We start from the raw sequence: 144,179 nt of genomic DNA, 5'->3' as shown, positions 1-144,179 counted from the left end.
TGCACATGGCATATCCACTTTACAACTGGGAGAGGCTTTCTTGTCTCCTAAAGCATCCTTCTATATTTTTCCTCCATTTCTCTATTAGTATAAAGCAAAGCAAGAATAACTTGAGACAGTACCGAACTTGGATAAGGGAAGAAAAAAAAAGATGCTTACAGTAAAACTCCAGCGGTCTCTCCCCACTGTCTGCTTTTCATTGACTAAGCTGCTGCATTTCCCTACAGCAATGCCTGTACTGCTCACATGATTAGTTTATGCTGGTGACATCATTCAGCATCCTGTTTAGTGTATGCCAAGCATCAGTTTTGTACAAAGGACCATCATGTCACCCAGCAGGCACTCCTGGAAGTATTTATGGAGGAGAACATTTTTTTTTTTTTAAGTGGGAAACATCTTCATTAAATTATCATTTATGACATAAGCAATCATGCATTTATATAAATGAAAACAAACCATATTGACATAATTTTAGTTGCAAACATTATACACCACTTATGATCTATCCAGCTATTGTCAGTCAAACACTACATAGCTCATTCAAATCCTACCTTCTTTTAAACCTCATTTCTCCTCTGCGTGTATTGTTCTTACAATTCCCATTTTTCTATGTAATTTGCTCCTACCCTTTTCTAAAAATCCCTACCCCAGTTGTTTTATCTCTATTACTGTATTCACTATTTCTAGTACTGGTGGTTTAAACTTTTTATTTACATTTTCTAGTAATTACTTTTTTGGCAGCCAACATTATTAGACTCAACAAGGCCTCACTATGTCTAGGCAATTCCGATTCTGTATCATAGCTCAAAAAATAATTTCCTTAGTTACACCAGTTTGCTCATCCAGTATCTCTGACATAGTAGTCTTCAGGGAATCTTTAAAGTCTGCCAACACATTGCACTCCCAGACAATATGTTCCCAATTGTCTCTTTCTTCCCAATCACACCTGAGGAAGAATTCTTTTGAGTCTACTTGGGGGATACAAATACTTATGTAAACACTTCCAAGCAAAGATACTAAATCTTCAAGATTCTGTTGCATATTTGGGAGAATACACATATCTCTCCATTGTTTCTTTGTGAATTGCTTATCTAGTCTCTCTTCCCAATCATTTCTAATCTCTTCTGATTCATTCTTATAGTTACCATGCAATATTTTGTACGCTCTACTAATTATTCATTTTTTAACAGCAGCTTCCATTCTAGATTATATTAAAACTCTGTCAGTGCTGGTCTTTCACTTAGTAATCCACTATTTCTTTCTCATTGCCTATACTCTGATATTGGTCCTTGATAGGAAAGGCAATCTGTAACCTGTAGTCTAAATAAATTATTGGCCTCTTCTCACCTTCCCACTCTAATTATTTGCTCTCAATACCTTGGCTCTTTTGCCAGTTTTCTCCAGTAAATTCCAGCCCCCTCTTGGCTGTTGTCTATATCCCTAATTGCAGTCATCCCTATGGGAAGACTCTCCTTTCTCCATTCCCTTGTTGGCTTAGTTGTTATAATACTTTCTGCTGCTTATGAATATAATATTCTGTATGGTTATTATTATTCATCTTATAGATCTGCATCCAAAATCCCAGTCTTTCCTTGTTTTGTTCTTCCTCCCATTTCATCATCATCCCTTTCCACTTTGAATTATAAGTTTCTGCATGTGCTATGCATAGGAGTCTTAACTGTGCAGCTCTAAAATACTCTTTTAAATCAGGTAATCCCAAACCGCCTTGTTCTGTTGGAAAAATCATCTTATCGCACTCGACTCTTGCCATTATTCTCTCCCAGATAAAATCATTCAGCTCTTTATTAATGGCTATTCACAACTTCTTCTCTGGTTGATAAAAATATGCCTCACCTGTGTATAAAACTAAACAGACTAAACACATTTTAACTGCTTGTATCTTACTATCCATATACATATAACAGAGCTTCCAATTTATCAGTTTTTGTATGTTCTTTTTAGTCTCTTCCCACATATCCTTAGCTGTCACACAAGAATCCTTTTTAATCCATACTCCTAAGTAATTCATTTTATCATTTCCCCATAAACATGGATATTGCTGAACCAAATTTGTTTTAGCTTCATTAATTTTGTATCACAAAAAAAAAAAAAAAAAAAAAAAAAGATTTGAAACTGCCTCAAAATGTTCCACAGCACTGAAATGTCCTTTTCCGGTTTTATCAGGTATAAAATAATGTTTGTCTTTTTAGCTTTTCCCGGTTAGGGGTTGCCACAATGAAACTCTGGTCTGCTAATGATTGGCAGTCAATTTTTTTATGGTGCCAAGTTGCCAGCCCAATGTCCAACCTTCAGCGAAGGCACACCCATTCATGCATGTCTTTCGCAGGATACTCGACCGCGGGGAGGACATGCAGACTCCACACAGAAAGCACTCCAGCCAAGAATCGAACAGGCGAACCTCTTAGTGTGAGGCAACAATGCTACCGCTCTACCACCGCAGCTCTATCAGGTATAAAATAATGTCATCTGCAAATACAGTCAGCTTTTCTTGACTACCATACCAATTATATCCTTGAACTTCTGAGTCCCTTATTTTCCTTGCTAGTGGTTCTAAATGTAATGCAAATAACAAAGGGAAAAGAGGACACCTCTGCCTGGTTCCTCTGCTCAAACAGAAATTATCAGTGAGGAACATTCCCACTTTAATTTTCACCTCCCATCCCTCATATATCCTCCTAATCAACCTTAAAATTTTGTTAGGGAATGCAAATGCTTCCATTGCCCTGCTCATAAACTCCCAGCTTACTCTGTCAAATGCTTTTTCTACAGCAAGACCCACCAACAACAGTGGTATCTTCTTGCATTCTGTTTCCCTCTGGATATTCTGTTAATGTTCTGTTAATGTTGTCAAATGTTTGCTTCCCCTCGACAAAATTACATTGATCAATATCTATCAATTTTGGTATCACCTTTGCCATTCTTTTAACCATTATAGACATACACACTTTATTTTCATGGTTTAGGAATTAAATGGGCCTGTATGAAGTTGAATCTGATGGATATTTACCCTCTTTAGGTATTACAGCCACCACAGCTTTCTCGCAGGATGTTGGTGCTTCTCCTTCTCTCACAATACTGTTAAACAAAACCTTCCAGATTTTTTATCAGTTTTTTCTCTCCTAGTTTTCAAACTTACACAAGAATACCATCTGTTCCTGGGGACTTCCCTATAGATTGGTTATACATCACAATTTTTATCTCATCTTTTCCTATCCTACTTGTTAGCAATTAAGCCTTATCTCCCTCTAACCTTGGCACATGTAATTCTTCCATAAATATTTCTGTTTGTACCTTTTCTTGATTTCCATATTTCTCTGCTTTATACAGACTTTCATAAAATTTCTGAAATATTTCCAGTACCGCTACAGGATTTCTTGTTAATTTCCTTGTTATAGGCTCCCTAAGCTTGGCAACAACCTTTCTACTTTCTGTTGCTTGAGTCGTTGTGCTAAAGATTTTTGTGCTTTGAAGTTGTTATCAAAAAGCAGTTGCTTAACAGCAGTCTTTCTAAACTCATGCATATTATTGAGGTAATACCTTATTTTCTGTTTAGCATTCTGCAATCGTTCCTCTTCCTGTTCTATTAGAGTCCCCCTATTCTGCAATACTTTAACATTTGTCAGTCTCTCTAAATAATTCTTCTTACATCTTAACCACATCTCTCTTTCTTTTATTTCCTCCCTATTTTTAAACTTTGATTTAAAGAACAAAACAAATCTTGTGCAGGCAGCATACGGTAGGCCTGCCATTCCCAATGCCTGAAGTAACCATAGTCAGTAAGAGAGCTCCACCACTCAAGGTCAAAACAGTTACCCCATACCCATTCTGGCACATCACACATCATCTGATGCACCTCATAGCAAAGCAATAAAAGAAATGAACACAGTAATTAGGACTGTTCATAGAAATGCATGCGATATAACAGAAGTAAATAGGATATATTAATGTGTAGCTAAATTAATAACAGATAAAGTTTTACCACAAAAACACAGGGCAGAAAAGGATAGGAAGGGGAGAAATCAAATGCCACCATGGAAGTATCGAATAGAGAAAACTATATAGCAGTTAGGACAAGTTGTGTCTCTGTTAGAAGAGTACAGAAGAGGGAACAGATCAACAGAAATACTCTGAAAGATCGACATGATGAAAGCAGTGTGCAGTATCAAAACAGATCAGGATCTGTCATGCACTATTGCAAATAATAAACTAAAAATTTCAGCACAGGTGGAAAAACTTAGAAGATATGCAGATAAATATAAAGAAAAAGTACAAAATAAGCAATTTATTGATGACCCAAGAAAGTTTTACAGAGAATTTGGAAACGAGGCAAAGGAATTGAAATACCACCACCAACAAAGAAATAAGATACATTTTGAAGAAATATTTATGAAAATCCTGCAGAATATAATAAAGATGCTGAATGCGTAGAATAAGTAAAAGAAATAATAAGTTCAAATATACAGGATATGAAATGGGGTAATGTAACAGCCAGAGAAATTAAAACAAATTTAAGAACAGCTCCTAAATGGAAAACGCCAGTCCCAGATACAGTAAATAACTTCTGTTCAAAAACTATTAAGATCTTTACACAAAGATTTAGCCATGAATAAGAACTATGTGTATGCGCAGCCCGAACAGACACTGACCTGGATAACAACAGGAAAAACAGTGCTCCTCCTTAAGAGCAAACCTGCAAGCTATCCTAAAAACTATAGACCAATAACTTGCTTTCTATCTATAAACTATCCACTGGAATTGATGCAGGCAGAGTTTATAGTCATTTAGAGGAAAACTCAAACATGGCAATAGAACAAATGGATAACAAAAGAAAGTCATATGGAGCAAATCATCAATTGCTGTTAAATAAAGTCATAATGGAGAACTGTAAAAGGGGAAGAATCTAAGTATGGCATGGCTAGACTACAGAAAAGCATTTGACAGTATCCCACATTCATGGATCAAAGAGTGTTTAAAAATGTATAAGATACACCCTGCACTGATTAATTACATACAGCGTACATGAAACAGTGGCAAACTGCTCTGCATTTAAGCCATGATAAAGGACAAACTATTATTCCAGGGATAAAAATTCAAAGGGAGATATTCTAGGATGACTCTATCACTGTTGTTCTTTTTTCTTGCCCTTAATCCATTAAGCTGTCTACTTAGCAGGTTGGGTCACAGCTACAATCTGGATCCCAGAAAACCACAAAGTATAAAGACTTTTTATGGATGATTTAAAACTGTATAGTTCATCAGATAAGGAAATAAAAGCACAACTGCAAGTGATCAATACCTTTTCAGATGGCATAAGAATGTAATTTGGTCTTGATAAATGTGCAAAAGCAACCTTTAAAGTAGGAAAGCTGCAGCACCAAGAAACATCAGCCTGGGACAGGAATGGGATATAAAAGAACTTGAGCAAGACGGACTGTATAAATATTTGGCAATTGATTAAGGATCAACAATAAAACATGAACAAATGCAAATAAAACTTAGTAAGGAATATTTTAGAAGACTAAAATTAATACTGACAGTAGCTCTGACATCTAGGAATAAAGTCCAAGCTATAACCAATTTGCTCTTCCTGTCCTAACTTACAGCTTTGGAGTGGTTGACTGGACCCAAAAGTTATTGGATCAGTTGGACAGGAAAACAAGAAAAATGCTTCATGGTTATCAAATGACTTATAAAAATAAGTGCATACCAATACTATATATTCTTCATTCTGAAGGCGATATGGGCCTCCTTGAACTGACTGCATGTATAGATCTGCAGTTGTAGGACTGCATATACATCTACTGACTTCAGAAGACTCAAACATAGTGAAAGTTTTAAAACATAAGGAGACTGTCTCAGATGACTTCCCTGCTTAGTTTAACAGAATCATATCAGTGTCAAGTGGGAATGGAAATAAAACCAAAAGTAGGTAAAAATCAGGCAGCAATTGAATGTGCCAAAAACAAAGAAAGAAAGAATATAAGGTGAAGGATCAGATGAGAAGGCAAGAAATGTGAAAAATGCATAAACATAGTTGTAAGTGCAGTAAACTCTTGGAACAACCTTGTGTCGATCATGAGTGGTTAAGGAGGGGTGAATTTAAACCAAAAGATGAAAGGTTAATATTGGTGGCCAAAGGCACTGGACTACATGCACGTTCATTTACAAAGTCCATTGAAAATGTGGGAGAAACAAAAATAAATGTAGGTCGTGTAAAATAGAATTCAGTCACGTCTTGTTGCTAGTTTTGATATACTAATGGCAAAAGGATTGCATACTGAAAGTATAATAAAGTGGCAAGACTGTTGCATTGGGCATTGTGCAAACATTGTAATACTGAAGTAGCTGAAAAACATTGGAAACATGAGCAAAAAATCATTATAGAAAATGAAGAAATTTATATCACGTGGGATCACCCATTACCAACAGTTGAAAAATCAATGCGAGAAAAACTGATATCATAGCCCGTGACAATAAGACAAAAGTTGTATTGATCATTAAAATCGCTACACCCAGTCACTACAGCGCCTTACATACAGAGAGACAGAAAGTCATAAAATACCAGGATATGCAGGCAGAAATGAGGGCAATGTGGAAGGATACGCAGACAGTTCCACTAGTAGTAGGGATGGGTCTTATAAAAAAAAATTATAATCTTACTTACATATGTTACCAATACATGTAACTCTGTATGAACTGCAGAATAAGTCAGTTCTGGGCACATTGTGGATGCTGCAAAGAGCACTTTTGGCTAACATCCAGGATTAAAACTATACTAATTTCACAAACTTTAATCAAACTTTGACTTAGGAATGGGGTCCATTCCTGTCATGGTATTAGAAACCCAAAAGACTTAGAGAAATTAAAAAAAAAAAATAAAACAACAAGATGCTAGAAATACCTTTGTATCAAGACACATCTTGGTAGGAGCTTCATAGATGTCATTCATGAGCATATATTTCACAGTCCATGTAAGGGTGGGGTCAAGCAGGATAGTGCAGACTATCCTCATAAAACAGTGCATTATGGAAGAAAATCTTTGAGTGACAATAAATTTCGCTCTTAATATGATAGCTGTATAATGGGGCACAGATTAGCATGATAAAAAGCAATGTTACAATTTTATGAAATATTGCAATAATATAAGCAACCACTGTATCATGACTTTACTGAAATAGTAAATTCAATTTTGAAATTGTTGAAACAGGCATACCAAAGGAAGTCAAGACAGCTAGTAATGTAACCCTGCACTATATTGAACACCCATGGGTGACGGCAGCAGTGAGGTCATACAGGAGCTGCTCTATGTGGGTGTAGGAGCCTATGAGAATGGTAAGAGACTGTCAAGCCAGGCTGAGGTGGGCACACCAGTTGTAAGGTGCACAAAGGGCATGACATGTTGCAGAAAGGACAATTCCCTTTGTATATTGTCTAAGGTATGGCAATTAACTTTGGAGAGGATCAAGTTGAGCATTGCAGTCCAGAGATCAGAGCCAGATCCAGCACTAGGCAACCTAGGCAGTTGCACAGGGTCCACTGGGGACCGATACAACATTTAATTTTTAATTAAAAACAAAATTTACATTTTTTCTTTGTGTCACACATTGATCAGGCTGCTTGCTTCCTTCCTTAGCACATATAGAACTTTACTTCCTTCGCACATTGGATGGAGAACGTAGAACTACACATGGAGGGCTGCTGCATATATGTGCATGTGTGTGAAATGCCCTAATTAGGGATGGCAGGTTAGTTAATTAGCTTTGGCAAGCTCAGACCTTGTACATTGGTTACAGAACAACAAAGCCTTAAATCTTTACACCAACTACCAGATTGATCAGAGCTGATTCATGTCTTTCATTGGTTCATACATTTTGTTTCACTGTTTAAGGGAAAAAAAATCTTCAAAACTACAGGTGTGAATATGAGTTGTGGTGCATTTTCAAGGAATGTGAGTTTTAAGGGAAGAGAAGTTTACTGTTGTTTATCCTAAATCTGTTTTCAATGTGCAGCTGTTTTATTTAGCAAATGGCTGACAGTTTTTGCTATAGAATTTCAAAGCAGTGCTTGCAGCACAACAGGAAACCTATTTGCCTTTAATACAGAACACTGTGGGTTCTACTCCCACACCATGTAGATGAATTGCTGATACTGCAGTATACTTTAGGGGTGGGGGGCAGTGCTGCACTATTGAATGTGTTGTCCTTTGGATTAGATGTTAAACTGAACCCCCATCGGTCTGTGTTAATGGTAGGTGCTGGGAGATCTTTTACATTTACCTAAGCTATCAAAAAGAGTAGGAGCTAGTTCCCCAGTGCAGTGGCCAAATTTCCTATAGTAGCATAAAGACAACCAAGGCTCTCACCTGAAAAGACATTACTAGTCTAGAGGCACTAACCTGGTTAACAAAGGGTATTTAAATTAAACGTTTTAAATTAAATCCATATCGCTGCTTTCATTTCAAAAGTAAAGAAGAAAATAGTATGTGGGCTGACAGTTTTTATAATACTTGGGGTGGGGTGGGGCAAGTAATGGGACACCAGAATGGCTGAAGTAAGGCCTTGTCTATTCCCCTGCCTAGGGCCCCATTAGAACATGATCCAGCTCTGACAGAGATTAAGCACGCACACACACACACACACACACACACACACACACACACACACACACACACACGCACACGCACACGCACACGCACACACACACACACACACACACACACACACACACACACACACACACTTGCAGTTTGAAAGTGACTGCTCTTCTTGCCTTGTTTTTTAGCCTGCCATCTGCTTCCCATGCAAGATATGATTTATATAAATGGTTGCAGTCTGAAACAGCAAATACGGTTTTTGCCTATTTCTGCTTCTCATGTGACATCACAGTACAACAGGGTTGGGGAATTTACCCTTTTTTCCTGTTGTGCAGTCTCAGAGTTGGTATATATATAACTAGCATGGGTGTGGGGTTGTGCTCTTTTTGTATTTGCTCTTTGGAGAATTCAATATTTGTTGAGAGACTCGTATTAGATAGATAGATAGATAGATAGATAGATAGATAGATAGATAGATAGATAGATAGATAGATAGATAGATAGACAGACAGATAGATAGACAGACAGACAGATAGATTAGATAGATAGATAGATAGATAGATAGATAGATAGATAGATAGATAGATAGATAGATAGATAGATAGATAGATAATGTGATTATATTATAAATCAGCTACACTTTCCAGTGTTGCATGTAACATTGAAAACATACACACACACACACACACACACACACACACACACACACACACACACACACACACACACACACACACACACACACACACACACACACAGACAGACACACACACTGGGAAAGTAATCGATGCCGCCACATACACATGCGACACATACACACACACACACACACACACACACACACACACACACACACACACACACACAAAATGGAAAACTAATTCTGAATTAGGGATTCAATGAAAAAGTAAGATCACAGTGTGTGTGTGTGTGTGTGTGTGTGTGTGTGTGTGTGTGTGTGTGTGTGTGTGTGTGTGTGAGAGAGAGAGAGAGAGAGAGAGAGAGACAAAACACAAACTAACTGGTCTGTCTTTTATGTTGTAAGAAATGCTCTATTTCATTTATTTAACTTAATGTGACTTTGATGTCTTTATTTTTAAACTTCTGTATTTTTTATATTTAAATGTATTTTTGTATTGTCACCTTTATTGCGACTTTTCTATAAGTTTTATGATTGCACTGAAACATGCGTAAAACTATAGATGGAATGTATTGTTTCTAATTTGTTTCTCATTCATTTTAGTAATACATTTAAATGGCATTTATGGGTCTTGTTTCAGTATTAATATTCCTCTCAGGGTGACTTTAATTGAGGAGTATAGTTGTGGTTAATTTTAAATGACTGCATAAAGTACTTTGCTGCTTTATTTATTTATCTTTAGTATGAGACCACAGTAATGAAGAATAGACACCACTTCTGAAATGCCCATTTACAGCATTAAAGCTATATATTTGTCTGTAAATTTTTTTTGTGTCTATTTGTGTCTTTCTGCTTTTCCCGGTTAGGGGTCGCCACAGCAGAACTCCGGTCCGCTAATGATTGGTAGTTGATTTTTACGTGCCAAGTTACCAGCCCTGATGCACAACCTTCAATAAAGGTACGCCCATCCAAGCATGTCTCCACGCAGAAGACGCTCTAGCTGAGAATTGAATCAGACAGCGTCTTACTGTGAAGCGACAATGTTACCGCAGCACCACCACATGTTGTTGAATTTAATGAAGCATGTAAGAGAGAACTAAGAGGATGGCAAGTTGTGAAAAAGGCAATATTGCATGAAAGGCAGTGACTCACAATAATGAAGGTAGTGTCCAGCAGCAGCTCAGAATAATGAATCCTATGGATTTACTTATTATTCATTCAGCCAAGTTGCAAGACCTTCACAGACATGCAATGTTCTTGTAAAATAAACTGGACTAAATGGAGAGCAGAGCAAGGAGCAATCATCTCAGGTTAACTGGCTTTACTGAAAAAGGCAGATGAGGAAACATGATGCGGTGTTTATTATGAGTTGAAGACTTTTATGGAAACTTCAGAAACTTCTGTTATATATTAGGTTTGTAGAATCTCCAGTTAAGACAAGAATAAAAAATCTCCCATGATGCTTCAAGTTTAAATGATTAATTTTTACTGAAAAAAAACATTCCAGGGAGATCCCCAAATTTAGTTCTGCACTAAAGATTTCTGGCTGGCCCATTAGGATGGCTCTGGAGTTTAGCATTGTATTATATAAAAAATGAAGATACTAGCTCCATTTCTTAAGTAGGTTGGAGCGTGGATTTATTTATGTATATATTTATTTACTTACTTGCATAAACTTTTGTTAACTGAATTAGTCCACTAGGCTAATGGCCTCTTTTCAGGGAAGACCTAAAACGATATTCATAGTCATTAGAGCAAACTTGGCCAGGACACCGAGTAGCTTACTCTACTCATTTCAATAATTGCTGAGGGATATTTTACATCCACCTGAACTACCACCAACTCAGGCAGCATGGCCTCAGTTTAACATCTCATATGAAGGATGGCACACCGAAGAGTGTACCCCCCTCCCCTTTCTGCTGCACTATAGTGTAAGTACTTAAGAGGGCAACTCCTTTTTCCAAGAAACTTGCTTGACACTCATGTGCTTAGTGTCTTCAATTTTAATTTTCAAGCAGATGAAGAAAAGTTACCAGAAATCGGAGCAATGACCCCTTTATCTTGTGCTTCAATGACAAATAATGTTTCAAGAGGTCCAAATTCTAATGCAGCAAGTAAGAAAAAACATTAAAAAAAACTTCAGTCATTTACTCCCAACAGCACTTCTTTGATGAAAAAGGAAAAAAATATCTAGAAATAGAAAGATCCTGACTGTAATGTCTACAAAACAGGCTGCTAAATAAATCCTTTTTAGTTTTTCAAATAGGTTTTGTATCCTAAATAAAAATACTCGAAACAAACTAAAACCAAGTAAAAAAAAAACACCAAAAATCCAACTGGGGACAATGAATCCAAACACAGGACTGCAAGTGATAGTTAATTAACCACTTTCACTCACTTATCTGAGACAGAGGATGAACAAGATGGTGAAATGGAATTTTCCACTCCTGAAATTTCAGTGTGGGAGTTTAGGCTTCACATCATGTTGCCTCCATAGACTATGCATGACAGGAGAAGCAAACTGATCCAAGAAGAAAAAATAATTACTGACTTAAAATACATGCTGTGTTGGTTTTGTATTAACCATTTCAACTCATTTTGCATTATATGCAATTCAGTGGTAGGGCTGATGCATGTGTGGTCTTATGGTTTACTCCAGATCAATAAGCACACTACTACAGATGTCATCTTAATCAGATATGTCATGCAGGTAAAAATGTGGCTCCTGAGTGCTTTCTCTGATTGTAATATTAGTTACTCTTTCTCTTTTGGTGATAAACATACTGGTACATTAGCACATGCCTGTTGCATTTATAAATTAAATGGCATGTTTGATAGAGCCAGCATGCTGTTAGCAAGAATTTCAATAGATAGTATGCAACTAACTTGAGGACACACATTATGGCATTCATATGTACTGACTTCTATTCTCTAACACAATTTGCCTTATTCCTGTTAAGTAACTTCTGGCCTGGTATGGAAATATCAAACAGTGATGTTGTGTATATTGCAGCTGGAAAAATGATCTAAGATTCTGGTCTATGTTGCTTAATGTCATTGAAAGATGTACAACTCATTATGTTTTTCTTTTTCTGTTCTGTATAATTTGCAAAAATAGAGAGATTTAATTTTAGCTGTCTTTGCAATGTAACAGTTACGAAAATGTTCTTATTCTTGTAATCACTTATTTGCATAAGCAAGCATATATATAGGCATTTTCAGATACAAAGGTTTTCTAGCATGGAGTTTTTGAACATGCCAGAAATGTTTGAATTTATAAGTGTTAGTCACATATCTTTGAATTTATTACTGCTCAATATCTGAGTTGTTTGGCTTCTGCTACATACCTACAATCAACTGCATTACTAGCTGAGTTAAGTACAAACTTGCAGTATTAAAGATTGTACTACATTTTATTTTTCTGTGTATTTCATTGTTTCATTGGTCTGTGCCTCTCTGTATTTATTTATTTTTCTATTTAATTGTTTCATAGAATACTGTGGTTTCTCTCTGTCTCTGCAGTTAGTTTCCCACCTGTCCTCTCTGTTCTTCTTCTGGTATTAATCTTGGTGGCTTTGGAATTTCCCACCCCTCCCGTAAATTTGTGTTTGAACACTACTCCTGGGTCTATCTCATTTGCTCACTTAACCGAGTACAGTGAGATCATATTTTGACTTCAGACACTCCTACCAGTCCCATCTGTTCAGCTCTGTCCCAGTCTAGTGTCACTAGCTCATTCTACCTAATACAGAGGGAACATTTGTGAAGGGCAAGCCACTTAGGTCCTTAATTTTGAATTATCTTTTGTTCATTCTTTCTCCCTTTCCACTTTCCAAAAAAAAAAAATTCTAAGCTTGTTTCCTGCCTTTCCTGTAACTAGTTTATTCCAGATACAGATTTGCTGTAACCAGGACTATTTGTAAGCTTCTGAGCCCCCAAAGCCTTTCTCTGTTGGAGGGAAGTCTTCTAGCTTATGAGTGGGAGTGGTAAGTACTAGGTATCCTATCTACCACAAGAGTGGTTTTTGGCCCAGAAATTTTAGTTTATTGACTGTTTGGGCAGTTTTTCCATCTCGTTCAACTTTTTGGTTTAAAAGTTTGCGTTTGCACTTGTTTCCCACCTTTCCTGTAACTAGTTTAGTCCAGATACAGATTTGCTGCATCCAGGACTGTTTGTAAGCTTCTGAGCCCCCCAAGCCTTTCTGTGTTGGAGGAAAGCCTTCTAGCTTATCATTGGGAGTGGTAAGCACCAGGTAGCCTATCTACCACAAGAGTGGTTTCTGGCCCAGAAATTGTAGTTTATTGGCCGTTTGGGCAGTTTTTCCATCTTTTTCAACCTTCTGGTTTAAAAGTCTGCATTTGCGCTCATTTCCCACCTTTCCTGTAACTAGTCTAGTCCAGATACAGATTTGCTGTATCCAGGACTGCTTGTAAGCTTCTGAGCCCCCCAAGCCTTTCTGTGTGGGAAGGAAGCCTTCTAGCTTATCAGTGGGAGTGGTAAGGACTAGGTAGCCTATCTACCACAAGATCCAGGTACAGATTCTTAGTTTTAGCACTTGAATTTACTTATTCGTGCTCAGTACATGTTCAGTACTTTTTGTTAGAGATAAATAAGCTACAAATTACTACAGCACTCAACCCTCCTCTTTACTTAGAGGAAAACATTTTTTGTACTTACTTTCCTCACTTGCTTAGAGAAAAACAGCTCTTATACTCACTTTCCTCACTTGTCTAGAGGAAAGTATTTTTTTATTCAGGCATTTCCAAGGGTCAGCTCCAAGTGTTCTCTCCTGTCTATCTGATGAATCCAGGCATCTTTAGGCAATGTAGCAATTGCCTCATGTACACAACCCTCTCCTCCTACCACCCAACACCACAACCTGTAAGAGATGCATTTATCTAGCCAAACTGGAGGTAAAGCTCTCTCTAACCAAGACTGAACTTGACAGTCAAGAGAAGGTAAACACTTGCACCACACCACACTCACCACATAGTTCCACTAAACCTACACGACCAAAATCCACACATAGAAACAATCAAACATTCACAGAGGCTCTCAATAATAATCTGCTCAAGCAACAGAGACCTCCAAAGCAGAAACGTAAGCAACCTCCACAACCCAAATGACACATAGCCCACAGACTCAATGTGCCAATAAACCACAGCCCATAAGGCAAACCAACGTACCCAACACACTAGTCATAGGTGACTCTATAGTCAGGCACACTGATACCCCACTCACCAGGCTAAACAAGAAGAAGGTTACTGTCAGCTGCCTGTTGGGTGCCAGGATCTGCCACATAACCCATGCACTCAGGTCACTCCACAACAAGTACAAATATGACTCTGTCATTGTCCATGTTGGTGTAAACAACCTGAGACGAACCTCCCTGGACTACATGAAAAGAGACATGGAAGAGCTCTCCGATCATGTAGCCCAGGCAGGTATGACCCTAGCCCTGAGTAGCATCCTGCCATCGCCCAGAATAATACCGCAGTACAAGGACAAAATGATTGACTTCAACAATTGGCTAAGCTTTTGGTGTCATTCTAAGGGGATCCAGTATCTGTCTGCCTGGGACGACATGGTCGACAGACCACTATGCTTTGCCAGAGATGGCCTGCACCTGTCACATCTGGGATTCCGGATACTGGCTAAGGTGTTTCCTGCCCTATAGTGCCTTTTTTAGTCAAGGTTCAAATGACAATTCACCACCATAACAGGAACAGGCAAGCAAAAACTGAGGGTAATGCTACTCAATGCTAGAAGTCTAAATCTCAAAATGCACTCATTCAAAGCACTCCTTACAATGGAGAACATCTATATGTGCAGTGATTGAGACCTGGTTCAAGGCTCTAGAGAGCACCCCTATATTACCAGGTTATAACTCATACCACACTTTTTGGCCATCTAACCTGAACCAGAACACCAAAGGTGGAGATGTGTCCATATTCATTAAGGATATCGACACCTCCAGGCTAGTTGCGCAGCATAATGCATCCGAGGTTATCCAAGTGCAACTAACTATGAGAAAAACTGCAATCCAAATTGTAGCTTGCTACAAATCCCCCACCATGCCCCAGGATTCCCACTCCTTTTTTCTTGATATACTGAAAAATATTAGGGTTCAACCAAACACCCTAATAATGGGCGAATTCAACTACCCCACCATTAACTGGGAAAACTACTCATGCACCAACTCCTTCACTCAACACTTTCTGGAATTCATAAATTCCAATGACCTGGATCAACTTATCCACACCCCCACCAGGGGAAAAAATATCCTAGACCTAGTCATTACCAACATGAGTGTTCCACACCTGAAATCAACTCCTTATTGGTCAGATCTGACCATAAGCTAATCACCCTAGATATCTACATCCCACCCCCACCCACCATTAAGGAAACCATGGTAAAAAATGTCTCCAAAGCCAACTTCATGCTTCTTAAGACAGAAGTGGTGAACTTCATGACACCCATGCAGATGGACAATACAGTTTTGACTGCTGAATCCTGCACAAAAGCACTCTATAAGCACTTACACAAGTGCATGGATCATGCTATCTCAAACAGAACCAAGACGCTATCCTCCAAAAAAAGGAACCAATCTGGTGGTCCCCTGCCATAAACAAACTCTACAATGGAAGGAAGAAACTGTTGCAAAAGAGAGTAAAATCCCATGAGTGGAGGAGCTCCATGGTCAGCCTCAGTAAGAAGCTGAGATCCCTTATAAGATCCTCCAAAGATAGCTACGAAAACAAAATTGCCACTGATTCTAAGGACAACCACCAAGCATTCTATAGCTATGTCAAGAATCTCAATGGCAACACTCATATCTGCTCTGTTTACAATGGTACGAAAATTACAGAACCAACTGATATTGCCAACATCCTGGCAGACAGGTTCAATGCTAACTTTACTCCCCTCTCAACCCCTAAAGGGCCTATATCTATACAGGAAGAATACAGAGTCCCTGTAATCACATCTATGCAGGTAAAAGCTGCACTCTCTAAAACCAAAAACACAGCATCCATTTGCCGGAAAACATCCCAAGTTGCATTTTACACAAACTTCAGAACGAACTGGCTCCCCACCTAAGCACCATGTTCAATCATAGTCTCACATGAGGCTTTGTGCCCACTGAATGGCTCACAGCAACAGTTATCTCACTCCACAAAGGGGGTGCCATCACTGATCTTGGGAACTATCACCCTGCCTGGTCTGCAAGGCCATGGAACGTATCATCATGGAACTCATAAACAAAGACATTGGCAAACTCCGAACTCTGGACCCCAGCCAGTTTGGGTTTATGAAAGCCTGATCATGCCTTCTGAACCTGATCGACTTCTTTGGGGCAGTCATCAAAGCCGTAGATGAGGGTAAGGTAGTTTACACAGCCTATCTTGGCCACGCCAAGGCCTTTGACACCATCCCCCACTCTGGAATCATAGACAGACTTGCTAAGCTGGGCATTAATCCCTACTGGCTTACTGACAGAACCCACACTGTAAAAGTAGCCAACTCCAAATCTAGCTCTAGACAAGTGACAAGTGGAGTACCACAGGGTTCAGTCCTGGGACCTCTCCTGTTTGGTATCTACTTCTCTGAAGTACAGGCTAACACAAAAGGCCTCTGGCTAATGAAGTTCACAGATGACTGCAAATTAGGAGCCATAGCTGAGTCTCCAAATGATGTGGGCATTGTACAGAAGGTCCTCACAGAGACAGATGCCTGGTGTCAGAAGCATGACCTCAAGCTCAATGCCAAAAAGTGCATTGTCATCCCCTTTGGTAAAAACTCTGTACCCATGAACTACCACATAAACAGCAGTCTATTTAATGCCAAATGTGTGATGAGAGACCTTGGGACCCAGGTGGACAGTAGTCTATCCTTTGAGAATCACATTGCCACAGTAGTCAGGAAATCCTTTGATGTGGCACACCTCATCACAAAAGGGTTCTCATCCAGGAAAAAAGAGGTCATTGTAACCCTCTACTCGGCACTCATTAGACCCATTATAGAGTACAATGCCCCTTTTGGAATGTACCTCACAAGACATCTGCAGCAGCTGGAAAGGCCACAGAAGTACCTCACAAAGAGGATTACTGGCCTCAAACAGATGCTCTACACTGACTGTCTCAAAAAACTCCAGCTTTACTCTGTAGCATATCGCCTGCTCCAAGGAGATCTCTGCCTAACATATAAAGCTCTGTTAAACCCAGAGCTGTTGGACATGCTACACCTTAAGAAATCCCAATCCCTCCATGCCATATGCTCTAGGGACCTAAACCTTGTCACCACAATAAACAGGACATGCTGAAGGGATAGATTCCTGTCCCAGAGACTTCCTATACACTGGAACAAGCTACCCATCTATGTTAAGCAAAGTTCCTCATTAGCACTCTTCAAGAAAAATCTTGATGAGTGGATGGGAAATAGAAAATACACCCTGTGGATCACTTCTGTGGATCTGCTCGACAAGGGCACAGGAAATTAACTTTCGTGGGTGACGTAAGCCAGGGTACCTTGTTGGCTAGGTTTATTTAGGCCCTTGGGCCGATAGCCTAGTACTTACCTATGAATCTATGAACCTATACTATAACTGACTTTAAGGATCCAGAGTTTAATATACGCATATACTGGTCTAGAGACCTGTTCCAGTAACTTTGAGATGTATTCTAGAACATCTGCATGGGATACATTCTAGAGCATCTGCATAGCAACCATAAACAGCCTCCATTCTTCTGCTCTGACTACACTGAACAGTGAATCCAATCCACCCATTAATTGATGTCAACCTAGGGGGAGGGGTGCACCTGATTCAATACCTGGCAACGCTGAGCTGTCTCACTATGCCTGGAGCAGATAATGAGAATTCATACCATATTATTTTACTAAATTAAGTGGCCACGGTGGTGCAGCAGTTAGCGTTGCCGCCTCACAGCAAGAGGTTCTCCGGTTCAATCCTCGGCTGGGGTGCCTTCTGTGTGGAGTTTGCATGACCTCCCTGTGGTCACGTGGGTTTCCTCCGGGTGCTCTGGTTTCCTCCCACATCCCAAAGACATGCTGTAGGTGGATTGGATACTATAAATTGGCCCTAGGTGTGAGTGTGTGCGTATGTGGGCCTTCTGTGGAAGGTTGGGCGCCGTGCTGGCAACTCGACACTGTAAAACCCCACTGCCAATCATGAGCGGATAGGTGATCCACTGTGGCGACCCCTAACTGGGAAAAGCCGAAAGAAGAAGAAGATTCTGGCCATATCGACAAACCTGCCCAAGACTTTGACAGGGATACCAAGTCTGGCCGAAATCTTTGAGCACAGCACCTCTATCAGTATGTCGAGCTTGGGATTGAGGCAGGGGGCCTGTCTGAGGTACCAGGTCTGACATGCAGGTGGCGCTGCACAAACATGAAACTATTCATTACAAGAGATCCACTTGTAGGGCAGACTGGCGAATGCAAGCATAATAGCTAGCACAGCCATTATACCTACATTCACTTCATCAAGGAAGAGTGATTGCATATGGGACACTATCCACCAGAAAATTTAACAGAGTACTAAAATGAGTTGTCTCAGAGGAGGTTGGTGAATGGTTTGCAGTGCAGATAACATTGCATGAAAATGGCCCTAGGTATGCTCCCCTACCCCAACTCCTGCAACCTTCAGCACACCTCCACCTGTATGTGGAGTTAATTACTGAAGCTGGTCCGGATTCACCTAGGTAATGTCTGTTCTATGTACAGGTTGAGATTCTGCCTCAATGAAAAGCTCATTCATTTCAATTGGTTTCACAAATGCCTCAGCCTCACCTCAACAATGTACAGCATCAATTTATTTCAGTAAAATGAGACTTTATCCCCCTTTGAAATTGAGTGTCCGGCTCTATCAGTCCCCGTTTGTATACTGGGAATGAGGACTGACATAGCCTTATGTGTTGGACTCGAGAATGGAGTGACTGTTATTCCATGCCCAAGTCATTTTGTAATCCACCCTTTTGTTGATATGAATGAAGAGAATGTACTGGGAAATTGTACTTTAGTGCTTTAAGTGCAACTTAAGTTGGTATGTTTATTACATATTATCTGGCACATTAGTTCATAAGTAGCTTTGCCAGGTTAATTGAAAAAAAGGACAGTCTGTGGGAAACCTACAGGTTAATAGACCATTCTGTTTGATGTAAATATTGTTAGAGAGATATAATTTTTAAAAATATTTTTAATAGTGATAGTAGTTAAAGTATGTTTCTCTGCCTTTTCTGTTTTTTCAGGTGTACCTTATAACATTGAATCCCCACAGGGCTGAATCACATTTCATCTAGATGAATGCATCAAAACTGCAGAAGAGTGAAACTCCAAATCATCAAACCACAGTTCCATGAACACACCCCTGGACTAAAACAAAAAACTACAGAAACTCAACATACAACATACCCACCCCCCTAAACACCAGAAACCTACACTATCCCATCCTGCATTTTAGCAGGGGGGCTGTGCCCCCCCACCCCCTGAAAATTAAATACACCAACTCTAAGATCGCAGTATATTGTAGAAAAGGCCACACACCCACGGCACACCCACATCTACCACACAGCCGCCCAGTGAACTGTACATTTAAAGTATCTCCATTCCCTTCACTACTGTTACTATGAAGGAATAGGAAGTCCCTTCAATTTGCGGAACTGTGGTTCAGTGATATGGAATTTCGCTCTTCTGCAGTTTCGATGCATTCAGCTTGATGAAATGTGATTCAGTGTTGTGGGGATTTCATGTTATAAAGTTGACCCATTTTTTTCTATTCTTTTCTGAAATATTAGGCTTGTTTGTTCCTTTTATTACATAGCATTTTTTTTTCAAAAGTTGTTCTGTGATTACAGGTGGGAGTTCTACAATTCTGTTTGCTTCAGTATATTATTGTACTTTGGAATCCATTGTGTACATGAATATGTCTGCACACTGGAGCCATAGTTTGTTAGAAGCTTGAAAAATTATGCTAGATTAACTGAGAGGTTTATTGCCCTGATCACTGTCCCACAAAAAGTTATGGTGAAGCTAATCTCAAGAAATGTAAAAGACTTGACAACTGCTATAAAGACCAAGTACATTATTTTATGTTTGCAAAAATGAAAGCATGTACTATTAGAAGGAACTACACTTAAATCTAATAATATACAATTATTTTTGAAAAGATAAGCAGTTAGGCGGAGACTTGCTGTCAAATTTTGGCTAAATAGTTATAATATCACTATTTCACAAGTCCCTAGGATGATCTAAGGTTAAGTTTAGAAGAAAGGCTAAGATATGTGGCTTGTGACCTTGTTGTTTACTAAGAAAGTTTACGGTGGGGATTTTTTTATGGGCAGAATGAAGACAACACAAATCATTTTGCAGAGGCATTCAATGTCATAAGCAGGATAATAATCTTCTTTTAGTTGGGGGTGGGGGTAGATACCACTATGACTAGTGTACCAGTAGGTAAGATTAGGCTACCTAAAATGTGAATATGATTTAGAGGAATCTGACTGCTAAAAAAATTTCCAGAGATCAAAATGTTAATGTTGCAAAGTAGAGCAAAAGAAATATGAAAGTCCTCAATAGCTATATATTTTTTTTTATTTCTTTGTTAACGGGATTAGGTGGACTGTTCTAGATAATCTTATCGGTCATGATCTAGGCACCAAGACAGATGTACGATGATAAAGATACTGTTTGTGCATTGGCATTACACAGAATTACTGAGGCAATCTAATAGGAAATTTTAGCACAAGTCAACGTAACATAAAATGCTAAAGTGAAAAGTACAAACCTGGAAACTCAGCTGTATTTAGCATAGGCTTACAAATATGAAACTGGGTTACTTTCACTGCACACACACACACACACACACACACACACACACACACACACACACACACATATTTTTCTCATGTTCCTCCAAAGATTTCCTTGTACAGTTGTCACCAGTGTTAGCATTTCCTGGGTGAATAACCTGGTCAAATTATTAGAAAAGAAAAATTGAAAAAAAAAAGATCAGAACTAAAACGACACACTTCTAGCCTACTGTATGGAGTGAAAAATGATTACTGTGATGTGCAGATTTCAAATGTTTCCTCATGTCAGCCAAGTAATAAATCAGGTTTTAACTGTAATACATGAAAGTAACTGAAAGTACTAAAGGCAACTTTCAACTGCACTTTTTTTTTTGCATGGGTAAGATTTTTTGATTAATTTCTCTGTCAGAACAGCCATTACTACCTCTCAGCTATAGTTCTGCTAGATCAATCTTTCTCTTATATGCTGGATTAAAGGTTTGATCAGCCTATGTAATACTTAAAATGACAGCAGAAACCAACTGTAAGAATTGCTTTGTTACCTAGCAACATGAATAATTTACGGTTTAACTCACAACCCTGCCCTATTATGATGAACTTGACTGAGCTGTTTCCCAACAACAGCTATAAGTTCTACTATAGGGGTTAAATGTAATTAGCAAATGAATCAGCATGGCTTCCCTGGACAGACTACATCATTACTTACTATTTTACCTATGACCCTAGCTGAAGTACATAACATGTAGATGATTAATTGCATGAACCAGTGGTGTACTAGAATAAATTATACAGCCCCTTTCATGAACAAATAAAGCACTTACAAATACATTATATTAAAACCAAACATATACTATGCATAAGCAGGAGAAGGTAAACTGATTTAAGGTATTATTTAATAAAAAACATGGAAAATCTAGATGCCTCTCAGACAGAGGAACTCATTATTTTTTCAAAGAGAAAATAGTAATGTGTAGGAAAACTGTATTCATTATCACAAGGCAATAAACACTGTGAACTTAGATATGAAGTCATTTTACCTAAGAAATGGTTCAAGTAATGCCTTCAGTTCTTCGTTCCCAATACAACAGGGATTTATGTTGCTCATAGACCTCACATGCTATTATATTTGTGATGATAGGTGGTATAAAGCTGCTAAAATGCTTGCATATATGTACATATGTATATACTTCGATTGCCCTTTAAGACTAATGTGTGGTGTATTCCTTTTAAGAGGTAATTTTGACCATAATGCATTGCAGATTCTGAACTGTAGTCAGCTGAGTGTCAGATACTGAAGTGCTAACATTTTTAAGATATGCTGCCATGTTGTTTGTCATAAAAGTTACTTGTTTGCCAAAACTAAATGGAGATTTCTGACTCGACCAATGATGCAGACAGAACATTTTCAGAAGCATCTTCTTCACACTGTTTTTCTGTCAATACTCTCTGAAACAGCAAGAAACGCACATTATGTTACTTTGTTGGTTTTAATTGCTGTATCTAAAGTGGAGAATAATACGATGCTTTAACAAATGTACCCATGATATACCAAGTTATCTTCAGAACTATGCAAGGAATACTTATGACCTCATGAAGTATGGTCAAAATGCCATACTTATTCTTCACACCTCAAAAAGTATAATTTTACAGACATTGCTATTAAGTGCTAAAACCACTACATATATATGAAATACAATAGCTACTTCAAGACTACATCGTTCAACACACCAGGCTGACCCATAAGATAATGGTGTACATAAAGGCTGTGTTTTGCTTTCCAGCCTTTACTGTATAATATTGTTTATGCATAAGAACCCTGGCTGACCTCAACAAATCTCTTCCTCATTACCCTACAACAGTCATCTCACGAACAGTAGTCCATTGAACCATGGCTCAAAGTAGTCTGCATCAATACTTGTAGCATCAATAATAAATGGGCTTCCCTGGAGGCCTGGATTAGTTCTGAAAACACACACATATACTAGCTGTTACTGAAGCATGGCCAAAAGATATCTGTGCCCCTCCTCACACATTCTGACAAGCTACTTGACCATTCTTGAGAATAGGCCATATACTTAAATAGTTGTTGGAGTCATGCCCCTAGTGAAACATAACACAATAGTGGCCATCTCAGACTGTACTAATTCCAACAAAACTAATGATAGATCCCTAAACTGGATATTAGGCAATCTCACTAGAAGAGAACACGCACATCTCTTCATAGTTCGCATTTACATTCTACCTCCCTCATCTATTACTACCATTAAGGATGTACTACTGGGATTTTTCCCTAAAAGGTAAAAAACATCGTACTAGGAAACCTCAACTTTAATGCTTTGGGATCCAAAGCAAAACAATTAAATACAAATGATCATACAATACAATGTAGAAAAATTGGTATGAAAGCCAACAAGGCCCATCCTACTAAAAGGCAACCATCCCAGCACGGATGTCATCATTAGAAATTATAGCTCACCACTGCACAAATGTTAACATTTCACCCATCTCTATAAGTTGTCACTGTCTGCTACTTTGTTTTGGGAATTTTAAAACAATAAAACTGCCACCCTTAGATTATCACAGGCTATCCTTTCCCTGAATTTAAACTAGTTTTACTAGAATATTAACTAAACAACATAGATTGGTGTCCATTGTATCTAATAAATTATGTAACAACTCTAAAATTATTTATAAATGATCTCTCTTCACTGCAGGACTTATTATTTCCTGTCACTCAAAGAAGAATTAGAGGCTAAATATGCACTGGATAACAAATGACATAATAAAACTCATAAAACAAAATGACAAAGGAACCAACTGATTCTGAGTATAAAATAATTATAGTGGGAAGGTAATAGAATGGGAAGAGGCCAATAACACATCTGGACTGCAGGCTCGAGATTGCTTTCCCATGAATGATTGATATCAGAGTATAGTTAAAGAGAAAGGGATATTGGAACCATAAGTGAAAGACTAGCACTGAAAGTTTTTAGTTGAATGTTGAACAGAAGCTACTATTACAAGGGATAATTAGTGGGGCATATAAAATATTACACAATAACTATAGGAATCAATTTGAGGAGTTTAGAAAAGATTGGGAAGAGATAGTGGATAAGCTATTGGCGATATTGTACTTGAGGGCCTCACCAGATGCGCAGTAGCAAGCCCCGCCCAAAACCCGCCCCTGTGCTATTTCATAATCAGGCACCAATGAATATGCATTCCCTCAAGAGCGACGATAACAAAACCAAATAACAACACGCTGTTTCTGAATTTCCACAGTTAATTGCTGAAAATAAGCCTATACTCACCAAAGAGAAAATGAATTATCTGCTTAACACAAAATTACTTCCTTGAATGAATCAACTTTGCAACAGACACTTAATCAGAAAGCAATGCATATGTGTTAAATAACTAATTTTGTTCAATAACTCATACCCCAAACCCAGACCAGGGCGTTAACGTGACTCAAAGCCGTTTCCCCTTCACTGCAGTCAGGCTGGGGAAACGAGCACAGCACCTTCAACGTAAGGTGCCAACAACTAAATTCAGAACTCCATTAAGTCCATTAGACACACCCCTTGATGATGTTGCATGACAAAAACCCAGCTACATGCATGAATGTAGCGCTGGGGGCGTAAGGCAGCCTCATCGTAATCGCCTTTGATCCCAGAACTGTAGCTATTACATATGCAGACCTGGTCGTCAATCATTTGTAACACGCCCACTTCTGCGCGAAACGTAAGGTGAGGCCTTCAAGTACAATATCATCAAGCAATTGATGTATAAACAATGGGAGGATATATGTATGGTTCCCAAATATGGAACAAAGTCTAGAAGATTTAGGATTTTTTCTTGGAAGTGTTTGCATATGTATTTTTATAACCAAGAAGACTCCAAAGAATTTTTCCTCAGGTACATTGCAAATGTTGGAGGAGTGATGGAGAAGAAAGAGATAATCAGGAACGTATTTTTGGGAGTGTATTCAGTTGGCAGGCTTTAAAAATTCTTCACAGACTACTATGTCAGAAATACTGGGAGAGCAAATTAGTGTAACTAACGAAATTATTTTTTTTTTAAGCTGGGATACAGGATCTGAATTGTCTAGAAATAGTAAGACTTTGCTAAGTTTAATTCTGGTGGCTGCCAAAAAACAATTACTAGAAAACTGAAATCAAAGTCTAAACTAACCATATATGATGTAGTAACTATAGTAACAGAAATAATGGAAGTGGGATCTTTAGAAAAGGGTAGGAGCAAATTACATAGAAAACATGGAAATTGTGGGAACAATGCATAGAGAATGTTTTGGAGGAGGAATGATGTTTGAGGAAAGGCAGAAAATGAGTGAGTTATATAATGTTGGACTACTGACGATGACTGTACAGATGATTATACTTGAGAATATGTCAATATGGTTTATTGTCATGTATATTAATGCATGATTGCCTATGTCATAACTATAATTCAATAAAGATGATTACAAAATAAAACTCATGAAACAGAGACAATGCTTGAACAGTTTGAAAAAAACTAGATGATACTTTATGAGACCACTACATCTCTCTGAGAAATCAAACTAGAATAGCAACCAACTTTGCCAATGCACTTTACTTATGTAACAAATAAATGCCAGCTACAGCTAAGCCCAAATAATTCTGGATAAGTGACTGACAAGTAGCACTCCTGCAATACCAACTCTTGTAGCAACACTAATAGTGTGGACAGAATGACAAACAGTAACAACCAGCCCCAGCCATTTAGGAGAATATGCAGGTGCCTTTCACTTCAGGGATCTCTACAAAAGAAACTAATACTCTGCTAAAAAGCCAAAATCATGCCTCCTCAAAATTCTCCTTTCTCCGTCCTATCTTTCTAAAAAGAGCTGCAAATAAACTCTCCAGACCTTTAAAATACACCTTCAAACATGCCTCTCAACTGTACAGATTTTTTAAGAATGTTTTCCTGATATTTTTAGTCCATTCTTCATAAAATCTGTGGTTTTCTGGCAAACCACTGAGGATTGAAGTCATTAAATGATAGGCATTTGAGTTTCAGACTTTATATCCTTCAGAAAATACATGCTAATGCAAAACCTGTCAACTTTATAAGTTTATAAGAGCAATATTTAAAAATCTGTCCCTATTTTGGTGCCTTTGTCCCCTATAATTTTAGGCTATGTCCAGATTTTTTACTCTAAGAGATTGAGAGGTATGCCTGCAACCTGTCCCTCAGCACCTCCAACTTTGAAATGTCATAATTATATATCTCCCCAAAATTCCCTTACCAACATCCCTCAAGGAGTTTAGATCTATTTGTTCTCTACGTCCCCTCACAAAAATATTTGAAATAAAACCTCTACAAACAACCACTCAGCCATATAAATGGACATGGACTCATCTCAGACAAGCAGCCCAATTTCAGGAATGTCATTTTTAACAGTCTCAGGTTACTACAATATGAGTGATTTATTTATGTATTTATTTAGTTAGTTATTAGCATTTGATCAATTCACAAGAGGAATATTTCAAAAAATTATGAAATTATCCTTCTGCAAACAAATTGGTAGTAAGTATACAAAACTCAAGAACAGAAATATTTCTCTAATTTATGACAATGGGCCTGAGATGATAAGCTTCTAATAAATCACAAAAAAATCCCTAGGATTCATTTACAGTGTGTACACATTGCATTGAAGCGAACATGGCAAGTTGGCTAGGGGTGGGGAGCAGCAGCACTGATTAAATATTTTGAATATGCAATACTCCAAATTATTCTATATGCTGAGTAACACCTGTTTTTGGCCAGAATACTTTCTCTCAGTCACACTGAGGTGCAACAGGGCTCGTATACAAAATGTAAACACAAGATGATAGACAAACTAAGTTCAATAAGCAAGTATGGATAAATAGCTCAACAGCAGATGGGGCAGTTTGCAGGCAAGGGAATCCTAAAACTACCAGTCACAACTCTCAGCTGAATCAGGGACAAATATCATCAGAATGAGGGACAAATCCAGAACTAATCAGGTACAATCAAGGGCATGTTTTAAAATGTGAATACTATTAACTCAGAGATGTTGACTGAATATGAAGGTGTGAATTAACATACATTTTCTGAAGTAAAAGAAGTATACACCTTTAAAACATTGTCATTATTTATGTAAGTGAAATTTAATAACTTTCTCCAAATGTCACCATTTATACAAGGGATTAAGAGGGACACAGCTAAAATTGGAGTCAGACTCATGGATGTCCCTGCAAATTGTGGACAGTTGAGAGGCATTACATCAGTGGACAAAGAAATGTGATACAGTTGGACATTGTAGTGATTGCAGGTAGTGGACTTGTAGGAACTTCAGTAACACTGTTTTGTATATTTGGAAATAAAACATAGGCAGCAAACGACCAAAATGAAGCATTTGTGATATTTGAACAGATGCATGTAACATGTGTACAAATTTCCATGTCTTACATGTATTAAAGTAATAATTACACACATAAAAATGTGCCCAGAATGAGAAAAATAAAGAGGACCTCTAGACATAATTCAGAGACAAGTACCGATAGTGCAAACAATAATAACAGTTGTGGGAGCACAATGCTTGTTGGGAAAGGTGGGAATACACCCCAAATCTGTATGTAGTGCAATTCACACAAGACATACCAAAGAAACAGAATTGCTTAAACAGCATATTCCTTGCAGATTATAATGCAATTCCTTTGTACAGATGTAGAATTATAACAGATGATGATATAAGTACACTTGAGAGGCAGGCCATGTCATGAGAAATATGTTAGATGAGAATCTTGGAAGATACAAATCATGTGTTGGCAGTCCAGTGACAGCAGAGTTGTGCATCTGCAAATGTCAGTGCATGCCTGTATACATGATTATGTAAGGTAGACATCCCGTGATAGTTAGACCCTAGTTGAAGTAATCACAACAACAATGTGCCTGATATCAGTATTGTGCAATTACAACTGCTTTGTGTACCATTTCACATTATTATATGTGAAGAGAGTATAATGCAGTTGTGGCTTACATGTGTAGTTCCTGCTGCTGCCACACATACACAAGTTAATGCAGTCTGACAAAGTACACCTCTGATGGCAGTATACTATCATGTCAGAAGTCAAAATATCTGCCAAGTTAAGCAATATGCAACACATCCATGAAAACTGGATCACAACAGGTAAACATAACTCAAAGTCAGGTGCAACAATACCATCAGGTAGTACGTGAGGTGTAGAAAATGCTAGAGGTTACATGCAACAGATGTACAGTGGCCAATAACAATGTTGGTATTTTCCATGCATCGATCACTACCTGAGCTGAGTGGCCCATTGGCAGATCTATTCTGCTGTAGACAAATTCTGGAAGTGTTTGTTATTGAAAAAAAAACAAATAGCAATAAGTATTTTGTAGCATTAATTACTTACTGGACATTGTGCTAACTATTGTGCAATAGACTACATTATTATACCAGGCATGCTTATAAGGAAAAATAACAATTACTAGATGAAAATCACCTACCCACCCCAAACTATAACAAAATACCATAACAAAGGTCCTATTACACTTCGTGTCCACTATGTAGCATGTTATACATCAAGATCTGCTGAATAAGCCATTGTTGCCTGTAATCACTGTAATGTAAACAAAATAATAAAATTCATACCCCACTGGATTAGAACATACGTAATGTAGGCCAAGCTCCTCTTGAGCTGTGCACTAACTGGAGATGCCACACAAGACTTCATATCACACTTATTAGACAACACACACTTGAAGGGATAACATGAGCATTCTGTTGGAATGCATATGGCTTTCATTAAAGGGATTATAAAATGTGGTCTGTCTCTCCCTAGTTGTAAAAGTATACTGTAAGCAACACTGTAATCATCAGTTGCTTTGAGAAGCCAAACCTGAGTGTTACCAGTCTTTTAAATATTCACCTTGACAGACTTGAATTCCTGCCTACTTGTATTTATAGATCTTTATAAGAAACCACTGATGCCATTCAGAACTGCATCTGAAGTCTAATAAAGCACACATTTGCAAGGATTACATCAGCAGTCTGTTTCAATGGTTGTGCCTATCCCAAAATGTACTCTGTGGCTCAAAAATCTTTAGCTCTTTTAGTGTTCACAGTAGTGTGTGTTTGAAGGGCAGCCAGTCCTATCTGTCACTACTACTTTCTACAATTACATTAGCAGTTTCAAACCCATGCCTAGCTAGGTCTGTAATATAAAGAACTGCATATTAACTGCTGATACCTCAGAAGTGATAAGTACTGAGTTGTCATAAAGCACACACTTGAATGGGTGACCTCGAACTCAATGGTGTGTTTGAAGACATATGAATCACATAAAATGTGTTTGAGATCTCAAGATGGTAAATGCTCATCCTGTATTTATTTATCCACATCACCACTGTTGATGAACCCATTGCTACATAACTCAGACCATCTGTTATACAACCTAATAGGAGAGAATAGCTGGATTTGAACCACTATCTGTGTCCATACTCTAAAGAGCTGTGCATTAACTGCTTCTGCCATAGGAGACTTCAAAAGACAGGTGTCAGAAAGCACACTTTTCAAGGTTTGACTTAAGCATTGTTTTTGAATGCTTATGTATTCTTTGTAGTGTATTTTGATGGATCAAACTCTTTTAGCTATATCAGTTTTCACACAAGTGTGAGTCAACCATATAAGACTGTTTTGGGTAATGCAGTCCTGTTTGTCACTATTGCTGTACACACATACATTACTTATACATTGCCAGATTTGAATCTCTGCCTATCTAAGACCACAATCTAGGGAAATGTGTATTAGTCACTTATAACACAGGAGAAATATTACTGCAACCGTGAGACAGAACATGTTTGAAAATATGACCTTATCTATGTGTGGCAAGGCAAACACTTGGCTTAATAGTGAGTGAAAGAGTTTTGGGAGACCTCTCCCTGTGTAAATATTATCACTGAGTGAAAGTGTAAAACAAGGTCTGTCAGACAGGCCAGCCCTGGCTAGCAGTATAGTCACACACATGCACACACACACTCACAGCAGCTAGTCATTGAGGGATTTGAACAACTGCCTATCTAAGTCCATAATCAAGATATCATGGTATCTGCTGCTGCCACAAATGGAAATAGCTCCATTGTTGTCTTGTAAAGCAGGTGTTTGGGCTAAGTAGGAATTACATTATTGGCAGAACTCTTTCACTGTGTAAATGTACACATCACATAAGTTAGATATGCTAGTCCTATCTGTCACTACAGTCTCACACACTTACACTAGTTACTCGTGTCTGTACTTGAGCACCTACCTATCTAAGGTACACAATCTAAAGAACATTGTTTCAACTACTGGCACCTCATGAAAAGTCTTATTACAAGTGTGAGACAGCACACATTTAAATGAATGACCTCATTATTGTCTTGCAAAGCAGATGTTTTGGCTAAAAGGTACTAATGTTGTTGGGGTAGCCCTCTCCCAGGGTACATGTTTATCCTGAGTGGAAACATACACACCATAGCAGTTGGATATGCCAGTCCTACCTGGCATTACAATGAAGTGCATTTACACAAATCACTGCTGGATTTGAATACCTAACTACCCAATTGCACAATATAGAGCATTATATATCAGCTGCTTGTGCCACAGTAGAAGTCTCATTACAACTGGGAGACAATATATTTGAAATAATGACCCAGTGACTGTTACAAATCAGATATCTAGGATAGAAGGAACTGAAAGTGCTGGGGAGCCCTCTCCCGGTGTAAGTGTTTATCCTAAGTGAAAATCTACACATCATATTTGTTTGGTATGCCAATACTACCTAGCACTATTTATTTAATTTATTTATTTATTTAAAATGTGTTTACTAGGATAGTCCAGCTGGACCACTAGTGTCTATTTTCAGCAGAGTCCTCGGGAGAAAAGTTCTATACATTAAAAAACTACACAAGTTATACATAGTATTAATGGAAAAGACAGTAGAGTAACATGCTATAGGATGGCTAATAGTTATAAAGGATACAAAGTTGGAGTGCAATATGCAAGTATAACAGTTTCATGGAATAGCCTAGGTATACTATATGTCTTAGTATTGTTGTAGTAGAACATATTACAAGATATACAATTTATACACAAGGCAACTGTGGAGCAATTTATAAGTGTGCTACAGAGGCTTAGAAAGGTAGGCTACTCTGTTGGCTTTGCCTTCAGGAGAGTGAATTGCAGTTGCATAGAGGCTTGGAAATGAGGTATGATTTAAGGAGGTTTTTGAAGGTAGTGGAACAGTTGTACAGTCTGAGGTCGGGAGGTAGGGTATTCCATGACTTTGTGACTTCATTGGGGAAGAGGGATTTCCCATGGCTGTTTTTACATGGGATATTTGCGATCATAGCTTTGTTACTAGATCACAATTGTCTATTTGATTTGTAGGGGTTTTCTCAGGATAGTATTGAATCTGGTGAGCTAGGTTAAGTTGGTGGTATTGTAGTAACTTGGGGAACCCAAGCCAATATAAAGTATGTAGGGACAGGCAGTGATGAGTCAGGGATTTTGCATTTGTTGCAAACCTGGCAATTTTGTAATAGCAGGTGGATAGTTTGTTTAGGTCAGTTTTATTTAGGTTTGTTAGTACTGGGGATGCATAGAGTAAAGTAGATAGGAGATGGATTCTGGCTATGGCAATCCTAGAGTTAGAGGTTAGGCACCTTTTGCTGTAATAAAGGGTCCCTAGTTTTGTATGTACTTTAGAGATAGTTAGAGATACATGTTTGTTAAATTTTAATTCCTGGTCGATAGTAAGTCCTAGTAATTTGGCCTCTGGGACTCAGAAGATGAGGGTTTTGTTGGCTGAGACCATGGAGAAGGTGAGATTATCAGACTTTGTTGGTAGGAATAACATAAGTTGTGTTGTCATAGGTTCATAGGTTCATACTAGGCTATCTGCCCTAGGGCATTTATAAGCCTAGTCAGAGTGTGTGTGGCTTTCACCACCCCTTAGGATGAGAATACTATACCCATTAGTTTGCTGTGCCTCTGTCCAGCAGTGACACAGAGATGATTCCCGGGGTAACCCTACGATCTCCCATCCACTCGTCAAGATTTCTCTTGAACAGAGTCAGTGAGGGGCTCTGCCTCACATGGACTGGGATTCTGTTCCATAGTGTAGGGAGTCTCTGGGTGATGAATCTGTCCCTCCAGCACGTCCTATTTATATCCGTGTTGAGGTTTAAGTCTCTTGCTCTCGTGGCTCTGGTGGATTTGGATTTTTTGAGGTGGAGCATGTCCATTAATTCCGGGTTGGACATGGCCTTGTATGTCAGGCACAGATCACCTCTGAGCAGATGGTATGCAACTGAATAGAGCTGGAGTTTCTTCAGTCGGGCAGCGTACGACATATGTTTGAGCCCCTTTATCCTTTTGGTGAGGAACTTTTGGGCTCTTTCCAACTGCTGCAGGTATCGGGTAAGGTACATTCCAAATGGGGCGTTGTACTCAATCATTGGTCTGATAAGTGAAGAGTACAGGGGTACAATGACCTTTCCTGATCTGGATGTGAATCCCTTCATGATCAGGTGGGCAATGTAGAAGGTCTTCCTAACCACTTTGGCAATGTGAGTGTCAAAAGAGAGGTTACTGTCAACTTGGGTCCCCAGGTCCCTGATAACTTCTTCCATGTTTAATGGATTACCACCTATGTGGTAATTAGGGGTTACCTTGTTTTTCCCAAAGGGTATGACTATACATTTTTTGGCATTTAGCTTAAGGCCATGGCTCTGGCACCAGTTATCCATTTCTATGAGACCTCTCTGGAGGATGTCTGTGTCTGATGGAGTGTCAGTTATGATGCCCAGTTTGCAGTCATCTGCAAATGTTGTCATCCACAATCCCCCTATGTTTGCCTGCACTTCAGGAAAAATAAATGCCGAACAAGAGGGGGCCCAGGACTGAGCCCTGTGGGACACCGCTCGTGACCGGCTTAGAGTCTGACATGGCACCAGCAACTCTAACCCTGTGGGTTCTGTCCTTGAGCCAGTTTGCAACCAATCTTGTGACATATGGGTTTACATCTAAGCTGGTGAGCTTTTCTTTGGGTTTGGTATTAATTGTGCATTATTTAACCAATTTTCAATCTCAGTGAAGGATTCCTGTGCTTTTTTTGGAGGAGTTGTAGATTGGATGCTGAACAAATCAGGGTTGTGTCATCAACATATTGGGCTATTTCTGCTTATGTGGTTGCTAGATGGATTTTATTGGAACAGATGTTAAAGAGGAGGGGACTGAGAATTGAACCTTGGGGTACTCCAAGTATGACAGGGAGAGGGGGGAAGGGAGTTGAGCCATTTGACAGACAATAACCGGTTATTTAGGTATGGTACTATAGTGATACATGCACTAGTTAGTCATAGCTGGAGTTGAATACCTGCTTATTTATGCCCCCCATCTAAAGAACACTGTATCAACTGCTGAAGCCACAAGAGAAGTCTTATTACAAGTGTTGGGCAGCATATAGTTGTAGTGTACATTACATGTTTTTGTAAATAGGAATGTGTTTTAACAGGCAGAAAAAAACACCAATGTGGTGATCCCAATTCATATTATGCTGTAGCAATAATTAATACATCACTTAATTCAAGGACATTGTTGTAGCATAGATGATATCTATGTGTGTCACATTAAGGTGTATTGACCAGTTATATGATGACTGATACTTACAGATGACAACCATTGGAATGCCAGCTATGCATTCCTGACTGTTCATCTCAACATCATTGCATAAAATTATTCAGTTAGTTTGTGGATCATTGCTAAGACATTGTGATGTATATACATTGTGCAAGGTAACTACAAAACACATACACATTAGTACTACTCTGCATATATATGTCCAAAGATCCAACACACTTTATTGGAACACAGTTTGAAGGGTAATGTGTTTCAGTGCAAAAGTCATTTACATTATGTAAGAAACCCTTATTCTGGGGGACGTCAAACTAGATTGGTTCACCTGTATATCAGAACCACCAAGTAATCTAATAAATCTCCATGGCTACCAGTAGCAAGTCCAAATTCCATCTAGATGTGATAAAAAAAACTAAAAGGGAATCCATCGTTGACTGGGTCCTAACTAACAGCCCCACCTTGTACCCTCACTCAGGCAGTCTCCCAGACACTTTAAGTGATCACAACATAATATACTTTATACATAGTAGAACAAGCATATGCAAAACCACTAACTATATATCCACTAGAAACACAAAAAAAATTCTCTCTTAAGGTCCTCAACACTTTACTCTGTAACTGTGACTGGACCCCCCCCTAAAAATCCTCCCACCTGACCAGGCTGTAGAATATTTCAATAAAACATTTCTGCAACACCTAGACACTGTCGCTCCATTGGGCAAAATCAAGGTTAGAACCTCTAAAAACCCCTGGCTCAGTAAAGAAACCAAACAAATCCTCAGGTCCACAGACACTGCCTGGCTTTACTATAAAAAAAACAAAGAAACACAAAGCCTAACTAAGTACCAAGAACTGGGCAACCATGCAAAAAAATGCATTAGGCTGGACAAAAAATCCTACTGCACAACATTACAAACTAAATACCAACACAACCCCCAAACATTTTAGAAAAATGTAAACTAGCTACTAAAATCCACCCAAAAGGCTACCCCCAAACCAACCGCCCTTGACACTAAAGTTCCCATCGAAACACAACTCAACTCCCACTTTGTGAACTCAATTCTATCCTTAGTATCACAGGACAGTTCCTTCCTCACTATCCCCCCCAACACAAATAACACTAATACAAGCTTTACCCTCAAAACAGTTTCCACCACTTCAATCAAAAGCATGCTCTCCAAACTAAAAATCTCATCAACAGCAGCTGACCTACTCCCCAGCTATTTCTTGAAACTCACAGCAGATGCTATTGCTACTGCAGTCTCCACTCTGATAAACAGATCAGTTGTTGAAAACTACGTGCCCAAACTCTGGAAAATATCTTATGTTACACCCATACATAAAGGTGGGACCTCCACTGGAGTTAATAACTACAAACCCATTGCTTTACTCCCCCCCACCAGCCAAAATCCTAGAAAAATGCATCCATACCCAGATGCTAAACTATCTCCTGGACAGCAACATCCTGTCACCTACTCAGCATGGTTTCAGACATGCCCATAGTACCACTACAGCCCTCATCTGTTTCACAGACACAATAAACCGTCTCAAAAATGAAGGCCTACAGGTGTCAACTCTTTTTTTGGATATGTCCAAAGCATTTGACACAGTCTCACATCAAATCCTGCTAAACAAAATAAACCAATGTCACCTATCAAATTCCACTCTTACCTGGTTCCAAAGCTACTTAACTGACAGGTACCAAGCTGTGAAATGGAAACATTCTCTCTCTCCTCAGTTTCCCATAACTATAGGAGTCCCACAGGGTTCAGTCTTAGGACCACTACTATTCACAGTCTTCACAAATGACCTCCATACCTCCACACAGCATGCATCTATCATTCAGTATGCAGATGACACTACCTTAATCTGTGCTGCACAAAACATTCCCACCCTTCTGCAAACAACTCAACTAGCATTCTCTGACGTTGAAAACTACCTTACCAAAGCCCAACTTATCCTCAGTCAAAAGAAAACTCAGCTTATGATTATAACCAGTTCTAACAAAAACAGTGATAACAGTCAATTCACTATCTACTCCTCAAATGCTACTCCAATCGCTCCAGTGGCACAGGCTAAGCTACTGGGAATAACCATAGACTCCCACTTAAATTTGATAGTCATCTCAACTTGACTATTAAAAAAGTACATGCCAAACTGGGATCACTATACCGTATCAAACCATTTCTTACCAACAACACAAGATCAGCCATTGCTCACTCCCAACTTCTATCCACCCTACTCTATGCATCTCCCATTCTGACTAATCTCAAAAAAACTGAACTAAGCAAAATGGAAGCCTGCTATAACAGAATTGCACACTTTGCTGCAAATTGCTCATATAGAACTCATCACTGTACTGCTTTGAGACAGCTCCACTGGCTTGAACTGCCCAACCTCCTAACCTACAATCAGCTCTGCCTCTGTCATTCTATCTATTACTTCCCCAATAAGTGTCCCGCCCTCAAAAACTTAGTACAACATCACTCAATAAAAAGGCCTCTTAGATCATCAAGCAAACTACTACTAGAAGTCACCACCAGCTACAATAGCTTTGGAGATGAGCTATATAGTAGTTCAGTGGCTAGAAAATGGAACTCTGTCCCCACTAGCATTCAAAACACATCGTCCAAAGCCTCCTTTAAAGACCTCATCAGGCAACATCTCTAGCAAAGTTGGCAGTGCCATGATTGCTCCCCAGGCTAGTAAAAGCGGATAGGTTTGTTGTTGTTGTTGTTCTTTCGACTTTTCTCGGTTAGGGGTTGCCACAGCGGAACTCCTGTCTGCTAATGATTGGCAGCAGATTTTCATGAATGCCAAGGTGCCAGCTCGACGTTCAATCTTCAATGAAGGCATGCTCATTTACGCATGTCTTTCGAACGCCCACCCAACCGCGGGGAGGACATGCAGACTCCTCACAGAAGGCACTATCTTGAGTACCTGATAATAGTTTTCAATCTTACTCACAAACACTGGCTAATCTACAATGTATGTACTGTACCTGTGTACTATGTATGTATTCTACCTATGCTCCAAATTTCAGCTGTACACCACAAATCTATTAATTACCTTTATTTTTAAATTAATATTTTTTTGTTTGTTCTCTCCACTGTAACTGTTGATATGCCGCATACCACTGTGTGTATACTGATCATGTCTAAATAACTAAATGTATCTGTAATTTTTCTTTGTGGAGCTTTTCTTCCCAGGCGTCTACTAAAAAAGGGCCTTTTCAGCTCAGTCAGACACCCACAGTTAACAAATGTAAAATAAAATAATAAATAAATGTAGTAAGCAGACAGCATCATATTGAACTCATCATATCTTGACTACAACAAGCCAATAAATCATACACAAGTAATACGAGTCACTAACATTACATTTTGTCTGTCAAAATTGCTTTCAGACGTGCACTGCTAGGAAGCTCATTTGCATGACTGATGTCAAAAGTATTAGTGCATGTGTAACTATTTTTTGAGTTTTTGAACTTAAAACAGGAAATGTTAGTGGTCTATGATGGTCCTTGCCAAATGTTATGCAACTAAGGAGTACAGGCTCAGAATATGTATGTGTGTGTGTGTGTGTGTGTGTGTGTGTGTGTGTGTGTGTGTGAGTGTGTGTGTGTGTGAGTGTGAGTGTGTGTGTGTGTGTGTGTGTGTGTGTGTGTGTGTGTGTGTGTGTGTGTGTGTGTGTGTGTGTGTGTGTGTGTGTGTGTGTGTGTGAGTGTGTGTGTGTGTGTGTGTGTGTGTGTGTGTGTGTGTGTGTGTGTGTGTGTGTGTGTGTGTGTGTGTGTGTGTGTGTGTGTGTGTGTGTGTGTGTGTGTGTGTGTGTGTGTGTGTGTGTGTGTGTGTGTGTGTGTGTGTGTGCGTGTGTGTGTGTGTGTGAGTGCGTGTGTGTGTGTGTGTGTGTGTGTGTGTGGGGGGGGGGTTCTGTGTCATTATTTAAACATCTGTCATAATCAATACAGTAATGCATTCATTATATGGATATTACAGGCGCATACATCTCTACTGTCCACATATTTGCAGAATACCCATATGTGTAAGCCATGTGTTTAGTTTCCATACACAATTTGTGTTGTTCTAGCAAATCGTGGATGACTAAAGTTACTAGATAATACCATACATCTAAGTGTCAGACTTTATATCCTTTAGAAAATACATACTAATGCTAAACGCAACCTCCTCCATATATAGGAACAATGATTGTAATCTGTTCCTATTCCTGAGCCTTTGTTCCACCAATTCTTTTGGCTTTGTGGAGACATCTTGCACTTAGAAATGGAAAGGATTGAGCAGGGGTGGGATACTGGAAGACTAAATAAAGAGACAGGTAGGATACTTGTGTTGGATTAACATATCTATGCAGTACTTCAGAAGAGAAAACGCTATTAGAAAGAAAACGTTAACTAATGTTTGACTTGCTGCTGAAACTGAACACCTGTCAATCCAGATAAGCATTCTCTAGACCAGAGGATTATCTGATCACACCACAAACCAAAGTCATATTTCAGGTACTAAACCTCACACGTGTGAAGGAACCATACGAAAAATATGAAGCAAGGAGATATACATGCATCAGACTTCATAATAATAATGAGAAATGAAACATCCTATGTGGTGTACAATAAAACCTGTATTTTGTTAAACATATAAGAATAACTTTATCCTCATAGTCCTATCAGTCTTTCTTTGTTTATTTCTGTCTCACAGTGGAGCTAAGCACTGATAGCACAATGAGTACCATATTAATGTGATTAGAGCTAAAATCTTTAGTTTTTGCCATAGGATATGAATCGTCACTCAGCATTGGTGCATGATGCTTACATAACTCAGCGGGGTCATTGGTTCTAAAATATTCCCCAATCAGAGAAGGAGATTCTGCTTGCATTTTTTCAAGTCACTGTAATAGTGATGACATTGTTCACCAGTGTGTGGGTTGCTGGTTGCACTAGTCACAGCCTTGGCCAAACTATTCCAAGCCTCAGTCTTGTACTGAGGCCTGGTATAGTCTTCCTGAAACATCCTTCATCTCTAAAGCTTTCTAAGGAGTCCAACACAGATCTTGGACTCTTACTAATACCACCTTTGTCATCAAAGTCAAGAAATACCATTAGTATCAACTATCATGTCTTCTGAAGGATATCAGGAAAACTGGCAGGGGGTTGGCTTCAAATTAGTATCTTCCATGTACCAGCATGTGTGCAATGATGGACAAGCTAGGCAACTACATTTGCATCCACAAGGCATACTTATGTTACAACATTCATCTTTTAATTTGAAAGTGTACTTCAGGTTCAAGTACAGAAAAAAATGAAATGGCAAAGCTTTATTCTTACCCCATAAATTAAATCACTCCCTGAAACAAAGCACTCAAATGAAGAGGAATGAAATCTGGGTGTGATTTCTTCAGTGTACACCTTAGGTGTGAAATATGGCAGTAAGATGTGGCCATGTGTGTTGACCAGTGTATGTAAAAATGTTTCACAGAGACTCCATCATCTGCTGTTTAATGATGACATATCAGTGACAGTTCAAATGATATACTGGCACCTCTGAGCATGTTCACTGTGAGTGCTGATGGCAATCATAACTAGAACATTGTCACAAACAAATATGACATCACAATTCCAATGAAGCCATTGTCACTTAGTGTTGCCCTTAGGCAAATTTACTTTAAGTAGTGTATAATTCTGCGATGGCACAGAAATTGTAAAAACTGTTATAGCATCTGGGACTGGAACCCATGACAAAAACGAACCTAAAATTCTTTAATCTGCATAGTAACCGTTAATGCCACAGTAGAATTGACATTCCCAGTCTGTAAGTTCAGGCATACAATTCTGAACATGTGCGGTAAGAGACCTAATTCTGACAACCCTGTAACTCTTACATGCTATTCCCTTATTTGATTAATAGTTTGAGGCATATATATGTATATCCCTGTGGAAAAGTTGCCATTGTATTCATTTGTAATATCTGTAAGGCTGACACATGCCGAAACCAAACACCTTTGCTTTGCCGATGGTAAAGTCTTAGTGTATGAGTAATTTAAAAAAAATTTTTTTGCAATATGATGTGAAGTGTCTTTTTTACAGTCATTCCTACATACTGACATGTTCCATGCCAAATATCATATATAGGAAAAAGTTAACACTTTTAAAATTCTGGCTTTGTATGAAAAAACGTGCTCATTAAATATACTATGCATTAATGTAATCACAGGACACAATGTTCTACATAGCGTACATTAGTACAGTATACACTTGGAATAATGATAAACCTTCTTCCAATGAAGCCATGTTCAAACACATATTCAAACCTGTGTTGCTGACCTCTTCAGATTTCCCTAATCCCTAGTATTATTAATTGCAATGCCTCAAGCTTTTGCCCAAGAACTATGTGTAACATCATGCACATGAAACTATACTTTAACATTACTATGATCACTGCTATGAGTAACATACTTGACACCGATCATAATTAAGTTGTTTAGTATCCAGTAAACACAGTTATGTTGCAACATTAATCTTTTAACTTGAAACTGAACTTCAGGTTGAATTACAGAAAAAATGAAATGGCAAAACATTATTCTGTCCCCTAAATTAAAACAATCCCTAAAGTGCATGCAGACTGTGCAGTGCTTGTGTCATTCTTCAAAGCTAAGCTCACTGCATTAACTCATTGAGCCACTGCAAATGTTACATGTTAATACTGCCCAGGGTGAAGACAAAGAGCTCCATCACCAGTGGTCTTTGCATGACTGACGACAAAGTCTTTGCGCATACAAAATAAGTTGAGTTTTTACCTTGGAAAATGAACTGTAATTCATTGACTACCACTGCTGATAGCACTTGACATGCAATACCAAGAGTCCTGCAAAAGATGAAGCAAAAAATAAATATATTGCATCATAAATCATTCAAATAATTTCTCAGCTTTGTGTCCTAATGCAAGTAAAATGTTGACATTAAGATCCCTACTTTCATAGAAATATCAAAATATCTAGAGTTGAATCATGCAATTATGGCATTACATTGAAACATTGACATGCTTAACAGTGTTTGCTTCCTGAAAACTTTTTTTTTTCACTGACATTATGATACTTTCATTCTCTAAGACTTATTGAGGAAGGGGACAAACAGAGTTTACAGGAAACAATGTTATATACAACATGTATCAGTATAATGTATACTTCTGGCAATGAAAAGATTTATTTTCCAGAAACAATAGTCAGACATATTTTTAAAACTGTGTGGAGGAATTCTCCATATTTCCCAAATCATTATTTGGAGCATCACTCACATAATGCACAAAACATTCTGTTTTCACTATAAGCATTCAAGTGAGTACTGTAGATGACACAGATCACAGTTATTACCCATTGCACACACACCTATGTTGTAACGTTCACATTTTATATTGCAAGTGCAGTTTAGGTTCAATCAAAGCAAACAAAGATTTATTGTGATGCATAAATATCAAAATGCCCATAATGAAGATCCAAACCCTGTATTGCTTGTGCTGTTCTTCAGAACATACCTCATTAGCATAATGAGCCACTGAGAAAATTATATCTGAGCTATATTTTCTGTAGTCAGTACTGTCCAGAGTGCTGACTAAAGTGCATCACTGACACTCTTATTTATGCTATTGAAGGCAACATCTTCGCACATGTGAAATAATTTTTCTTTCAGATTGGGAAATGGACTGCTATTTAGTGATAGTCACCACTAGCAGTCACTGATGAGCAATTCCAAGCATTATGCAAAGGATGAAGTCAAAAAACAAATCATCAATCAATATGAGGATCTCGCATCTTACATACATACATACATAAAAAATATTTCAAGTACGGGCATTAATGCCCTTCCAGCCTGTCAATATACCAACAATTGTGTTCCCATAATAAGTGTCCAAACTGTTCTTAAAGATAACTAAATTAGTACTTGTTTCAAAGCAATTTGGTAGTCTGTTCCATGCATCAACTGCTGTCTCAGAGAAACAATTAGGACACTTCTAATTCCTATAGAATCTTCTAAATAAGCTGTCCACCGATTCCCTATGTTTTGATTACCCCAAACATCCACATATTTGTCTCTCAAAGCCCTATATACCTGAATAAGATCTCATCTTAAATATCTATAAGAGATGTGATGCCCCTGTACTGGCCCAGTAATCAAGGAGCCTTAATCCTCACCACTAGCACCAGTGAGGGACAAAAACATTGGGAGGATGATAAGTATACACACAGAAAAGTACAATTTCCCTTAAGAGCACAAAGAGATCACAGTCAGTCTGGGGCTGGTTTCTCTCTCTTTATCCAGATCCCCACTAAGACTCCCCACTGGCACAGCTTTAGGGTTAAGATCTCAGCTAAGTGGTCAAACCAAAACCTCCAGCACCCTCTCTGTCTAACCATTGCTTCATGTCCCTGCCCAAGTAGCTCACACACACACACACACACACACACACACACACACACACACACACACACACACACACACACACACACACACACACACACACACACACACACACACACACACACACACACACACACACACACACACACACACACTTTGAGATTTGCTTTATATACAAACACACAGACACTCGTGGGAAAGGCTGGCACAGGTTCACTAGCTATGCCCCCTTCTGCCCAGACTATACGGTAGTACCAGCTGCCATCAACCACTCTTTATCAGCTACTATAAGGCCCTTACAAAGGGTGACCAATTCTACTGTGTAATGTTACTGTTATCTTAATGATGTGTGTCCAAGACTTTTAAGGCTATTTAAGAGTGGCCTGTACAGTGTTACAAAATACATACACAAGTACTCTAAGAGCTTAAACATATTTAAACAAACCAGCCACAATTAAAAGGTTTAAATATATTTAAAATAAATAATAAAAAACAAGACAATACTCAATAACTCAATACAGGGACAACAGAGTTCAGAATCACTGGAAATATTTTAAAACAACATTGCAGGACAGTCTCACATAAATACAGAAAACATCTAAACTAATATTACTAAGTTCTTATTTACCTCTAAGAGAAATCACTGTAATCTAAGTCTGACTTCCAGAGCAACACGCAGGCAGAAGTGCTGGGTGAATGTTCTAGGTCCAAAGACAAATACAAAATGTACAGAGTCACTCTCTGAGATAGTTCTTAAATTATTATCAAACATTACTGCTGGGTTATCTCATATTACATAATTCTTTGTCACCTCTGCCTTTAGTTCCCAGGCTAACATAAATGAAAAATTTAGCACCTCTGTGTCAAAAATACTAATCTCTCAGAAGTTTGCCTAGAACTGGAAATCATAAAACAGATAAGCACTTTTACATTTTGAAACCTGTAATTATTTCTGTTTCCAGACAATAGAAAGAACTCCTATCTATAGACAAACACCATTGTAAAACTCTTTGCTTTTCTTGAGGGTTTACAAGTTAACTCTGTATGTTCTAGGCTTTACCATCAAAACATATATTTGCCTAGGCATATAGTTTATACACAATTCTACTCTTTTCCTGCAGGATACACTGTGGTTACATTTTTGAAGCTCAGTGCAAAACATATAGTTCAACACACACTTATGTACCAGTAGTTTAATATACACATAACGGGTCTATATTATATTCTCGAAAGCTGACAATGTTGAATCTGATGGCACAAGAATATTGAACGCTCAGAATCTCAAGTGTGTAAAAAGACAAAAACAAAAAAGAAAAAAGTACCCTAACAGGTTTAAGCAGGGGGGCAAACACCCCTGCACCCCCCACACCCCCTGCTACTTAAATATACCAACTCTGAGACGGCACTATATTGCAGTAAATGGAAATCTCCCTTTATGGAGATTTCCATTTACACACTCGAGATTCTGAGCGTCTGATGTTCTCATGCTGACAATGTCAGATTTGACATTGTCGGCTTTCGAGAATATAATATAGACCCCACATAACATATAATTTTCTTACATTTGTAAGACAAATATACAAATCATATTATTATTATTCACAAATGACATAGAATTGTTTACAAAATTCCAGCTAGCTGGGCTGGCAGCCTTCACAAGAGATGTTATACAAGTTCACATATTTTAGCATTTCATAATAATTTAAACTTTCACCTACATGGATGCCCTATATTTCTACTGTACTCTTTCCAGTTTACACATACTTGTTTTCTTATAAGGTTTCCATATTTTTATGCCATACTCAAGTGTGGGTCTAATGTAACTAAGAAACAATGATTTCATAATTTCTGATTTCCTAGGCTTTATAAATCTTTTTATGCAACCTACATTTCTATAAACATCATTAACCAATTAGTTGATATTATTAGAAAAACTCAAAGCTGGATCTACCCATGTACCCAGGTCCTTAAATAAATCTAGTTTCAATCACTGTGTGCTGTATTAAATATTCACCTTTTATTCTATGTCTTCCAAATCTCTTATGCTTAGTTTTCGATGTGTTTATCAGCATCGTATTCTCCTGTTCCCAAATGGTTGATTTAGTCAAGTTTTTTGCAGACATGCCTTATCTGTAACTCATGTAATCAGCTTGCCCAATTTCAACTCATCTGCATATAGACTGTAGAAAACCTCAGATGAAAATTTTAAGTCTGAAAGATACAATCTAAACAAGTAAGGGCATAGGACAGAGCCCTGAGGGACACCCTGACTGTAACCAAGAATTTCACCTGTCCAATTGCTGTATATTTGCCTCCAGAAAAGAGGTTATAACTTCCATGTACTCCTCTCTCATCAGGCCAATAATAGAGTACAATGTCCCATTTGGTATGTACCTATCCAAATACCTGCAAAAACTGGAGAAAACACAGAGGCTTCTTACAAAGAAAATTCAAGGTTTTCAGTACCTGACATATTTGGACAGACTGAAATCAGTGTTACTTTACTCTGTGTCATACTCAGACGTGGCCTGTGCCTTGCATATAAAGCAAGCTCGGACCCTGCCTTAATGGAAATGCTGCACAATTGCATGTCTTGAAATGAAAACAAAGAGATTCAGTTAAAGTGTTAAGTTTTTTGTTGACCTTTTAATAAGTTGCTTATTTAATACTGGATATATGGATCTATATCACAAAGTCAAATGTTAAAAACATTGAACACACTTACGTTGAATTCTAAAAACTGAAATCACAGAATGTCAAAAGCACAGAACAGCAAATTGTTTTCCAGGAAAAAAATTGTTGTTCCAAAAAAAAAAAAAAAAAAAAAATCCACAGACAAAATAAAGTGGAGGGTTTTGTCACCCACACCCCCCCCCTACTTAAATATACCAACTCTGAGATTGCACCACAGTGGAGGAAATGGCAAAGTCCCGGCAATGTCCCAGCAATTTTTTTTCCCTAGGAAAAAAAATTGCTGTTCCGGCTGATCAACATTCTATGATTTTGATTTTTACAGTTCAACATAAGAACGTATTCTGCTTTTAATATTGTATTTCATGATATAGACCTGGATATACTGTTTCACAAGTGCTTTTGGATTTTATAGGCTTCCAATTCAGGTTAAACAAAGTCCCCATTGACCCTATTTAAGAATAATTTGGATGACTGGATGGGTAACCAGAAATTCACCCTAGGGGTTCCACCTGTGTCATTCTTGAATAGGGGCAATAGGTGCTGATTAGGCTGATATTAGTGTCTGCTTCAAACAGACACTCCTGGGAACAAGTGTTAAACTTAGCTAGGCTTGTAAGGGCCCTAGGGCCATTAGCTTCCTATGATCCTATGATCCTATGTTCTATTTGTAAGCCATACAGCTATCCATCTTATCAAAAGTACATCCATACCTAGTTGTTCTAATTTATTGATCAGTGTTTTATGTATGACTCTGTCAAATGCTGAAGTTAAAACTATATAAATTACATCACAGCACAATTTTTATTCATGGGCGGCCACGGTGGTGCAGTGATTAGCATTGCTGCCTCACAGCAAGAGGTTCTCTGGTTCGATCCTCGGCTGGGGTGCCTTCTGTGCGGAGTCTGCATGTCCTCCCTGTGGTCACGTGGGTTTCCTCCGGGTGCTCCGGTTTCCTCCCACATCCCAAAGACATGCTGCAGGTGGATTGGACACTCTAAATTGGCCCTAGGTGTGCGTGTGAGTGTGCCTTCTGTGGAAGGTTGGGCGCCGGGCTGGCAACTCGACACCGTAAAACTCCACTGCCATTCAATGTGCGGACAGGTGATCCGCTGTGGCGACCCCTAACCGGGATAAAGCCGAAAGAAGAAGAAGAAGCACAATTTTTATTCATAGCTGTTATTATATTGTTATAGAACATCATGTTACAGGTGAAAGTAGACTTAAGGGTCTATATGACTCGGGTTTGTCCTACTCCCCTTTCCCTTAAAGACAGGTATAATAAGTACGTCTCCAATCTTGAGGAATCTCCCCATATTTATATGACCTAGTAAATAATAGTTTGTCCTACTCCCCTTTCCCTTAAAGACAGGTGTAATAAGCACGTCTCTAATCTTGAGGAATCTCCCCATATTTATATGACCTAGTAAATAATAGATATAATGGTACTGTAAGTTCTTGCTGAAGTGTTCTTAGGTCATTATTACTAATTATGTCTCCTCTCTGTGCTTTGTTTGGATCCAGTTTTCACAGTTGTTTTTCAATATAATCTAATTTGATTCCAGCATCTGAGGTTACCTGGATGTCACTAGTACAACTTATCACCCCCTTTGTGGAGCCAAAATGTTTTGCATAACATTCTGTAAATATATCTATAATTTGTTGTGTCTACATTTTAGAATCTACAGACAGTTTATCAGTTTGCATTCCTTTACTCTTTTCACAGCTTATGTGTCTGCAAAAAGGTTTCATGTTATGCTCAATATCTTTATATTTATTTATTTATTTTGACATTTGTTAACCGGGTTGGTCCAACTTAGCCAAAATAGTCCATTTTTAGTGGAGACCCAAGGAGGAAAGCTCCAATAGATAGACATTGTTATAACAACAGAAAATAAAACTCTAAAATAACAATCAATAAAGAAGGAATCATAACAAATGTATAGGACTGAACATACTCAGGAATATAAGTAGATACAGTAAGAAAACGTACATGGTATACAGAAGCAAATGCATTGTTAAAGAGATCTATAAAAAGTGTAACCTAGATATGTATTTTTTTACTTAAAGCAGGAGAGATAGGAAAGAGATGAAAGTATTAGCAGGGGAGGTAGGAAAGAGATGAGAGTAGTATTAGTACAGATGAATGAGAACAAGATAGTAGAATGAGGTTAGTTAATAAAGGGATGATAGTTAAGTGACGCACAATATACACATATGTGCATGGGGTGTCGTGGCTGGATTTGAAGAGTAGAGAAAATATAGGCAGAGATAGTAGTAGTAAATAACATATATGAGTCAGAGATTACTGTGAAGGGTACTGTTGGCAAAAAGATGAGGATGAAATTAGGTAGGGTCATGACAGTGGCAGGACCTAAAGTTAAGTAGAAATTGTTTTAGCTCTTTTTTGAAGTGTAGGGGGTGGAGGTGGCTCTTATGCATGAGGGTAGTTTATTTCCGAGAGAACACAAGGCAGCAGGTTATAGTAACCAGTAAAATTTAACCTGGTACCTCGGTTTTTTGCCTTCTAAGGAAGGCTTTTGGGAATTGTTAATGAAAATTGTTGTACTACAATTACATAAAATATAATATAAAAATATTTGTATTACATTTAAAAACACTTTGAATGTTCATTGTCTTTGTGAAGGGTGAATTGCTTTGATAAAATCTGGAGAAAATGTAAGATTTCAAAGTTGTAGTTCGATCTCTCTTCCATTTCTTATATTTTTTGTTGCTCATCTTAATCAGGTATCTTGTTCATATAGGAATAGATCCCCCTGACGTTGCATGCCTAGATCCTGATGTTAAACATTTTTTTTTTGCACTCAAACAATTTCTCTTTCAAAACATTCCACATTCCATCTTTAGTTTCCACTGAAGACCTCACTTCAGTTAGTTTTACATAGTGACTGTTTTACTTCCATATAAGCTGTAATTAATCTTCTGTGCATTGCTTTAGATTTCAGTTTGGCAGAATTATCTAGCAACAAATTAACCTTTATAACCCCTTGTCACTACACATCAATGGTGGTAAAACTTGACTTGAAGGAACAGTAATTTTTTTAGGAACTAAATAAACTAATATATCTAGTATGTTCCGTAGTATTTCTTTTTAATAATTTGAAGCAGTTGTCATTCTTAAACATAAGTTGTGAATAATTTCCTTACTAATGTCATTGAATCAATATTATTCCAGTCTGTTTCTGGTAAATTTAAGTCCCTAACTAATATTATTCTTCCCTCCAGTGTTTCATGCAAGAAAAGTATGAATTCCTATAGGTCATCAGCATTTAACCTTGGTGATCTATACAATCCAACAATTGTTATATGTTCCAGGGTTGTCTTTATTGTCACAGTTACACAGTCTATAGTATTGCGTTATCATTGAACATGTAATAATCACAGGTCTCAAAACTATCTTTAGTCCCTATCGTAATACCTCCACCTGATTTTTTTGTTAGAATGTCTGTTACAGTAAAAACATTTATACCCTAACAGAACTGGTTTCCAGTCATTGTTCTTTAACCATGTTTCACAAACAATAACAACACCAATCTTGTGGGAATGTAGCACATTTTCCAATAAAAAATAAACTTTATTATTAATGCTCTTACCATTAACAACCATCAGAGATGCATCAAATTTTATCTGTGAACTGCTAAATATTTGATCTGATAAAAATCCTGCCTAGTGTTGGTCAAATATTGCAATATATCTATTGCAAAAACTCTCTGTCCTGATCATGATAAATGCATGCCATCCTGTCTGAACACGTGTGCCCAAAACTAAGCTTGAATGCTCTATATATTTCCATTTTTTAAAATGGGACATTTTTCCATGTAGGTATTTACCCAAAAAAATCTTTTAATTCATGGTGAAATGATTATCCTTTCTATATGTGATTTGTGAAAAATAAGTCCTAATACCAGTACAAGCTATACTATCTAAGAGGGCTGTAAGTTCCTTACTAACAGTCAGAGAGTACTTGTGGATGAGATCATTTGTACCGACATGAATAAAAACAGATCCATACTTCCTTACATTAAGGTGTTCCAAGACCTGTAGTTTTTGCTCCTGGTAAGCATAACACTATTCGATGTTCATTATTTTTTCTGCAAATGTAAGTATCAGTTCCTCTATTAAATGAATCTCCTATTACAAGAATCTCCCAGATTTGATAAACTCCATGTAGGCATACTGTACAGCCTACATGGAATGTACCATGGCCATGTACATGGTTCCACCGCAGTAGCACACCAATGATATTAATGTAGGAGTATTACTGAGGGAGAGCTGTGTAACACAGCTACTGAATCAGTGTAGGGAATGTGTTACTGTGTCACTGTCCAGAGATGAGTAACACCCCCCTACACTGTCAAAGTGCAGTAACGCAATGTATGGGTATGTAATTAAATATTTTTTTTGTTTGTTTTTGTTTTGTTTTGTTTTATGTTTGCATGGTGTGGCAAGTCATGTAGCAACGAACATGGGTCAGACATCTAAAAATAGAAACTGGATACATTTAATTATAAATCTAAAGGTCAAGTTTAAGCTGAGCAGGTTTGTGGTGCTGTACTTAGTGGTGCTTAAACTTGGCTGAGAGATATATGTAAAAAGTATAGCAGCATTCCCCATATCCATATAGCCAAGTGGTTAGAATCATGGCCTTATGTACAGTAGGTGCAGGGTTTGAATACTGGGAAAGGGAATTAAGCAATTATTTTCTAAATATAAATTATTAAATTATGATGTGCTGCACTCAGCTAAGCTCTGCTAAGCCATGCTAAGCCAAGACGAGCACTGCTAAAACAGTCTCTGTTTCAGCACCACTGGGCTGCACTTGGTGGTTTGTGCACTGTTAAGGATTGCTGAGCATTGCCAGTTTAAGCAATGCTCATCTCAGCTAAACTGGTTTATGCTGTGCTAAGTGATGCGCCATAGTTTTAAAAATGGCCCAATGATGTGGGTGGGAAAACAGGCTATATTAAGTAGGGTGTTTCGAAAACTTGTTTTTCTCTAATCATTTTGCATAGGTTTCTAAAATGTGAGGTTTGGTGAGTTGTGTATTTATGCAAAAAATTAGAATTGTCTGACTTCATTAAGTGACAGCTCACAGCATGTAAAAAAATCACACTGTTTCCAGTACCACTAATTGCATTCCAGTGTTGTATTTATCTATCTCCAGTCAGTTTTTCTTGAGCTTTCGTAACCTCCTGCAACCTACTTTACTTATTTAAAGCCTTGTGCACAATTGAATTCGATTTTCATTGTTCAAAATTCTAGGCCGTTTCCTTTTTACGCTGTGCAGAGTGAAACATTGTATTTAATTACTTTTGATGATGTATCAATTCATATAGTTTCTGTGCGTGTGGCTGGCAGTGTTAATGTTAATTGACAGAGCCCAGTCCCCCTAATGGTGAACCATGAACTCAGTGAGAAAGTCAACTAGAGCTGCTACTGATGTCTGGCTTTTTGGCCAGCAGTTACCTGCCCTTAATAGCTCAACTTGCTCAAATCAGCTTCCAACCAACAGTCATGTTTTACTCAGACTGTTCTATGATCTTAAAACCAACAAGTTAACTCTTTCAGTGAGTTGTTCAAATGCTGTTGATGAACTTTTGCAGTTATGGCAGTTAGCTAGCATACCTACAACGCAGAAGCCGAATGTAGTGACAAAACTCAAAAGTGTGTATGAGAAACCTTCTAGAATCAGGAAGAATAAGAAGCGCCAGTCAGATACACAGTCTCAGTTAGAAACAGATTTTAGCAATGCACTTTTGAAGCTTTTTGATGTGGGGCATGCTGATGCAGAATTATTGATAAAGACTCAAGAAGACTGGGATTTTCTACAAGATCAACGTACAGACAGAAAAATGATAATTGGTGGAGAGGACACTGAATTCAGAAAACAAGTGGGCAGAAAGGAAAAGCAACTACAGGAAGAAATGAAATGCAAAGATAAAGAACAGCTAAAAGAAACAGCGTAGCTGGAGAGTTGACAGAGGCAGAAGACCAGTAGTGAACATGAAAATGATGAAGAAGATGATGCAGCAGCAAACATGTCAAAATACCACCAGCATTTAGTAACTGGTAGACTGCCTGTCAAAGAAGTGAGTACAGTAGATAAAGGATCGCCAGAATCGGTATCCAAAAAATGACTGGTGGATGACCCTATTTTTGTTGCCAGCTTGGACCACACAAGAATATCTTTTTGTCAATTGGATGCATATTGTTGCACCGGTGCTGCAAGTGGCTGGCATTGACGTAAATGATCTGGTCATGTCCACAAGATCAATGCACAGAGCAAGACAAGCTGCATGACAATCCACTGGTGAGAATGTAAAGAAGCAGTTTCAGCCATCACTACCCCTTATAGCACATTTTGATGGGAAGCAGTTATCTCAATGTGATGGAGAATTTGCTGATTACATGCCAATTGTTGTTACAGGTTGAAATACTGAAAAACTGCTGGACATACCCCAACTTCCATCAAGCACGGGTGAGCTGATGGGACAAGCAGTGGTACAGACATTAAATAGCTGGCCAGGTGTTCCAGAATGGCTAGCCGATTTGTGCTTTGATACTACCAGTGCCAATACTGGTGTGCACACAGGTGGCATCACAGTGATTCAGTGAGAATCTGAGAAACGACTCTTGTTTTTACCATGCAGACATCACATTTTAGAAATTATTCCTGTGGCAGTGTTTGACATGTTCTTCGCATCTTCAGGACCACAAATAGCAGTTTTTTAGAAGATTTAAAGAATACTGGAAGCTTCTTGACTTGAATGCATACGCACCACTGGTTAAGAAAACTGAAGGTAATGGATGCCTGTTAGACTGTGAGAAACACTGGCTAGCTGAGAAGTGAAGTGAGGTTGTTGCACTGCTGACATGTGAAACACAGCCTTGTGGTGACTACCTTGAATTTCTCAAGCTGTCACTGCTTATCCTCGGTGACAAACCACAAGGTGAAGCATTTGCTTTCAGTCCACCTGGTGTATGCCATTGTACCAGGTGGATGACAAAAGGCATATAATGCCTTAAAATCTACTCCTTCTGGAGCAGTTTAGATTAACTCCAAATGAAATTCAGGCTTTTCACCAAATTGGCCTATTCACAGTGACAGTGTACGTTAAGGCATGGTTTTCAGCTACTGACACTTGCAATGCTCCACTCAATGATCTTTGCCTGTTGCAGACACTGGAGTCCTTTACAGCCCTAGACAACCAGATGACTCAAGTTGCTTTGCAAAAGCTCAAGGGACACCTTTGGTATTTGAGCGAAGATCTCATAGCGCTGTCCTTGTTCTCAGACTGAGTGTGGAATGAAGAGAAACAGCACATTACTGAAGCTTGAAAAAGCCACCCAGTAAGGGAGACTTAAGAAGAGTCAGTGAAAAAGCAGTTGCCAGTTTCCAGGGCATGACCTTATCTGACTTCACAACAGAACAATCAATGATTCTGTTCACTGCTGTCAGCATAAACCCATCTTTCCTAATAGCTGATCCTACAGCATGGAGTGACATGCCTGCCTTTATCATTGCGAAACAAACTGTTACTGCTTTGCGAGTTGTTAATGACTGTGCTGAATGAGCAGTCAAATTAGCAATTGACTTCTGTGAAGTGCTGACGACTCACAATGAAGAACAGTGAAAGTTGGTATATCAGATCATTGAACAACATCAACAGAAAGTCACAGAACCACTAAAGACACTATAGTACTGTAAATGAACTGATGTAAACATGAGCGTACTACCTATGAATGTTAATTTTTACTAGGTTTATTTTTTTTCTAAACTGTTTGACATTTGTGCTGCTCAGAATTACAAACAGACATTTCAGATGCAGCATGAAACTGATATTTGCCATTTGTGTACTGATTTGTGAATATATTTAATTTCTATTGGCACATTTGGATAAAAATGTAAAAAATCTTAGAATTAAAGTGCACTGAGCTGTCACTTAACTTAGAGTTTAAGGCTTTACATTTTACATGGTTCTTTGTCCTACCAATCCTCATAAAATCAGGGGGTATGCAAACAGAAAATCAAAAATATTTTTTTTTTTGCATATATACATGAAACACCCTAATGTTAAGTGTACTAGGTGTGAATACAACTTATTCTTTGGAGTTTGCACTATGCAGGAACTATGGCAGGTGTAGGAGAGGGTGCGCACTTCCGGGCACAGTAGTGGGGTATTCTGGAGTCCAGGGTCATGGTTGGACTCCAGTATTAAAGTAATGAGTCAGCAGACTATGGTAGACTGTTTTATTACCAAAATTTCATGTCAAATATGAAAAATAGAGACAAAAACAGACCGGTTTCAGCTATAAGGTTGACATAGCCTTCATCAGTGTTATAGAAAACATAACTTCAATAGTCCCATTTTATAGTAGACATGTAAATGATCTGAAAAATCATTGGTCACTCACAAATGCTCATTACGTCCCAGTGGAAATAACCCACCCAATTTAATGATCCATTTCTTTTCCTTAGAATTCAATATAGTTTGCCATCCCGCTTTATTCATCCTGTTGCCCATAATTTTATCAATCACAATGAATCTAAAGGAAGCATTCTTGTGTATCGTAGTATGTTTGAAGAAGGCATTGCTGGTATTTTTGGTTCTAATATCATTAAAATGTTCTGAAATACATAGCCTTAAAGGTCTAGATGTTTGGCCTACGTAAAAAGCAGAACAGGTACATGTTGATAGGCAGATGACCCAGTCCGTGCCAGAATTTGCAAAGAACCCAATATCGTATATGTTCCCAGTATTGTTGCTGCTGAATTCTTTAGATTTGGTCACACTCCTGCAATGGGTACAATGACCACAAGGAATGCACCCTACAAGTAAGTCTCCAGTCAAGGTTTTTTGAGTAGTATCCAATGTGGACCTACCACTGTGTTTGTAATGTCTAAGCTGAGAGTCTGTGTTCCTGCCCCTTCAAAATAAAAATAAACATCTATCCTGTTGAGAGGTTGGAATCCGCAAGTAGTATATTCCAGTGCCTCTGTACACTATTCAATAAAAGATCAGTATTTCTCCCATAAGTAGTTACTAATCAGATAAATGATTGATTACCTGGTTTCCTCTGTTTGTACTGCAAGCAATCCTTCCTGTTGAGTGTAGATTCCCAATTACTAGCACTGAGGATATTACCCATTTTGTAGCCCCTACCCCTGAATCTAGTGGTTATGTCATCCTTGAAGTATTCATAGGTTTCCGGATGTGAACATATACATTTCATCCTTAGCAATTGGGATTTTGGAATATTCCTGCAGATATGTGGTGGGTGAAAGCTGGAGGCATGGAGAAGATAATTATATTGTGGGTATTTTTGATAGACCTCTGTCTCTAAAGTATGGTCAACATTCCTGGTAATCAGGACATTTAAATAGGTGATTTGTTGAGAACTATAACTCATTGTAAATTGGATGCCCCATTTGTTGTCATTAAGGTATCCCACAAACTCCATTAGATATTCCTCATCAGATCTCCATACCACATTAAGTCCCGGTGGAAAAAACCCACCCAATTTAATGATTCATTTCTTTTCCTTAGAATTCAATATAGTATGCCATCCGGCTTTATTCATCCTGTTGCCCATAATTTTGTCAATCACAATGAATCTAAAGGATGCATTCTTGTGTATTATAGTATGTTTGTAGAGAACATTGCTGGTCTTTTTGGTTCTTATATCACTAAAATGTTCTGAAATACGTAACCTTAATTTTAACCTTGACTGAAGACTTACTTGTAAAACCTGCACAGCTGTTGCTGTAGAAGAAATAGAGAGCTATGTTCCTTTCCTACACCCATCCTGCATATTCCTACCTGCCTTTCAGTATGTTTTCCCCCCTGCTTGCCCTCATTTCACCACTTTCCTATTACCCCTTTGTTCTTTTCTTTTTTTATTTTAGCACAGGTTTAAGTGAAGCTAAGTGCAAACCTGTGCAAACCTGCTTAAAACTGCCGTAATCATCTTATGTGTTTCTGACAGTGTTAGCCACATCTGCAAAATAATCACCCCTGCCATGTCTCAAACCCGGGCCCATGTGAACTACAGCAAAGTGTTTTATCCCACTAAGCCACTCAGCTCTGAATTACAGCAGGTGTTTCCACCAAAATATCCTGATTGCCACTGACACACTGCAAGTGCATATAATGGGGAAATTGGCAGTGTACTTGGGGCCGTGATGCAGACACTACACCAGTACACAGCCAAATAAATATTAATGGATGTACATGAGGCCTGGGATAGCAGCTATAGCTGTCAACTTTACAGACTGTTGCAGAATGTCCATAGTTTTGCCCCCTAGTTTTGGCACAGTTTCACAAAAACATATCTGTTTGCTAAAGTACTTGCAAGTCATTAAAGACTGAGGTTAGAAAATCATGACAGAAATTTGAGTGTCACACCTCATACCCATCAGAAAACAAATGCTAAAGCAATTCTTGTATCATAGACTGTATGCATGGACATATATATTGCAAATACACCTGCTATAGCTGTGACTCAATATTTCAGTCTGTTAAATGCCATGCATGCAGTACATTTTGCCACCCACAATCCTGTGTTCAAATCCAGTGTGTTGCACTTCAATTATATTCTTGTGAATACAGCAAATAATGACTGAGTCATGCAATAATAACCAAAACAGGTTGCTGCTACTGAATTAACTGCTACACATGTTAGCCAGTCAAAGGACTGTAGGTATGGATACACTGCACATATTCGTATAGTCTACCTATATGTCACCTACTACTCTCTGATTGGCACTGTTACATAACAGATGTAGCTTAAGCATCTGGACTGTTATGGGTACCCTTACCCTGGCTGTGCTGTGACAACAGAGCTGATACTGCTCCCTCAGTGACACATACAGCTTGCTGTCCTTCAACATGTTCACACTTCCCACTATGAGTCCTAGACAAAAAGCAGCAGCTGCAGGCTACAACATATGCAGCTGTATGTTACACTACCTGCTACAGACCTATCATACTTCACAATCCCCTAGAACAAGGAATCCACACGACACCCATACATAAAGGGGTGGAGGCAAAGGTCAAGCAACAGGAACATGTGTCACAGTCTGCCACTATAAACATTCAGAGCTGATAGACCAGCAGCTACTGCAGCAGCTTGCATATTCTGATGGCTATAATGTCTGACACCTACATGTCTCTTCCCCCTTACAGACCTTAACCCACAATGTTTAACACTGAACTGCCAGATAATCATGAAGTCATTTGACAATGGCCAACTATAGCATGGAGAACTGTGGACATACCTCATAAATCTCAACAGTTGTCAGTATTGGTACCTACCCTGTGTGATGCTGCAGACACCACACCTCACCAATGTCCATCTCACATACTAAGAAAAGGGCTAAGGCCTACATAAAGGCCTTAAATATTGCACTGTTGTGTCATGTCATTGGCTAATGAAAGTGCAACCCAGCTGTTCTGGATGCAATTAGCAAGTCTGAGCCACAGATTGGTGCACAGGCAATTACTTGTTAATGAGCACTACCTACAAAAGGCATGCAACTGCCTATGGGTCTGTAACTTGCTATACCAAGACAGACTATGATTTATCAAGCATTGTTCATCAGGATTTCTTCACAAAAGGATTACACTACTCTACCAGGTATGTGATACAAGTCCCCATATAATGGGATGCAGATGGGAGGATGCAGTTATGGGGAATAGGGATTACAACAGTAGGCCTCTAGTACATCTCTGGGAATGACATGTAGTTGCTAATCTGCTGTCCAACAGCTGCAGGCATGCCTCTCAAATGTGCCTACTGTGAATTACATCACAGCTGTGGCACTCTCCCTCCCTCCTACAATGGTTTACCTCTGTACAAATTCTAATGGATTATGTGGTAGACATATTGACAGTAAATAAGGGTGAACACAGCTGTCATATCACATGATGTACTGCCATTCCGCACCTCTCAGTCTGTAAATGTCACACAGGAATAGTTCAGACATTGTAAAGGTGTCCATGACTATCCCTGATGTACTCTGGCTAGGTGACAGTTTAGTTGACATTTGCATGTCATTGCTTAAGAGCTATGGCTAACATACCTGTCAACCCACAACAGCAGGAAGTCAGGTCATAGCCAGTATTACTGGGGGGAACACAGGCCAAACCTCAGCAACAGAGTGTACATATTGGTCATACAAAGTAAGAGTATGAATAGAGTAGCAGATATTACTGTAGCACAACTGTTTTCTGAGGGTTCTGGCATGTGACAGCCAGATTCACTATATTCTGAGTGCAGCCATCAGTTATTGGCCAACCACTTGCCAGACATCCACAGGTGTCTGCCAAAAGGACCACATACATCATGCACACATACACATTCATCAAACAGTTTTGTACTGGAGAGGTATGATGCCTACAGGGAGGATAGAGTACAGGAGGTTTGCATTCCTGTCTGTCATTGTGGCACAGTGATGTGGCTGAACTGTCCCCATATACATGTAATAATGCACAACTATGTGTCTGACAGTGGCCATATGACATAGTAGTGGGACTTTGCCCACAGGGAACACACCACTGTAGATGGCATTGATGTGGGTGGGGACATACAGCACGCTCTGTCACAGTACACAGGGACATAACCGGTAATGCTATTATGTTGGTGATAGCGACATACATAGTGTGTTGCTAGACTGCAGGGTATGGCATGGGAGGTAGCAGTGGATAGCGCAGAACAATTTGGATGCACAGAGTCTGTACATAGTGGATATCAATGTATCTGGTCCTATGATGTGTTCCCCTCTTGTTGTCTTTCAGAAAGGATGTATCGAAGGAGGCACCCACCATTTTCAGAGGCTGAAAATAATGTCATCCTGGATGGTCTCAGACTGCATCACAACATTCTGCTTTCCAGGACTCGCCACAATCATGACCAGTGTGCAGCACTGTGGGCTGACCTTGTCACAGCAGTCAACCATGCAGGGCTACAGGACAGAACCTATAAGCAGGTACGACACTGGGCCACATATATGGTCAATACTGCATGGCAAAGGGCTGCCCCTGTGGCCAGGGACCATGGTACCACCGGTTGAGGGCCTGCGGCAGAACAACCATGCTCAGCCACAGAGGAATTCTTGACAAACCTGGGAACAACCACCAGCTCCTAAGCATCCATCACCCCATACATTGTGTAGGTGCCACAACATCCACAGCAGAGGAGCATCCAAGTAAGCTTCCTGTGTTCATCAGTGTAATACTGTATCAGCCATTGTGGCAGCCTCTGCATACCAGTACATGGGTGTCAGGTGTATCTACACTGGGGCTGGTTTGGTTGTAATGCACAGTTGTGCACACATGCTCAGAATGTCAGCAATTTAGGCAGTATCTCATTATCTACTATACATGTTGATATACACACATATTACCCTGTAACAAAGCCACATTTGGTATTGATGACAACATGTCTCCCTCACATTTCCATAGGTATGTCAGGTGTGGCCAGAGTCCAAGGTTCTGTACCTGGTAAGTGTGCTACTTCTGTTGTATGGATCATATATACCCTAAGAAAGTTAACGGCTGACATTTTGCCATAGGCACAACTATTATGCTTAGCCAGAGTACAATACTTGTATGTTCAATTCTGGAGGGAATAACTGACATGCATTGAATGGGTAATCACAGTTGTGTATTTGTAGGAGCAGTAACACATATGCACTTTATTTTGAGAAGGTCTATGCAGTATGGTATACAGGAGGCAATCTCTCACAGATGCCTTTTCACACACAATATGGAGATGGTACATACTTGAGGCAGTGATACTAGAACAACTGGTATAGTATGCTGAAGATGGGTGCACTGTGTTTTAGGTGTAAGTCTATCACATACACTGACATATTGTTTATTGCACAGGTATATAGTACTGTCAACATTAACTGGACGTAGCTGCAGTGCACATTATAAAGGGCTGGTCTTGTCTGTGTATGTTGCAGTCTGCTTGTGTGTTGTGCATGGGATCAGAAATAAGATATGGTATGTGTAACGCAGTTGTAGCTCCTCACCTGTAGGTATAAGTGTGTGGATTACCATACATAATAATGCAAGTAGTAATGTACTCATTTTGTCTTCCTCCTCCTAGGTGAATGTGGGGGTTGGAGTGTGTCCCACTCCCAACCTGATGTCAGTGTCTCATTGGACTCCGATGATGATGGTGGCCATAGTGAGGTGCAGGTACAGTTGTTGGGGGCTGAATCTGTCCTATGAGTTGACATCCCACTTCCTCCCCCAGTGTCCCTGCACACAGTCAATATGCCCACACATACCTAGTCCCCTGCAGCCACAGATATCAGACAGAGTGTGGCAACATCGAACAGGAGAGTATGCCAACTATGGCATCAGTGAGTGTAAACACTAGCTATAGCCAGAGAGCTGGTGAGGTCCAACACGTGCAGATTGACAGGGGTACTCAAAGGAGGACTGCTGCCCACCCACCACCTGTCACAGGTGTCACATCATGGGTCAGACAATGCATGTTTTGGTCCATCATGGAGGCACAGGCACATTCCAAATGCAACACAAGATGGATGCTCAGGATCATGGATGCAGCAAAGTCTGACATCTGTGACTCCCTCCACCACATTGGTGATACCATGGATTGTTTCACTGATGTAGTGGAGAGACAGTGGGGTGAGACATTGTCAGTCCTTGGCTGCACATTGTCTGTGCTGGAAGATCTGGTTGGAGTAGGGCATCAGACATGTAGCCATAGGTCAGCAACACCATCTACTGAGACTCCACGTGGCTGTGCACATGCATGGTCCTGTATTGGCAGTACCGCCGGCACTATAGAAGGGAGTGTGCTGTCCACACCACGACATGGCAGGCCATGAGCACATGATCCTGGGTAGTCCAATGTGGGACACGGGCCCAGCAGACATCAGTCACCATCAGCAACTAGCATTGCATCTGACCCTGGGCATGGTGGTGACAGTGCCACGCCTGGCAAAACTAGTTCCTGTGTTCATGGCCAGAGATGGTGAACTGTTCACTCTGCCATGTATGGTCCACAGCTGTCCAACATACATTTGTAGGGCTAGCACTTGGCTTGACTTTGTACATGCACACACTCAAACATCACTGTCACATGCAGGTCACCAACAGACACACATGGCACCTCTCCATGGCCCAGCTAAGCAGCACCCCTTCCTGACTCACACACATGCTGTCAACTGTTTGGCACAGCCTAGGCCTCGGGCACCCCCACACCACATGCTGTGCATGTGATGATACCTGTGCCACATCCTTGCCATCCATGCCATCAATGCAGGGACATGCAAATATGAGTCTGATGCACAGAGTGACTGCATTACATTGCATACAGCTTTTTAGTATGGTAGTATTATGCCATCTCAGGTGATTTATGCTGGCATGTGTCATGAGTACACATCACAGTTTGTGTACCTTTGTTGCATGATGTTAGATTGGTGGTAGTGTTACAGAATGACAGATGTTTCACAGAACTGTGTATGTTTCTGTTCCAGTGGTCTGAGTGGTTAGGCTATGGAAATATGGTGGCAATAGAGTGGCACAGGACAGCATGCCAGCACAACAGATATATGACATCAACAAGGTATGGCTGTATATGTGCATGGTTACCTAGGTGCATATGTGTAGAACAATGTGTCAGGGACAATGGGGGCAGTCAGAGTAATCCTGCATGCATACCCACTGAAAAGGCCAGCTGCCCTTGATATGTGTCACCTGGGTGTTCTGTACATGCAAATGTATGTGATGGCAGATAGCCTGTATGCCTCGGTAGATGTGGGCTATTTAAGGCCAGCAGCTAGTGACAGGGAAGTAAAATGCATGACAATTGCACACCCATATAGCCATAGGTGTACTGCTGCATGAGATATATTTGTGAAATCACACACACACAGAGTTGTCTTTAGTGATATTACAACCCCTATCTATTAGTATATATTATAGCACTAAGTAGTTATTGCATGCACCACGGAACTTATCTGTTTTGAGATTGTCAGCCAGTGTTGTTAAGGTGGATGACATCAGCAGGCCTTGTAAAGGAGACCAATGGGGAGGCTGGCAGGTAGTCACAGGGCCTTAAAATGTATAACTGTTACACAGAGATAGGAACACTGCTGCAAGGGGATATATTTATACACTCACACACAACCACAGAGATAGGCACACTGCAGCATGGGGATATATTTTTACACACACACACACAGACACACACACACACACACACACACACACAGACACACACGCACACACACACACACACACACACACACACACACACACACACACACACACACACACACACACACACACACACACACACACACACACACACACACACACGGACAGAGATAGGCACATGGCTACAAGGGGATATATTTACACACACACACAGTTGTGTGTGTGTGTGTGTGTGTGTGTGTGTGTGTGTGTGTGTGTGTGTATATATATATATATATATATATATATATATATATATATATATATATATATATATATATATATGCCACATAATCATAGATGGGGTGATCATGTGTGAGGGCTATAGGGAGATACGTATAAATAGCTGTCTGTAAGCACAGACATATTTTCACATATTGGTTATTTAGGCAGATGAGGCATCAGACATGGGCTGAAGTTAGCTAAGCTTGGGACCATGCCCAGTGTGACTGTCAGTACTTACAAGGTGACTCCAGGCCAGACCAATCTGTGCTTCAGTCCAGGATTTTGTGTGTTGCAGCCAATTGGTTGCTGCACCTGATTCAACAGTCCAGCACCTCCCTGATATTTTATCCAAGGGATTCACTGTCTGTGTGCTGAATGTAATATATAACTCATTACAAGCGACTGTGCAGATTGTAGTAGACTGTACATAGTTTTGCATCATATGTGTGGTGCGTTTTACATAGTATTGTGATTTTCTGGTATATCAGTGTCAAATCATTATAGATTGATGTTAGGAAATGATGACAGACATTTGAGTTACTGACTCCATACACACCAGGAGACCCATGCTACTGTACAGCCTGTCATTCTCTGAACTTTCTACATTTCTCTCTCCCACTAGTTAAACCTTCTCCTTCTATTTGGGCCTTTGTCCCAGTACTGTTCGTGGATTTGTCCAGACTTCCTGCTCTAAGTGGTTGTAGGTATGCTGTGACTTGGGTACATGATGTAACACATCACACACAGAGTGACAGTCTTCATACCTCTGACTGTACATGTTTTGCAGAATGTCCAGCTTTCCGACCCATATGTCTGCTCTGCTCCTCATATGGTTGGGTTTTCTGGTAATATACTACTACATGGAGCCCACTGAATTTTTGTCCATACTGAAACAGTTAGGTGATGGCCTTTACATCTTGCTGCTACTCTGCCTTGTTGCAACCTGCTGTTATACTGGCCACTTTCTTGGTTACTCAGAGCATGTATAATGTCTGTAGATTTGGACATCTGTCCTTCCATTGTCTCTGGCTTTACCCAGCTTTCTTGCAGTAACAGATTGTGACATATTGGCAGTGTGTGGGCCTCGTACCATAGTACCTCACGTGCAAAAGTTGTAGGTGCAGCCAGCTTCAAACCATGATCACCATCAATCATGCTAATGTACTTAACCTACTGAGCCACAACCACCACCAGAAAGTTAGCTTTAATTCCTCACACTATCAACAGCAGACAGACATATACACTGCATACTGTGGAAAATAGCTCATGCAGCTAGGTTGTTTGGGACAGCCCTGGGATTGTGTGGTGTGCTGATATATCCTTGCAAACATACTCTGTTACTGCAGTTGTATGTGAACACTGATGTGTTGGGGGTAGGGGACTATAGCATTGAGAGTTGTGCATCTGTCCTATGACTTCGCTGTTTGGCAATTCCCTCACATACTGCCATGGGTTTTGCTGCCTTGGGGCCTACTGCATATTATGTGTCAGTCACTATTGGACAGAGTACCTGTTGTCCAACACAGCTGTTTGTTCTCTGCAAGTAGCCCAGTTGCCCACTCTATTCCCTTGTATAATGCAGCAGGTCCATACATATGCAATCATAATCTAGTACCCCATACAATTGTTGTAAAAGAGAGTAACTTACCTTGTGCATGCAGCAATTAAGATACCTGTTTTTCAGGGCTGACTCTGTCTGATGCACGCAGTACACAGCCAATATATGGTAAGGTACAGGTTGTGTGGTGTAGCTGGCATCCCTTTTATATGTATGCGAGTCAGAGTAAGGTGTCAGTCCCTAGGACCCTAGTTTGTCAGTGCATGTGTTATGCATTGCCTCTTTGCCAAGGCCAGGGCATACTGGGCATCCCTATGTCTTCCTACAGGGACAGCCTCAGGAGGTTCCTCCTCTGAGTCCCCCTGTGGATGTGGCTGTGAAAACCTTGGCACTGGTGGGGTCTGTGTATCCCTTACGTGTGATGATCCTGCTGCAGCTGTTTCTGCAGTATCATATTGTGTAGCATGACACATACTGTGAAAATCTGTGCACATGTGGCTGGAGAGTACTGCAGTGCTCCACCAGATATATTGAGGCACCGGAACCATGACTTGAGCAGCCCAAACACATGCTTTATGATGTTTCTAGTTTGTGTGTGTGCCTCATTATGGCATTCTTTGGTAAGTGTGTGTACATTTCTGATGGATGTCATCATCCATTGTTACAGTGCATAGCCAGCATCCCCCACTATATGGCCATATGGGATGCTCCTCCTGGAAAACATCTGGTACATCTGTGATGTGTGCCAGATATGGGAGTTGTGATAACTGCCAGGGCTTCCAGCACACGCGTTCATGATGATGTCCTTGACATTGCACATGACCTGGCAGTTGACAGAGTGATACCCCTTGTGATTGATGTAACTCTACCCTCCTCACTAGGTGGTGCTTTAATGTGAACATGCATGCAGTCTATGGCACCCAGTACCTCAGGGTGGTGTGCTATATGGTAGAAGAGATGCATACTGCTGGCCCTCTCCTCAGGGGTGTGGGGTAAATAAATGTGCTCACTGGCATGTGTTTGCATAGCAGCCAGGAACTGGTGGAGTACCCTGGCTGCAGATACCTGTGAGACCACCATCATGTCCTCAGCTAGTCTTTGAAAAGTACCTATAGATAGTATGCTAAGGGCTGCACATACATTTTTTCCACTGGGATGGGTTCCCCTCTATTGGCTCTGGGTCTGAGTCAAGGGTAGCAGAGCTCAGCGAGTTTTTGTAGTATGTCCCCGTCCACCCTGTAGTGCTCTGCAATCTCCAGCTCATGTAGCCCCTGGAAGGTTACCCTGGGACTGAACACTCTTCTCCTTCTCAGTCTAGGCCTATTGCCAGTGGCAGCAGCAGCACTGACCTCAGTATCTAGCACATACAGATGTAGCACAGCAGCAACAGCAGCAGCACTGACCTCAGTATCTAGCACATACAGATGTAGCACAGCAGCAACAGCAGCAGCACTGACCTCAGTATCTAGCACATACAGATGTAGCAGAGCAGCAGCAGCCCCTAGCATTCTGTCAGTTAAAACTCCCAAGTCTGTACTCCAGTGATCAGATTGTAGGGTGTATGCATACTTTATAGTGCTCTACTGCAAATGCAGCCTGTGTGATTGGCTAACCATGATGCATTCCACCAGCCAGGTACAACACTGAGGAAGGTGAAAGGCCTAGTGTAAGTGGAACAGGGAATCAGTATTTTATACATGATTGACTTTCCCAGACAGTTTTTTTTAAACTGACTACCCTCCCAAACACTGTAGCTTGGTATGCAAACCCACGCTGCAGGTATAAAGAATGCTCAGCAGTCCGGACACCCCCTACATGCATGGGCACACAGTATAGCTCAAACCAGCTAAAACACACACACCCTGCAGCTAAACAAAGCTTAGCAATACTGGACATAACCCCCCCCCCGTTTAGCTGAGAGGCGTGCCACGCAAATGAGTGCTGCTGAGGCCCAATCAGCTTAAACATATAGTGTCATAGGTTCATAGGTTCATATTAGGCTGTCTGCCCTTGGGCTATTATAAGCCTAGCCTGATTCTGTATGGCTTACGCCACCCCTTGATTTGAGTATACTGTGCCCTTTTTAAGGTTTAGTTTACTGTGCCTCTGTCTAATAGTGACACGGGAGAAATCCCTGGGACAAACCTACGACCCCCCATCCACCTATCGAGATTCTTCGTGAAGAGATTCAGTGAGGTGCTCTGCCTCACATGAACTGGAATTCTATTCCAGAGCGAAGGGAGCCTCTGGGTTATGAACCTGTCCCTCCAGCAAGTTCTATTTATTTCTGTGCTGAGGTTCAAGTCCCTCAAGCATGTGGCTCTAAGGGATTTAGATTTACTGAGGTGGAGCATGTCCATTAATTCTGGATTTGACATAGCTTTGTATGTCAGGCATAGATCGCCTCGAAGTAGGCGGTATGCAACTGAGTAGAGCTGGAGTTTTTTTAACCAAGCAGCATATGGCATCTGTTTGAGACCCTTGATCCTCTTGGTGAGATGCTGCAGGTGTTGGGTAAGGTACATCCCAAAAGGGGCATTGTATTCTATGATGGGCCTGATGAGGGATGAATAAAGGGGCACGATTACCTCTCTTGATCTATATGTGAAACCCTTCGTGATGAGGTGGGCTATGTAGAAGGTCTATCTAACCACTTTGGCAATGTGGTTTTCAAAAGAGAGATTCCTATCAACTTGGGTCCCCAGGTCCCTAATAACTTTCTCTGTACTTAATGGGTTTTCACCTATGTGGTAATTTGTGGGCACATTGCTTTTGCCAAAGGGTATGACTATACATTTTTTGGCATTTAGCTTTAAACCATGGTGCTGGCACCAGTTATCTGTCTCTGTGAGACCTTTTTGAAGGATGTTTGTATCAGCTGGAGAGTTGATTATGGCACCCAGTTTGCAGTTGTCTGTGAACTTGGTGAGTCATAGTCCTCCCACGTTTGCCTGTACCTCGGAAAAGTATATACCGAACAAGAGTGGTCCCAGGACAGAACCCTGTGGGACGCCACTTGTGACTGGTTTTGAGTCTGACATGGCTCCAGCAACTCTCACTCTGTGGGTTCTGTCTTTGAGCCAGTTTGCGACCCATCTTGTGACATAGGGGTTTATATTTAAGCTGGATAGCTTATCTATGATGCCCGAGTGGGGTATTGTGTCAAATGCCTTTGCAAGGTCCAGATAGGCTGTGTGGACTACCTTCCCTTCATCTATGGCTTTGGTGACCGTTTCGAAGAAGTCAACCAGGTTCAAAAGGCAGGATCTGCCCTTGACAAAGCCGAACTGGGTAGGATCTAGTGTCTGTAGGTCCCCAATGTCTTTGTTTATGAGCTCCATGATGATCCTCTCCATAGCCTTGCAGACTAAGCTAGTCTGGCTTATGGGGTGATAGTTTCCAGGGTCCGTAGAGGCTCCACCTTTGTGGAGTGGGACCACTGTTGCTGTACGCCATTCTGTGGGCACATATCCTGTAGTGAGGCTGAGATTGTATAGCTGTTTTATTTGAGGGATTAGTTCCTCTTCGAGTCCATGTAGGACGCAACCTGGGACGCCATCTGGTCCCATGGAAGCAGTGGTTTTTGCTTTGGAGAGGGCAGCCTTCACCTGAGCATCAGAGATGTTTGGGAGGCAGCCCTCTGCCAGGATAGATACTTGCTCTTTTGGGGGGGAAGGGGGTGGAGAAGTTTGCACTGAACCTGTCTGCCAGGATATTGGTGATGTCTGTGGGTTCAGTGTATTTTTTGTCATTTAGAATCAACTCAGAACAAGTCTGGGAGTTGCATCCCAGGTTTCTAACATAACTGCAAAAAGCCTTATGATTGTCTTTGGTGTCCTGTGCAATTTTTCTCTCGAAGCTGGCCTTGGAGGATTTTATGAGGGATCATAATTTTTTGCTAGTACTGATCAGAGATGCCTTCCCTATTAGGGATTTTGCTCTATCATGTAGTAGCTTCCTCCTTCTGTTGTACAGTTTATTTATGGCAGGGGTCCACCAGACTGGACGCCTGCCTTTGGATGACTGGGTCTTGGTTTTGTTTGGGATAGCATGATCCATGCATTCCTGGAGATGTCAGTAGAATGCATTTATATAGGATTCTGCAGTTTGGGCCATAGTTTCCACTGGCCCTGGGGCCTTGATAGATTCCACTTCGGTTTTAAGAAGTGAGAAGTTCGCTTTTGAGAAGTTTTTCACTGTGGTTTTCTGGGCTGGGGGTGGGGTCGGGATGTGGACATCCAGTGAAATTAGTTTATGGTCTGATCTTACCAATGAGGGATATACTTCTGGTGTGGAGCATAGAGTCCCCATGTTGGTAATGATCAGGTCTAGTATGTTGTCCCCTCTTGTGGGAGTGGTGACTAGTTGTTCCATAGCATTTGAGTTTATAATTTCCAGGAACCTTTGGGCTAAGGTGCTGGGGTTTGAGTAGTGCTCCCAGTCAATCTTTGGGTAGTTGAAGTCGCCCAATATAATGGTGTTCGGAGAGATCTTCATGTTCTCCAATGTTTACAGGAAAGCAGAGTGGGATTCCTGACTTTGATAGGATGGTCTGTAGGATGCTAAAAACTGAAAAGCAGTCTTGCCCACTGTTAGCTGCACATGGATGGTCTCCAATACTTCGTGCAATGCCACTAACCTGGAGGTGTGGATATCCTTGATAAATATGGAAACTCCCCCTCCTTTTGTGGTTCGGTCCGGGTTTTGGGGCCGAAAAGCCTGATATGAGGTATAGCCTGGTAGTGCTGGGGTGCTCTCTGGAGCCTTGAACCAGGTTTCTGTCACTGCACAGATATCGATGTTCTCCATACTGAGGAGAGCTTCGAGTGTGTGCATCTTGAGGTTAAGACTTCTGGCGTTTAGCAGCATTACCTTTAGTTTCTTGTTCCTTGTGCTGTCTATGGGGGTGGGTTTGACTTTTGAGCCTTGCCTAAAAAAGGCACTATGGGGGTGGCAAGAGCCTTTGCCAATATCCGAAAGCCCAGTGGTGACAGGTGCAAGCCATCCCTAGCGAAGCAAGAGTGCTAGGCCAAAGACAGATAAAATGCAAGTTTTGAGAAAAAAAATGATTTTAAAAATAAGTGCAAACAGGAAATTCAGTAAACAGCATTTAGCTTTAAACCATGGTGCTGGCACCAGTTATCTGTCTCTGTGAGACTTTTTTGAAGGATGTTTGTGTCAGCTGGAGAGTTGATTATGGCACCCAGTTTGTAGTCGTCTGCGAACTTGGTGAGCCATAGTCCTCCCACGTTTGCCTGTACCTGCTCATACCCTCTTTTGATGTCAGCTAGCTCTTCTGTGGACACCAACACGTTTCTGGTGCTACACAGATTTTATCTGCGAACACAGTAGCCCATTTTTGCTTTTCAGTAACCCCAGCTCATTTGCATACAGATCCGTGCACACAACCTGGATACTTCACTATTCCAGAGCCTGCCTCCTTAGCAACTACTGGAATCTACCATTATACATACTCTATGCAGGGCTCTATAATGCATTATTCTCACATATTTCTTATTTTTAGTTTTTATACTTTTTAATATATATATATATATATATATATATATATATATATATATATATATACATATATATATATATATATATATATATATATACATATATATATATATATATATACACACACATATATGTATATATAGATATATATATATATATATATATATATATATATATATATATTTTTTTTTTTTTTGCATAACGGCACATTTGCTCGCTGCTGCACACCATGCAAACGTAATATGAGTATTAAAAAACATAATTTATTACATTATTTTGCATGATGTTTTGGAAATACAGTGAGTAGTTTTGCATATAAGTATGCCTGCCATGCAATCTCTGACCTTCTACATGATTTTTACAGCCCCTTTTCTATTTTTACTTTCTTGTTCACAGAAATTTTCTGTGTACACACTGGACACCAACATGGGGTCTGCAGTACTGCCTATCCGCTTTCTGGATCACTCCAGAACCCTCATTTCCATGCAATTCACCTGCTTATGAGGTGATTTGCATACCACAGACACTTCCTTGTCCACAAGTTCATGCACGCCCCTCTACTCTGTTTACTGGACTGCATGGCTGCATACTTCCATGTAATCTCCATGCCACTATGCCTACATGGAAAATCACTCCATGTAGGCTTTATTGAATTCCCCCAAATATCTTTTTTGAACAGGTCTGAAGACTTTTCAACTTCTAATTCAGTAATATCTGCTCTATCAGTTGTTACAAAGGAATGATCTTTATCACCATTAGTCTTATTCATCCCACTGATTCACTGCATATTAATTTTGTAAGCATACATTTCTCATCCAGCTGGCTTTGTACATCCACATATTGAGCCATGTAGTCACATCTGTCTTTCTCATCTTTTTTCCTTACAGTAATGTTCTTCAATCCTTCCACGTTCAGTTTTGATTTCTTCCTTTTCACCTGCCCCTTGCCTCTTTTTTCTACCTTTTCCATTGGAAAGGTGATGCCTTTTTCTGTACACTGAGGGTTTTCTGATAGACAGATATCTTCATTCCCTGTCAACAGTGTGTTACATAACAAAGCAGAATCCTTTTTGCTACGTATTCTCTTTCCTTTACAGTCATTGGTCAGTTTCTTTTTCTTCCTTGTTATTTGTTGCAAACTTCTTCCTTTCTTTCTTTTTTTTGTTTCCTTCTAAACAAACTGGATCCTCAGATTGCTGAATACTTGCACCCAGAATTCCAAAATTGTCAGGGGCATCGTCTTGTTTCATAGGGGTTGAATGATCTTTGCAGACAATAGATGCATCATTTCCTAAATGTGTTCTATTTGCTCTTTGCCTAACATTATTTATAAGTAACAACAGTTCTCCAAGCCGTGCCAATTGCACATGTGTAATCATCATCAGTAAGTCTAGATTTATTTCTATTAATGGTAAGCAAATCATCCAACATTTTGACATGAAGAACACAGATCAGCAGTGTTATCAGCTGTTACCTTTAAATATGCATAGTATTTATTACACTGTACAAGATATTTATGCTTTAGCAAATCATTAATGGCATACTTTTTTAAGGAATCCATATTCAGCTTCAAATGAATAAAAATAATAAAAGAAAAGAATATTCAAAACCAGTAATCACAGAATTCAAACAGAACATAAATGAACTTCTATGAGAAAAATCACACAAGCAATATACAACTAAATACTAAAGTACAGTAAAGGTGTTGCTCTGACTGTACGAGAAGTCAGATAAATCTGTAATTCCTTCACATCACATGTAGTAGTTTCTGGTCACTATCACTCATAGTTGCATTTCTTTATAACAGTAAAGATCAATAAATCACAAAGCAACATAGGATTGTTTCAATAAGCTCTGGATTGTCCTCTCTGCTGTCTGTGTGAATTTATATCTGACTAGGCCCCTTGGGGTGGCTAGAACATGCCTGTCTAAATTCTATCCCTTTCTAACCACCACAGTGAAAAATTAAAGGTTAAATAACAAAATATAAATCAAAGTAAATTTTGTCTACAAGCTATCCCTTCCTTCATGAAAAACAGTGGTAAAAAATATATATATAAATTGAAATAAAACTTTTCTTAGCTGTCAGCTCCATTGTAAATCACAAACCAAGATAGGATTGTTTAGATAAGCTCTGAATCTTGTTGGCCTTGCACACATAAAATGTTGACAGTGAGGATCCCTGCTTTCACAGAGATGCCATCCTCCCTATATTTGAACCCTGAAACCATGGCATTACTATGAAAGTTCATAGATTAGTACTAGGCTAATTGCCCTTGTGGGCTATTTTAAACCTAACCAATTTGCCCATGGGAGAATCAAACCCTGCACCTTCTACTTATAAGGTAAGCACCTCAACCATTACGCCAATCTCCCATCTCCATATCAGCATCAACATAATTAACAGTGCTTGCTCCCTCAACATTGACATTGTAATGTATAAAGCATAGAGCACATGTACTGAACTTGACACTTCTGACATTTTGCATTGAGAGTCCAATGTATACATGCTGTTCCATACTTGTAATTTGTCCTTTCACAGAAGATATCCTGCTGAAAGTGACCCTTGTAGAAGTTATGATAGTGAGGCATGAGAAAGTACAAATGACTGCAAGACAAGTGTGTGCTATTTTACTTTTTGTGGGCATTACTCCATCATAATCCTTTTTTACCATGATTGCATTGTATTTTACAATGAGATTGGCTTTTCTTGTCTGTATGTGAGTATTACAAATAGTTGATATGATTTGCATTCACTGTGCCCTCATAGGCACATTACCTTTTTATATTTACTAAAGAGTGTATAAAGGTTATCTCCTAATTCAGTAAATATACCTGGAACCTTGTCAGTAAGCCTATTCTCTCTGGCACACCCCCTGTAAGTGTTCTTCCCATTAGTAGGAGTTATAAACAAGCAATTAAGTGTGCACAACTGTTAATGAGTCACACTTGCAAGGCATTACCTAACCAAAGTTGTGAATACTCATTCCTGTACTAGCCAGATGTGTACACAGAATCATACAGGTCCTAACACCACATTTACCTGACCAATAACTTGAATAGCTTGGGTGATTAAAGAATGATAGTGAGCTTAGCCTTGATTTATGTATTCATATAACCAAGGGGTTAATCTACATGATATACACTGGATCTAGGGCTGTGTTACTTCCATCATAATATGGAGACCTCTTGGTTTCACAAGTGCTGCCAAACAAAACTGCTGTTGCTGACTGTTAGAACTGTTGCATTTACAATCTGTCATAGTATGTTATGCTTTATACAACTACTGCTTACAGATTTATTTTAGAATACTTTTATTTGCAAAACGAGTATTGCACAATTTATAATGGATGGCATAATGGTTAAGGTGTTTATCTTACAGATGCAAGGTGCAGGGTTTGATTCTCACATGGAATAATTGGCTAAGCTTGAAATGGCTCACAAGGGCAGTTAGCATAGTTCTAACCTATGAACCTATAATAGGTGTTATTGCATTGCTGCCTTTCTGGCAATATTCTGAAGATGTTGACACATGCCTGACTTGTGAAGCTTATGTAGGTTAAATTTACATTAAGAAACTATTCACTGCTAATGCTTTTCCATATCCCTGACATAACTTTTTGCTTTATTCTGCAGTTCTGTTATTGCCACAGGGGTGATATGTGGACGTTTATTGCTTAGATCTGTTTCAGATACATTATTAACATTTTAAATGGTGATGCCTATATAATAATTTATTTGATGCCCAATATTAAATCAGTTTGTAACCCCCTAAGTCCATTTCTGTTGTGTGTTGTGCCTGATATATTTCTTTTTTTACTTCACTACAGGTATGCGGCACCTAAACCAACAGAGAACATACCATATATGGTACAAATTGTATCTTTTCTTGGTCTCAATATTATAAAAACTAATTTAAAGTCACGTTGTATTATATTTTCTTCTAGCATTTTATAATTAATATGTACAATTACTTTTCATGAATGTATCAATGTTTTTTTTCAATGAATGTCATTCTACTATAGTGGTAGAAGCCCCTCGTCCACCTTATTCATTTGTCCTAACCCTAACAGTAACCCTAAACCTAACCCTTCCCCTAACCCATACCTCTTGACCTCTTAGAGCAAGAAAGTTGGGCAAAGCCACAAATAATGGGGGGAACAAAGGACAAAAAAGAGTGGCACATTTTAAATATTGCTCTTACTAACTTAAAAAATGATAGGATAGGTTTTGCATTAGCATGACTTTTTTTCTTAAGAATACGAAGACTAAAACTCCAATGTCTGGCATTATTTTCTGTGTACAGTCCTCAGTGATTTGCCAGGGATTTACCAGAAAACCGCAATTTTATGAGAAACACACCAACATATGTGGCAAAGATCTGGACATTCTGCAAAAATCTGAACAGTTGAGAGGCATGCCTTAACACTAACCCTACACAATACAGGACTTAAAACCCTTTCCTTGACAGCATTATTACCCTACACATTATATTACTTAAAATAATTTCCCTAACAGCATCACTACCCTACACATTACATGACTTAAAACCTTTTCCCTAACAGCATCACTACCCTACACATTACATGACTTAAAACCTTTTCCTTAACAACATCACTACACTATACATTATATTATTTAAAACCTCTTTCCCTAACAGCATAATTACCCTGCACATTACATGACTTAAAACCTTTTCCCTAACAGCATCACTACCCTACATATTACATGACTTAAAACCTTTTCCTTAACAGCATCACTACACTATACATTATATTATTTAAAACCTCTTTCCCTAACAGCATCACAACCCTACACATTACATGACTTAAAACCTTTCCCCTAACAGCATCACTACCGTATACATTATATTATTTAAAAAACTTTCCCTAACAGCACCATTACCCTACACAAACACCTTCCCTATTTACATCACTACCAAGAAGTAACTTGATCTTGCTTTTAGACCTGGGTTTACTGTTATAGACCTTTTATTATTAGGGTAGAAGTATTCACTATTTTGTGATTCACTATTATGATTCATTCAGTGTTTTGTTATACCATCTGTGATTCTCTCTTTTGATTTTTCTGTATATTTATTTTTATTTATTTTACATTTGTTAACCGGGGGTGTCTGGCTGAGCCGAAAAGGCCCTTTTTCAGCAGAGGCCCAGGGAGAAAGGCTCCACACAGAAAAATTACAGATACATTTAGACATGATAGTAGTATATTGTGTATATATATATATGTATATATATATATATATATATATATATATGTTTTATATATGTTTGTGTATATATATATATATGTATATATATATGTATATATATATATATATATATATATATATATATATATATATATATATATATATATATATATATATATATATCTATATATGTATATATATATATATATATATATATATATATATATATATATACATATATATATATGTGTGTGTGTGTGTGTGTGTGTGTGTGTAGTGAATAGTATTAAATTAACTAAAACACAAAAACTGTAATAAATTAGCTAAAACACAAAAACAAACAATAGTTCTAACAACATTGCTATATAGTGCTCACTTCATTAATAACATAACACCAGGAAATTATCAAAAATATTAAGACTTAAAAAAAAAAGGGCAGGATTCACGAAGCCTCCATGTAAGAGTTAGCAAGTCTTACACGGAGGCTGCAGTTAAACGGGGTGATATCAGCATGCCATGCATATTCATGAGGGCATGCTGAATCACACCCTAGGCTAACACGGTCCATGTAGCAATGTAGGGGGCGTGTCTGCATGGCGAGTGCTGCAAAGGGACACGCCCCCAGAAGAATCACAGTCCCAAAAGGAAACTCTCACGAGCGAGTCCGCGGAAATGTCAAGAAACACAACAGCACACATGCCCCCACAGACTATTAACTCAACTGAAATGTAAAACGTAAAAATGAACAGTTTAAATTTTTTTTTAATTTCAAAAATGTTTGCCCATAATTGCGCTCATTTGTGCGGGTGTGCCCTTCGCTCAGCTACAGTTAGCAGTCATTGAAAAAGCATATAAGATCTAAATATGCAAAATAAGCCAAGTAGCAATAGCGTAGCGGTAGAGACGTCGGCCAAAGAGGAGGTAGTCACGATTCGAGCTCCAACAACATCATTTTTTATATTTAATGAAATAAGCACAAAACAATCCCCTGACATACATATATACATATATATATATATATATATATATATATATATATATATATAAAACTATAATTTAAGTAAAATGTAATGAAATGGGCCATGTTTTTACGAAGAAATCTGACAAAATAAAAAAAAAATATTTTATAAGTGCCCATAGCCGAGCAGCACTCTAACAAGCTGAGTATGTTTGCCTGTAGGTGACCAGTGGTTTAACAGGTGTAATATGAGTGCCCGGAGTTGAGCAGCGCTTTAACACACTGAAACTGTGTGCCCGTAGTTGCGCAACATTTCTCACAGCGTAATATGCGTGCTCATAGCGAAATAACACGTTAAGCAGCGTAACCCATTTGCTCGGAGCTGCGCAGCACGCCAACCGGCTTACCGGCGGGCAACGTTGAGCAACCTGTATGAAAGCCGCCTTTAAACAGACACACCTCCTAGCCTGTCTAGACAGTAGTAAAATAAAAGAAGAAGCAATGTCCAGGCTTGAACCCAGGATACTGTGCATCATAGTCAAAGTACTGAACCACTAAGCCATGACAGCTGTACTGAAAAATGCAGTATTAGCATATATATATGAATGAATGGAAATAGAAGCATGACAAAGCAGGTTTTGTGAAGCTGATACAATTCCAAAATGGCCAATCACAGATAAGTGCGGGAAAAACGGCATATATAAGCCCCATGGGTGGGAATACACAGCATAACTGATTGTGGAACCTATTTGCAGTCAGAATGGCAGGTGTAGGAGAGGGTAGTCGCTTCCGAGCACAGAGGTGGGGTGTTGAGGAGTTCAAATACATGGTTTGGCTCCTAATCCACGATCATGAGGCTCAACTCATGCAGGGCCAGGTTCTGTGGGGTGCATATAAGGCAGAGGCATGGAACTGGTTGGCACATGATCTCACCAGTGCCACAGGCATACCAAGGACTGGTGAACAGGTCCGTCACCACCATGCGGACCTGAAGAGACGGAAGCAGGACCAACTGAACCGTTGGATCCAGGAGGCCCGGCAAATGCCCAACGCCCCACTACTGAGTAAGTATCCATGTAATTATGTATGTAAGGAATTATCCTAGCTGATATTATGGAAATGTATGTTTCAATATTACTTCATTTATATTACAGCTGCAGGTGTGCGTTCTGCGAATCGGCGAGCCTATGGTGATAGGCTGGAGCGGTTGCGCCACCAGGCAGGTTAGTAATTATATTTCTGTAATTGTTATACAATATAACTGAGACAGCTTGTAAAAGAGTTCACTGTAGTTACATATTAATAAAGTTCAAATAACACTAGAAGAAAGATTCTGCTAGTACTGTATGATTAGATAAGTGATGCAGCCTGTAATTCAGAAATAAAAATTAAACAAGTCTGAAATAGTGATTACCCACCTGAAGTGTAATATCAGATAACCTGCTGCAGCCTGAAAATCAGTGGTAAACAAGCTAAAGACAATAGACATGTGTCAAATACATCCCCTTAGAAAATCTGCCATATGAAACAAGTGTGTCTGTTGGAAAGGATTGTTGTAATCAAGTATGACATGTTAATAACGCCTAGAATAAAGTACCATCTTGAATTGTAAAAATAAAACAAGTGAGAGTGTGAGAAAGAGGTATGAATCGACCAAGAAAGCTGTTATAACTTCTGAATAAAGTATACTGCAGTCAGTACATAATGAAATGAATGAGACAGCCACAACCGAACAGTGAAATGTTTGTAATAAAGTACTGAAGCTGGAATGTGTCTGTCCCACAATTTGTATATGTTGCTGTACCCTTGCAATATGGAGATAGTATGGTTGTATGAAATAATGAACATCCACAGTTGTCTAGAGCCATATAAATGAAATGTAGCAGGATGCTGTACCTGAATATAGCCAGATATGAATGTGTATGAATAAAAATGCAATGTATATTAATGTAGCAGTAACAGTCCCATCACCAACATTCCTAAGGTTACATATAGGAAACTGTACTAAGACCTGTAGGGTATATATATCTGCAGCTACTAGAGATGTACAGCATATGTAGAGGTAGTTGAAGTTGTTAATTAAATATTTCTTCACCCTACCCTATATTCACAAATAATGCCATTCCACAACAAACTGGGTATGTGTATTCACAATTAATTCCTATGGGCATTTGTCCTGTTGGTTCAAACATATTTGCACGTACGTTGCTGCATGTGCCCTGTTCACATATCCAAACCTGATGGCCTGTTGCCATCAATCAACCCTGCATGCTGTTGGATTGTGTACTGTTGTTCAAAATATGCATGTGTTATGCTTGCTGTTCAATGTTTGGAATTCATGGGTGTTTGGTTAATGGGAATACTGATGCATGCTGTTAGAACTAATTTTGAACGGTATTGTTTGTTACTAACCCAAAATGTCATAAAATATTTCTAAACATAGGACAACAGGGAAGGTGGGTTCCAGCGAACCCACCTCTCCCACCTCAGCTGGCGAGTGCACCTGGCACTAGTGCACAGGCCGGAACCTCCTCCGGTGGCCCTGTGCCACCTTCGGGTGGAAGCGCTGCAGGGGATGGGGCTCGTCCCCCCTCTGCAAGCGTGGCCGGAGGAGACCATCCACTCACCCTCCAAAGTGTCCGGTCTGTGGTGCGTAGCGAGATCAGGCATTCTGTGCTTGAACCCCTATGCCAGCTTGAGGCTTAGGTGGTGCAACTCACGGGTGTGCCTGCTGCCCGTCCTACACAGCCCCCAGCACAGCCCCGTCCTGGGCTGTGAAGGCACAGTGGCAACTGCCCATGGGTGGGGATCTCAGTTCCACTGTTGCCATCTGTGGGCTCATGGGCTCGCGATATCCAAACATCCGTCCCCGTCAATTGTGTTTCCCCCCCACATGTGTCATACTCCGCCCCTGTATGCGTCTTGTTTGTCTTGTCTGTTAACCTCCCCTACCTACCTCCCCAAATATACCTACTTCCTGTACCTCACATTCCACTCTCACCTGAAAAAAAAAAAAAAGGGCACTCTGTTCCCGCAAATAAATTACGCCCCATACATAGCTGCCCATTTTGCAGACATGTCTGCTGGACATGTGAACTGGTAATTACAATTAAAGCAGACAAACGGAAACCAGTAAAATGCACACAAGCAGTCTGGATAAGCACCGTAAAGCCCAAAAAAATGTTAAAGTCCTTATTGTGAAGGCTGTTTGCAATACAAGCTGTAACACTGAAATTGAAATCCACTTGCACGTATAAAGCCACACTGAAGTCGGAAAAAACTTAAACCTTAACGCACTTTATTGTTAAAACAAGCGTTTTCGCTGTGGTTAAAACTACAGCTTCATCAGAGGCAAAAGTAAAATGCAGTGTCAGAGTCAAGTTTTTATGCAACACACCCACGCCTTAATTAGTAATGCAATCACAATGAAGGCGTGTTAGCAGCATTTCTTGCAAAAGTAAATTCAGGGAATGAAAGCTCTGTTTAGGAGCATTCTCAAAAGTATGTAGTTTCATACTTTTAAAACAGTTGGAAACCATAAAACATTGATGCATCAGCAGTTTGTTACATTCATACACCAAGCAAATGTGCATTAAAAGCATGAAAGTGTGTAAGAAATATATACACAATAAAAGCAGTCTAAAACAATGCATAACAGTTCTGCATATAAAAAATGTTTATAGAAAAGTGTTTGTAAAAAGTATCTAGTGAAATCACTACCTGCAACTGCAGTTGGAAGCCTTGCTAAGTATAAATCTTAACAGTGGTGGAAAGTATATGTTACTACAAATTACTATTAAAGTAAAATAAAATGAAGTGAAAAGTGAAGTAAGACAAAGGTAAAGGAGTTATCTTTTATAGCTCCTCATTTTCAGGACACAAGCTATATTGCAATGTTCATTCAAACCTGGGTACGGAAATGAGTCTAGTAATATTTGCCATTCTAGCTCCTTATTCTCCAAAAAGAGAGGTACTGGACCCCCTCTTTCTGTTTTCTTGACCTGGTCAATTGCAATAAAATGAAAGCTATGACCTTGATGTTTCATTACGTGTTTAGCTAAAGCGTTTTCTTTTTTCAGTTTCCTTATGGCATAATCATGTTGGTACAGCCTGTCCCGTAGTCTCCGGTCAGACTTGCCTATGTAAAATGCTTCACAGCAGTTACACTTAGCTAAATAGACTATGGATCTAGAATCACAGTTAAGCTTATGTGCAATGTGGTACTTTTTGTTGCGTATTACAAAGGAATTGGAAGCCTTCACAAGGTGACAATAGTTACATGTTACAGTGTGGCTTTATACGTGCAAGTGGATTTCAATTTCAGTGTTACAGCTTGTATTGCAAACAGCCTTCACAGTGTGGTAATTACAATTGGCTGTACAACATATTTTGCTGTCCTCACCCCTCTCTCAGGGGTGGAAGGTTTCAAATTTCACACCAAATTGCACACATATACACAGCTGTTGCTGATAAAGAAATGGGCAGCTATGGGCCTTTCCTACATCCTTCCTGCAAATCCCGAACTTGTTTTCCTACTGTCCTACCCTCTTTGTGCCCCCTTTTTCACCACATTCCTATCTCCCCATTTTCTTTTCTTTCAAAAAAAATAGCACGGATGTGCACGAGAGTAAGCACTTTTAAGCAGTTGTAAGCGGGTGTGCGCTTGTGTGCGCTTAGCTAAGCGTGTATGCACGAAGCTAAGTGTCAGTGCGCATGCAGGAGCACCGCGCAAACCAGCGCTAACCCACTTACAACTGCTTAAAAGTGCCTTAGTCACTCTGAATGACAAGGCCTGTAGTCTGCTCAGCAGCAAAATAAAATTCCTCTGTCAGTCTTGAACCCAGGACCTTGGAAACACTAGTTTGCATGACTTACCACTAAGCCATGACTGATATTCAAGAGCTTTGTGCTGAAAGCAATATATCATTAAATAGTAGGACTGAATGTAAAGGGAATATAGGAAGGCTATTACACAAAGCTTTTCTTGTATCTTTGCTGACAATTCTTGTGGATTTGTATAACATTAGTGTGAGAAGAGAAACAGCCATGCTAGTCGGTAGCTAGTAGGTAATAATGTGACAGTAGCATCTTGCAAACCATACACACTATCAGAGCAGGATAAACACTGCCATATTTGAACAGGTAAGATGCCAGACCCCGCAACTGTGACTGCTTTACAGGGATGTCCCTGATTTGAAAAGAAATGTTAACTGTGCCCCACTGACTCCCTGTGAAATGTACTAACAGTAGGCAGAAAGGTGTTTTATCCCATGTAATGGTAACTGTCAATTACTGAAAGTATGCACTACTTGCATGTCAGAAATGGTGTAGTAATACATATGCTCGAAATACCCCACAGTCACAACTGCAGAATATCTGAAATATATCACGGGTGTATCCCACTGATATGAGCCATTCCCTGAGGCTGATAAAAGATACACCTGAGAGTATCTGAGGACTGCAAGTGTCACAAACTCACAGGCATATCATTCTGTCTGCTGTCACACACTCTGTGAATAGCTGTAGAATAGCTTCCACAAGCACACCCACATGTAGGTGTACAACCCACAACTATCAAAGGAGGTATCCAACTAATAAAATAAGGACAGTATAGCAGTTTACAAGCACTGCATGTGCCTGCTATCCATAACTGTTAGTACAAAGTACAAGGTGCCACTACTGCTCAGCAGCAAAATAAAATACCCTTGTAGGTGTCAAGCCCCACACCTTGGCCAGACCAGACTGCATGCAGTACCACCAAACCACAACAAACATATAAGGAATTGCTGCTGAAAGAAATATAGCAAGCATTACAAGGAGTGAATGTGAATGGAAAATAGGAAAGCCATAGCAACACATTCCAGTAAAGACACCTAGCAGGCATTCAAGGAGTGAATGTAAAGGCCAAATAGTGAAGCCATAGCAACAAATTGCAAGAGCCACTGCTGTAAACCAATTACTCCACAAGTCCCACAGGAAAGCACATACTCCCATTTAAACAGTATTAGTATTATTAGGTGTCAGTTAACATACACACTGAGAAGAATAAACTGGAGGAAGCAACAGTCAGGTGTCAGTACAACATGCATGTCAGTGCCTACAGCACAGCCTGAAATATGAGAGACATACCAACGTTTACACTCACACAACAGTGTCTACAGCATACCAGCATGGTCCCCACCTTGAAAATCTGAAAGGGCTACGCCTACCTAACCTAACATTTTATAGCACTGTCCTGAAATCACAGTGAGAACTGCAATTACCACACAGCAGGCTGCATGCAATTAGCAAATGCTGGCTAACAATTGGTGCAGAGGCCATCACATGTACATGTGCATATACCTACAAAAGCAGCCTGTACTCCCAGTCCACACATGCTTGCAATACTTTCATTGCAACATCCGGAGGGAGAGAGAGAGAGAGAGAGAGAGAGAGAGAACCGAAAAAGAGACACAGACAGCCGAAAATAAAACAATACAGAATAGCAAGCTAACCAGCAGCAAGCCATCACAAACAGCAGTGTCAAACAAAGGTAATGTAAACTAATAATGTAATAGTCTACATACTGTGAACACTCCATATGTGTTAGCTGTCTGTATCTATATATATGAAGATGTGCATAGGGCAGGGGACATACTGCAACTGTTTGCGAAGGCTGGACATACATATGTATGTGAAGGATGCTATGTGCACATATCAATGTAGGTTGTAGTGCAACGTACAATGTAGGTTGTACAGTAATGGATGTTTAGCAGTATGTTAGTGTGTGTATTTGTATGTGTAAATAAAAAGGTATATATATATATATATATATATATATATATATATATATATATATATATATTATATGTATATATATTTATATATGTATCTATATATAATATGCATATATGTATACACAGATAGAGAGGGATGTAGAAATAGATAGACCCAGAATGATACCACAGTACAAGGACAAAATGATTGACTTCAACAATTGGCTAAGCTTCTGGTGTCATTCTAAGGGGATCCAGTATTTGTCTGCCTGGGACGACATGATCGACAGTCCACGATGTTTTGCCAGAGATGGCCTGCACCTGTCGCCCTTAGGATTCCGGATACTGGCTAAGACTCTTGCCACCCCTATAGTGCCTTTTTCAGGCAAGGTTCAAATGACAAATTCACCACCGTAAACAGTGACATCTGTGACATCTGTGCAGTGACAGAGACCTGGTTCAAAGCTCCAGAGAGCACCCCTGCATTACCAGGCTTCAATTCATACCACACCTTTTGGCCACCTAACCCAGAAAGAAGCACTAAAGGTGGAGGCGTGTCCATATTCATTAAGGATATCCACACCTCCAGGCTAGTTGCACAGCATAATACATCTGAGATTATCCAAGTGCAACTAACTCTGGGCAAGACCGCAATCCAAATTGTAGCTTGCTACAGACCCCCCACCATGCCCCAGGATTCACACCCCTCATTTCTTGATACACTGGAAAGTAATTAGGGTACAACCCAACACCCTAATAATGGGCAATTTCAACTACCCCACCATTAACTGGGAAAAGTACTCATGTACCAACTCTTTTGCTCAACGTTTTCTAGAATTCATAAATACCAACACCTTGGATCAACTTATTCACACCCCCACCAGGGGCAGCAATATCCTAGACTTGGTCATCACCAACATGGGAAACTGGTGTTCCACACCAGAGATCAATTCCTCGTTGGTCAGATCTGACCACAAAGTAATCAGCCTAGACATCCACATCCCGCCCCCAGCCCCAATTAGGGAAACCATCGTAACAAACTTCTCAAAAGCCAACTTCACACTTCTTAAGACAGAAGTGGCAAACTTCATGACACCCATGCAGACAGACAATAGAGGTATGACTACCGAATCCTACACAAATGCACTGTATAAGCACTTACACGAGTGCATGGACCATGCTATCCCTAATAGAACCAAGATGTTATCCTCTAGACAAAGGAAGCCAGTCTGGTGGTCCTCTGCCATAAACAAACTCTACAACAGAAGAAAGAAATTGTTGCAAAAATAAGTAAAATCCCATGACTGGAGGAACTCCCTGGTCGACCTCAGTAAGAAGCTGAGATCCCTCATAAAATCCTCCAAAGCTAGTTACGAAAACAAAATTGCCACTGACTCTAAAGACAACCACAAAGCATTCTATAGCTATGTCAAGAATCTAAATGGGAACACTCAGATCTGCTCTGAGTTACAGCATAATGGCACTAAATATACAGAACCAATTGATATTGGCAACATCCTGGCAGATAGGTTCAGTGCTAACTTTACCCCCCTCTCACCCCCTAGAGGGCCCATCTCTATACTGGAAGAATGCAAAGTTCCTATACTCACGGCTGTACAGGTAAAAAACACACTCTCCAAAGCCAAGAACACAGCATCCATGGGACCTGACAATATCCCAGGCTGCGTTCTACACGAACTACTGAATGAACTGGCACCCTACCTAAGTACCATGTTCAATCATAGCCTCACCTCAGGCTTTGTACCCACTGAATGGCGCACCGCGACACTTATCCCACTCCACAAAGGGGGAGCCACGACGGACCCCGGTAACTACCGCCCCATTAGCCTGATGAGCCTGGTCTGCAAGGCCATGGAATGTATCATCATGGAACTCATAAACAAAGACATTGGTAATCTCCAAACTCTGGACCCTACTCAGTTTGGATTTGTAAAAGGCAGATCATGTCTCCTAAACCTGATTGACTTCTTTGAAGCAGTCACCAAAGCCATAGATGATGGTAAACTGGTTCACACAGCTTATGTAGATCTCGCCAAGGCTTTCAACACCATCCCCCACTCTGGAATTATAGATAAGCTCACTAAACTAGGTATAAATCCCTATGTCATAAGATGGGTTGCCAACTGGCTCATGGACAGAACCCACACTGTGAAAGTAGTGTATTCCAAATCCGACATCAGACCAGTGACAAGTGGAGTACCACAGGGTTCAGTCCTGGGTCCTCTCCTGTTTGGTATCTACTTCTCTGAAGTGCAGGCCAACACAGAAGGTCTTTGGCTAACAAAGTTTGCAGATGACTGCAAACTAGGAGCCATAATCGCAACTCCTAACGATGTGGACAAACTACAAAAGGGCCTCACTGAGACAGATACCTGGTGTCAAACCCATGGCCTGAAGCTCAATGCCAAAAAGTGTATTGTCATCCCCTTTGGTAAAAACTCTGTACCCATGAACTACCACATAGCTGGTAGTCTACTTAATGCCAAAAATGTGATAAGAGACCTTGGGACACAGGTGGACAGTAGTCTCTCATCTGATAATCACATCGCCACAGTGGTCGGAAAATCCTTCTACGTGGCTCATCTCATCACAAAAGGATTCCCATCCAGAAAAAAGAGGTAATTGTTCCCCTCTACTCATCACTTATTAGACCCATTATAGAGTACAATGCCCCTGTTGGTGTGTACCTCACAGGACAACTACAACAACTGGAAAGACCACAGAAATAACTCACAAAGAGGAATACTGGCCTCAAACAGATGCGCTATGCAGACCGTCTCAAAAAACTACAGCTTGACTCCATGGCATATCGCCTACTCAGGGGTGATCTCTGCCTAACATATAAAGCTATGTCAAACCCAGAGCTGTTGGACATGCTCCACTTAAAGAAATCCCAATCCCTCTGAGCTACACGCTCTAGGGACCTAAACCTTGTCACCACAATAAACAGAACATGCTGGAGGGATAGAGTCCTGTCCCAGAGACTTCCCATACTCTGGAACAGACTACCTATCTATGTCAAACAGAGCTCCTCATTAGCACTCTTCAAGAAAGATCTTGATGATTGGATGGGAAATGGGAAATTCACCCCGGGGATCACTTCTGTGGCTCTGCTCGACAGGGGCATAGGAAAATACTTTTCTTGGGTGGCGAAAGCCAGGGTACATTTATTGGCTAGGCTTGTATGGGCCCTAGGGCTGATAGCCTAGTACCTATCTATGAACCTATGAACATATATAGATAGATGGATAGAATATGTATATACATATATTATGTAATAGACACATACATATATAGATATATATAGATACATACACATATACAGACAGATGTGAATGTCTACACATATGTATGTATATGAATATCTCTCTCTCTCTCTCTCTATATATATATATATATATATATATATATATATATATATATATATATATATATATATATATATATATATATACTGAGAGAGGCACAGATGTATTGCAACAGGTGCCTGGTGACAAAGGCATGGACTGAACACCAGTGTGGACACAGGAGTACCATATCCCATTCCAAAACACTTACACCAGTAACCACCACATATGTGGTTGCCTGCCTACTACTGGATGTGTCAGGAGGGAACATGGGAAACAAGTGTACAATAGCCTCCCCTTTGATATTCACAGTGGCACACCAGTCTTGTAATACCTGTACATGGTACATGTCAGCAGAAATGGTGTGTCAGCTAGTGAAATGTAGGTCACTGTACCCCTCTACACCTCACAATGTCCTACACGGTATGTACCTCCCATGACAACTACAGAAAGGGAGAAGGACACAGTCATACCTAACAAACAGTGATAATGCCCTCAAACACATTACCTATGCAGAGTGACTGACAAAAACCACAGAAAGAGTGCCTCTCATACTACCTACACAGAGGTTACCACTGCTGGATATATATAGTTAAGTCACACCCATAACAGTTGTCCAACAACCATGGTAACACCTCACAATATCTCCAGCATAAATGACCTATGTCTGTCATCCTTGGCACCGCAGTAAAGAGCACATGGTGGAGGTACAGGTTCCTACCCACAAATAAGCCATACCCTGGAGTAAACCACCCAGCATTAAGAAGCAAGGCTCCCCATTAGTAGATGTCAGACATACCCCTGTTGAATGTTATGCAGATAGGTAGTATGCCATATGAGTCACCCTGTGTAACTGTTTGACAGGAGCAAGTACAATCATATTACATGTGTCCCAAGGGGCAGGGTAGCATAACAGTATGCTGCTGTAGGCCCAGGCCCAATAGCATACTACCTGCCTATGACACAGTGCACACACACATGTACTCATTGCAATAACAACTATGTGAGGTGGAATGAGTGTGCCACTGACTGTGTGCAAGGTCTGTAATGGTGTGATTGCTCAGCATGATTTTGTATCTGTCATGGTAGTGTGTGTCCGTGGTGTGAGGCCAGAGAAAGATGTGTCAGGTATTGCGATACAAACATACTACATTGCCATATGTTGGGCTATGGTTCCCTGTATGTGACTGTGATGTAGGTATGGTTATGGCAACAAAGACTACGGTGCATCACCAGTGACATTTGTACTGTGCATTGCATGCATTGCATGGGTTGACAATGTTCCCCATACATTACCTTGATACAAACCCTCAGTGTGAGGCTGTGCATTGGACCTCAAACAGTGTGCCGACTGCTGGAGTATACTTGTTTGTTGTATGGAGTGTGCCAGGCACTGTCACAGAGTTGTCAGCTGAGCACTGATATGTGGTCATTTACATGTGTATCCCCCAATAGACAGACAGATGCTATATATGGCAGTTCAGTGATATCACTACAGTACAATATTATGTGTGCCATATCACTTGCTCACATATTTTTCTTTTCCTTCCAGGGCAATGGTGCACCAGCGCAACCCCACGTACTCTGCTGCAGAGGAAGAGGAGATACACCAGAGCCTGGTGCGGGATTTTGCCACACTCTTTTCCCGCACCAGCCAGAACCAGCAGGAGAGGACTGCACTGTGGCAGGACCTTGTCCATCGGGTAAATGACATAGGCATGCACAACCGGACATATGAGCAGATACGCCATCACTGCAGTGATTTAATTAGAAATGTCCGTCAGCATGCGTCTGATATCCACAGGCAACAGCTTGCCACAGGTGGTGGGGTGGCTATACACCCCCCCCCTCACCAGACTGGAGGGGCTCCTCCTAAGTGTTGTGGCTCCAGCCCAACAACAACAACATCCGCACACATGTGTAATGATGGAGGCTGGAGCCACCCAGCAGGAGGACTTGGAGCATGCAGGTAACATGCCATATCTATAGTTGACTGTTCTCTACACTGGTAGTTTATGCATGTGTGAGGTGTGTACTGTGTTTGTAGCTGTTATCCTGGTAATTATTGTGCAAGAGTGATATTCTCAATATCGGCAGTAGATCTGTGAAAGCCAACTGTTGTACTACTGAACTGTATCATACACACAGTATCAATGGCACAGCTGTGACCACTGACAATAAATGTCTTATTTGTGCAGGTCCCTCTGATGTAACAGCAAGGCAGCCAATCCATGCTGGTGAGTGTGTAATAACAATCCTTTAATACTAATGATAATAATAGTAATAATACCCTAAAATGGTATTGCTATGTGTGTGATTGCAGGTGTGTTTGTGTCTGTGTGTTTGTATCTCATGTACTGAGGAGTGTGCATGTGCACATGTGCACATGTGTGCATGTGCCCATGTGTGCATGTGCCCATGTGTGCATGTGTGCATGTGTGCATGTGCCCATGTGTGCATGTGCCCATGTGTGCATGTGCGCATGTGTGCATGTGTGCATATGTGCATGTGTGCATGTGCCCATGTGTGCATGTGCCCATGTGTGCATGTGTGCATGTGTGCATGTGCCCATGTGTGCATGTGTGCATGTGTGCATGTGTGGTAACATTGTGTACACATTGTAAACTGTGTTTCCTGTCTTCCTCTCACAGGTTCTGGTGCTGCTCTGGTGGTGTGCAGCAGGGAACTTGAATCTGCTGCTGGGGGTAGTGATAATGATGATACCTGTGTAATGGCACAGGGAGGTGTGCCAGGGTCCATTGTTGGTCAGCCAATCGACAGTACACAGCTGTCAACCCCATCAATGTGCACAGTCATCCTGCCAATACATCCATTGTCACCAATATCCCTAGGTGATGGACAGCATACAGTGGGCATTGACCAGGGTAATGTGGTATCAGTGGCACATGCATCTCCTCACAGCAGCCATGGCCAGAGTCCTGACATGGTACCACACAGGCAGATGTCCATGGGTTCTCATGGGAGCATCCGTGGTTGTACTGCCCCTGTCAGATGTGCCCACAGAGGTCTTTCAACCTCAGCTATGTTCCGGGCTGTAATGCAGGCACAGTCACGTATGGAATGGTACACCAGACAGAGTCTGAGGGAGCTGAGAGCACATTGCACTGCTATGAATGACACTATGCGTGACATTGCGGCTGCCATCTGTAATTTCACCGAGGTCATTGACAGACGTTGGGGGGACACATTAGATCTGTTCCACAACTACATGTCCATGAGCCAGGGCAACGCAGGATGGTTGAGGCATCGATGTGGATGAATGCCAGCAACAGCAGCAGCTGGCAGTTGTCGCGGACGACAACAAACCCACGGCCGCTCCCATAGTGCCAGTACCAGCCCCAGCAATGCTGGGTCTGTGCTGTCATCAGACCGCCCTAGGAGACCACGTGCACGTGGCTCTGGACAGTCCCAGCAGGGACATGTCTCCAGTCATCAACCACCTGCTTCTGATGACAGTACCCAGTCTGGCTTATTACCTGATACTGTCCGTAGCATCCCTGCCAGGCACAGGTACCGTGTCCGTGGCCAGAGACAGTGATCTGTATGACCTGGCAGGTACAGTCTGTGGCTGTCCACAAACACCTGTATATGGCAGCCACGAGGTGGAACTGTGTGCATGCATACACACATGCATAATGCTAACACCTAGGGCTAACACATACATGCACACACTGCATCAACATTGCCCCATCTTCTACGGTTGTCCCTCACTAACACACACACATACATGTCAATTGGTTGTATCAGTGGCAGACTCAGGCATACCAAGTACACACCCTGTGCATATGATGAAACTGTGCCACCTCCTGCAATCTGTAACATCGATGCAGGACCGGTTAACATGATGCTGATGCACAGGGTGACTACATAGATGTGTAGTAATATTATCATTTTGTCAACTGTACAGTGTAATGATATCATTGTGGGTATATCCCAGCATGCCTGATGCATTAACAGTATGATTGTCATTGTATTGTTTGGTATACCCCTATTAATTACCATAGTGTAATGTCTGCACATCTTTGCATTCTGGTGGTAAGGCTGCAAACAGAAGGCCACCTACATAGGTAGCACAGGGGATAAGAAAATGGCAGTAATGATACTCAATGGTGGACATGTAAACCACAAGATGCATGCAGTACAACCTCTACTCTGCATGGAGAATGTTGATATCTGTGCAGTAATAGACAACATGTTCAAGACTCCCAAGAGCACCCTAGCACTACCAGATTACACCTCATACCATGCTTGACAGCCCCAAAACACACAACTAACTATGACAGGAGGTGAGTCTCATTAAATGTCAGGGATACTGTGGTTGCAGGACAGGTAGCATACAGCCTACTAAGTTGGGAACTGCTGATTGAGGGCTCAGTGTCTGTTATTCTAAATGTGTATTAGTTCTGGTTTAAGCACTTGGGCTTCAGGCCAGTTATTTGACATTACGAAGGTTCATGGTCTGCACTCTTGTGGGAGGAGAGGCTGAACTCTGCCCGTCTGAGCTGGGAATTTCTGGCTAAAGGCTTATAGTGCCTGCATATTTGAACTGTTTCTTACTGAAATTGGTACACCTTGTTTGCTGTAGCATAGACTAGATCCATGCCTGCTGAATGTACCTTTGTTTGTATGCTTGTTTGCTTGTTATTTCCCTGAAACACTAATTCCACCTGAAACGCAGCTTTACAGCGCCTCTGTGGATCCCTACTGACATCTGCATTGCTTACTGTACGTATGTCCTTGTTTCACTTGACAGAAAGTTAGTGTTTGTCATTTATGCAATTAAGTTACCTATAACACATTGCATTTGAGTTACCTGGCACTTGCTCACTAAAGCATTTATATATGCCAGCACTAACAAATTAAAAGCACTACACCCTCACAAATTCACCTTGAGTACCTTGTTCCCCATTGGCCCTTTTTGTTGTTAATTATAAAGGAATTCCCAATACTATTCTAGCATGTCCAAAGGTCAGTTGTCAATCTCCTCTCCGGTCCAGCTGGTGAATCTGGGAATCTAGAGGCAATGTTACAACTGCCTCATGTACACAGACAACCCTCTCCTCCCCCCCAACAAATTCCAACACATGTGAGAGATGCAACCATATAGTAAAAACTGCAGGCTAAGCTCTCTCAACTCAGTACTGGCAAAACCTGTCAGGAGGAGAAGGAAACCACAGTCACTACAATTCCAGTCTCACATAGACCTACCTCGACAGCAATCCAAACAAATAAACACACGAAAACATACTCAGAGTCTCTAAATAAAAGTCTGCCTAAGCAGCAGACACCTCCAAAGCAGACACACAAGCAACCACTACCCCAAAACAGAATGCGTGCAACACATAGCTCACAAAGCCAGTGTGCCGAACAGTCACAGCATGTAAGGCTAGACAACACACCTGCTACACTTGTAATAGGTGCCTCTATCATCAAGTACACTGACGTCCCGCTCACCAGGCTGAACAAGGAGAAGGTCACGGTGAGATGCCTGTCGGGCGCTATGATCTGCCACATAACACAAGCACACAGGTCACTCCAAGGCATGTACAAATATGACTCAGTCAGTGTCCATGCCAGTGTGAATGACCTGAGACGTACCTCCCTGGACTACATGATAAGAGACATAGAGGAGCTCTCTGAGCATGTGGCCCAGACTGGTATGACCCTGACCTTGAGTAGCATCTTACCCTCACCGAGAGTGATGCCACAATATGTAGACAAGATGATCAATTGCAACAATTGGCTTGTGTTTCAGTGTCATTCAAAGGGGATACAATGCCTGTCAGCCTGGGATGACATGCTCGACAAGCCACACTGCTTTGCTAGGGATGGCTTGCACGTGTCACCCATGGGCTTTCGGATATTGGCAAAGGCTCTTGATACCCCCATAGTGCCTTTTTTAGGCAAGGCTCAAAAGACAAGACCACCCCCATAGGTATCACAAGGGATAGGAAACTAATAGTAATACTACTCAACGCCAGCAGTGTAAACCTCAAGATGCATGCACTGGAAACTGTCCTTAGCATGGAGAACATCAATATCTGTGCAGTAACAGAATCCTGGTTCAAGGCCCCTAAAAGCACCCCAGCACTGGCAGGTTATACCTCATACCATGCTTGTCGGCCCCAAAACTTGCACCGAAACAGAACAGGGGGGGGAGTATCAATATTCATCAAAGATACACACACCTCCAGCTTGGTGGCACAGCACGAAGCATCAAAGACTATCCATGTGCAACTAACAGTGGGTAAGACTGCCTTCCAGTTCATAGCCTGGCACACACCACACTCCCAAACCCAGGTAACCCACTTGGCCTACTTAAGAATACATGAATATGTGCAGGTGTCTCCAAACAACAATATACTGGGCAGCTTAATTTATCCACACATAGACTGGGAGCATTACTGTAGCCCCAACACCCTAGGTGTAAGGTTCTTAGAATCCATACACTCAATTGCTATGGAACAACTTGTTACCACTCCCAAAAGAGGGGAAAACATGCTGCACCTGTTTATCACCAACATGTGGACTATATGCTCCAGACCAGAAGTGTATCCCTCGCTGGTAAGATGACACCATAGACTATTCTCACTGTATATTCACATACCAAATGCAGCCCCTGCACAGAAAACCACAGTCATAATGTTGTGTAATGCAAATTACATGTATTCACATGAGGCAGGCTTCACACATGGGAACTATTTAAGGTCACATGTACATATGTCTATGTGGCACACACATACCTCATGTGTGCATTGACATTACTGATATGATCTATGTCATACAATATTAAGAGCAACACCCCACACACATGGACAAACTGTGTGACAAAAACACACATGGCATTTGTAAGATTCAAACCCCTACCTAACTATGTTATGACAGCAGATTATTGGGAGGTGTCCCTTCTCCTGCTGTACTTATAGGGTGCTGACATCATCAGTGTTTAGAAAGAGGAATGTGCGTCATGCAGTGTGTTCTTCTAGTTGCCAAAAGGGACATTTCTTTCACACAGAATTGCACACACACACACACTAACCCCCCTCCCCCAAACACACACACTGAGCATTTGCAGGATTCAAACCCCTACTTAACTAGGTTATGACACTTGAGAGAGACGCATTAGTGGAGCGTGTTATTCACATTACTGGGAAGCTTTCTTTCTCCTGCTGTACTTATAGGGTGCTGACATCATTAGTGTTTAGAAAGAGGAATGTGCATCATGCAGTGTGTTCTTCTAGTTGCCAAAAGGGACATTTTTTTCACACACACTAATCCCCCCTCACCCAAACACATGGAACATTTGCAGGATTCAAACACCTACTTAACTAGGTTATGACACTTAAGAGAGACGCATTAGCAGAGCGCACTATTCACATTACTGGGAGGTTTTCCTTCTCCTACTGTACTTATAGGGTGCTGACATCATCAGTGTTTAGAAAGAGGAATATGCATCATGCAGTGTGTTCTTCTAGTTGCCAAAAGGGACATTTTTTCACATAGAATTGCACACACACTAACCCCCCTCACCCAAACACACACACACTGAGCATTTGCAGGATTCAAACCTCTACCTAACTATGCTATGACACTTGAAAGAGTTGCATTATCAGAACGTGCTATTTGTATTACTGATAGGTTTTCCTTCTCCTGCTTACTTATAGGGTGCTGACATCATCAGTGTTTAGAAAGAGGACTGTGCATCATGCAGTGTGTTCTTCTAGTTGCCAAAAGGGACATTTCTTTCACACGCACTAACCCCACCTCACCCAAACACACACACTCTGAGCATTTGCAGGATTCAAACCCCTACCTAACTATATTATGACACTTGAGATAGACGCATTAGTGGAGCACGCCATTCGAATTACTGGATATCTGTATTTCTCCTGCAGTATTTATAGGGTGCTGACATCATTATTTATATAGAAGTATGTACATCTATTACTATCTGTCAGTTAGGGGGATAGCATATATATGCATTAACAGCCGCCTACTTCAGGGTCAGACATGCACATCAGCACTGCCAGGTTATGTTTTATACCATGCTTCGTGACCACAGGACCTGTAACACACAACACAACCAGTACAGACCACCCCTACCATATCCAGGACACACACTTTGCTTCCCTGGGAACAGTGTAGGATATGAAGGTGTTCACATACACCATTACAGTGGTTAATGTCAGGTACAGGTATATTGTGTGGGGGAACTACTCAGGCCTCAGCAACATCACCCTACAGCCACTACAATTTGTGAATCCATGTGCTATGGCAGGACCACTCACCACAGCCACAAGGGGGAATACATATTGGACCTGACCATCTGCAACATGGGGACTGTATGTTCCACACCAGAAGTAGACCACCATTGTTAATATCTGACCATACCCAACTTTCCCTGGACATCCATATCCCATTCCCACCCCCAGGCAAGGAAGTCACTGCAAACAAAGTATTTATCAAAAGCAGACTTTGCACTTGTGAAGACTGGGGTGGTAGACTTCAAAGGACCCATGCTGGGGGATTATACAGGCCACTCTGCATAATCCTTGACAATAGCATTCTATGAGCATCTGGAAGGTTTGCATTGATCATGCTATCCCAAATAAACCCATGACTCCTCCACAACAGGAGACCTGTCTGGTGTACGCCAGACATATATAAGCTGTACAACAGAAGGAGGGAGCTAATACATTACAGAGCAATATCCCACAGAGGGAGGATGCCTCTGAACAGTATTGGCATGACACTTCAATCCCTCAAACTCATCGCGTCAAGGTGTTGACAGTGACATTGTCCAGACACTGCAGATAAGGCTCCCCTCAGTCTGTAATTGACACCCAATTACTGTTATAAGTCCTTGCCAACCATCTTCCAGCAAACAGCAGCCACATGGATGTGACATTGCAAATTCAACCCCTGGGATCTCCACTGTGTCCCTGCTTGACGGAGGCACAGCACACTAGCCTTAAACGGTGCCTTCTGTGACCTACTTTACAGAGGCACAGTAGCCTACTGTATTGGGGAGGCAGATGCCAAGCACACTCTGGCTAAGCTTGTATTCCCTAGGGCAAACAGCCTAGTATTGACCTCTACACCCATATGTTTAATTTTCAGATGCACAATATTTGTTGCTGATAAACTGTTTGCAGGTCTTTATTGCCATAGCTTTACCTGTTTCTATGAACAACTTGTGTATCTGTGGAAGATGTTTGAATATGAGAGGGATCCACTATTTAACACATCTCTGTAGTCATTTAACTGTGTGCACTGGGCAGATTGCTGTATTGTGGTTGGTTTCTGGATTAACACATACAAATACAAGATATATGTGGCCAACTGCTAAACTGAGACATGGCCTAAGTGTGTGAGCATGCCCAGTTCTGGCTTTCCATGGCTTGTTGTCTGACATGTGTCTCATTTATCAAAGTGTGCGAGCATGCCCAGTGTGTGCATTCCATATGTTGAAATCTGCAGTCCACCACATTTGTGGTTGTGTGTGAACTTCAACAATATTTCACATTTATAGTTGTGTGTTGGGAGTCATGTTGTGTACTTAATGCCCAACTGCTTTGTGTCTGAACCCAACAGGGATTATACTGTGCCTGCAGGGTTTCCATGGGATAGTTTGCATACAGTTGTCAACATCCTTTCATACTGACCAAACACTGTAATATCATATAGTGTACTGGTTCAGTACTTTCGCTGTGGTGGACAGTATCCTGGGTTTCAGTCCTATCACTGCTTTAAATATTCATAGTGAGCACACCAGACTGGTTAAGGGCCAGTTGTGCACATATGACCATGTTGCATTTTGTTCGGATATGGACTACTTAAACCAGGCTTGTCCAACATTGGTAGTGTATTCCACAACTTGGGTGGACATTGACAAACACTAGCGATGTGCCCTAGGCCATTTCTACTGCTAGTCAGAGAGTGTGTTTGTCCTTCAACACACATTGTAACTGGATTTTGACATGACATATTTCAAGGTTAGTATACTGTGTCTCTGTCTACCCGTGACATAACAGTGATACCCAGGGTAAACCTACCATCTCCCATCCACTCATCAAGATTCCTGTTGAGGAGAGTCAATGAGGGACTCTCTGGCTAACCTGTACTGGGAATTTACTCAAGAGTGGAGGGAGCTTCTGGGTTATGCATCAATCACTACAGCATGTCCTATGTATGTCAGTGCTGGGGTTCAGGTCTCTCATGTGCATAGCTCACTGGCATTCAGATTGTACAAGGTGCAGCATGTTCATTGATTCCAGCTTGGACATGGCTTTATACATCAGGCACAGACTGCCTCTGGGCAGGCAGTATGGCACTGTGTGGAGCTGCAGTTTGTTTCATCAGGCAACACATGGCATCTGTTCGAGCTCTTTGATCCTCCTGGTGAGGTACTTTTGGGGTCTTTCCAGTTGCTGGAGGTGTCTGCTGAGGTACATCCCACAGGGACCATTGTACTCAATTGTGAGGCTGATGAAGGATGACTGAAGAGGCATGATGACCTCCCCTGATCTAGATGTGACTACCTTCATGATTAGGTGGGTATATGATATGTTTCTGTAACCACTACAGCCACATGGTTGTCAAATGCAAGATATCTATCAACTTGTGTCCCCAGGTCTCTTATTACTTCTGAAGTACTTAATGGGTTAACACCTATGTGGTAATTAGTGGGTACTTACTGTTTATCCACAGGGGATGACTATACACTTTTCTGCAATTAGCTTGATGACATGGCTCTGGCACCAGTTGGCTGTTTCTATGTGGCCCTTTTGTAGGATTCTTGTGTCAGCTGGAGGGTCAGGTATGGTGCCCAGTTTATAGTCCTCTGCAAACTTGTTCAGACACAGTCCTTCCATGTTGGCCTGTACCTATGGGAGATATATACCAACAAGGGAGGTCCCAGGACCAAGCCTTGTGGGATGCCATTTGTAGCTGGTTTGTAGTCTGCCATGGCTGCAGCATTTCTGACCATCTCAGTTCTGTCCTTGGGCTGGTTTGCAGCCCATCTACTGACATTGGGGATTATATTTAAGCTGGTGAGCTTAGCTATAATGAGCACGTGGGGTATTGTATGGAAGGCTTTTGCAAGGTCCAGATAGGCTGTGTGGACCACATTCCCCTCATCAATGGCCTTGATGACTGTTTCAAATGAGTCAAACATGTTTAAGGGGCAGGATCTGCCCTTAAGACAGCCACACTGGGTAGGGTCCAGTGTCTGTAAGTCTCCAATATCTTTATTTCTGAGGTCCATGATGATCCTTTCCATAGCTTTGCAGACCAAGCTTGTCAGGATTCTGGGGTGATAGTTTGCAGTATCCATTCAGGCACCACCTTTGTGAAGAGGGACCACTGTTGCTGTACACTGCTCTTTGGGTACATATCCTGTGGTAAGGCTGAAATTAAGCAGTACTGTTATTTGGCATTCTATTCTTCTTGGAGTTCATGTTGGACACAGCCCAGGACACCATCTCATACCATTGATGCTGTGTGTTTTGCTTTGAAGATGCTGGCTGTTACATCAGCATCTGCAATGTCAGGGGGCCAGCATTCTGCTGGGATAGAAATTTGATATTTTGGGGGGGGGGGGGGTTTGCACTGAACCTGTCAGGTTGAATGTTGGCAATGTGTGTGGGTTTGGTGCATTGTTTGTAATATTTGGTAATTCAGAGCATATCTGTGAATTCCCAACAAGGTTCCTACCATCAGTTAAGAAAGCCTTGTGTTTATCCTTAGTGTCCTGTACAATTTGTATCTTCATAGGTTCATAGGTTAATACTAGGCTATCTGCCCTAGGGCATTTATAAGCCTAGTCAGAGTGTGTGTGGCTTTTGCCACCCCTTGCTATGTGAATATTATGCCCATTTAGGGTTTACTTTACTGTGCCTCTGTCTAGACTTGACACAGTGTAGACCCCCAGTGTAAATCTACAATCTCCCATCCACTTAGCAAGATTCCTGTTGAAGAATGTCAGTGAGGGGCTCTGCCTAACATGGAGTGGGATTCTGCTCCAGAGTGTAGGGAGCCTCTGGGTTATGAATCTGTCCTCCAGCACATCCTATTTATTTATGTGTTGAGGTTGACATCTGTTGCAATCACGGCTCTGATGGATTTGGATTTTCTGAGGTGGAACATGTCCATCAATTCTGTATTGGACATGGCCTTGTACATCGGGCATACATCGCCTCTGAGTATGCAGTATGTGACTGCATACAGCTGGGGTGTTGTCAGCCAGGCAGCATATGACAAATGTTTGAGACCCTTTATCCTCTTGGTGTGGTACTTTTGAGGTCTTTCTAACTGCTGCAGGTGTCGGGTACGGTACATCCCAAATGGGGCATTGTACTCAATTATGGGCCTGATAAGAGAAGAGTATAGGGGCACAATGACCTCTCTTGATGTAGATGTGAATCCTTTCATGATAAGGTGGCCAAAATAGGTGGTCTTCCTAGCCACATTGGCAATGTGAGTGTCACATGTGGGGTTACTGTCCACTTGTGTCCCTAGGTCCCTGATTACTTCTTCCACACGTAATGGATTACCACCTATGTGATGATTTGTGAGTACCTTGTTTGGTATTTGGGGAGACATTCATACTCTCCAGTGTCTTCAGGAAGGCTGAGTGGTGTTCCCAGGTCTGAGAGGGTGGTCTGTAGCATGCTACAAACTGTACAGCGGTTTTGCCTACAGTTAGTTGCAGATGGATGGTCTCTGATGCTTCATGCATTGTCAATAACCCGGACGTGTGGGTATCTTTGCTGAATATGGATACTCCCCCTCCTTTTGTGGTTTGGTCCAGGTTTTGGGGCCGAGAAGCATGATATGAGATATAACCTGGTAGTGCTGGAGTGCTCTCAGGAGTCTTGATGCAGGTTTCCATCACTGCACAGACATCGATGTTCTCCATACTGGGGAGGGCCTCGAGAGCGTGCATCTTGAGGTTTAGAATTCTGGCATTGAGCAGCATTACCCTTATGTTTTTTCCATTTATGTTTTCTAGGGAGGTGGGTTTGTCTTTTCAGCCTTGCCTACGAAAGGCACTATGGAGGTGGCAAGAGTCTTAGCCAATATCCAGACGCCCAGGGGTGACAGGTGCAAGCCATCCCTGGCAAAGCAGCGTGGCTTATCAAGCATGACATCCCAAGCAGACACACATTGGATCCCCTTGGAATGACACCAGTAATTGAGCCAATTGTTAAAGCTGATCATTCTGTGTTTGTACTGTGGCATCATTCTTGGTAGGGGTAGGATGCTGCTCAGGGTCAGAGTTATACCGGCCTGGCCTACATAATTGGAGAGCTCCTCTATGTCTCTTTACATGTAGTCCAGGGAGGTACGTCTCAGGTCATTCACACCAGCATGGACAATGACTGAGTCATATTTGTACTTGGTTTGGAGTGACCTGCATGCTTGTGTTATGTGGCGGATTGTAGAAGCCTACAGGCAGCTTACTGTACCCTTTTCCTTGTTCAGTCTGGTGAGCAGGACATCAGTGTGTCTGACTATGGAGTCACCTATTACAAGTGTATCAGGCATGCTGTTTGTCCTTATGGGCTGTGACTGTTTGGCACATCGACTTTGTGTACTATGTGTTGCTTGTGCTATGTTTGGGGGTAGTGGTTGCTTGGGTGTCTGCTTTGGAGGCCTCTGTTGATTTGGTGGTTTTTAATTAGAGCCTCCAGGAATGTTTGTGTGTGTTTATGTCTTTGGTTTGCAGTTGTGATAGGTCTATGTGAGAATGGGTTTGTGGTGTGTGTGGTTACCTTCTCCTCCTGACTAGTTTAGACAGTACTGAGTTGAGAGAGCTCAGCCTCCAGTTTGGAGACGTGGTTGCATCTCTCACATATATTTGTATTTCTTGGGGGGAGGAGGGGGTTGTCTGTGTACATGGGGCAGGTGTAACATTGCCCAAGATTCACAGATTCAACTTGTTGTAGCTGGCCTTAGTGGATTTTATGAGTGGCCATATTTTATTGCCATAATACTGATCAGAGATTACTTCCCTTTTTGGGTTTGCTCTATCATGTAGTGGATTCCTCATTCTCTTGCATGGTTTGGTAATGGCTGGGGTCCACCATGCCAGATGCCTGTGTGTATGGTATTGGGCCTTGGTTTTATTTGGGATTGCATAATCCATGCATTCCTGACAGTGTTCATAGAATGCATTTATACAGGGTTCTGAGGTGTGGCCCATATTTTCCACAAGCACAGGGCCTTTAATGGATTCCACATCAGTTTGGAGGAGTGCAACATTTCCTTTACACATGTTTTTCACTGTGGTTTTCTGGACAGGGACTGTGGTCAGGATGTGAATATCCAGTGTGATTACTCTATGGTCTGATCTTACCAGTGAGGGATACACTTCTCATCTGGCCATAGAGTACCCATGTTGCTGATTATCACATCCAGTATGCTTACCCCTCTTATGGGAGTGGTACGTTGTTCCTGTGCATTTTGGTTTATGGATTCTAGGAACCTTTGGCCTAGGGTGTTGGAGCTGGAATAATGCTCCCAGTCTATGTTTGAGTATTTTCAGTCACCCAATATAATGTTGTTTGGAGTGCTTGATATTTCCATGTGTTCCAACGTAGGCCAAGTGCAGTTCCTGGCATTAGGAGGGTAGTCTGTAGCAGGCTACAGACTGGCATGCAGTCTTAGCCACTGTTACTTGACCATGGATAGTACATGCTGCTTCTTGTTGTGGTACCAACATGGGGGTGTGGTTATCCTTGACAATTATTGCTACTCACCCTCCTTTTGTAGTTTGTTCTATGTTTTGGGGCTGTAAAGCACGGTATGAGGTGTAACCTGGTAGTGTTAGGGTGCTCTTGTGAGCCTTAACCCAGTTTTCTGTTACAGGACAGATATCAACATTCTCCATGCTGAGGGGAGTTTAGACTGCATGCATCTTGCAGTTTAGACATCTGGCATTGGGTAGCATTACATCTAGGTTCTTATCCCTTGTGATAACTATGGAGATGGGTTTGTGTTTTGAGCCTTACCTATTCAAGGCACAGTGGGGGTGACAACAGCCTTTGTCAGTATCCTAAAGGCCAGGACTGATAGGTGCACACCATCCCTAGCAGGTGGAGCATCATGTCTTGCTCAGCATGTCATCCCAGGCTGGCACGCATTGGATCCCCTTTGACTAACAGCAATACTTAAGCCACTTATTGTAATTGATCATCTCGTCTTCATATTGTGGCATCATGCTTGGTGAGGGTAGGATGTTAGTCAGGGTCATCAAGTTTGCATATACTACATGGTGTTACATTGCTTAACACATGGCAATCATGCCTCAGGTGGTGCTGCAGGGCTGTCTATGTTGGATGCACATACTACACTCCCTATACATGTTTGATAGCAGGTTGTGTCAACTTAGGCATCCCTTTTCCTATATGTGTGAGTCAGAGAGAGGTATCATTTCCTGGGTTCCTACTGAGCCAGTGTATGTGCTATGCGTTGCCGCTATGCCAAGGCCAAGGCATACTGGGCACGCCTCCTTCTGCCTACTGGGGCAGGCTCAGGTTGTTCCTCCTCCGAGTCACGCTCTGCCAGTGATTGGCTTGGCAATGGTGGGGGGCTGTTTGGCCCAGCCCTATGCTGGTCCTGCTGCAGCTGTTTTCGCAGAATCATATTATGTAGCATAGCACATACCATGACAATTTGGGTACATGTAGTTGGTGAGTACTGCAAGGCTCCACCAGATGTGTCCAGGCACCGGAACCATGACTTGAGCAGCCCAAACACATGCTCGATTACATTTCATGTTTGTGCGTGTGCCTCATTATGGCGTTCTTGTTCAGGTGTGTGTGCATTTCTGATGGGTGTCATCAGCCACGGCTCCAGTGCATAGCCAGCATCCCCCACTAAGTGACAATGTGGGATGTCCCCATTGGCAAATGTCTGGTACAGCTGTATCAAATGCCAGATATGGGAATCATGGTAGCTTCCAGGGCAGCCAGCACACACATTCATTATTATGCCCTGGGCATCACACACAACCTGGCAGTTGATGGAGGGGAAGCCCTTGCGGTTAATGTAGGCCCTACCCCGCTCACCAGCTGGTGCTTTGATGAGTATATGCGTGCAGTCTATTGCACCCACTAACTCAGGGTATTCAGCTATTTGCTGGAAGAGATGCATATTGCTGGCCAATACCTCATGGGAATTGGGGAAATATACATGCTCACCGACATGTGCTGACATGGCATCCAGGAACTGGTGCAGTACCCTGGATGCTGATGCCTGTGATATCCCCATCATATCACCAGTTGGTCTCTGGAAGGTACTTGTTGCTAGTATTCTTAGGCCAACACATACCTTGGTTTCCACTGGGATGGGTTCCCCTCTGTTGGTTCTGTGTGTGAGGCATGGCCTGCACAGCTCAACAATTTGCTTCAGGAGGTCTCTGTCCACTCTATAGCGCTCCACTATCTCCAGCTCATGTAACCCCTGGTAGGTGACCTTGGGCCTGTACACTCTTCTCCGTCTCCTCACTGTGGGTTGTCCGGCAGCATTTGCATAGTCACCACCCTCAGCAAGTTGCATATGTCTCCTTATAACAGCTATGGCAGCCCCTAGCATTTTTGGTCTGAGTGAAGCTTTTTCAGTTTTCACTTCTAATAGCTTACTCCTCTGTTGCTGTGTCTCTTGAGAGAAACATTCTGCACTGTTGTTTGCAGAGTTTTAAGTGCTGGGCTGGGCTACTGTTCTGCCTGTGTAATTGCCTGCTTCTAATTGTTTTCACCTGCTAGCTCTGCCAGTAATCCCTGTTAGCTTCATACTATTTCCTATGTTTCCTTTTTCCCTTCTGTTTCCTCAGGGGGGAGCAACGCGCATACCAGCAAAATCATGCTCACAGTGGCTAACACGCGCGCGCACATGCTTAGAAGGACTACAATCTGCTTATTTGGGTTAAAACGCGTGCACACCAGCACAAGCAAGCTTACAGGTGTTTAAACAGGCTCCTACATACTTATTCTGCCTTAAACGCATGCACTCACGCTTACACGCGCACACTCTGTCTTACTTGTGCCTGCCAGCGTGCACACGCACGCATGCACGCCCAGCAAGAAACTTTGGTGTTATCCATAGTATACACCTTCCATTTCTTGGCTTTCCCATGCCTACTTGTTGACACTCCTCTTTCCATGATGTGTGACTGACAGCTTTCACATACCACTGTGCTCCAATGAGCTGCATTCCTTTCATACATTCCCCCCTGTGATGTCACCTATCTCCTACTCTGTTACTCCCCCTTATCCTACTCCTACACTGCACGGAATGTGCTCATTTTCTATGTAACAGTGCGATTCACTATCCTACCACTCATTTACATAGGATTGCCTACTAATGCTTAGTTACATGTCTTACACTCCGCTTCCCCCCTTAGCAACCCCTACTCGGTGGCCATGTTGTTTTAGCCTGCTATTCCCTTCCATTGTAAACTCATGCTTTGCATAAACCCACATTTGTTGGTTTAATATTTTTATTTTTCTGTTTTTTATAGCGCAGCCTGTTTGCGCTGTGCTGAGCTACGTTTAAACATCGGCGATCGCTGAAAAAAAATAATAATTTCATGTTTGCATCAGGGTATGTTGCCAGTGGCCACATATTTGGCCATTGGCATGCTGCCTGGGACATCTGCAACCTTTATTTGGAGCTGACAAAGCTCCATTGTGTTATTTGCAGAACGGTACTCGGTTATCAGCTGAGTACATTTCTGCAAATAACACGGCTCTTACACGGGCAGGTTTCTGCTTCCTGGATCGCAAAATTACCTCATGTGCATGCCTTTTGGCTGCAAGTGAGGTAATTAGCATATCCACGCCCTGCCCGTGTAAGAGCCATTTTAGGTGCTCTCTTACACGCATATTCAGGCTGTTCCTGGATCGCGATGGCTGCATGGAGTCTTACACTACTCTTAGGCTCCGTGCAAACCATCGTGAATCCTGCCCAAAAACTTTCCTCAGAACCACAGTAGAAAACAAATCATGGGAAAGGCAGTTTAAAGAAGCCTGTATAACCAATGCAAACCCTGCTCAGTAGAAAAAAGTACATAGTTACTACATTCAAATATGAATAGGAAACAGTACAGATAAAATGAACAAATGCAATATTTAGAAGGCCATTTTTTTATGATTATGAAATATCTCAAACTGTAGGATTAGAATTCACTTTTTGTGATCTGTGGTGTATTTATAGTCATGATGCTTGATAGCAGCTGGTATGAGCTCTGATCAAATACCAGCACACATAAGGTACGATTCAAAGACCAGCTGTGCACATAAGGTGCAATTCAGAGACCAGCTGGGCCAAAGTGTATCATTTCGAAAATGACTGAGAAAGTCTTATGTAACTGATAGAATAATAAGATGCTAATGCTGAATGCGTTAAAAATTTGCAACTTTCTTTTGTAAATGAGTGTATCTTCCTGCCTTTTGCATTTTATAGTCTCTTGTTGAACGGTATCTGCACAGATCTGTTATAGATTTCAAATCTGCACATTTTTAATCCACTTTGCAGTATGCTGAGTTTTACTGCCAGCCTGGCTGTTTCCCACTTTGAGCTGATTGCTTCAGTCATGCTGAAACCTGATGTACAAAGCATTGCTCACAAACCTAGGAGAAGAAGGTTTAGGCAAAAAATAACTCAACTTAACTATGTGGAGCGGGAGTGATTGGACAGGTTTAAAGTAAACAGGTATACAATAAAGGCTTTGGTAATCTTGTATGGCCCACAAGATGGAACTGGGGTAGTGGGTGCCATTTCTGTAGCTGTGGAAACCATGATATAAATTGCCCTCACTATACTTGCCACAGGAACCTTTGGGGATTTGATGGATATCACACAGGAAATGTGTGATACAAATGTATTTGTTTCTATTAATGTGCAATAATATATTTAAATGTGTATGTTCTGAATGATTTTATGTATTTTTAAACAGTGATTTTTAAATACTGATTTTATGCAATTTTGCAGATATGTACTAGTCCTTTTAATTACATTGTCATTTTAATTACTCAGTTGATCTGATTGGCTTAAGGTTTTTAAATAGTCTATATAATCAGTGTTTTAACTATTGATATGCTCATCTGATGAAGTTGTAGGACGAAAATGCGGTGAACAAATTAAAGCGTTTGTGTGGATTTATACTGCTGTCAATGTGCTTCTGTGTCTACAATATTTTTCGACTGAGATCCGACCTGCCTAACCAGTGCCTTCTTTTTGGTTTTAATGGTTGACTTTCTTTAAGGCACTTTACCTTTTTTATTCTATATCACACAGGAAAAACTGGGGATGTGATGGGTATCACATAGGAAAAACTGGAGACATGGGTATCATACAGGAATAACTGGAGACATGGTGGGTATCACACAGACTTCTGCCTCAAGGACACTGCAGTAGTTTCACAAGAAAATCTTGTCAGATGTGGCTCAGAATATCTATTCCTCAGTAACACCACAGGACTGAGACAGTACCATGCATGCTTCTACAGAATGGCATGCATTCTTGACATTCTTGGTGTAATAGACTGCACTCATGTTGCTGTAAGGCCCCCATCTGGACCACAGGTAGTGGTACCTTAACAGGAAGGGCCACCATTCTAGTAACTGTCAGGTAATGTGTATGATCTATGGGAGTGCATCACCAACATCTTGGCCCAGCATTGTAGAAGTGCTCATAATTCTCACATCTTGCACACAAGATCACAGTACCTTCTCTTTCAGCATGGTAGGGTGCACACAAGATCACAGTACATTCTCTTTCAGCACGGTAGGGTGCACACAAGATCACAGTACCTTCTCTTTCACCATGGTAGGTTGCACACAAGATCACAGTACCTTCTCTTTCAGCATGGTAGGGTGCACACAAGATCACAGTACCTTCCTTTTCAGCATGGTAGGGTTCTTCATGGTCACTTACCTGGTAATCGCAAACTATTCTAATGTTGTTAACCAGAGTTATTTCTGTGTGTATATAGTAGCATAGGTAGTATTGAGAAAACATCTCCATGTTTAGTTATGTGTTCCCTCCTTGTTTTATTTTCCAGGTGAAGCAGGATACCCACTCATATGTTGGTTAATGACATCAGCCCATAACACATAAGGAAATGCTGAAGCCTGATTTAACACTGCCCTGACCCAGACATGGACAGTCATTGAGAGAGTGTTTGACCCATGCATCTGTTTCCTGGAGGAGTCAGTGGGGCCCATCACTACAAGCTTGTTACTGCATGTAAAATGTTTACAATCCCATGCATTCTGTACAACATGTTTATGCATTAGTATCATGTACAGCTACTGCAGCCAGTCACTCATAGTGATTCTAATCCTAAAAATCTCAATGATTCTGCAAACTCCTTATTTACATTTCATTAAATTCATGACCTAAAAGTAATATGCTAATCAGAATGTTTATTTTGAGTGATGCATTAGAAGAAATGTAACATAAAAATTACCTACCTGCTTCTTCAAAAAAAATTCCAGACACTTGTTCTTAAACCAAAAATGTCCACATACACCAAGAACCACATCTTACACAACAATATACTTTCAATTATCTTTTCTCTCCAAACATTAGAATTAGGTTGTCTTTATTAGTCATTTCTACCTATAACTGAAGTCCTTGTCAATGAATTAGAAGACCATTAGATAAAACAATGAAAATGTTACTGCTGCTAAAAATAAAACTACAGCTAAAATCAAAATGAATATGCCGGCCAAATGTCTGCTTACCTCCAGTGGGCTATAGTTTCTTTGTACTTTCTTTTGATAGACTTTTTTATCAAAAAATAGAAATTTTAAACTAAATTACCAAGGGTTAAAAATCCAAATCTCCTGTCTCCTAGATGTAGTTCTGTTTTCTGCATCTCATACATCATGTTCTTCCATGATCTGAACCCTCTCATTTCTTTCCCCACTTTCCTGACAGATCTTATTTGTGTGACATTTGACCTTTCTCCAACTCTGTTACCAAGAGTTTAACAATCTATTTTTCTTTCCTTTCAATACGTTCTGCTAGCAGGAAGTATAATGGAAAAGGAAGACATGCTGTTATTACTTTCTCAAATTTCTAACGGATTTGCTAGCAGAGACAAGGAAAGTTCTTGATTAAGAATTAGATACTGCCAAACCATGGAGCTACATTAAGACTAAAAACAACCTTTCTTTTTCAGTCAGACTTAACATGTCCATTCTCATAGTTTAGAAACATTTTAAGGTTAAACTTGCTTTAATTTTACCATTAGAAGAGGTATAAATACATTTTAACTCTGCATGGTTTCAGTTGAGACTTAAATGGCAACGAATAATTAACATGCATTTTCCTTTAATCAGGACAGGATTAAAAGGTTTTGCTCACAGTGCATAACCCCATATTTCATCATATGCTACAAAGGAGCTACATCTAAACTGAAGCTTTGAAAATCTACAGAAATGCAATCATTATCCAACACTGCTTAATAGTATAAAAATAAGTCATAAAATGCTAATGTCATGCCTTCATTGTATTTTGGTGTGAATAGCAGCACTTTCAGATTACGACACAGAAACTGTTTAATAATATTCCCTGGGAATCATTAACAATTGTGATTACAGCGCATTAGTGCAATGAGCAGCAGTGTTCATTGAAAATGTATGCTGTTCCTCATGCCTACACGTTTCCTAGCAGTGTATCCTGGCCAGCAGCAGTGTAGTCAGCCATGAAATGGTGCTTGGAAGCACAAGTACTCAGCATAAACAAAACTCCTCGTCTGAAGGCAAACGTATTATGCAGGCATGGTTGCACAGCTTATGTGAAATAAGGGCAATGGATTAGGACAAGTTAGATACAGGGGACATGATATTTGGAGAATGCACACAGATAATTACGAGGAGAGGGTAAATGGAAAAATGTACTCAATTAATGCATTGTAATGTGATGATTTCACAAAGAAACATTTATGATGGAAATATATCCATATTAATGGTAATAATAAATAATCCTGTTTCCAGTTGTTTGCTGACATACATAAATAAAAATGGACATGGTAACAAAGGATATGCAAGAGACACAATGCAACACTGCAAGAAAGGGGAGTAAATGCAATATTAATGTTCATAACATGATGAGCTGAGATAACAGGAACAACAGTGGATACATTAGGGGCTCCTCACACACACTTCAGTTATGGCATATGACATGTATTAAGAGGGAATGTATTTGCGATTGCTGATTGTAGTGCTATATCCTCCACTTCTTCTTGTATAAACAAGGTATGCGCCATACAGCTGCAGTGTCATGCACAGCCAAAAGGGACATGTTTTAACATTTGTTGCAATTAGGTAATCATCGCTAGAGGAGTTTATTACCCTGACACATTTGTTAGACAAGCATGTGTTTTATATTCATGTACATTATAAACAGTAATATAATAGCTCTTCAAATACAGAAGTAATAAATGGCAAGACAGATCAGATGACATTCCAGTAGTTCAAGGTAAATGGAGCACATCTACCACATGATTATACTAGGCATGCTCACAAGACATTACAGTGAACACTGCCATAACAGCATGTAAACAACACAAACACACAAGAAAGTGTCTGAACTCGGGCTTAGTCACACTTTATGATGATCTGGCATTATGCCATACAGAAAGACAGGTTATGTAAATACTCATGTCCTATAAAGGTAAACAGTGTGAGGAAAACAATTACAGTAATTCATAAATTTTTGGAGGAAGACATGCAATTCAGTGCTTTCTTCCTTTGAAATTAAACAATACCTGTGAACAATTAATAATATATTCAACATCTGCATCTTGCTAGATTTGAACACATGCCAGGACAGATATCAGAAAGTTGTGTGTCAACCTGTGATACCACAGAAATAGGTACACAGTGTGTGCCATGATAAACACACTTTAAGGGCTTACAGCACTTCCCTAGTGTAATGGGTACGAATATCCTACCATGGAGGGGTGATGCCTTAAAATCATTGCCCTCTGATTGTGCCACAAATACTTTCTTTGCCTAAACCTCTCCTATTTGACACAGCTATGAGATGACAGATGTTATCAGATTCAAGCTCCCACCTATCATATTACACACTCTACAGAGCTGTGTATTGATTGCGTCTGCCACACAACATAGCAATAGATCTTGACCCAAATAATTTAAATGAATGTGTGAAGTAATAAAGGACATTTGAGGATAATTTGTACAATATGATTTTGTCACAATGATGACAAGGAGGTGACTATGTTGATGCTTAAACAACTGTGAGCAGTGCAATATTAATGGCCAGATATTGCAAAATGACTTTATATTTCTTTCTCCAAAGTACAAATTGAGAATAATAACTTAATGAAGTGTTTTTGTGTAATGCTAATACATTCATTCATTGAATGTTGCCCTTTGCTAGACATGAAAAGCAACCTATGCAATTCCACTAACAATGTGCATGAAAAACATACGCCACAGTGAAAGTCTTCACAAAGCTGAGAGACTCCACCTATGTGAAGTCATTGGATCATATGATTATGTTACAATTTGCATGAACAAAAAGTTTAGAGAAAGCTATCCCATTGTAAATGTACATATTATGCCACTTGTGGAAGTAATCCATGCATAACAGCACTAGGACACGCAATGCTTGCAGTCAGTCAATGTGGGCTTTGAACACCTGACTATGTAACAATGAAAGCTACATGACACTGGGCACAATGAACTTGACATGGGGCAAATGGCACTATCATTTTAAGATATTTCGGTCTTTGAAGCAGTGACATCATATTATTGCTGGAAAGGATACGTCTGCATGTAATTTCTTTAAAAGACTGCTGCTTTACGCGTCTTTTTCACATAACATTGCCTGCTGCTAGTTATACCCAAACACACATTTGTGTAATGCAGTCATCACTGTGACATGAGAATGAATGGCAATCATGCATGATGTGTGGATAATTATAGATTTGAACACACGGCTTACTAAGGCAACAACATACAGAACATTGTCTCACATCCTCACATACAGGAAAAGTCTTTGTATTTCTCATGGGAAAGCCAAAGCCAAATGCCATCCCATGCATTATCATTAACAAGCAAATCTTCCATGTCAAAAATGAGACTATATTGTTGTAATAGGAATCTCCAGCCACACATGTACACAGGAGATAGCTGGCTGACAACACTGTTACTTACCTGCACATTCACAGCCATGCTGACACAAGTGATTCTAAGGAATAATGGCTGAATTTGAACAGCCTACTTAAAATCCGAAGTTACAGACGTTTGCCTGAATTGCACAGACCATACAAGATGTTGTTTTACAATAGTGACAGTGCATATTTGAATGGATGGCATCATCATTTTGTCATATGTTAATGTTATTCTAAAAATCTATGAAGGTGGTTGAAGTGCCCAGTGACACTATCCATACTACATGCATTGCAAATCTTCTTGACAGAGCAGAACAGACACACACACACACAAACACACACACACACACACACACACACACACACACACACACACACACACACACACGTCAATCATTGCTGTATTCAGACCACCTCTTTCTGTACTTAAGCAGATTAGAGTGGATAGTATCAAGAGAACCACAGGATAACTCATGAACCCACTGTGATGTAGTTCATTTGTAATAGCCTGATGTAAGCATTGTGTTTCCAAAACTTGTGATTGCCTGTGGGTAATACAAATGTATAGGGTAGCCCTCAGCCAGTTAAAATACATCTCCTAACTGGAAGTTTACATAAGAGGTGTTGTCAGGGTCAGAATTATACATGACAGTACAGCAATTCACATTATTTAACCAATGTTGGATGCAAACACTCTACATTACACAATCCATAGAAAACAGAATTAGCTGCAAGAACCACAGAAAAAGTATGACATGTAAAAGCACGGAGTGCACTTTTAACACATTGACCTCATCAGTGTGATGCAGGGAAGATGTTTTTTGTAAAAGCGGGATAAAGGTATGGAAGCATCCTCATCAGTGTTAAAATCCTTCCCTGCCTGGAACTTGATACAGCATTTCAGTTCAGGAAGATATATGTACCTGACATTGCAAACACACACACAAGTTCCCCATGGTGGGGATAGAAACTTCTCCCTATTTATTTATAGAATCTAGAGAACACAGTATTAGTTGCAAGCACCACAGGAGAAGTCTGACTCTTAAGTGGAGAGATTGCACTTTTGATATGATTTCATCAGTGTGTTGCAGAAAAGATGTTTGTGGTAAAAGAGGATGGTGGACTACTCGCCAATGTTCAGTTTTTCCCATGACTGGAATTTGATACATCAATACAGCACATCCTTCCAGGAAGTCACACACACACACACACACACACACACACACACACACACACACACACACACACACACACACACACACACACACACACACCCATGTTGCACACTGTGAGATATGAACCTCCTACCAAGCTATTAACACAATCAAGAGAACACAGTATTGCTTATAAGCACCACACGAAAATACTGATTCCTAAGTGGAGAAAGTGCACTTTTGACATGATGACCTTATCAGTATGTTACAGAGATATTTGTGGTAAAAGTGGGAAAAGAGAATGCTATAATACTCACTCATGTTAACATTTTCCCATGAGTGGAACTTAATATATGACATCTTTTCAGTTAGCTATATGCACCTGATGGCCACACACACAACTTACCCACCATGAGATTTGAACCTCCTCCTTATCTATCTAGTTACACAACGTAGAGGTGAAAGCATTAGTCACAAACATGACAGGAGAAGTCTGACTCTTAAAGGGAAAGAGTGACTTTTGAAATAATGACCTCATCCATGTTTTGCAGAGAGGATGTTTCTGTTAAAAGTGAGATAAAGTGCAGAGGCAGCTGTATCCAAAGTTAAATGTATTCTTCTGAGTGAAAGTGCACATAGCACATTTTACATTGGGGTGTTACTTACCTGTCACTAGAACTTCACAAACACAAGTTCCCCCTGTTGAGGATTGAACTTCCTATCAATCTAGTTGCAGAATCTAGAGAGCGCAATATGAATCGCAAGCACCACAGAAGTCTGGTTTTAATCATGGGAAAATGTACATTTGTACTTAGTAACAGTTCATAGTTTGAAATATCAGTTATTGTGCATCACAGGTTTTGTGACAATTGTGTGTGCAAACATGTCAACATAGCAATGTGCTTGTGTATGTAATGACATACTTATCTTCTAATATTTATATATTGTCATTCATGTACATTGCATTACTGTGAGAGACATGTGCCTGTTTCATAGTATGGGATGTCAATAACAATCACAATTGTAAATCAGTGGTTTATTAGTCAAGCATTTTTGCCAGTTCATTGCAGAATGATTGCATGGAAATAGTCAGTAGTGTCACAGTCACTTGTCTTGTCTCATGCATACACAATGTGCACTGACAATACAAACAGACAAGTCTTAAATATGACAGTGCACTGCAGAAGAACAGTGATGGATTACTGTGTGTATGGATTACCCAACAATGTAACACAGTTGCAAGTGTAACTAGTGGAGGGCTGATATACATTAACAGACTGACTTCACTGAGTCAACATCACCCTGAAATCCAGATAACTTGTTCTCAACAGTTAATAAAGACATAACAGCTGTAGCACAAACTAAGGAAATAATATTTTTTGTAAATATTTTTTACTCTCTGCCTGAATGACACCACTGAAACTAATCAAATATTAAAACAAACTTCAGAAAACAAAAAAAGATAATGATAGTTCCAACAAACACAATTTATTGTTAGCGCTTTCGTCTACTGCAATCAGTAAACTTTTTCAGACATCACTTCCTGACATTCTTAAAGCTGCATTCCATATTAAATTCACTTCTCAATGCAAATGTTATGAATGCATTTAAAATATGAGATAAAAAATTCAGTGTTCAGTGTAAATTTAAAAATATACACATAGAGACACACAAGACATTTATTGGCTAGACATGTTATGGAGGACCCTGATCACAAATTCCGGTATATAGTAACTGATCAAGTAAACAAGATGTTCGGGGGAGCTTGGCCATTAAGGTTAAAGGAGACAGAATTATTGTGGCAACTTAGAATGAATACCCAAGCTTCCCCGGGTCTAAATGAATACATTTCCTTGAAATGTATACTAAAGTTAAAATCACTAGACAGATAATAAATGTCTTGTGTGTGATTGTATGCATATTCTTAAATTTACACTGAGCACTGAATTGTTTATCTCATACTTTAAATGCATTTATAACATTTGCATTGACAAGTGAATTTTATGTGGAATCCAGCTTTAAGAATGTCAGGAAGTGATGTCACGGTTACATGACCTGAGACGTACCTCCCTGGACTACATGAAAAGAGACATAAAGGAGCTCTCTGAGCATGTAGCCCAGGCCGGTATGACCCTGACCTTGAGTAGCATCTTACCCTCACCAAGAATGATGCCACAATATGAAGACAAGATGATCAATTTCAACAATTGGCTTAAGTACTGGTGTCATTCAAAGGGGATCCAATGCCTGTCAGCTTGGGATGATATGCTCGACAAGCCACGATGCTTCGCTAGGGACGGCTTGCACCTGTCACCCCTGGGCTTTCGGATATTGGCAAAGGCTCTTGCTACCCCCATAGTGCCTTTTTTAGGCAAGGCTCAAAAGACAAACCCACCTCCATAGGTATCACAAGGGATAAGAAACTAAGAGTAATGCTACTCAACGCCAGAAGTCTAAACCTCAAGATGCACGCACTCGAAACTCTCCTTAGCATGGAGAACATCGATATCTGTGCAGTAACAGAAACCTGGTTCAGGGCTCCCGAGAGCACCCCAGCACTACCAGGTTTTACCTCATACCATGCTTTTCGGCCCCAAAACTTGGACCGAACCACAAAAGGAGGGGAGTATCGATATTCATCAAAGATACCCACACCTCCAGGTTGGTGGCAAAGCACGAAGCATCAGAGACTATCCATGTGCAACTAACAGTGGGTAAAACTGCCTTCCAGTTTATAGCCTGCTACAGACCACCCTCCCAAACCCAGGAACCCCACTCAGCCTTCCTGAGAACACTGGAAAATATGAAGGTCTCTCCAAACACCATTATATTGGGCGACTTCAACTACCCAAACATAGACTGGGAGCATTACTCTAGCTCCAACACCCTAGCCTAAAGGTTCCTAGAATTTATAAACTCAAATGCTATGGAACAACTTGTTACCACTCCCACAAGAGGGGAAAACATACTGGACCTGATCATCACCAACATGGGGACTCTATGCTCCAGACCAGAAGTGTGTCCCTCACTGGTAAGATCAGACCATAAACTAATCTCACTGGATATTCACATCCCGACCCCACCCCCTGCCCAGAAAACCACAGTGAAAAACTTCTCTAAAGCAAAATTTACACTCCTCAAAATTGAGGTGGAATCCTTCAAAGCCCCCGGGCCTGTGGAAAATACAGCCCAGACCGCAGAATCCTTTATAAACGCATTCTATGAACACCTTCAGGAATGCATGGATCATGCGATCCCAAATAAAACCAAGACCCAATCCTCCAAAGGCAGACGTCCTGTCTGGTGGACCCCAGCCATAAACAAACTATACAATAGAAGGAGGAAGCTACTAAACGAAAAAGCAAAATCCCAAAAAGGGAAGGCATCACTGATCAGTATTAGCAAAAAACTACGGGCACACATAAAATTGTCTAAGGCCAGCTTCGAGAGAAAAATTGCACAGGATACTAAGGATAATCACAAGGCTTTCTTTAGTTATGTTAGGAACCTGGGTGGTAATTCCCAGATATGCTCAGAATTAGTCCAAAATGACAAAAAATACACCGAACCCACAGACATTGCCAACATCCTAGCTGACAGGTTCAGCGCAAACTCCCCCCCCCTCCCCACCAAAAGGGCAAATATCTATCCCAGCAGAGTGCTGCCCCCCTGACATCTCAGATGCTCAGGTAAGAGCCGCCTCTCCAAAGCAAAAACACAGCATCAATGGGACCAGATGGTGTCCCGGCTCGCCCTACATGAACTCAAAGAAGAGCTAAACCCAAACATAAAACTACTGTTCAATCTCAGCCTTACTACAGGATATGTGCCCAAAGAGTGGCGTACAGCAACAGTGGTCCCTCTCCATAAAGGTGGTGCCTCGACGGATCCTGGAAACTATCGCCCCATAAGCCTGACTAGCTTGGTCTGCAAAGCTATGGAAAGGATCATCATGGACCTCATAAATAAAGATATTGGGGACCTACAAACACTGGATCCTACCCAGTTCGGCTTTGTTAAGGGCAGATCCTGCCTCTTAAACCTGGTTGATTTCTTTGAAATAGTCACCAAGGCCATTGACGAGGGAAGGTGGTCCACACAGCCTACCTGGACCTCGCAAAAGCCTTTGATACAATACCCCACTCGGGCATTATAGATAAAACCCCTATGTCACTAGATGGATTGCAAACTGGCTCAAGGACAGAACCCACATGGTTAGAATTGCTGGAGCCATGTCAGACTCCAAACCAGTTACAAGTGGTGTCCCACAAGGCTCAGTCCTGGGACCTCTCTTGTTCGGTATATATTTCTCGGAGGTACAGGCCAACATGGAAGGACTGTGGCTGACCAAGTTCGCAGATGACTGCAAACTGGGTGCCATAATCGACTCTCCAGCCGACACAAGCATCCTCCAAAAGGGCCTCATAGAAACAGACAACTGGTGCCAGTGCCATGGCCTCAAGCTAAATGCCAAAAGTGTATAGTCATCCCTTTGGCAAAACAAAGTGCCCACAAATTACCACATAGGTGGAAATCCATTAAGTACAGAAGAAGTAATTAGGGACCTGGGGACCCAAGTTGATAGCAATCTCTCATTTGACAACCACGTGGCCAAAGTGGTTAGAAAAACATTTTATATAGCCCACCTAATCATGAAGGGATTCACATCTAGATTAGGGAGGTCATCGTGCCTCTTTACTCATCCCTCATCAGGCCCATAATTGAGTACAATGCTCCTTTTGGGATGTACCTTACCAGACACCTGCAGCAACTGGAAAGACCCCAAAAGTACCTCACCAAGAGGATCAAAGGGCTCAAACAGATGCCATATGCTGCCCGGTTAAAGAAACTCCAGCTCTACTCAGTGGCATACCGCCTGTTCAGAGGCGATCTGTGCCTGACGATAAAGCCATGTCCAACCCGCAATTAATGGACATGCTGCACCTCAGAAAATCCAAATCCCATCGAGCCACGCTCGAGAGACTTGAACCTCAGCACTGAAATAAATAGGACATGCTGGAGGGACAGATTCATAACCCAGAGGCTCCCTTCACTCTGGAATAAAATCCCAGTCCAGGTTAGGCAGAGTCCCTCATTGACTCTCTTCAAGAGGAATCTTGATGAGTGGATGGGAGATCGTAGGTTTACCCCCGGTATCACTTCTGTGTCACTGTTAGATAGAGGCACAGTATACTAACCTCGAAAAAGGGCATAGCAAAATAAATTTAAAATGGGTGGCGAAAGCCAAACACATTCTGGCTAGGCTTATAAATGCCCTAGGGCAGGTGGCCTGGTATGAACCTATGAACATATGTTATTTAAACTTGTGTGAATGAATGGTAGATGTCTGAAGAAGTTTATTGATTGTAGTACACGAAAGCGCTAACAATAAATTGTGTTTGTTGGAACTATCATCATCTTTTTTTGTTTTCTGAATTGCACCACTAGCAAGCTCATTATTGTTGCTGATGGCAAAGTATTGGCACATGCATAATCATATCCTGAGGTGGTGAATTTAGAATGGCAATTAGCATTAATCTATGTTGCTCTGTGCTTAACTTCGTGCAAAAAGCAGTATACACATATAGTCATGTCTGAATTAGTTGGAATACAGAACAGATATGTCTTATGGCCATGTTTCAGGTATCATGATTTATACATTTATCATGGCAGTTGCAGTTTTTCAATCCTTATATGTGCATTACAGGTGTATTATGATACACACGGGGGGGGTGCAAGCATGTTATTGGTGATGGAAAAATTGCTTATGGAACAGTATTGAATCAAGGAGGTTTATTTGATGACATAGAAGGGATGGAAAGAGAAATATTTGTGTCATGTTACTCTTTGGTTTATCATCATAATTATTCAAGCAAGATCTGTACAAGACATTCATCACAACAGGGAACAAGCACATTAGTACAGCAACAGCAGGATAATGGTATACTAAGAAAATATGTAGCCAACAGTTACACCCACAGAAGTCATAACAAACATTCAAAAACACTCTGGCATACATCTGGATTCGAACCTTAGCGGTATCCCAAGAAAAATCTATAGACCTGATTGTTACCTAACAAAACACACAGAAACTCCTACTTCACAAAGTTCCAGTATGACAAGAGATTTCACAAAAGGAGAATGGATGTATTACTCTTCTTTACCCTAGGGCAGCTGTATGCTGTGCATTCAACTCTTCAGCTTGTAAAAACATATGATTAGTCTGACTATACATAGCTTACCATAGTAGCACAAAGAGCACCAGAATAATGCAGCAGAAGGTGAAAACGCACAAGATTTTGCTATAAGCTGTGTACTTACATTTAGCCGCAGTTGTAGTTGGTGCTCTGTGCCAGACAGTATGCAAATGCAGAGAAAGAAGACTAATGACACAGAAGGGAGAAGACACCTAGACAGGGAGAGAGTAAGGTGGGGATCAAGCAACTTATGACAGAAACAGGATAATGAAGGTTCTAGACGTAGGCCACAGCTACACATAAAACAGTGTAATAAAACAATTAATAACAGTTGGCTAGTGCCTGAATTAAAACCCTTGAAAGTATGCAAAATCAGACAACAGATCTGAATATTATCTCATTACACCACAAAGGAACTCCTAATTCACAGTCTTGAGATCACACAACTGAAGGGACAGTAACAACTTACTGAAGCAGATAGGATGAACAGAGAGAGAGAGTTAGAGAGAGATGGTGAGAGAAAGAGCAACAGTATTTTTTTTCTTTGACATGTAGAACCATCTCTTTGGTGTGTTACTCTTACATACTTCCCCATTATTAATCTGACATGCTGTGTATATTAAAGTGTTCGTTATATGGTGCAAGAAGAGGGGTCTATATTACATTGTCGAAGTTTTACAACTTCAAATCACTAGACATTGACCAGTAGTGATCAAAGTTGCAAAAAATCGAACAATGTAAAAAAAAAAAAAAAAAAAACGGAAAGTAAACTGAAAGTGTCCCCCCACACCCCCCCGCTACTTAAATATACCAACTCCGAGATCGCACTATAGAGTAAGAAAGGGAAACCTTCCCTTTCCTGTGCTTAACTCCATTAAAGTGCGATCTCAGAGTTGGTATATTTAAGTAACCGAGGGTGTGGCTTACAGCAGTTACTTTTGTTTTTTTTGGGGGGGGGGGTTTGTTTTATTTTTTTTACATTTTCGAAGTTTCAGAATTTCGATCATATGGTGTCGACCATATGGTGTTTGAAATTCTGAAACTTCGATAATGTAATATAGACTCCAAGAAGAGGTAGGTGAGGACAACCAACATTAAGATGTAAGCAAGATAAGGGTGGCTTACTAAGTCAACCTATTGGGGATGGAATGATTTTGCAAATGCTTTTTTGCTGCACTATTTAAATGGCATGTTAATGAAATGTATGTAGAGATAAACAGAGATGTTTGCAATTAAACATATGTGTATAGAATGTCATGAGATAATATGACATACAGTTGTAATCAAACCAAAGACACTATGCAAAAACAGCATTTTATAGCTAGATAGAATTATCTCAACCCACTACATAGGAAGTTCTAGCTCATTACATCCAGCAGCCAAACAACTTTTAGAGTAACATTGAAAGTACTGCTTTTATTTTGCCTTTACTCTGTATTCCCATAGCACAGCAGATTTAAGCGCAGTTGCATGAAAGTGAATAGACTGCTGTGGTTGAAATTAAAATCATCAGCTTTTGCCATAGGAAGTTAAAGAGCAATCATCATTACTTAGCACCAGTGCGCTATACTACTCCATGCAAATGCTGAGCACAAAACGTGAAGGCTTTGTGATGGTCTATTGCTGACCAGATTAAACATGTGAAAAGGAGGGTGATAGGACAGTGGTGAAAATGAGGAATTCAAACTAATGGTAGGACACAGTGGAAATAATACAGGAATTTGTAGGAGGGTGGTGGGAAAGCACCATTGCTATCCACTTCTTCAAAACATAAATGTAGAATTTTACAAAGAATTTCATGCCTTTGGAGAGTCACTACACCAAGGATGGGTGACAACAGAATAATGCTGTATAACCAATAAGGCCAAATCAAATGTGTCAAGATGACACATAAGTGAAGTGGAAAGTTATGTATTGGGACATTTTTCTGGACATAGAGAAACACTGGGGAAGGTAATTAGGAATGAGAGGGTCAGGTAGGTATGTATGGTAGATTAGGAAGCAGGTGCAGACATACAGGATAAACAAGACAGACAGGGATGGTGATGGATACAAAAGATTGGAGGATACCATGATTAGGGATAAGTAGGGAACATCAAAAGCACATCCATCCAGCCAGCCAGCCAGCTAGCCAGCTGGAAAACAGAAAAATCTAGTCCTCACCTTCAGAACTGTCATCACTTTCCCCTGTGTTAGCTGCCTAGGTCAGTGCCAGACATGACATCATTCTGGCAATACAACACAGGACCTTTTCAACCCAGTCAATTTGGACAGTGAGGCCCCTTTCCATTATTCCCTGCACCAGTTCTGTTAGCTCCTGACAGGGGAAAAAATTATCACCTCCACTACTACTGCTCCCAGGGGGTCCCATTTTACCAGTAGCCAGGACAGATCTACTTGACACAAGTGGAGCAGACAGGGCAGGATCTGTGGATGCAACACCGATAGGTTATGACACCGATTTTCTGGATGTCTGTGCTGCCTGTGGTGGTTCTGCTGCAGCTACCTGTGGAGGAATGGCAGGCTGATTCCCAGTGGTCAGTCTACCCTCATGTACTGATGGTCCTTTCATTTACAGCAACAATGTATTATAAAAAAGAAATATATATATATATATATATATATATATATATATATATATATATATATATATATAAAAGAGATGATTAGATCAGTAGCATGTCACATTACTTAATTATTTCAATATAAAACAATAAGGGAAATACAGACGTACTCTTTATGACACATCCAGATGTGACAGGAAGGCATTAATGTGTCATAAAATCAATCAACCACAATGGTATGAAATGACTGATAGAATCATGTTTTTCACTGTGCCATATCAGATACCTGCTTTCTAGGTTAGTAACTGCATTTGGAAATATTGAATTGTTAATATCATGCTGTACTGAAGTTAAAATATATTTTAAATACTAGTCTGTAAAAAATCTAATATCTATTTCTGGTTATTGAACCCACAGACAATTAATCTGATGTACTCACTGAAGCTGGCATGTAGACGATATAAAAGTTAAGCTATGCCTGCTGAATATGATATACAGTGATGGACTGAGAATACTTCTGTGCCTTGCATTCAGGCCTGATGCATACGTTCCCTGTGTCTCTCTGAGGTGACTTTGTCTTTTCTGATGCACCTCACAGTTTTCTTATATCCCTACTACAGCTATACAGTAGAAACAAGAAAAATATAGATGAAACCATAATGAATAACTGAGTTGGCTGGCTAATTAATGCCATATCATAGACTGGTTATGGTTCAGTATACTTACACCACTGAGTGGTGTTTGCAGTCTTAACATCATCCTCCCATCTGCTCAGGAGGTCCTGCATGTTCATTTTCAAGTCATTATAATGGTGACAACATTGTTCCCCAGTGCATGGGATGTCACTTGCATTGGAGACAGCCTTGGCCAAGCTACTCAGCCTTATACTGAGACCCAGTATATTCCCCCTCCAGTAGCCTCTGGCTGCAGCACTTCACAAAAAGTGCCATAAAAATCCTGAACTCCTAAACACCCACCATTGTGCTATAAATAGAACATCTTCCTAATGTTGCCAGCCATATCTGTAGCAGTCACGCTAGAGATATGGATTTGAGTTGGCACCCAATTCAGATTTCATATGTAGCAGCTTTTGAGCAAAGATGCACAGCCTTGCCAGCTGCATTTGTGCAATTGGAAGCACAACAATAGCTTGCCAGATACATTTTCAATGAGTACATCAAGAGGCACAGAGGGTGTTAAAAATGGCAGTGAAATTTTGTGATGTGTGATGCTCAAAGTGTTGAGACATGTACTAGTGTTTAAACCATTTTATGCTTTATGTTGGTTGTAATCATGATTGTTTGTAGGAAAGATGGTAGGACATCTGATATACTGGCCTGTTGAGACTGGTTGATTCTCACTATAGCCATCATGAGAGAAAGGTGCCACACAGGTAAGTTGTTAGAGCTGCTCAATGGAGGCTTCCTATCCACCCTGCTCCTGATGTTGGTGTGTCAGTAGGTGTGACATGATGTATGTGTAGGGCTGTCATGGAGGTACAGGCACATTCCTCAAACGGTCTCAGAAGGGATGGTGCAAGTACCAATCATTGTGCATAATAATGTGTGGGAATGCCAGAAATGTGTGGGTGACTCCTTGGATAGGATGAATATCACACTAGATTGGGCAATGTCTGCAATGGAACATGAGCTGGAAAGGGTCCGCATCCATATGTCCATTGAGCCATTATATCATCTGGTGTTAGCCAACATGGCTGTATAAGATCCCTCTCCTGTGGTGGCACTGCTTCCACTGCTCTGTCAGTGATTGTCCACGCACAGACATTGTATATTAGAGCTCATCTAGCAGATATCACTCACATTAGGTAGCTCCCCAAATTTTAGTGAAAGCCAAAGAACTAGCAATGAAGTTCCTAGCAGTGGTAGTTCTCAAGGTCAGGGGTAACAATGCAGAACTGATTAGTCTACCATGCAGGGCTCATAGTTGTTCAACGTGCCAAGATATAGTGCTAGCACAGTGCTTGATTGTGTTTATGCAGGAACACACACATTCAACAAATACTTTCTCATACCACCACACACACACACACACACACACACACACACACACACACACACACATACATTTACATTAAAGGAAGGCTCTAAGTAAGCAAACATTAACTACACAGTATGTGAATCAGACATATATGCAACCAAAAGTCAAGTAAAACAAATATGCATTCCTTAAGTATCCAATTTGCTGGGCCAGTAGCAAAATATGTTTAACAGTCAACAGTACTGCTTAGATAAGTAGAGTGTGTGTGTGTGTGTGTGTGTGTGTGTGTGTGTGTGTGTGCGTGTGCGTGTGCGTGTGCGTGTGTGTGTGTGTGTGTGTGTGTGTGTGTGTGTGTGTGTGTGTGTGTGTGTGTGTGTGTGTGTGTGTGTGTGTGTGTGTGCAATCTGTGGCCCCAGAAAATTTAGAGAAGAGTGGTATTGCATAACATTCCGGCATAGATTTTGATGTCTCCTTTGGGGTGCATGAGAAACAGATATGCTCCTTTCTATGTTATAGCATTACATTTAAATGTAATATTCTGGAGGCTGAGGCCTGTGACACTCCTAATGTATCCCCTTTGTGCTCTGGAAAGTATCTGTAGCTAGTCTAAGTAATACTAAATATAAATTGTTTCCACTAGGACTGATACTTTGTGGTTTCCTGGGGCCTCGGGTGAGGTCGGCAGTGGTTGCATATTTCTTCTAGTGTTTCCCTGTCTACCTGGTATCAGTCTACAGTTACTGTGTTATGTAGTACATGATAAGTCAAACAGTGTGCGAACACTCTCCTTCTTCTTGGCAGAGGTCTGACAGCGGCAGCACTTTGAATTAAAGCCTGTTGCAGGTATAGGTTTATAATGGCAGCAGCAATTGCAAACGTTTTTTTTTTCTAAGTGTAATCGTGTCTGTAAGCCAGAGTTTTGGATTTCCTGGCAGGTAACTACATTGAGTATACATGATTGCTTTATAGCTTTATGAATAGCTCCGCCATGTTGGATTTCTTAATTAATAAGTAATTTGCCTACTTAGGCTGTCATTAGCATATTCTACCATTTACTCTTGTTTTGCTGCTCTCCGCTTACTGTGGAGCTGTTTAATGAATATGAAATAGTGTGCTATCATGTGGACTGCTTGCCGCAAAGTGTACATGATAGCCGCACTTAGTTTAGTCATTAGTGAATCTGGCCCACAGTACTATGGCATTCCAAACAAAATTTTGTGATTGTAGGATAATTATGCTGTTAGTTAAGAGTATATCCTTTGAAAGAAATGTAAATTCATTAAACTATAAATGTTGTGAATGAATTGTTAACGTAGTAGCTGTTCAAGGTACAGATAAGTAGTATCTGTATTATTTAACAGTGATTGGCTTAAAATAGTAACCAGCCTTTGGGACCAGTTGCTCTTTGGTACAAACCATTTTCTTAGTGCATTCCATTAGCTTGCTCTTTTTATAACTTATGGAAGAATATTGTCAAAAGACTAGCAAAAAAAAAAAAAAGCAAGTTTTCAATTAAAATATTTCAAATATTTTTCATGGAAATATAAGTTTCATAGAAGAATAATCCAGTGCTACATGAGTGGAAGTATGATTATGTGCGTGTGTGTAAAATCTCTTAGTAGTTAATCACTTTAACCGTATTTTCAGTGTTTAAATGGAGGATTATTTGCAAGGAAGACACAAAGTAAGGAGAAACATAAAACAAGCAGTCATTTTTGCACTGAGGTTATTTTCCAAAGTTTATTTAATAATTTCTGAATTCCAAAATGCGTAGTATTTTCTGCAAAGTTATTCAACAAGCAAGCAGTTCTTACAAATATCAATCTTTTCCTTCAAGTCTCTTTTTCATATACAGGGAGGGTTAATCCTCTAAGTTTCTGTTTTGAGAAGAGCAGTCCCACCCTTTTCTCAGATTTTAGGGACTACCTTTATCCTTCATATGTAACTCCCTGGAAACTCCTCTGCAGAGCTCTATTTTGACCCAGAAGTCAGGACTCAGATCCCTTCTAATGGTGGTGGGCATCATATACACCCATAAATAGCTGTTCCCTGTTAGTTGTTATGGAGATCTGTTCCCCACCCCTCATTCTGCCTACCTACTCTGTATTGCCTTTGCTTGACTCACCCTTTGTAAATTACAGCCCTAGCAGACACGAAGTTACAATAAACTATGTATTCTCCAAACTCATTAGTCATTATATCATATAATGGCCCATCCCATCACAGAACTATTGGTTCTAGCTCTGTCAGCAGGGCTGTAAGCCCAAGACTCGCCATTACATTTAAGTTACTGCAGCTTTGATATCTCCAAAATACCTGCAGCTTTGATATCTCCAAAATACTTGAAAAATGTATTCCAAAACAATTTCTAAACTACTTCCTCTAGAAGGACAGCTATGTCCCACATGACATGGCTTATGTCCTTCCCACAGTACTAGAACTGCCCTTCTAACTCTATAGATACTGTCAATAAAGCTAGAGATAATGGCAAATTAGTCTCTTCCTTACTTCCAGAGTTGTCTAAATCCTTTGACACAGTCACAGCAAACTTCTACTTCAAATGTCCTCATTGTCTCTTTCAGCCCACCCTTCTATGCTTCAAAAGCTACCTGTCCAATAGGTCAGTAAAATGGCACTCCACCCTCTCTCTATAGCTCCCAGTCACCACCAGTGTACCACAAGGTTGTATACCTGGTCCCCTCCTCTTTAACATTCTTACCAAAACCCTCCATACAGCCACACAACAGGTCTCCCTAATACAGTAAGCAGGTGACTCCACACTCATATGCCGATCTGACAACATGACACATTTAAAACAAATTACTCAGGAAGCTTTAACACCCACAGAAAACATGGCTTTGTGGCATGCAACTAATGCTCAACCCTAAAAAAAGTAAACTAGTACATTTCCCTCCAAGTTCCTCACTCATGAAAAAATAAAATAAATAAATAAAGTCCTCTCTCTCTCTTAATATAACCACTGAAGTCACTTCTCAAAGCAAATTAATAGGTATGATAGTCGATGATAATTTTAACTTTGATTTGCATATACAAAATTGCATAAGAAAAACGCATCGAAAACTAGGGATGCTTTACAGAGCCAAAAACTTTCTCACTGATACAACTAAAAATACACTTGCCTCTACTTATCTCCTTCCCATACATCTTTATGGTGCTGTCATCCTTACTAACCTTCGGGTGTCACAAAATTCAAAACTTGAACAATGCTATAACATAGCTGATAAATTTACAGCAAATACTCCTTTCAGAACACATCACTGTATAACACTAAAAAGTCAAAACTGGTTAGAACTACCCCATCAGCTAACATATATACAACTTATTACCACCTATAAAATTATCCAGAATCCATCTGCTTGCCCAACACTAAATAACATTCTACACAGTTATGGTCCTAGTTGGCCACTGTGGTCTGTCTAAAAACTCCTGTCTGTCCACAAACCTATCATATTTGATGGGTATTGTCTAAACTTATACCATGCTATTAAGGCCTGGAACTCCTTACCTGTATCCATCAGGTCAATAACCTTCCTCCCATCCTTCAAAACCATTCTGAAAGACTTCTTAGCCAAAATGTGTATCTGTTCTTGTTCAGAACCAGGACAAATGATATTCCTAAATGTAAACAAGTACCTATTCATCCCTTACATCTCCTTGTTCTCTCTTCTTCACTCACTTCTTTACTTCCATCAGTTTCTCTCCCTTGGCTTTCTCTCTAAATATACCAAAAGTCTGCTTTTCTTTCACTTCCTATTGCAACTCCTGTTCTATATAATACTAACATGTTTAAATTCTCTATCAACTGTCTAAAATGTCTCAAAATATTAAATCTTTATCATATAACTTATATCTATTCTTTAAATAATGCTTTCATATTATGTCTAATTTGGCATAATTATTTAATTAGTAGTTTAGCAGATGATAAAATTGTTTTTAAAATGTTTTGTAATACTTTGAAGCTTTTCTCAGCAGGCCTACACTGAAAATGGGCTCCTACACAGTCTTTCCCAGTAATCAAATGCCAATAAATAAATAAATAAATACATAAATAAACAAATACAAAACTACATAAATAAAGTAAAATTGATAGGTAAAATTGTAAGGCTGAAGAATCTAAGCCCATCTTAAAAATGTTGGATTGCAATAGTTCTGATGGTAGAACCATTAAGGAGGGGCATGATGATGGATTAAAACAACCACCATACCAAAAACTAGCACCTCGGGGCAATGACAACCTATTTTATGACAAAAGCCTTCTCTTTCTCTCTGAATAACTGAGTAATGTTTCTCACTGAGTTTTCATCTTATATAATAAGAAAACTCCTTCCAGTGTTTCATCCTGTGCTCCTCTCCCTCAATCATCCTTTAACCTCTTAATACCCCTTCCACTCTGCCTGCCTTTTAAATAAATCACCATACAAATTTCTCAGTTTTCTGTTCCTCCACATGATACACTTTATTATGATTGCTTTCCATCCATCTTCCCATTTCACCCACTTCAACTCATTCTCCTACTGCCCTGCTGCTATATATATTTTATAATCTGGAACTCCCCTCCCTCATAACTTTCTATCTGGTCTTAACCTGTCCTTAGCAATATGCCCTTTCCAAGACATTCCCATTACATCTATAAAATCTCTTTTTGGATCTCCCCTATTACCTTTCCCTGTATAAACTCAAATATGCCTACCCATATAAATAACATAAGGCAATACCATACTCTTCACCACTTCTGTTCTACTTCCTGAATTTTCCCATGTAACTAACATACATCTTATCTTTTATTTAAGGCTACTATAATTCCTTTCTCTTAATTATACATTAGATTTGATTTTTACAGATCCCCAAATACCTTTTCCCATCTATAGCTGCCTTACAAGGCTCTATGTTCCTTCTCTTTCCCACCAATCCTTAATATCACCGATTTTGGTGGAATCTTAAGCTTGTCTTTTTCCCGAATGTTTGCAGCATTGCTGGAATGTCAGACATTTTTTTCTGTTAATGTCTTCTAGCACCATCAAGCAGTCATCTTGAAAACAAGCACATGCCTCTTTTCTTCCACTCCCTCTTCTGATTTTGCCTCTCCACTGGACCATCTGAACTTAACACTCAATATAATAATCCTGGTGAAAGGAGAATTCTTGCTGCATACAGGAAAATCCTTGCACCTACATTTCCATACCTTCTCTGATAGGCCCCACTTATTGTCAGTCTCAAAATGGAGTCCTTTGCAGCACATTAAACCCTCTGAATCCATCATGCATCTCTTACTAATACCCTTAGCACCTTTTCTATAACCTCACCCCCCCCAAAAAACGAAGTTCTTTTGAATACCCATAAAGAACACTTCCACATTTCTTCCCTACTCCCTTCTCAGCCCAGTCAATAAAAGCAAACAAAATCCTCCAGTGATCAGCAGATACTCTCCTGGTACTAAACCTACCTTTTTTCCATATCAATATTGGCAGCATCTTTTCTAAACTATCTGTTAAAACCCCAGCAAAATGTTTTCCATCATCATTCCAAACTCAAATTGGTCTTTAATTTGACGCATCTAATTTGTCTCCTTTCAGCTTGTATAAGATCGTGACAATAGCCTCTTCCATTATTTCTGTCATCCTTTCTCATCAAAACATTGATAAGCCATTTTGCCATTCCATCCAATACTTGAAAAAAAACTACTCTTTTATGAAAATTGTTTTCCCTTGGGACCACTAGAACTCCACTACATCTGGGACGTGCATATGTCATAGGTTCACAGGTTCATTAGGAAATACTAGGCTATGTGCCCCTATGAGACATTTTAAGCATAGCCAATTTCCCTTTTGATGCTTCAATTAACCTATCCCATTTGATGTTAGATTGGCCTTACCCATCCTATGGCCGATAATTATATATTACCCATACTGAGAATAACTGGGATCATACTATAGATAATTTGAGGGGGTCTATGTGTGAGATAAAGCATTTAGGAGCTGCCTCTGTCCATTTGTGGTACAGGGAGAAGTCCCTAGGTATATTTTCTATTACCCATCTGTAGATCCAAGTTGCTCTTGAATATAGTGGGTTTGGAAAATGGTTAGGGTATTCACCTCATAGATGCAAGGGATAGGATTTGATTCTAACCTCATGTTGTTGGTAATGTTTAATATGGTCCTTCAGGTCAGTTTGTCTAGTATTCACCTATGGACAAGGATGAGCTTTGTTTTATGTGGATGGGGAGTCTACTCCAGTACAGTGATATCTTCTGCAAGATATACCTGTCCCTCCAAACTGTTTAGCTGATGTTGTAAAATAGGTTTAGATCTCCAGACCAAATAAGTCTGATGCCATTTAACTTGCTGATGTTCAGTAAGTCTATCAGTATTGAGTTGGATGATGCCTTCTATGCCAGATGCAAGTCTCCTTCTAGCAGCCTGCAGGATAGTGAGATGGTGAAAAGGCTTTGAGGCAGTCCATGCTGAATATATTGCTTAGGCATTGTATCTATTTAGTAAGGTATTTCTCTGAGCATTACAGGTGTTGCATGTATCTGGACAGATTCATACCAAAGGGGAATGAGGGCATTATACTCAATTATTGGCTAAATGAAGAATGAATTAAGGGAGACAATAACATTTATAGATTGAGTTGCAAATCCTTTAATTATAAGCAGCGAAATACAGAAGGATGATTTTACAACAGTGGACACATGTTAGTTGAAAGTTAGATTACTATCCACAGAAGTTTGAGAATCCCAAACAACTAGGTTAGCTGTCAGGGGCATATTGTCAATGTGGTAGTTTAGATGGGGAATTGCATCCCAAAAAATACAATAATGCATTTTTGGCATTTAATTTAAGTCCATGATTCTGACAGCAGTTATTTTTTTCGGACAAACCTTCTTGCAAGATTGTTAAGTCATTTGGAGATTCAATAACTGCTTTCATTTTTCTGACATCTGCATACTTAGTCAACCAGAGTATTTTGGTTTTTACTTTTACTTCAAAGAAGTAGATACCAAACAGTAGAAGTATTCGCACAGAACTCTAGGGGACTCCACTGGTGACTGGTGTCCTTGTGGAGGTAGCTTCATATTTTGATCTTCTGCATCCTGTCTGTGAGCCAGCTGGCAATGCACTAGGTGACACGAGTTTATTCACTGTTTGTTTAGCTCTTCTACTATGACTGAATATGTTTGTTTTCACACTTAAATTAGAGTATGCTAGTACTGATTTTAAATACCCTACAGTATTACTGTGCTGTGGTGGATTTTTGTATTCAGAACTAGTTTAGCAAGTAATCTCTTGGAAGGAAGGTGGCATTGCTATTGTTCTGAGTGAAGTTTGCCACTGGCTGCAAGGGCAGTGTGTTTTTCAATCAGCCTGTGTGCTCTAGCTTGTTCTTTAAAATCAGTGTCTGTGAACATCATTACTCTACTCTGTTAGGCTGTGACTACATTAGGATTCCTGAATATACCTATTCAAACCTGATCTTATAACAAAACACCTGGGAAGTGCTGCATAGTTTGCAGTGTGAGTACCAAACCCCACTACATCTGGGAAGTGGTGCATTAGTCTGCAGTGTGGTTAACAAACCTCACTGCATCTTTGAAATACTGCATAGTCTGCAGTGTGGCTATCAAACCCCACTACATCTGGAAATTGCTATATAGTCTTCAGTGTGGCTACCAAATCCCACTACATCTGGGAAGTGCTGCATAGTCTGCAGTGTGGCTACTAAACACCACTACATCTGGGAAGTGCTGCATAGTCTTTAGTGTGTTTATTAAACCTCACTACATCTGGAAAGTGGTGCATTAGTCTGCAGTGTGGTTACCAAACTCGACTACATCTGGGAAGTGCTGCTTAGTCTGCAGTGTAGCTACCAAACCCCACTACATCTGGGAAGTGCTGTATGTTAGGCAGTGGCAATCTCTGCCTAACATACAAAGCTATGTCAAACCCAGAGCTGTTGGACATGCTCCACTTAAAGAAATCCCAATCCCTCCAAGCTACATGCTCTGGGGACCTAAACCTTGTCACCACAATAAACAGAACATGCTGGAGGGATATATTCCTGCCCCAGAGACTTCCCATACTCTGGAACAGACTACCTATCTATGTCAAACAGAGCTCCTCATTAGCACTCTTCAAGAAAAATCTTGATGATTGGATGGGTAATAGGAAATTCACCCCGGGGATCACTTCTGTGGTTCTGCTTGACAGGGGCACAGGAAATAATTTTCTTGGGTGGCGAAAGCCAGGGTACATTTTTGGCTAGGCTTGTATAGGCCCTAGGGCCAATAGCCTAGTACCTACCTATGAACCTATGAACCTATTAGTCTGCAGTGTGGCTAACAAGCCTCACTACATCTGAAAAGTGTTGCATAGTCTGGAGTGTGGCTACCAAACCTCACTACATCTGGGAAGTGCTGCATAGTCTGCAGTGTGGGTAACAAGCCTCACTACATCTGGGAAGTGCTGCATAGTCTGCAGTGTGGCTACCAAACCCCACTACTTCTGGGGAGTGCTGCATAGTCTGCAGTGCGGCTAACAAACCTCACTACATCTGGGAAATGCTGCAGAGTCTGCAGTGTGGCTACCAAACCCCACTACATCTGGGAAGTACTGCATAGTATGCAGTGTGGCTACCAAACCGCACCACAACTGGGAAGTGCTGCATAGTCTGCACTGTGGCTAACAAAACCCACTTCATCTGGGAAGTGCTGCATAGTCTGCAGTGTGGCTACCAAACTCCACTACATCTGGGAAGTGCCGCATAGTGTGCAGTGTGGTTGCTCACTGCTGAGAGCTATTTCCTAACACATACTGCGGTGGTGGTGCTGCGGTAGCATTGTCGCCTCACAGTTAGACGTTGCCCGTTCGATCCTCAGTTAGAGAGTCTTCTGTGTGGCAACATGCATGAACAGGTGTTCCTTCATTGAAGGTTGTGCATTAGGCCCGGCAAGCCAGCACGTAAAACTCTACTGCCAATCATTAGCAGACCGGAGTTCCGCTGTGGTGACCCCTAACCGGGAAAAAGCCAAAAGACACAAACAAACAATAAGTGTTAGTAACTCATGGTTCCATAACAAAAGCTGTATGAAATGGTGTCACCTCTGATACTTACTCATCGAGTACTGAACTGAGCATGCAATAGCATCTACCTGGTCACATTCACATACTTCTGAAGTTCAGCTGTAGACAGTTTCAGACACACAAGCACAGCTGCGTGAACTACAGAACAGGCACCAAAAATACTTGCAAATAGTAGCTATATCATTTATGGTAGAGTTCCCTCTTGCTGCAGACATATGGTTTATTATGTAATTTCACTAAATTTTCTAGATGTAGGCATTCTAAGCCTCAGTCTAGTCATTGCTGGGATTTGTATAGTTGCACTAAAATTGAGGTTGTGGCACATGAGCCAATGTGTAGTCATTGATCTAATAAACCATAACTTGCTAATATTGTTCTAGTTGTCTTTTATACTCATCATTTTCTTTGTCTGCTTTGGGCTGCCTGAGCTTGAGTCCAGTCATTGCTATAGACTATAGAATGCCTTGCCACTGTACTAAGCTGCTGCTATGGTACCCAAGCAAAGCCAAGTTGGTAGTCACTGATTCGAGTATCCATCAGTTATTGCTGCACTTTATATGTGCTTTTCTGTTCTTCACTTCCTGTTACTGTACATACATATAACTGTGACTGGTTTGTTTTGGCTAATTGTTCCTTTTTTCTGTTCTGGTATATAGACCCCTTCCTGCACTTACACTTCAGTAGTACTCCATATTTGATCAGTCACTATATATCATAAAGTTGCAGTTTGCCTCATCATCTGTTGCCAGGCACTATATACTATAATACACTAGGCACCTTGAGGCAATGCAAGAAGTGCCTTATGCTCGCTAACAACTATTTGCTTCAACTAGCTGATTCTACATGTAAGAGGTGCAGATACTTACTAACACTTGACGCCAGCCTCTCTTTTAAAATTGTACCCAGTATGTTGTCAGTTGTAATACCCATTTCATGCTAAATCACCTGCAATGTCCGAAACCAGTAAATAAACCTTCTTACACTGAGGTACTTAAACAGCCCTTGCTGAAAGCAGAAAGGTCTCCAAGTCAAATGTTTGCGATATAGGACACTCAGCAGCACAGTGGTAGGCAAGCAACATATTCAGACACTACAGACTCCCTTAAGGCAGCAAGGCCAGGCCAATACATCAGGTAGGATCTCAATCACATGTGACTCCATAGACATACAGTCACACCACTCACCAGGCTGAGTAAATACAGAGTAACGGTTAGCTCTTTTTCAGGTGTCAGTATCCGCAATGTCACTAGGGACCTGAAGTCCCTTCATCCTAGGTACGCATATAACTTGGTCATTGTGCACATGAGCAGGAATGAACAGAGACTCATCTCCTTAGATTATATGAAGCGGAACTTGATGGAGCTTCCAGAATATGCATCTGAAATTGGTGTGAAACTAATATTGAACAGTATCCTACAATCACCAAGAATAATGCCACAATGCAAATGAAAGATAACTGATTTTAATTATTACCTTGGCTATTGGTGTCATTCTAAGGGGATCCAATATACACCAGCCTGTGAGGCGATGACTGACAATCCTAGATACTTTGCTAAGGATAGCCTGCACCTCTCCTTGTGGTGTTATATATTGATCAGGATTTTTTTTCTTCCTCAAAGTGCACTGCTCAATGTAAAAAATCTAAACCAGTAGTTATCCCCCATATAGGCCTTCCTACCTTTTGAAGACATAGATATCTGTGTATTACTGAGATGAGTTTTCAGAATAATGATGACACTCCAGCAGTGCATTCTTTCAATGTCTGCTACTTCTTCAGATCCAACAGTGAAAATGACAGTGTTATTGGAGGGGGTGTGTCTATATTTGCAAGAATCCAGTTCACCTCCAGACTCTTAAGGCAGGACAATGATCTCAAATTCTTCCATATACTTCTCACAGTAATTAAAACTCTGTACCACAGCATAGCAAACTACTATACCCCCCTCCCTCCAACTACCATACCCCATCCAACATCCAACTATAATACCCCCTCTGACCAACTGCCATACCCCCTATCCAACTATCATACTCCCTCCCATCCATCTACAATACTGCCATCCAACTACCATACCCCCATCCAAATACCATACCCCTCCATCCAACTACCATACCACCCCATCCAACTACAATACCCCCTCCATCCAACTAGCATACCCCCTCCATCCAACTAATACCCCCTCATCCAACAATCATACCCACTCCATCTAACTACCATACCCTCGTCATCCAGCTACCATACCCCCATCCAGCTGCCATAATCCCTATCTCCAGCTACCATAACTTCTTCCATCCAACTACCATACCCCATCCCACTACCATATCCTCCTCCATTCAACTACCATACCCCCCATCTAACTACCAAAACACCCTACTACCATACCCCCTGTGACAAAGGGAGTTACTGCCAGCCAGCTATCTGGACTTTTGTAAATAATTATATGTCACTGGTGAATATCAAAATAATATGTGTAAGATATTGTGTAGCAAATGTATTAGAACTGTATGTCATGTGCATATCAAACTGGTTTGTACAGACATGTCTGTTAAAAAAGGTATTTTATAAAGTGCTTGTACTTAAAATGTAACTTCAGCGTCCCCTACTGGAAAAGAACAGAAATGTATGTGCACTATTGTAACTGTTTAAAAGTATATATTTTAACAGTAGAAACTGGAATACAGGAGGTTAACTTCAGAAAAATAACTCAAATTAACTTACTTTATGGCTACACCATAAAAGATGGTGTCTTTCAGTTTCAATGTAGCAAGGAGACAACAATGTATAAAACTATGGTGCTCTCTGTATTGTCTTTAGGGTGGAATAATTCTTAGTCTTGAAATGTGAAGGAATGTAATTGTTTTATGACATCCAGCATCTGAAAAAATCTGAGGTCTATGTGTTTTCATAGGTATTAGCTAAATACTGTAATTTTCCAGCAGTGAGGGTTTCACCTGGGATACAGTCAGATGACAATAAATTATGTCATTCTGCAAGCTATCCCTGCAGTAATATTTGAGATATTAAAGTAAAAAGTCTCTTAGAAAGACAGAGCATTCTGTATTCTGTCTTGGACCTAACAAGAACCATTCACCGCATCTGCCTTGCTCTGATAAAGTAACTTTTTAGAGAGCAGTACACTTCTCTTGGATATAGTCAGGAATATAGCAAAGCTTAGTTTAGATATTTTTCTTTATGTATTTGAGACTGTCCTGCAATGTTGTTTTAAATATTTCCTGTGATTTTGAACTCTGAGGTCACTGTGAATACATGCTAAGTATTTTCTTCTTCTTTTATTATTTATTATTAAATATATTTAAACATTTCATTGTGGCTGATCTGTCTAGAGGTACTTAAGTTTTGAGAGTACTTGCATATTTATTTGGTGACACTGTGTGGACCACTCCTAATAGCCTTGCTCTTGGTCAAACTACCATTTGTATTAATATTAATATTACACAGTAAGATTGGATACCCTTTGTTAAGGACCTTAAAGTAGCCGATAAGGAGTTGGCTGGTGGCAGTGATAAGTACCTTATAGTTTGGGCAAAAGGGGGCATAGCTAGTAAACCCATGCCAGCCTTTCCCAGGTGTGTGTGTGTGTGTGTGTGTGTGTGTGTGTGTGTGTGTGTGTGTGTGTGTGTGTGTGTGTGTGTGTGCTCATGTGTGTGTGTGAAAATCAAACCTCAAAGACTGTGCGTGTGTCAGCTACAGACACCATTTTGAATCCCCTTCTGCAGCTGGATGTTCCCCTCAATGACTGTGTGCCCTATGACTAGATTTAAGCCTATAATTTGTTAAGGTACGGTTTACTCCTTTCAGAGTTGTTTAGTTTGTTTGACTATCATACCAGTATATGTAGTTTTCTGATCTATTAACACTGCACGTCCCTAGTTTGTGCGCCTAGTAATGGCTCCTTGATTCCAATACTGTGTTTTAGTCGCCATTGTGGTCCACAGTGACCGATATTAGTATTTCCATGGTATATGGCTGAAGGTAGTCAATCATTAGCATTTTAGTCTGTCCATGCAGTAGTAATGAGATAGCTGGAATATCCGGGTTTGACCTGCATTAACACATGCTTGTTTTCGGCAACATGGCTATAGTTCTTACTGCCTGCATTGAATGTTTTATTCTGTCTAGCCAGGAAGGGTCTCAAACTGTTTCAATGAGGTACTTAACATCATTACCCTTATGCTAGTGTAATCCCTGGGCTCTACTGTTATTGTATACCTGCTTTTGCTGAGATTTTGTTACATCTGTTTCTTTTTAAGCAAATTAAAGCCTTGCGCTTATTTTACTTTGTTTTAAATCTCATCCTGGTCATCTTCACCCCCCTGAGCCTAACTGTTTTCCACTTTGTCTTTACCCTTTAGAAAACCAATGACCTCATATATTCAGCAGCCCCCCCCCCCAAAATGTAGGTACATCTTTCATAGTGAAAGTGCTCCTAAACTTTTACACTTATAAGCTGCTTTGTACTTTACACGTATTGACAAAATAGCTGACTATAGTGTCTTAGTGCTCACTAAACCAGGGGCAACAGCTGCATATGATCCTCTCATAGCCCCCTCATTCTTCAGACTAACAGACTTCTCTCCACTGACTTCCTTCAATACTCCTTGTAGTTTGGCGACCCTGATCCTCAGAAGTGTATTTGGACCCAGGGCTTATAATTCCATAACAAAAAGATACCTTCAACCCTCTATCTTACTGCCAGGCTTTTCCTTTGGACTTTCACTGGCTAGTGCATGAAATTCGTATTTAACTTTTAAAAACTAGCGCAAGTACTTTCTTTAATTCATCTTTATTGTAAAGCCATCCTATAATATTTTTTCTCTATTCCTGACTTACCTGGTTAGCGTATACACTGATACTGATAGTTCTTATTCTGCAGGCTCATTTCTGCTATCTCTTTGCTAGCTCCAGGTGCTGCCTGCTCCCTTCTCCCTCGCTGAGCTCAGGCTCACTCCACTCCCCTACTCTACCACCATTACCACCCACCCCAGGATTCATTTCTTTTATTCCTAGACAGGCTCCTCCACTTTTCCCTATCCTCCAATCAGCACTTCACTTACAATTTTTAATCTCAATTCATCCATTATCTCATCAAGTCTCATTTCTGACTCTTCTACATAAGATTTTTTTTACTTTATCTACAATCTGACTATCAACCCTGACCTTCACTACAATCTAGCTTCTTTACTATGCCTCTAATAAACCATATCGTCTCTTTCCCTGTCCTGCTAGCTCTGTCACTCCTAGCCCTTTATAATACCTCCTTCCAGTCATACCTTTTCAAAAACAACCCTTCCCCTACCTTGCCAGTAATTGAGGACCTGCATCATGACAATCCAACTGTTCACATCTCTCCATTCCTTTTTGGTACCTCCCCTACTCTACTTTTCTCTCTTAGATATTTTCAAACCCACATCTCTGCTACCACACTATATATATATATATATATATATATATATATATATATATATATATATATATATATATATATATATATATATCACAGACTATTTTCCAAACTACCTTACCCATATTAAACTCCAATGTGACATCCATTCTAATCAAGGCCCAACCCTCACCACATTCTCTACCCCATCTACCCCTAAATCCACATTCCACATTCTGACAGCTCCCCTAACTCCACACCTAATTCCTATCTGCCACTGAAAAAAGTAATTCTGACCTTCCCATCATTAACATCAACCTCAGAAGCTTGATAAACAAAGTACATGAATTTCATGCTGCTATTGCCCTTTACTTCCCTGGTATAGCTGTCATTACTGAAACATGGATTAAGCCTCATATTAAATCTGAAGAATTTCTTCCCATTAGTTAGAACATCCGCAGAACTGATAGAGTATGTAGACATGGTGGTGGGTTTGCCATTTCATTTAAAGACAATCTTAAATTGGCACAACTTAACTCTACTCCACCTGATATCCCTAACTCAGAAGTTTCAGTAGCATGCCTAGATATGAATAATCATAAGTCCATTATATTTACAGCAATCTACCTGCCCCCTCCTAATAACATCCAAAGTATTGAAAACATCCTTGAATGGGCCTATACCAACTTCAGCCATAAAACATCCTTGAATGGGCCTCTACCAACTTCAGCCATAGAATTAATATATTTGGAGATTTTAACCTTGACTGGACTACCTGCTCTTTTAACCCCCTACTAACTTTATAAACCTGTACAATTTCTGTCAAAACAATTAACCAGCCCATCAAACATGCCAACAGGCAATCTATTCTTGACTGGATTTTAGCAAACAAATTCAATATTAGCTATGATTCTGGGTCTCTCCTTGACACACTAATTGATCACTTCCCTACCTACTTGATTAGAATATATACACACAATTCCTGTAACTTTTCATTTCACTACATTCTCAATAAAAATACTTTTCTCCTATCGTATTTAATACTCTTCTTCAACAATATGACTGGGCACCTCTAAAAACTCTTCAATTGGACTGTGCAGTACAGTACTTCAATAGTGCTTTCCTACAAATACTTAATGATCTAGTTTCAATTAGAAAAAATTGTACCAAATCCAAACAGCTTCTCTGGTTGTCAAAATACAAACTTCTTCTACAAAAACAAAGGGACAGAGCCTGGTATCTCTTTCAGAATAATAGAAGTAAACAAAATCTCATTACCTACCAACAACTTTAATATCAAACCAAAAAACTAATTAAACAATACAAAAAACTACTTTCAAACAAGTCAGCTAAAATACCAGAAAAATCCCAAAATATTCTAGTAAACAATCAACCCTCCTTCTCAACCCAGGAAAACCCACTACCCCAGTCTCAGCTCTGACCAACAGAAATGATTGCATAGCCACTCAATTTAACTCACATTTTATTAACTTAATAACCTCTCTAATAAATAAAACCCCTAATACGCCTCTGTCCATACCTCAAACCTTCAATAACAATTCGAACCTCCCCTATCTCAAACCTATCCAAACAAGTTATGTTAAAAATCTCCTTTCTAAACTAAACCCTTGCACACTAGCTGCAGACCAGTTACCTGGTGACTTTATACAACAAGCTGCTACTTCTATCACTTACCCTATATCTATTCTCATTAACTTACCCTATATCTTGTCTCATTAACCATTCTATCTCTGAACAGTACGTACTACTCCTCTGGAAAATATCTCACATCATACCCTTACATAAAGGCAGTCCCTCTACTGATGTATCCAACTACAGACCCATAGCCATTTTCTTACCACTTGTCAAAAATCTTAGAAAAATGTATACACAAACATATCTTAGACCACTTTCTGTCAAGTACTCTATTATCTAATACACAACATGGCTATCAGCCTAGGCATAGCTCCAGTACAGCTCTAATTAGTGTTATTAATACCATAAATCAACTCAAAATAAAAAAAAAACAACTAGTGTCTGATGCCTTCCTAGATATGCCAAAAGCATTTGACACTGCATCTCATCACATACTTCTCAATAAACTGACTTTCTACCACTGCAGCTCTGAAGCCCTAAGCTGGTTTCATAGCTACCTTTCAGATAGGAAACAAACCACTTTATGGGGCAATAAACTCCCCTCCCCAGCTCCCTATAAGTGTAGGAGTCCCACAAGGATCTATCCTTGGCCTACTTTTATTCACAATTTTTACCAATGACCTAAACTCCTCAGCAAATCCAGCCTTAATCATACAATATGCTGACAATGCTTCCCTAAACTGCTATGCCCCCTCTATCAAGGAACTCCAAGAAAAAACTCAGGCAGCCCTCCACAATATTGAAAACTACTTAACAGCCCATCAACGTATACTTAACCGCAATAAAACCAAGCTTATGGTCTTCTATAATACCTCAAGAACCACCAAACTACCACCTATCTCTATTTCCCCTCCAATGGCACAAAAATAGAACCTATTGAACATACAAAACTTCTTGGTGTCACAGTTGATAGTGGACTTAAGTTTGACAAACACCTTGCACTCACAACTAAAAAGGTTCATGTCAAACTGGGTTCTCTATATAGGGATAAATCGTATCTTACTCACCATGCCAGACTCGCAACAGCCAGAACCCATCTCTTATCTTCCTTGCTTTACTGTTCACAAAAATTTACCAGTCTTCGCAAATCTGAACTGAATAGCCTTGAATCTTTCTATAACAAAATAGCCAACTTTGCCACTAATCAGTCTCAAAGATCTCAGCATTGCACTGACCTTCTGCAGCTGAACTGGTTAGAGGTCCCTAGCCTGCTTACTGTGACTCAGCTACTAACTGTCTATATAGTCTTATACAACCCTGACAACTGCCTAGCTCTAGCTGAACTGGTCCAACCCTACACTAACCTAAAATCTCTTAGGTCTGCTGATAGAGCATTGTTGAAGGTTAACAAAACCCAAAACTCTCACTGGGTCTCCTTATACTCACATATCATTGCCAAACACTGGAATTCTCTACCTCAGCATATTATGTCCATCAGTGATACACATTCATTTAAACAGTCATTAAAGGAATATTTCCCCAAACATAGGCTTTGCTCATGTTTTCCACCAGGCTAACTAATTTAACCCCTTACTGCCTATCTTCCTTCTCTCCACCACCAACTGTCAATATTTCTTGGCAATTGAGCCTTCTTAGCGTCAGTATATGATATTTTTATCCTAAAATATATATATATATATATATATATATATATATATATATATATATATATATATATGGGTTCATGTCAAACCAACAACATATTAAAATAACGAAAGTCACTACAGCGAAACGAAACCATCGACAGTTCAAAACATCGACAGTACATGTATACAAAAGTACAGCGCTAACATGGGTCCTGCAAGGGGGAAGTAGTATGGGTACAGTATCATATCATATCCTTTACTTCCCCCTGGCAGGACCCATGTTAGCGCTGTACTTTCGTATACATGTACTGTCAATGTTTTCGTTTCGCTGTACTGACTTTCGTTATTTTAATATGTCGTTGGTTTGACATGAACCCATATATATATATATTTGTTTTGTCTTTATGAATAGTATAAGCTTATTGTGCTACCATTGCTATATGCTTTTTGATACAATGTCAAGGAACTTGCATTTGAACTCCTATTGTAATTGTCATATGTACAAATGTATAATTATGTAATCTTCCTTGCAGCCTTTCTCTCTGGGTCTCCTCTGAAAATGGGCTTCTGGCCCAGATGTAAATAAATAAATAAATAAGTAAATAAATATTTGGGCAGGGACACAAAGCACTGGTTGAACAGAGAGGGTGCTGGAGGTCTTAGCTTGGCCACTCAGCTGAGATCACAACTCTATAGCTGTGCCAGGGGAGAGCCTTACTGGGGATCTGGAGAAAGAATGAGAAACCAGCCCCAGACTGACTGCGGTCTCTGTGTGGTTTTAAGAAAATTTTCACTTGATGCAGAGAGCTGCATCTGGAAATATTGTGTGTGTACCTGTTATCCTTCCAGTGCACATCTTCCAATGGTGCCAGTGGTGAGGATTGAAGCTCCTTGATTCCCCCTCACACCCCCCATCCAACTAATATACCCCCATCCAACTGTCATACCCTCCAAACTACCATAGCCCCCTCCATCCAACTACCATTCCTGCCACCATCCAACTACCATACCCCTCTACCATAGCCCCCTCCGCCCAACTACCATACCCCCATCCAACTACCATACCCCCTCCAACTACCATACCCCCATCCAGCTATCATACCCCTTCATTCAACTACAATACCCCCTCCATCCAACTACAATACCCCCCTCTATCCAACTACCATACTTCTCTCCATCCAACTACCATACCCCCATCCAACTACCATACTGCCCTCAATCCAACTACCCCCTCCGTCCAAATACCATACCCACCTCCATCCAACTACCATACCCCACTCTAACTACTATACCCCTACCGTACCCTCTTCATCCAACTACCATGCCCCCTCCATTCAGCTACCATATCCACTCCATCCAACTCCCATACTCCCCTCCATCCAACTACCGTACCCACCTCCATCCAACTACCATAACCCCCTTCCATCCAACTACCATACCCCCTCCATCCAACTACCATAACCCCCCTCCATCCAACTACCATGCCCCTTCCATCCAACTACCATTCCCCCTCCATCCAGCTACCATATCCCCTCCCTCCAACTACCATACCTCTCCATTCAACTACCATACCCACCTCCATCCAACTACCATAATCCCCCTCCATTCAACTACAATAACTCTCTCCATCCAACTAACATAGCCCTACCATACCCCCTTCCATCCAACTACCATACCCCTTCTCTAACCCCCCTTCATTCAACTACCATACCCTTCCACATCCATCTTCCATACCCCCTCCATGTCACCTGCTACCCATGAAACATATTTATGTAAACTGATATCCCTTTCTTTCAAACCTAACATTATTCTCTTGGTAGACCTCAGCTATCTTTCCATTAACTGGGAAGCCTACAGCACCACAAACAACTACACAAGGATTCCTGGAATTCATTAATGCCAGCTCTTTAGAACAATATGTTCAAGCCCTGACTAGGGGTTCAGAAATATTGGTTCTGATCCTTAGCAATATAGCCTCCCTAATCTTAACATCTACAGTTACCATATCAGTGGCAAAATCTGATGCCCACTCAGTATCCCTCACCTGATTTACCACAAAGTCTTTCTATATTTAGAGAGTACTCAAAGGCCAGCTGCAGCTGATGGCCTGATGATTCTTAAGCCCCCTCTTCACCTTGATAATCCTACCTCGCATGCTGCCACATCTGCAGATAATTTCTTTGTCCACCTGAAAGCATGCATTGAAGGATCAGTCCCTGTAAAACACAAATACAATGTCAAATTCAGGAATAAACTCTCATGCAAACAAACTACACAAGAAGAGGAAGGAATTTATAGTCTATAAGAGCAAACTTAATACCCAATCATCCAGAGGAGAAGTCAAAAAGACCAACAAAGAATTAAAAAAAATCAAACCCTGCAAAAGCAAGTGCAAATTGAAACTTGCTGCCTATGCTTAGAACAATAACAAAGCCTTCTTCAGCCATGTCAAAGACTTTGGAAGTAATGCCCAGCAATGCATAGAGATAATACAGAAAACAAAACACACTCATCCCTTGAAGACAGACAAAATAGTAATGGACAAATTCAGGTCAAAGTTTTCTCCCCTATCTCCTCATAAGTTACTGCAACATATTAATATACCAACATCACCCACTCTGATTACTTTTGAGCAAGTCCTGAGTGCTCTATCCAAGGCCAAAAATGCCACTTCAAGGAGTCCTGATATTGTGCCAAGCTGCCTTTTTGTCAATACCAGGCTGTCTGGTAGATTCGCTACTAAGTCTATTCAGCCTTAGCCTCTCTGCTGGATTTGCTACAGGGGTGAGAATAAGTGCTGTACTCATCCCAGTCCATAAAGGAGGATGCACTACTGATTCTGGAAACCATAGACCAATAAACTGCACTAGCTTTACTTGTAAGGAAACAGAATGCATCACTAAGAAACTTTTAAGAAAGGGCACAGGCAGTATATGAGCTCTGGACCAAAACCAGTTTGGATTTGTTAAATGCAGATCCTGCCTCCTGAAGCTGTTGGACTTCTTTTAGCAAGTCACTGATGCATTAGATGCAGGCATATGCATAAGATACAAATGTGTTCTGTTCGCCCTGCCTACTTGGACTTGGCCAAGGTCTTTGATACCATTCCATGTCCTGGTATTATCAATAAGTTAATCAAACTAAATGTAAATCCCTATGCTCCCCACTGGACAGCAAACTGGCTTGCTGCTCACCACTGGACAACAAACTGGCTTGCTGCTCCCCACTGGACAGCAAACTGGCTTGCTGCTTCCCATTGGACAGCAAACTGGCTTGCTGCTCCCCACTGGACAGCAAACTGGCTTGCTGCTCCCCACTGGACAGCAAACTGGCTTGCTGCTCCCCACTGGACAGCAAACTGGCTTGCTGCTCCCCACTGGACAGCAAACTGGCTTGCTGCTCCCCACTGGACAGCAAACTGGCTTGCTGCTCCCCACTGTACAGCAACCTGGCTTTCTGCTCCCCACTGGACAGCAAACTGGCTTGTGCTCCCCACTGGACAGCAAACTGGCTTGCTGCTCACCACTGGACAGCAAACTGGCTTGCTGCTCCCCACTGGACAGCAAACTGGCTTTCTGCTCCCCACTGGACAGCAAACTGGCTTGCTGCTCCCCACTGGACAGCAAACTGGCTTGCTGCTCCCCACTGCACAGCAAACTGGCTTGCTGCTCCCCACTGGATAGCAAACTGGCTTGCTGATAGAACTGAATCCATTAGTACTGGAGGCATGATGTCATTGAAAGGAGTAGTTACTAGCAGAGTTACCCAAGTATCAGTCCTAGGACCACTTCTCTTTTGTATTTACTTCTCTGAGACAAGCATCAAAGGCTATGACTAAAGTTCATGAAATTAGTATTGCTTCAATCTTTGATGTCAGCCAGAAGTGCTCTTTGCAGTCCTCGCAATGTGCCCACAAATAACTCTTTCTGCAATTCATATGGAGTTACATATAGTGGTAACATATCAAAGTATGATTATGCATTCTTTTTTTTATAATACCCATTGATCCTGTGAGAAAACCAGATATAGTAGTCCATGAAAAAAGAAGACAAGAGTAGCACTGAGCATTGAAATTACTGCACCGTAATCTTCCCATCAGTCATTTAAATTCACCAGAAGAGCCTAACAAGCATCAACAGATGATGTCTGTATAGCAGCTTCAACCTAAATGCCAAGAAATATGTGACATTGTGCCATTTCGCAAACCTGGGCAGCCATGAACCTACCACGTAGGTGACACGCATGTGAACATTAACTCAGTCATTAAGGATCTGGGCACTTTTGTTGACGATGAGCTATCCATTGTTAACCATGTATCCACTGTTATTAGGAAATCCTTTTTCCTTTTATCTAGTTAGACTGAACACCAGAGTATCTCTTCTAAATCTAAGGAAGTTATCATCCGCTCCTCATTAAGCACATAACAAAATATAATGCCACCTGTGCTATGTGCTCTTATAAGCATATGCCCCAGCTTGCGGTAGTGTTGTGTGACTTGCTGTTCTGTGTCTAAGTATTGCTAATCTCTGTCTCTATTTGATTTTGGATTGGAGTTATTCATTTAAGGTTTTGCTTCTTCCATTTTTATCTTTACTCTTGCATTGCATTTTGTTTAGTTTTATTTTTGTTCTTTTTGGAGTTTTAAGAGTTCTTGGATACTGTCAGTTAGAAAATAATTGTTTTGTAGATAGTGAATAAAATCCAGATAATTAAAGGGAAGAGCTGAGAAATAGCATTCCTCATTTAACTACAAATATTTAGTGACATCTTTATTTGTAGTGGTATGTGACTTGCTGTACTCTCCCTAAGTATTGCTCATTTCTGTCTGCATTTTATTTTTACTACCCACCCACTCTACTCCTGTAGTGCTTTGAAACTTGGTGGCTTTTGAGTTGCTCACCCTTACAAACAGTGTTGACATCTAAGAACAAAGTCCAAGGTATGAACCAATTTGCTTTTCCTATCCTAAATTACAGTTTTGGAGCAATTGACTGGCTCCAAAAGGTGTTGGATCAGTTGGACAGGAAAACAAGAATGATACTTCATGTTCATCAAATGATTTATAGAACTCAGTGTATACCAAGACTATATATTCCCCATTCTGAAGGTGATATGGACCTCCTCAAAATTAATTACATGTATAGATCTGCAACTGTGGTGCTGCATATACATCTGCTGATGTCACAAGACCCCAATGTAGTGAAAGTTTTAAAACATGAGGAGAATAAGTCTAAGATGGCTTCCCAGCTTAGTTTAGCAGAAGCATATCAATGTCAAGTGGGAATGAAAATCAAACCAGAAGTAGATGAAAATCAGGCAGCAACTGAATGCGCAAAAAAAAAAACACACAAAAAAAAGTATTTAAAATGAAGGATCAGATGAGAAGGCAGGAAATGTGGAAAATGCATAACTCTTGGAACAACCTCATGTTGATCAGGATCGAACACAGGAATTGTTAAAAAGAGGTGATTTTAAACCAAAAGACAAAAGGTTAATATTGATGGCCCAAGATAGCAGGCCACATGCATATTGGTTTACAAAGTTCATTGAACATGTGGGAGAAACAGACAAATGTAGGTTTTATA

This window comes from Protopterus annectens, chromosome 13.part0 (assembly GCF_019279795.1).
Source record: "Protopterus annectens isolate FY-2018-M chromosome 13.part0, PAN1.0, whole genome shotgun sequence".
In the NCBI taxonomy this organism is placed as follows: Eukaryota; Metazoa; Chordata; order Ceratodontiformes; family Protopteridae; genus Protopterus; species Protopterus annectens.
The sequence above is the reverse complement of the archived record's forward strand: the minus strand, read 5'-3'. Positions refer to the sequence as shown.